The 144,179-nt window shown below is 44.1% G+C and overlaps 1 protein-coding gene, 2 long non-coding RNA genes and 1 pseudogene across 3 annotated transcripts; 1 reads left to right on the top strand and 3 right to left on the bottom strand.

Annotated features, from left to right (window-relative positions):
• The first annotated feature begins 30,331 nt into the window (after positions 1-30,331).
• Positions 30,332-59,653, top strand: LOC141582612 (uncharacterized). Its single transcript, XR_012515481.1, has 3 exons — positions 30,332-30,488; positions 39,639-39,755; positions 59,107-59,653. It is a non-coding gene; the product is annotated as an uncharacterized LOC141582612 (long non-coding RNA).
• Positions 59,654-59,812: 159 nt separating this feature from the next.
• On the bottom strand, positions 59,813-67,784 carry LOC101028454 (arf-GAP with GTPase, ANK repeat and PH domain-containing protein 1 pseudogene; annotated as a pseudogene).
• Positions 67,785-74,131: 6,347 nt separating this feature from the next.
• PIWIL3 (piwi like RNA-mediated gene silencing 3) lies at positions 74,132-118,231 on the bottom strand. The gene is made up of 20 exons (XM_010349261.3): positions 118,121-118,231; positions 115,774-115,873; positions 113,536-113,667; positions 112,888-113,102; positions 112,158-112,279; positions 111,166-111,243; positions 110,386-110,589; positions 106,546-106,657; positions 101,921-102,047; positions 101,630-101,747; positions 101,129-101,240; positions 85,934-86,118; positions 84,701-84,773; positions 82,120-82,317; positions 81,915-82,018; positions 79,774-79,844; positions 79,276-79,423; positions 77,537-77,662; positions 74,401-74,548; positions 74,132-74,248 (listed from the first exon to the last, which is right to left on the bottom strand). The coding sequence occupies exons 1-20, from the start codon at positions 118,229-118,231 to the stop codon at positions 74,132-74,134; spliced, it is 2,601 nt and encodes an 866-aa protein (XP_010347563.1).
• A 9,123-nt stretch (positions 118,232-127,354) lies between these two features.
• Positions 127,355-136,382, bottom strand: LOC141582587 (uncharacterized). Its single transcript, XR_012515458.1, has 5 exons — positions 136,301-136,382; positions 135,814-135,838; positions 135,497-135,538; positions 134,318-134,493; positions 127,355-129,062 (listed from the first exon to the last, which is right to left on the bottom strand). It is a non-coding gene; the product is annotated as an uncharacterized LOC141582587 (long non-coding RNA).
• Positions 136,383-144,179: the final 7,797 nt, after the last annotated feature.

Genomic DNA, 144,179 nt, shown 5'->3' with positions numbered 1-144,179 from the left:
ATTGGTTGCATCTGTTTCTTTTAGCAGAAAGCAAAAGCACCCCCAGAACCCACTAACAGATTTCCCTTTCCGTCTCATTGGCCTCAACTGGGTTATATAATCACCTTTATTGCAAGGGATGCTGGATAATTGAGCATCTGCTGGAGAAACAAGATGACCCTGATTAGACTTAACCAGTCATGGTTGAGCAGGTGGGGTGGGCTACCTCTGCACAGAACACAGAAAAGGAAGCTTAGGAGCATTCCGGGCCCAGAGCTTCATCCATTAGCACTGGCTCTCATGGGGCTCTTGCTAGTGATGTATGAGCATCAGACATCGCCTGGGTTCCTGGCGGGAACCAGCACAGAAAAAAGTCCACATTGCAGACGACGAGTGATGACTGATACCAAGTAAGTTTATAAATTTCTTTTTCAGGGCCTCCTAGGTATGTATGGAGCGAGGAGCCTTTTACAGGCTGGGATGGTGATGCTGTGTGAGCATGCAAAGGAAAGAACTTATTGGTAGGTGAATGATGTGAATGTGATTTCACAGATTGCCAAGACCTGGTAATATCCAGTCATGATGAGTAGAATCTGTGGGTCCTGAGGGTGTGGGAACCTTGGAGCCAAGGAATGAAGGTGGGAGACTCCAGGGGAATTTTCAGAGGAAGACTGGTAGTTCCTTCTGCCAAACAGCCCTGGTGGTCAGCAGGTTGATGAATGAGGTGATTTCACCATGATACATTTCCAAGTCTAAAATTGAGGCAAATAGGAATCCTGCTTCTCCCCATAAATAGACAATCTCAACTTTTCTCTGCTGGATTTTCACTCATCTGGATTTTTTTTTTTCTTTCTCCCAGCTGAGTTTCATTCATTCATTCATCCATTTTTTCAGTGTTTTTTTGAGAGCCCTCAATGTGCCCAGCATGGGGGAGAGAGTGTGGATAAGTCGCGTGATATTATTTCTTGCATGGAGCTCACATTTGAGCCGGGGGGAAGAGACAGGTAATAATCAAGTGATCACATTAGCAAAATACCAGATTGTGGTCGATGTGATAAAGCAGGCATCCCCAAACTATGGCCCGCAGGCTGCATATGGCCCCCTGAGGTCATTTATCCGACACCCCCCGCCGCCCTTCAGGAAGGGGCACCTCTTTCATTGGTGGCCAGTGAGAGGAGCACAGTATGTGGCGGCCCTCCAATGGTCTGAGGGACAGTGAACTGGCCCCCTGTGTAAAAAGTTTGGGGACGCCTGTGATAAAGCATGGGAACTGGGTGCTGCGCTAGTGAGTGTCCACGGGGTGAGGATGCTAAAAAGGAAACATTAGACCTGAGATAAATTGGACTTATCCAATTTATCTCAGGTCTAATGTCCCATAGCGACAGATGGGAAGAAGCCAGTCAGGCTTCTGCAACTACTTGGGTAGGTGAGAGTGTTCCTGAGTCGTGAATGGAGCGGGCAGCAGCCAGGCTGAGAGCTGGAGTAAGATCATTCTAGATGCGTGCCTGGGAGAACAGGCACAAAGTCCCCAAGGTGGAAATGAGGAGGCCTAGACGAAGACGAGAAAGGGTACAGTTAGGACTGAAGTGCAGCGGGCACTTAGGGCCCCTCCCAACCTTAACTCCCTAGAAGGAACCAGGAGAATCTTGATTTCCTTCCTACACTCTTATCCCACATCTATCCATCAGCAACCCTTTTTAATTTATTATAGCAATATTCATATAAAATTCGCCATTTTAGCCAGCCAGTCCCAGTGGCTCACACCTGTAATCCCAGCACTTTGGGAGGCCAAGGCGGGAGGATCTGAGGTTGGGAGCTCAAGACCAGCCTGACCAACATGCTGAAACCCGACCTCTACTAAAAATACAAAATCAGCGGGGCGTAGTGGCACATGCCTGTAATCCCAGCTGTTTGGGAGGCTGAGGCAGGAGAATTGCTTGAAGCCGGGAGCTGGAGGTTGCAGTGAGCTGAGATCGCACCATTGCACTCCAGCCTGGGCAACAAGAGTGAAACTCCGTCTCAAAAATAATAATAATAATAAAATTAAAAAAATTAAAAAAAAAATTGCTATTTTAAACTGGACAATTCAATGGCATTCAGTACATTCCAGTGCTGGGCAGCCATCACCACTACATAGTGCCAGAACACTTTCATTACCCCAAAAGGGAACCTGGTACCCATTAAACAATCACTCTGGTTTCCCTAACTACCATTAATCTGCTCTCTGTCTCTATGGGTTGACTTCATCTGGACTTTCCATGTAGGCGGAACCATACAATCCAAACTTTTGGATCTGGCTCCTTTCACTTAGCATGTTTTTGAGGTTCATACATGCTGTAGCATGTATCCGTACTTCACTCCTTTTCATGGCTGAATAATATTCCATTGTACAGCTAGACTACATTTTTTTCATCCATTCTTCGGCTCATGGACATTTGGATAGTTTCTACCTTTTGGCTGATGTGAATGGTGCAGCCATGAATATTCACATACCAGTTTTTGTGTCTGTAAATATTCTCATTTTCATTCTCATTCCACCTAGAAGTGGAATTGCTGGGTAGTATGGTAATTGTTTTGATTGATTGAGAGCACTGTTGCCCGGCAGCAGTGCAGTGGCACAATCTCGGCTTACCACAACCTTCACTTCCTGGCTTCGAGTGATTCTCGTGCGTCAGCCTCCTGAGTAGATGGGACTACAAGTACGCGCCACCACACCAAGCTAATTTTTGTATTTTTAGTAGAGACAGGGTTTCATCACATTGGCCAGGTTGGTCTCGAACTCCTGACCTCAGGTGATCCACTCGCTTTGGCCTCCCAAAGTGCTGCAAGTACAGATGTGAGCCACTACGCCCAGCCTGTAATTTTATGTTTAACATTTTAGGAACTTTTGAACTCCCACAGCAACTACACCATTTTTCACTTCTAGCAGCAATGCATGAAGATTTCAAGTTTTCTACATCTTGGCCAAAACTTTCATAATTTATTATTATTGTCATCCTAGTGGGCATGAAGTGATATCTCATTGTTATTTTGGTTTGCATTTCTCTATCAGTAATGTGTTGAATATCTAAAAAGTCCTTTGCCCTTTTTAATTTTTTTGAGATGGAGTCTCACTCTGTTGCCCAGGCTGGAGTGTAGTGATGTGATCTCAGCTCACTGCAACCTCCATCTCCCAGGTTCAAGCAATTCTCCTGCCTCAGCCTCCCAGGTAGCTGGGATTACAGGTGCGCACCACCATGGCCGGCTGATTTTTTGTATTTTGAGTAGAGACAGGATTTCTACTAAAACCAGGTTGGCCAGATTGGTCTCAATCTCCTGATCTCAGGTGATCTGCCTGCCTCGCCTCCCAAAGTGCTGGGATTACCGGTGTGAGCCACTATGCCTGGTTGCCAATTTTTTAATTGGATTGTTTTTTTGTCGTTGAGTTGTACAAATTCCTTATGTGTTCTGGATACGAGACCCTTATTACATATGTGACTCGTAATTATTATTTTATTTCATTCTGTGGATTGCTTTTTTTCTCTTTCTTGATAGTGGCCTGTTAAGATAGTACACAAATGTTTTAAATTTTTTCTGAAGTCCAATTTATCTAATTTATTTATTTTTTCTTTTGTTGCTTTTGATATTGGTGTCATAGCTAAGAAAACATTGCCAAGCCCGAGGCCATGAATATTTGCCTCTATTTTATTCTAAGAGTTTTATAGTTATATGCCTTGTTTTAGGGTCTCCAATACATTTTAAGTTCATTTTTGTATATGGCATGAGGAAATGTTCAGCTTTATTTGCATATGGATAGCCAGGTGTCCCAGCACAATTTGTTTTGTTTTTGCTTTTTATTTTTTGTTTTTTTTTTGTTTTTGTTTTTTTGGTTTTTTTTGAGACCGAGTTTCACTCTTGTTACTCAGGCTGGAGTGCAATGGCGCGATCTCGGCTCACCACAACCTCCACCTCCCGGGTTCAGGCAATTCTCTTGCCTCAGCCTCCCGAGTAGCTGGGACTACAGGCACATGCCACCATGCCCAGCTAATTTTTTGTATTTTTAGTAGAGACAGGGTTTCACCATGTTGACCAGGATGATCTCGATCTCTTGACCTCATGATCCACCCGCCTCGGCCTCCCAAAGTGCTGGGATTACAGGCGTGAACCATTGCGCCCGGCCACAATTTGTTAAAGAGATTACTGTTTCCTCAATGAATGACATTGGCAACCTCTGGAAAATCAATTAATTATAGATGTGTGGGGTTATTTCTGGATGTTCCATTCTGTTTACTTTTCTATGTAGCTCTCCTATGCCAGTACCAACAGTGTTTTAATTATTGTAGCGGACTGTGAATAATCCCATTTTGATCTCCTTTTTCAAGATCATGTTGGTATTTTATACAAATTTTAGGATCAGCTTTTCTATTTCTGCAAAAATAGCTGTTGGAATTTTGATAGGGACTTCACTGACTCCGGAGATAGTTTTCGGGAGCATTGCCGTGTTAGTATTAAGTCTTTCAATCCATGAACACAGGATATCTCTCTATTTATTTGTGTCCTTAATTTCTTCCAGCAACACCTTTTAGTTTTCAATGTGCAAGTCTTGTACCTCCTTGGTTGGATTTATATTCCTAATCAGTTTATTTCTTTTGATGCTTTCATAAATTGAGTATTTTTTTTTTTTTTTTTTTTTTTTTTGCAGATTGCTTATTGCCAGTGTGTAACAATACTACTGATTTTTTTTTTTTTTTTTTTTTTTTTTTTGAGACAGACTCTTGCTCTGTTGCCCAGGCTGGAGTGCAGTGACACAATTCTCTGCTCACTGCAACCTCTGCCTCCCATATTCAAGTGTTCTCCTGCCTCAGCCTCCCGAGTAGCTGGGACTACAGGGGCACACCTACCATGACCAGCTGATTTTTTGTATTTTTAGTAGAGATGGGGTTTCATTGTGTGAGCCAGGATTGTTTCAATCCCCTGACCTCGTGATCCACCTGCCTCAGCCTCCCAAAGTGCTGGGATTACAGGCGTGAGCCACCGCGCCAGCCAATACTTCTGATTTTTTTACATTGATCTTGTAGCCTGCAACTTTGCTGAATGAGTTTATTAGCTTTAATAATTTTATTTTGTCCCGTGGATTCTTTAAGATTTTTCATATTTAAGGTTGTATTTAAGGCCAGATGTGGTGGCTGATGCCTGTGATCCCAGCACTTTGGGAGGATGAGACGGGCAGATCTCCTGAGGTCACGAGTTCAAGACCAGCCTGGCCAACATGGCAAAACCCTGTCTCTACTAAAAATACAAAGAAAAGTAGCCAGGCGTGGTGGCATGTGCCTGTAATCTCAGCTACTCAGGAAGCTGAGGCACGAGAATTGCCTGAGCTAAGATTGCGCCACTGCACTCCGGCCTGGGCAGTAAGAGTGAAACTCTGTATAAAAAAATGAATAAATAAATAAATATTTGTTGGAGTGCAGAATATTGGGGTGGCTGAGGGAGAGCTGGGCCCACTAAGGGAGGCAGAATCAAACACTGCTCCCTCAGGTCAGACGTACAAGAGATTCAGTTTCATCTTTTGTACTTACCAGCTGTGCAACCTTGACCATGACCCTTAACTTTACTGAATTTCAACCTTCTTATCTGTAAAATGAGGACACTCATTCAATCTAAGTTTGCTACAGGAATAAAATGACATAATAAAAAATTTAAAAATATTTTATTGGCCGGGCGCGGTGGCTCAAGCTTGTAATCCCAGCACTTTGGGAGGCCGAGGCGGGTGGATCACGAGGTCGAGAGATCGATACCATCCTGGTCAACATGGTGAAACCCCGTCTCTACTAAATATATGAAAAATTAGCTGGGCGTGGTGGCGCGTGCCTGTAATCCCAGCTACTCAGGAGGCTGAGGCAGGAGAATTGCCTGAACCCAGGAGGCGGAGGTTGCGGTGAGCCGAGATCGCACCATTGCACTCCAGCCTGGGTAACAAGAGCGAAACTCCATCTCAAAAAATATATATATATATATTTATATATTTTTTATTAAAACAAATTCATAAAATTTTTAATTTTATTTTAATTAAATTAATTTATTGATTTTACATTTTAAATTATAAAAATAAAGGTAAAAGGTATTTTATATAATAAGATGAATGCCCAGTGTTCTGTGTTATTCCTGGCACATAGGAAATGCTTAAGAAATAATAGTTCCTTGCTGGGCGTGGTGGCTCACGCCTGTAATCCCAACACTCTGTGAGGCTGAGGCAGGTGGATCACTTGAGATCAAGAGTTTGAAACCAGCCTGGCCAACATGGTGAAACCCCATCTCTACTAAAAATATAAAAAATTAGCTGGGCATGGTGGTGGACACCTGTAATTCCAGTTACTCACGAGGCTGAGGCAGGAGAATCTCTTGAACCTGGGAGGCGGAGGTTGCAGGGAGCTGAGATCGTGCACCGTTGCACTCCAGCCTGGGCAACAAGAGCAAAATTCCATTTCAAAGAAAAGAAAAGAAAAGAAATAATAGTTCCTTATCTCCAAAATTCAAAATCTGATTGGATTAGCCCAGCCAGCGGGTTGCTTTTATCCTGGGTCAGGTGGCCCTCTCTGCTCCAGTCATTGTGGCCAGGGGGCTGAAGTTATTCAATATGAACATTATTGTTGAAGGGATTGGAGAAGGCAATCAGAATGAAGAGTACAGACCTCAGGGCATGTGTCTGTGGGTGAGTCTGAGAGAAAGTGGGAGAGAAAAGTATTGTTCCAGATGACCTGTGAGAGTTCCACGATGTCTCTGCTAAAGTTATCTTGGTTCCTGTTGCATAGTCATTGCACTTTGAATAGCATTCTTTATCAACTCTCAGCCTCAATCTTCCCATCTGTAAAATGGGATGGGTGCTAATTCTGCCTGTCTGTCTATCTTCCAGGGCAGACAAGAGGATAAGAATGAAATGACATTGTGTTTATGGACTCTTGGTATAAATGCCATATAAGTCCATAGGATCGTTAATTTACTGAGGATGTGATAAAACAATTTTTACAAGCTGCTGAAGCAGATCTTAGTGAAAGCTCTTGGACTAGAAAAGATGTCTACTCTGAGTCACTTAATGAGTATCTACTTGCCAATTTAAGTTGATGAAAAGATACAGGGGAGACTTGGGCCAGGCACAGTGACTCATGCCTGTAATCGTAGCACTTTGGGAGGCTGAGGCAGGCGGATTGCCTGAGGTCAGGAGTTCAAGACCAGCCTGGCCAACATGGTGAAACCCTGTCTCTGGTAAAAATATAAAAACTACCTAGGTGTGGTGGCGGGCACCTGTAATCCCAGCTACTTAGGAGCTGCTTAGGAGGATGAGGCAAGAGAATCACTTAAAGACTCTGTCTCAAAAAAAAAGAAAAGATATAGAGGAAATTCGATAGAAAAAAAAGAGGCAGGGCAGACAGCATCCTGCAGCTTCTCCCTCTGGGCTGTGTAACGAGTATCAATTTCCATTACTAATGTATAGCAGGGAGACTTACCTTTAACTGGGCACCCTCTTCAACAGTTGCTTTCATTTTTATTATTAAAAACGTGTTACCGGCCGGGCGCGGTGGCTCAAGCCTGTAATCCCAGCACTTTGGGAGGCTGAGGCGGGTGGATCACGAGGTCGAGAGATCGAGACCATCCTGGTCAACATGGTGAAACCCCGTCTCTACTAAAAATACAAAAAATTAGCTGGGCATGGTGGCGCGTGCCTGTAATCCCAGCTACTCAGGAGGCTGAGGCAGGAGAATTGCCTGAACCCAGGCGGTGGAGGTTGCAGTGAGCCGAGATCGTGCCATTGCACTCCAGCCTGGGTAACAAGAGCAAAACTCCGTCTCAAAGAAAAAAAAAACAAACAAAAAAAAACCATGTTACCTTTTCACAAAATATAAAATAATAAGAAGAGAGTCTCCGCAGGAGTTGGAAGCACTAGTCTGTTTCGTGAATTTTCCTCCCACCTGCCCCAGAGGTTATCAGACAAGGAGCTGGGGTTATTGTCTTCTGTGGAGCCTAATGCCCCTTCCATATCATTTTTGTATCTTCCATATCATTTTTGACTGTATCTATTACATTTTTCTTTCTTTCTTTTTTTTTTTTTTTTTTTTTTTTTTGAGATGGAGTTTTGCTCTTGTTTCCCAGGCTGAAGTGCCATGGTGCGATCTTGGCTCACCACAACCTCCACCTCCCAGGTTCAAAGCATTTTTAGTAGAAACCTCATCTCTACTAAAAACACAAAAATTAGCTGGGCGTGGTGGTGGGCGCCTGTAATCCCAACTACTCAGGAGGCTGAGGGAGGAGAATTGCTTGAACTTGGGAGGCAGAGGTTGCAGTGAACCAAGATCGTGCCACTGCACTCCAGTCAGTTGACAGAGCGAGACTCCATCTCAAAAAAAAAAAAAAAAGAAAGAAAGAAAGAGACAAAAGAAAAGAAAAGAAAAGAAAACACATTGAAGAAAAAAGGGTTTTAGGAGAAAAAGTTTGCAGGTTGCAGGGAAGGTAGTGGGAACGGAATGGGTATCTCTGGAGATGGTTGACATACCTGGTGGGGCGGGGTCCATAGGAGCAGTGTGCCTGCACTCCCTCAGGAGCTGTTCCCTAGGGCTAGGCTGGATCCATGGGCATCGATCCCAGTGCTCGTCCATGAGGAACATGCACCAAAGCCTGGGGGCCGGAGGAAGAGAACCTCTTCTTACAGCGAGGACACGCAAGGTAGAAGTTTAGGGAGACTCGTGACCCCTTGCAATGATGTAAGGAAGAGAATCCTATCCCCTCCACCCTCCAGCCAGATCACCTTCCAGTGAAAACCAGGAAGGAACACTCACTGGGATTCCCCAGGATACAGGGGCAGGAGCAGGACAGGCCAGTTGACAATATGAACACATCTGTCTCCTGGCTCCACGGTGGAACTCGCATTGCGAAACGTAGACTTTTTCTGGTCTCATTCTGCTTCCCTCCCCCTCAGAGCTCCTTAGAGGTCTTGGCTCTCTGGTTTACTAGAGGAATGCAGAGATCAGAGATGAATTTGTGTTAGAAACCTAGACAGAGCAGAAACAAGGTCCAGGAGAGGGGGAACATAACACTGGCTACTTCCCAAGCAAGCTGTTCTTTCTGGTCAAGTTTTGCTTTCTAGATTCGGTGATTGTACATCCTGATCCAGAGGAGAATGAGCTGGTTGGTGACCCAAACACTTCTGTGCCCAATGAAGCCCTGGGCAGGCAATAAGGGAGGCCTAAAGGCAAAGCTGCTCCTTGCTCTATCCACACCAGAGGCAGGCTTGCTAAAAGTAAAGGCAAGAACGTGTGTATATCTAAATGCTGCTTTAGTGGTGTTGGTCCTACCACTTGCAATAAGGGGATGCTGCCTGGGTGAACTCCTGGAGCTTTGACTAGGTACCCCCAAACACATGTTTGTTGTTGTTTGTTTGTTTTTGAGACAGAGTTTTGCTCTGTCACTCAGGTTGGAGTGCAACGGTGTGATCTTGGCTCACTGCAACCTCTGCCTCCCAGGATCAAGCGATTCTCCTGCCTCAGCCTCCTGAGTAGTTGGGACTACAGGCATGCATCACCACACTTGGCTAATTTTTATATTTTTAGTAGTTTCAACATGTTGGTCAGGCTGGTCTCGAACTCCTGACTTTGTGATCCACCCGCCTCAGCCTCCCAAAGTGCTATCACAGGTGTAAGCCACTGCGCCCAACCACACATGGTTATTTGTAGTGCTGGGTCAGAACTACAGAATGGGGATGTTCTGTGTAAGGGAATTCCATTTATTAGGTCTTCTTTAATTTCTTTTAGCAGTATTTTGTATTCTTCAGGGTACAAGTCTTGCATCTCCTTGATCAAATTTATTTTTAAGTAACATTCTTTTTGATGTTATTGCAAATGGAATTACTTAATTTCCTTTTGGATTGTTCATTACTAGTATATAGAAATAACTTATTTTGAGTATTAATCATCTATCCAACAACTTGTTGATTTATTATCTCTAATAATTTTTGTGGATTCTTTAGGATTTTCCATATATAAGATCATATCATCAAAGAATAACAGTTTTACTTTTGCTTTCCCAATTTAGATCTTTTCTTTCTTTTTGTTGCATAATTGCTCTGACTAGAACTTTTGATATCAAGTTGAATTGATACAATGAAAGTGGGCAACCATGTCTTAGTCCTGATTTTAGGGAGAAAGCTTTCAGTCTTTTACCATTGTTGATGCTTTCAAAGGATCAACTTTTGATTTTGTTGTTTTCTTTATTGTTTTTCTATTTTTAAATTTTTTTGGTCTTCACTCTAATTTTTTTTTTTTCTTTTTGAGACGGAGTTTCGCTCTTGTTACCCAGGCTGGAGTGCAATGGCACGATCTCGGCTCACCGCAACCTCCGCCTCCTGGGTTCAGGCAATTCTCCTGCCTCAGCCTCCTGAGTAGCTGGGATTACAGGCACATGCCACCATGCCCAGCTAATTTTTTTGTATTTTTAGTAGAGACGGTGTTTCACCTTGTTGACCAGGATGGTCTCGATCTCTTGACCTCGTGATCCACCCGCCTCGGCCTCCCAAAGTGCTGGGATTACAGGCGTGAGCCACTGTGCCCGGCCTTCACTCTAATTTTTATTAATTCCTTCCTTCTGCTAGGATTAGGCTTAGTTTGCTCTATCTTTTCTAGTTCCTTAAGGGCTAATGTAAAATTATTGATTTTAGATTTTAAAAAAAGATTTTCATTCTTTTTCAAGGTGGAAATTTATAGCTATAACTTTCATTCTAAGCGCAACTTTCAGGAATCCCTTAAATTTAAGGAAGTTATGTTTTTGCTGTTATTTATCACAAAGTATTTTCTGATTTTCTCTATGGCTTATTCTTTGATCTATTGGTGTTTTAAGGTGTGGTGTTTAACTTCCACATATTTTTGAAATTTTCAGTTTTTCTTCTGTTATTAATTTCTAGTTTTATTCCATTGTGGCCATAGATGAGAGTTTGTATAATTTCAGCCTTTTTAAATGTACCGAGACTTGTCATGTTACCTAACATATGGTCTATCCTGGAGGATATTTCATGTGCAACTGAGAAGAATGTATGTTTCGTTGCTCTTGTATGGTTTGTTCTTTGTATGGCCCTTGGGTCTAGTTGGCTTACAGTGTTGTTCACATTCTCTATTTAAATTGATTTTTTTTCTGGTTATTATCTGTATTAGGGAAAATGTGGCATTGAATTCTTCAACTCTAATCATTTAATGGTTTGTTCCTCTGCAATTCTGTCATTTTCTTCACATACTTGAAGCTCTGTTGTTGGGTATGTATTTCCTTATGATTGTTGTATATTCTCAATAAATTGACCCTTGTAACAATATGTTATGTCCTTTGTTTGTCTTGTAACAATTTTTGACTTGAAAAATTGTCCAATTGTTCAAGGGGAAAATGGATAACATGATCCAACTACATGCTGTCTCCAAGGTATTCGGTTTGGAAAAAAGACGCAAATAGACTGAAAGTGAAAAGATGAAAAAGATACTCCACACGTAATGTCTTTTGTGTAGAGTATCTTTTTGGATTGTTCATTATTAGTGTATAGAAATGACTTATGGGCCAGGAGTGATGACGCACGCCTGTAATCCCAGCTCCTTGGGAGGCCGAGGTGGCTGGAACACAAGGTCGGAATATTGAGACCATCCTGGCTAACAGTAAAACCCTGTCTCTACTAAAAATACAAAAAAAAAAAAAAATTAGCCAGGTGTGGTGGTGGGTGACTGCAGTCCCAGCTACTTAGGAAGCTGAGGCAGAAGACTTGCTTGAACCCAGGAGGCAGAGATTGCAGTGAGCCGAGATCGAGCCATTGCTCTCCAGCCTGATGATAGTGCAAGACTCTGTCTCAAAAAATAAATAAATAAATAAATAAATAAATAATCATGTCATCCATCAGCTAAGGATAAAGATAGTTTGGCTAGGTGCCATGGCTCACACCTGTAATCCCAGCACTCAGAAGGCTGAGGCAGGTGGATCACCTGAGCTCAGGAGTTTGAGACCATCCTAGCCAACATGGCAAAACTTTGTCTCTACTAAAAACACAAAAATTAGCCAGGCATGGTGGCAGGCACCTGTAGTCCCAGTTACTCAGGAGGGTGAGGCACAAGAATTGCTTGAACACAGGAGGCAGAGGTTGCAGTGAGCTGAGATTGCACCATTGCACTCCAGCCTGAATGACCAAAAAAAGAATAAACATAGTTTTACTTATTCTTTTTTAATTTAGTTTTTTGGTTTTTTTGAAATGAAATTTCACTCTTGTTGCCCAGGCTGGAGTGCAGTGGTGCGATCTCAGTTCACTGCAACCTCTGCATCCCAGGTTCAAGCGATTCTCTTGCCTCAGCCTCTCAAGTAGCTGGGATCATAGGCATCTGCCACCATGCCCGGCTAATTTTTTGTATTTTTAGTAGAGATGGGGTTTCATCATGTTGGCCAGGCTGGTCTCAAACTCCTGACCTCAGGTGATCCACCTGCCTTGGCCTCCCAAAGTGCTGGGATTACAGGCATGAGCCACTGTGCCTGGCCCAGATGGTTTTTATTTTTGTTGAATAATTGCTCTGACTAGAACTTTTGATGCAACGTTGATAATCTCTTTTGTGTGGAGTATCTTTTCCATCTTTTCAGTTTCAGTCTATTTGTGTCTTTGTATCTAAACTGAATCCCTTGGAGATAGCATGTAGTTAGATAATGTTTTGTTATCCACGCTCTGAATCTCTGCCTTTTAATTGGAAATTTTATTCTATTTACATTTAGAGTAATTACTAACCAAGAATGACTTACTTCTACCTTTTCCTATTTGTTTCTGATATGTCTTAGGTCTTTTTAGTTTTCGTTTTCTCCATTATTGACTCTGTTTGCATTTAATTGATTTCTTGTCGTGTGCAATTTTAGCTCCCTTGTCATTTCTTTTTTTGTGTATTTTTATTTTTTAATGGTTATCCTGGGGATTACAATTAAAATTTTAAAGGTATAACAATTTAGTTTAAATTTATGCCAAGTAGAGTCTGATCCTTGGTTTGGAGAACTGGGCTCTTAGTGATTTCTTTTTGCTGCCAACCTGGAAAAATTAAACACACATGCTATTTGGGATGTTTCTGTGATGCATCTTTGGAATACGTGAGCAAGGACTGGGTGTGCATGTACAGAATTCATGAGGCATAGATACAGGCATGTAATGGAAGCACCAATAACTGTGATATGAACAAAGGACATGCAAATACATGGCATGAGCAAAAGCTGCAGCTCAGTTCTATGCATTATTTGGTAACTCTGAATCTCCCGCTGAGAGTTGAAGGTGTTTGCCATGAGGGTTTAGAGGTTCCCGGCAGGCACAGCAGCCCTCTTCTGCACTGGACATACCCTAGAGGTGTCAGGGTACCATGCAGGATGGGGATTCCCCCAAGTCAGCAGAGAGGCAGTAAGGCCAGCTCCTGAAAAATACGGCAACTTTGAAGTGAGCCATCTGTGTATCCATCTGGTTTTTCCCCCAAGAATACCAGAGGGAAGAGCCTCTAAGAACGGAAGCTCAGGTGCTAACCCAGTCCTATGGGGGAAGGTTGGGAGAGATCTATTTGCTATATGACCCAGCAATTTCACTTCAAGGTACTTAAGCAAGAGAAATTTAACTTACTTTCACAGAAAAACCTGTATGTGAATATTTTAGCTGCTTTATTCATACCTCCTGGATATGGAACTATTGAAATTCAGTAATTTTGGGGGGCACGTTTGTAATTGTATTTAGTTGTTATGGGAATAACAGTATATATGCCAAACTTTTCACCTTCTAATTAGAGTTAATAATTTATCAATTCAAGTAAAATATAGTCACCTAATGGCCACATAGACACTTACTTACACCCTTCGCTCTTCATTACAGTTGTCCTATGTGCTACATCTGCATAACTGAACCTTGACCTCTGAGATGCTACTGTGATTTTTGTTTTCGCAAGTCTTACTTACAGTCAATCATTTAAGAGGAGAAAAATAGGGTATCACATTTACACATATATGTACTATTTCTCTTGCTCTTACTTTATTCCTGAAGTTCCAAGCTTCCTGACTATTGAATTGCATTTCATTCTGTGTGTATTCCTTTCACATCGTTTTAGAGCAAGTTGTCCAGTGATGAAGTCTCTTAGCTTTTTTTTCCAATCTCCATATCATTCATTTTTTTTCCTTTCCCTTGTTCGATCTTTAAAGATATTTTTGCTGCATATAGTATCTTGGGTTGATAGTTCTCTTTTTCTTTCTCGGTTTTTTTCTTCTGAGACAGAATCTTGCTCTGTCACCCAGGTTAGAGTGCAGTGGCGTGATCTCGGCTCACTGCAACCTCCGCCTCCCAGGTTCAAGCAATTCTCCTGCCTCAGCCTCCTGAGTAGCTGGGATTATAGGTGCCCGCCACCACGCCCAGCTAATTTTTCTATTTTTAGTAGAGACAGGATTTCACCTGACCATGTTGGTCAGGCAGATCTTGAACTCCTGACCTCGTGATCCACCCGCTTCAGCCTCCCAAAGTGCTGCGATTACAAGTGTGAGCCACCACGCATGTCCAGTTATCTTTTCAACATTTAAAAATGTTGTTCTGCTTTCTTCTGGCAACTCTCTGAGAAATCGCAAGGATTTCAGAGTATTGTACAATCTCAGAGTATTGTAATTTCCTCATGTATAATGTGTCATTTCCCCCCTGTTTTCTAGATATTTTTCTCTAGTTTGATTTTGAGCAGGTTGTTATGATCTATGAGGGTGAGGCTTTTCTGAGCTTCTTGGATCTATGTTTCACAAATTTTGGAGGTTTTCAGCCAATTTCCCCTCATTTTTTTTTTTTCCTGCATTATCTTTTTTCTTTCAGGCAGTCCAATGGTCAGAGTTAGAAACGCTGATAGTGTCCCACACATCTCAGGTTCAGAGAATTACTGCTCAGTCTTGATTTCTTTGTTCTTCATATTGTATCGTTTCTATTTAACTATCTTCAATTTCACTGATTATTTTTTCTCCAGTCTATAATTGAGTCTAATCAGTACATTTTTTATTTCAGACATTGCACATGCATTTAAGATTTCCATTTGCTTCTTATTTATAATTTCCTCTTTTCTGCTGAGGACTTGTATCTTCTCATTAATTTTAAGAGTACTTCCCTTTATTTTTATTTTTTGAGAATAATTATAACTATATCTATAACTATATATATATCTATATATATAGTTTGGGATATCTATATCTATATCTATATCTATAACTATATCTATATCTATAACTATAACTATATAACAGTTATAACTATATCTATTATAATAGTTATAATAGATGCTTTCTCTTTACATTTTAAATCTAATTATAACTTTAACTAGAATTAAATTTTAACCAAACTTTCAATTAAAGTATAAATTGTTCCTTCCTGTGGGTCATTTCAAGGCTGCATTGTTGGTTGCCTTTTCTTTGAGAGTTGGTCAGAGTTGTCTTATGTTCTACTGCATGATTTTGGAGAGTATTCCTGGACAGTTTGCTGATTATGTTGTGAGATTCTGGTTCTTACTAAAATCTGCCAGAGAATGTTCATTTTGTTGTTGTTGTTGTTGTTGTTGTATTGAGCATTCAAGATAGTTTAGATTAAACCACATGATCTGTCTTGTTTTCCTTTATTTACTTTTTTAAAAATTTTGTTTTTGAGATGGAGTCTTGCACTGTTGCCCAGGCTGGAATGCTGTGGTGCGATCTTGGCTCACTGCAACCTCTGCCTCCTGGGTTCAAGCTATTCTACTGCTTCAGCCTCCCAAGTAGCTGGGATTACAGGTACCCACCACTATGCCCAGCTATTTTTTGTATTTTTAGTAGAGACGGGGTTTCACTATGTTGGCCAGGCTGGTCTCGAACTCCTGACCTCATGATCCGCCCACCTTGGCCTCCCAAAGTGCTGGGATTACAGGCGTGAGGCACCGTGCCCGGCCCTGTCTTGTCTTCTCTGGCAGTTGTTCCAGTCTCAGTGCAGTTTTCAGGCCATGGCTATGCTGGTGTGCCCACATGGCTCATTTAACACTTGGGTAAATCTGGCTGTTGAGTGGTGGTTTGTACTTACAGTTCCGTTCTCAAAGCTCTTGCTCTGCTTCTGTGCCTGCGTCGCTCAAAAAAATTGTAGGTCCATTCTGTGCAAGCATAGCTCAGGGTAATCCTAAGACTTGTATTAAATCATCCCCTTTAGCTGTCTCCTCTTGCACACATCAGGCTTGCAGGGTTCTTTTCTCATGCTCCCATCAATGCTGCAGCCCCCTGTGCTGCTGTGCAATTACATGCGTCTAGGTCAGCCTTCCAAGTGAAGTACAGGAAGAAACAACAAGAAATTTCCCCCATACTTTTCAGACACAGAAATCTGTTTCCTCGTCCTCTGCCCAGTGAGTCAAGTGATTTCTCAGGGTTTTAGGTCCCTCTGCCACTCCTGAGGCTGTAGGACAGCTTTGCAACTGGGGAGAGAAAAACAAAATAAATCAAGGATGATCCCCTTACTCCTTGGTGTCCAGGAGACCCCTTTCCCACTAGCCCAGCTAGAAATTTAGGTGGCTTATCACAGACTTTTTATTTTCTGTGCCTGCTGGACAGTTCCATGACTCCACTCGCCCTTGGGTAAACCTGAAGAGGAGGAACATTAACCTACTATAATCACCCCACTGAAATCACCATTGCAAAAGTCATAACTGAGAAAATTATGACAGTGAAAGAGATCAGACCAAACAGACCACACCTTGCTTCTAACCTCTAACCTGTCTTAGTTCATTCCTGGGCATAGGCTGAACTAGCCTTGGGAAGGAATTGTTTATAGTTCGAATTCTGAAACAAAAGTGATAATAGTCCTGCCCTGAAAAAGACCCTTCTTGCCTGGGGACTGGTCTGCCTTTGTAAGACTAGCATATTAGCTACAAGATTAGAAATTACAGTTTAGGGGCCATGCAGCCTCTGGCTGCAGGAGTCTGAACTTCCCCAGATTGCTTCTGAGAATAACATCACTGTTGCAAAACTTAAGATCAGTGCTGGAGATATTTTGCAGACCCTGAATTCTGTTGCAGCAGATGATACCACCAGACCAGTAAGCTGGCTCAACCAGTCCTGCAACCCCATCGAGGAACAGAAATCAGCGAGAGCTCACTTCCATACCCTATGATTCCATCTCCAACCCGACCAATCAGCGCTCTCTACTTCCTGAGCCCATACCCACCAAATTATTCTTAAAAACTTTGGTCCCCAAACTGTAATCCCAGCACTTTGGGAGGCCGAGGTGGGTGGATCACTTGAGGTCAGGAGGTTGAGACCGTCTCTACTAAAAATACAAAAATTAGCTGGGTGTGGTGGTGCGCATCTGTAATTCCAGCTACTCAGGAGGCTGAGTCGGGAGAATCCCCTAAACCCAAGAGGCAAAGGCTGCAGTGAGCCGAGATCCAGCCTGTATGACAGAGCAAGACTCCATCTCAAAAATAAAATAAAATAAAACAACATAAAATAAATGTTCTTTTAAAAAATAGGAAACCTCCTGAAAACCTCTTCAGAAAAACAGCCACAGATGCATGTTTTGCTTGTGTTTTTCTCAGAAACAACCTAAATCTGGCTTGATAAACCTCGACTGATACATTTGCGCCAGTCACTCATGTTGTAACTAGGAAAAGGGCCCAACTGCTCACTTCTTATAGAAAGAAATCAAAATCATAATGAGATGTGATTCGAAAACCAAGAGTTTTGGCCTGGGGAGGTGGCTCATGCCTGTAATCCCAGCACTTTGGGAGGCCAAGGCGGGTGGATCACAAGGATGGAGACCATCCTGGCCAACATGGTGAAACCCCTTCTCTACTAAAAATACAAAATTAGCTACTTCAGGGGCTGAAGCAAGAGAATCACTTGAAATCAGGAGATGGAGATTGCAGTGAGCCGAGATAATAGCCACTGCACTCCAGCCTGGTGACAGAGTGAGACTCCATTAAAAAAAAAAAAAAAAAAAAAAAAGCAAGAATTTTATGAACTATGATAGCAAGAGGAAGAGCAGAGAGCAATTCCACTCTTCTGTGAGGAAAGAACACAGGGCTTTTTGTTTTTCTGTTTCTCACTCTGTTGCCCACTGGAGGGCGGTGGGGCCCTTCGCTCACTGCAACCTACGTCTCCCGAGTTCAAGCGATTCTCCTGCCTCAACCTCCCGAGCAGCTGGGACTACAGGCACTGCCACCGCGCCTGGCTAATTTTTTTTTTTTTTGTATTTTTAGTAGAGACAGGGTTTCACTGAGTTAGTCAGGATGGTCTCCATCTCCTGACCTCATGACCTGCCCGCTTCGGCTTCCCAAATTGCTGGGATTACAGGTGTGAGCCACGTGCCTGGCTAAACACGGGGTTTTTTTGTTTTTGTTTTTGTTTTTGTTTTTTTGAGATGGAGTCTCGCTCTGTCGCCAGGCTGGAGTGCAGTGGCACCATCTCAGCTCACTGCAACCTCTGCCTCCCAGGTTCAAGTGATTCTCCTGCCTCAGCCTCCCGAGCAGCTGGGACTATAGGTACGTGCCATCAAGCCCAGCTAACTTTTGTATTTTTAGTAGAGACGGAGTTTCAACCTCTTGGCCAGGATGGTCTCGAACTCCTGACCTTGTGATCTGCCCCTCAGCCTCCCAAAGTGCTGGGATTATAGGCATGAGCCACTCTGCCCCCCTGAACACAGGGGTTTTTAAAGAGAGGATTTGGAAGGAAAAAGAGGCAGGGGGGCTGGGAGGTGTCAGGTGGTGTGACCTGCTCCAGTGGCTTTTCTCGAATTATTTTTCCATTTGTGGAAGGGGCCAACGCCATTGTGGCTGGAGGAGGTTCACAGTTCATATCAGGATCCGACCACTGAAGCATCTAAGGAAATATATGACCAGATAAGTGAGTATGGTGTGTGCCTGGCAAGCAACTAGGTAAGTAAACGTGCATCAGGCATAGGGGCATAGAACAGGAAAAGAGAGGGAGTGGAGGTTCACAGCACATTCCAAGGCTGGATTGCAAGAGGAGAAGAAACCCATCTACAGTTTGTCTCAAAGTTACGTCTTCAGGTTAGCAGGGGAGAAGAAAGGAGAAAGAAAAAAGAGTTTTAAAATGTGGTTTGCAGTTAGGTTGCTAAGCTGCTGGGTTACAGGTTCAGCGTATATTTGAGCATGTGGGGCACATATTTATTTATTTGTGCGTTTGTTTGTCTATGTTTGAGACAGAGTCTTGCTCTGTCGCCAGGCTGGAGTGCACTGGTGCAATCTCAGCTCACTGCAACCTCCGCCTCCAGAGTTCAAGCAATTCTCCTGCCTCAGCCTCCCGGCTAGCCGATGCTACAAGGGTCCACCACCATGCCCGGCTAATTTTTGTATTTTTAGTAGAGATGGGTTTCCACCATGTTGGTCAGGATGGTCTCAATCTCTTGACCTCTTGATCCGCCCACCTTGGCCTCCCAAAGTGCTAGGATTACAGATGTGAGCCACCACGCCCGGCCATATATTCATTTAAAAAATCTAGAGTATCTTGGCCTGGCACAGTGGCTCATGCCTGTAATCTCAGCACTGTGGGAAGCTGAGGCGCATGTATCATGAGGTCAGGAGTTCAAGACCAGCCTGGCCAAGATGATTAAACCCGTCTCTACTAAAAATACAAAAGTTAACCAGGTGCAGTGGCAGGTGCCTGTAGTCCCAGCTACTTGGAGGCTGAGGCAGGGGAATTGTTTGAACCCGGGGGGTGGAGGTTGGAGTGATACTCCATCTCAAAAAAAACCAAAATCTAGAGTGTCTTGTACATATCCTTTAACAACCTACTTTTAAAAACTTAATATATTTTAGATACATATGAATACGTATATCTACTTACATCCTTAAAATTAACTGGTGATGATAAATATAATCAAGGAATTTCTATCAATATGTAAATGCTCTTCTCAGAAAAGGCAGGCTTTTTGCTCCTCTGGTTGAAGGGGATGATGCAGATGGTGGCTTCCAGTTTTTGAGCATTTGCTGTCGGACCTGCATGTGCTTCATGCTCAGTGCAACTTCTCCCATTGAACCCTCTCAGCTTATGAGGGGGTCCTGCCGGCACCTCCACTGGAGATGAGAAAAGAGGAGAAATTGGTATCTTCCGAATTCTTTTGGCAGAAGGAGGAGGGAAGAGGGCTCCCGTGCAGGGCATGCAGGAAAGCAGAAGGAATACAAAGAGGGGGAAGGGACAGTGTGTAGTGCCCCTCCCTGCTGAGCCACGTGGTTGGAATGGAGCCTCACAGCAGAGATGGCAGAGTCAGAGACCCCAGGATCTGGTGTCAGAGTGACACAGGGCCCAGCTGCCAATGTGTGGTCCAGAGGTGGCATGGAGCTTTCTGCTATCATGGCCTCTGAGCACTGGGGACGGGGGCAGTGGGGTCAGTGCCCTCGGCTGGACACAGACATGGAGCAGAACTTGAAAAAGATGGGGCCCTGAGCCCTTAGGACCCAGAGACCCAGCACCCAGGGGGTGCTGCAAGAGGGAGAAGGACGCCCTCAGCTAGCACATGGGGGCTTGAGTTCCTGAGGACTGTTAAGGGACCTCATCTGATCTCCCCGCTGGGGACACCCAGCACATGCCGATCTCCTTCCCGACTTCTCTGCCAACCTTTTCCTAGCCTTAAAAACTTTCTCTTCCCAATGTCATTGTGACACTCCGTCAGTTCTCCCTCTCGTCCACTAGATGCTGCTGTGCACCCACCCAAGCGCCACCACTTCCATTGCCTGGATCCTAGTTTGGGAGAGAGACAGGTGAGTGAGCTGCTCAGCCCTTTGGATTTTTCAGTGGGTAGAATGCAGCCTGCAGTGTTTGCCAGGGCTCTTTGCCATTGTGGTAGTGATTTTAACTCCAGTGGCTGTAGCTTGCTGAGCTATTTGCACAGATCAGCTCTTGTAACCTCCACAGGCCCTCGTGACGTAAGTTGCACCACCCAACATACTAGGAAACAGGGTCTCGGAGAGATTATGTGACCTGCTCAGGGTCACACAGCACATACCTGGGCAGGCTGTGATTCAACAATTTTTGTTTTGTTTTGTTTTGTTTTGTTTTGTTTTGTTTCGTTTCGAGATGGAGTCTTGCTCTGTTGCCAGGCTGGAGTGCAGTGGCGTGATGTTGGCTCACTGCAACCTCCGTCTCCCGGGTTCAAGCAATTCCCCTGCCTCAGCCTTCCAAGTAGCTGGGATTACAGGCATGAGCCACTACGCCAGGCTTTTTGTATTTTAGTAGAGACAGGGTTTCATCATGTTGGCCAGGATGGTCTTGATCTCCTGACCTCATGATTCACCCACATCAGCCTCCTAAAGTTCTGGGGTTACAGGCATGGTGAGCCACTGTGCCAGGCCTTAACAAAGGTTTTTGTCTGAGTCCAAATGCCAGGGACATACTATTGTACTGTTGCCCATAGAGGTTGCTATTTACGGGCCGGGCGCGGTGGCTCAAGCCTGTAATCCCAGCACTTTGGGAGGCCGAGGCGGGTGGATCACGAGGTCAAGAGATCGAGACCATCCTGGTCAACATGGTGAAAGCCCGTCTCTACTAAAAATACAAAAAATTAGCTGGGCATGGTGGTGCGTGCCTGTAATCCCAGCTACTCAGGAGGCTGAGGCAGGAGTTTCCTGAACCCAGGAGGCGGAGGTTGCGGTGAGCCGAGGATCACACCATTGCACTCCAGCCTGGGTAACAAGAGTGAAACTCTGTCTCAAAAAAAAAAAAAAAAAAAAAAGTTGCTATTTACAGCCAGGCACCGTGGCTCATGCCTGCAATCCCAGTACTTTGGGAAGCCAAGGCAGATGGATCACAAGCTCAGGAGATCGAGACCAGCCTGACCAACATGGTGAAACACTGTCTCTACTAAAAATACAAAAACTAACCAGGTGTGGTGGTGCGCGCCTGTAGTCCCAGCTACTCAGGAGGCTGAGGCAGGAGATCACTTGAACTCAGAAGGCGGAGGTTGCAGTGAGCCAAGATTGTGCCACTGCACTCCAGCCTGGGAGACAGAGTGAGACTCGGTCTCAAAAAAGAAAAGAAGTTGCTATTTACTGAGTCCTTATTATGCAGACTTTATTCCTTCATTATAAGATTTACTTATATTGTGAAATGCACAACTATTTAGTACTTAATACTTATATTGAAAAGATGTACTTCTCTTTATTAATATGATTATCAAACAACTAAGGGCTTAATCTTTCATTCTATTTAAAATTTAGCTCTTCTTTTTCTGTTATTATGCTTTTGGTATAACTTTTAAAATTATAATTCTTATTGTTTGGCACATTTATAATAATATACACTGTGGTATAGAATGTATTCCAGTAAGAGTAGGCTACGAACAGAGTTCTGTTGGCCAAGTATGAACCTCAATTTCCTCCCAACTGGGCACGATAGCTTGTTCATTAAGAGGAATGGTCTTGGATCTTGACTCTTTGGGGCCTGAAATTGGAAATAAAAATTTTATAGAATAGCAAAGTTTAAAAGTGTTGGTCATGAAGGACAGAAAACCTCACACAATCCACTGTCTCCATTATTTTCTAAAAGAAAGGCCATCTTGATGAAACTGAACACGAGTCTGGCTGCTCACTGGTTGGGAGCCAAAATACAAGAAGTGAAGTGTGGTGAAAGGAAAGTCACTTCGTTTAAAAGTTAGCAGTTGGGAAATGACCAGGTCATTTGCATCCAGTAGGCCATTTTAAGTTTTAGGGCTGGGTGAAGGGCTTTAAAAAGGGAAGCTTGACATGCGGAGCACGCAGGAGGGAGTGGTGAAGGGTACAGGGTCTCTGTGCCTTGTCCGGGTGGCTATTTTGAGTTATTTTCCTCCTGGAGCGCAGGCGGTGCCATCATGACTGGCTGAGGTGTGGCTTATCCACCTTGAGACCATCGCCCTAGGTGGAGGAGAATTCATGTTGGCTTACTGCAACCTTCGCTTCCTGGGTTCAAGCGATTTTCCGCCTCAGCCTCCAGAGTAACCGGGACCACAGGCGCGTGCCATCACGCCCGGCTAATTTTTGTATTTTTAGTAGAGACAAAGTTTCACCATGTTGGCCAAGATGGTCTCCATCTCTGGGACTGCAGGCGCGTGCCACCATGCCCAGCTAATTTTTTGTATTTTTAGTAGAGACGGAGTTTCACCATGTTGGCCAGGATGGTCTCGATCTCTTGACCTCGTTATCCACCCGCTTCGGCCTCCCAAAGTGCTGGGATTACAGGTATGAGTCAGCGCGTCCCTCTGGAGACAACCTGAGGTCTCGGAGCTGGTGCCCCGGCTGCGCGACTGAATCCCCAATGCTCCCCAGATTTGGAGCTGCACACCAAATGGCACTGGTAAGTCACTTGTTTTGCGCGTTTTTCTTCTTCCTAGAAAGATTAGTCTCAAACAAGTTGGCTTTTGCAGGCGCCCAAAATGTGATCGGAGGTGCGCGGGTCAACTTTCGCGGTAGTGACACCGTGGCAAAGTGCAGCAGGTAATCAGAATTGGATTGGCCGAGAACTCTGTAGACTGACGGCCCGGGAGCGAAGTCACGCCCGTGGGGGGCCTAAGCAGCTCACAGCCGGGAGCGCAGGTCCCAGCGCCACCATCTTGAAGCCGTGGGACCTCTGTGCCAGTGCCACGCGCTGCCGCGCGCCAGTGCTTGGCGCGAAAGCCCGCCTCCAGGTGCTCGCGGTCCCAGAAACCGCCTCAAAGGGCATGCGTACCTGCCCGCGCGCGCCTGAATGGACCTCTTCAGGGAGGCAGGGGACCCCTAGGGGTTCCCCTACCGGCTACCAGGGTTGGACGCACAGGCATGGTCACGTCAGGGTACTGCCAAGCTTTTGGCACAGCTGGTCAGGTGGCCAGGCTGCACGCGGCTTAGATGGAGACGTCTTGGGCTGTTTGCACAGGACCTCTAGAGGCCCTCCAGGTGGTGGCAAGTGGGAGGGTAAAGCCGGACTAGGGACAGGCTGGAGAAGGGGGTCGCGTCTAACATCAGAATAACTTAAAATTCGTCCCCAAAGAGTGCGGCACCCGCTGAGCTGGGGAAAGGTGTTGAATCAGGCGCCAGTCCTTGGACGATCAGTCGACAGGGGGACAGGGGCTGGCGACTTGGGCAGCCTTGGGGAGGGGAGGTGGCATCCTCTGGCCATTTTCAGCTCGGGTGGATTTAAGTTTTAGACTCTGTAACCTGGAGGGGAATCTGCCCTGGTGAACGGGCACAAAAACGACCACCATCTATACAAAATCTCATCCGACTTGGAAATTGATCTTTTTTTTTTTTTTTTTTTTTTCTTTTCCTGGTGTGCGTGTCTCATTTTGCGTCGGCTTGAATTATTCTGATGACAATGATTTGGAGGAAAATAAAGCGTTTTGATGGCTTGAGATGGATGACACTCAGGTTCTTAACTCCTAAGAAAAGGATGGTGATAGAAAGAAAATACCTTAAATGGTCTTCCTTCCAGGGCACAGTTCCCAAGACTTAGTTCTGCTGAGCTGCAGTGCGAACTGAGGCCTTTGTGGTCTTCCCCAGTAAATAAGGAGAAGCCGGTTTGTTTGCGAGTGGTTTTCTGCAGCAGCAATGTTAGTCTCAGAAGGGCTGGGCGTGCCCTGCTTTGGGTTTGCCCCTAAATTGAAATTCCTACTTAATGTCAACAATGATCATGTGTTGCTTTCTGTGACATTAAGTGTTCAGTTTTTCCTCTGGTAATGTCTCAGTAGCTTGAGTTCACCAAGCAAAAGGTCTCTATGGACAAGCAAGAGAAGCCAGGGGTTATGTTGCATTTTTTGGGGTGCTTTTCAAGTGTATGAGCTATCTTCAGACTGGGCAGTCTGGGAGACCCGTTTTCCCACAGACTAGGTTTATTCATGGGAAAAATTAGCATGTTGCCTTGTTGCAGGATGAATAAACAAGTTTTTTAAAAGCCCCCTCTGTGTCGAGCCCACGCTTCACACCTGTGTCACTCTGTCTCCCAAGCTGGAATGCAGTGGCGTGATCTCAGCTCACCACAACCTCTGCCTCCCAAATTCGAATTCAAGCGATTCTCCTATTCTCCTGCCTCAGCCTCCTGAGTAGCTGGGACACAGGCGCTTACCACCATGGCAAGCTATTTTTTTATTTTTTATTTTTTATTTTTTTTTTTGTATTTTTAGTAGAGTCAGGTTTTCATTATGTTGGCCAGGCTGGTCTTGAAATTCTGACATCGTGATCCGCCCGCCTCAGCCTCCCAAAGTGCTGGATTACAGGTGTGAGCCACCGCGCCTAGACCTCAGAGCAGCTCCGTCCTCTTCCCTAATTGAAACTGTCAATCATTGGCTCCTCCTGATGACACTTTTAAAAAAATAACTATCTGGGTTTTAAAACCAACATCTTATTTACTCCTTCCTCAGAAACAGTCAGGGCACATGGAAATTGATCAGGATCATGCCAGGGTAATGTTTCATTGATGCCATTTTTAAAAAATCTTCTATTTCTTTGCTGAAATATGTACCTTACCATTCACTGCAAATGTGTTTTACAAGAAGATCTTGTAGTGAGCCATTTTTTTTTTTCTTTTTTGAGATGGAGTGTGGGTAACCCCCCATATAGGCACCGAGGAAGGAGAGCTAAGCAGAATCCTGGCACAATTAGTGCCTGAAGAATATCTCAGTTTATAGTGTTACTACTCAGTTATTTCCTTTTATATGTCCTTTATATATAATCATATATTAGTTCATAGAATGAGTGCCTAAAGAATATCTTACCACTCAAGTCATTTCCCTATATATGTGTAACTATATCTTAGTTCATAATCGGAGGAATGCCTAGAGCAGACATGGTACACAGCATGAATTAAGGAATAAGCAGCTTATAGTCGGAGGAATGTCTGGAGCAGACACAGTGCAGAGCATGATTTAAGGAAAAAGCAGTTTACCAGTGTTGTACCGGCCCGAGCATAGAAAGTCAACACCAAGACAAAAGTATGCCAAATTGCAGGGTCTTTATTGCTGGTGGCCACGGAGGACTCGCGTCTCTCCAACCTGTGGCCCTGAAAGGAGGGTGTCAAGACCCTTTATACCCGTAAAACCACCTCAGGAGTGAGGGTGAGGGACGGGGGTAGGGGTGAGGGGCTTCAGACGTTCTGAGAGCTAGTGGATTCTGTAAATCACCTCCTGGGCAGAGATGAGGGTGAGGGGCTCCGGACACTCCGAGGGCCAGGGGACTTTTGACATTCTGATTGTTACACCATGTTGACCAGGATGGTCTCGATCTCTTGACCTCATGATCCACCCACCTCGGCCTCCCAAAGTGCTGGGATTACAGGCTTGAGCCACCGAGCCCGGCTGATTGTTACTTAAGTGGTTCACAAAAGTCAAGATTAGCATTTGTTTACACATTGTCTGGGTAGAAAGGAAATTACAGTCCTTAATTACTTAATACAAGTCGCAGGGGCCGAGACGGCACGGGTTTGGACTGCTCGCCTGTCACGTTTGGGTTACAGAGAGCAGTTTCAATAGAAAGCCGAGGTATGGTTGAGGTATGCGGTTTTATGCGGCTTTTACCATGTCACACCAGGGGACAAGAACCCATGGCCCAGGTGGCAGTATTCAGTATCGCAAAGATACCCACTGTATGGCAGGCTTGGGGCAAGAGCCACTCCTCCTGATAAAGGAGTTGTAGGACCCTGCTCCAGTTCTTGTGAAAGTCTGCCCCCAGAATGGCAATCCACCTTGGTGACTGTGAACTTTTATCAGCTCTTGTTACTGTGCTAGCTCAAAAGCATCCTCCTCCTCTCTGGGGTCCATTGGGGGGAAATGGGGGAGGGATGGGGGGGTGGGGAGGTGGGAAGAGATAGCATGGGGAGAAATGACAGATACAGGTGAGGGGAAGGAAGGCAGCAAATCACACTGCCATGTGTGTACCTATGCAACAATCTTGCATGTTCTTCACATGTACCCCAAAACCTAAAATGCAATAAAAAAAAAAAAAAAGCATCTTCCTATAGAACTCATTGTAAACTGCCAGTAGGTGGCAGTAGACCCTGTCAGCTCTGTCACTGCTGTGTGACTTATGCATCCTCCCATAGATCTTCTTAGGAGTAGCATGCCCGTAGAGATGTTGCACACTGCACCCTCTTCTCTGCGCAGAGCCCACCTCCATGCCTTGGTGACCTAATGAGGGTGGGTCCCTTGCTGCACACAGCTCACCTCTTTGCCTCGATGACCTAATGGGGGTGGACCCCTTGCTGTGTACTGTCCACTTCCCAGCCTAGGTGACCTAATGGGGGTGGACCCCTTGTTTTATTGCTCACGACCCTATCACTATCCTTAAAGATGACTTCACTCACTACCCTACCCCCTAACCTATACCTAATAAATACAGATGCTTCTGGACATTTGGGGCCTCATCTGTCTCCACTTATAGGTGGCGTGGCCCCCCTGAGCCCAGCTGCGTTTTCCTTGTACTTCTGTGTCCTGTCTCTTTATTTCTCAGATCCTGCGCCTCAGCACAGCATAAGGGACACCCTACGACCCTGTGGGGCCCTTAGCCCTGCAATGGAGAATTGCTCTTTTTGCCGAGGCTGGTGTGTGATGGTGCAATCTCCACCTGCCTCCTGGGTTCAAAGTGATTCCCCTGCCTCAGCCTCCCCAGTAGCTGGGATTACAGGCACCTGCCACCATGTCCGGCTAATTTTTTTGTATTTTTAGTAGAGATGGGTTTTCACCATATTGGACAGGCCGGTCTCAAACTCCTGCCCTCAGGTGATCCACCTCCCTCAGCCTCCCAAAGTGCCGGGATTACAGGTGTGAGCCACCACACCCAGCCCATTGCAAGTATATTTGTGTTGTATCAAGAAACCCATACTGAAGCTCTCAGACCAGAGCATTTTTGAGCCACTCCTGGATTTTGGATGAGGGATGGATGGGCTCAACCTCTTTTAATTCCTTCAGTGAATCTCATGAGATTTAAAACAAACTTTTACTTTAGGTTCAAGGAGTACATGTACTGGTTGGTTACATGGGCATATTGTGCGATGCTAAGGTCTGGGGTATGAATGATCCCCAACACCCAGATAGTACCCAATAGGTAGGTTTTCAGCACTCGCCCCTCCCCCCTCCCTTCTGCAGTATCCCCAGTGTCGATTGTTCCCATCCTGATGTCCATCTGTACCCGATGCTTAGCTCCCACTTATAAGTAAAAAATGTGGCATTTGATTTTCTGTTCCTGCTTAATGTGCTTAAGATATGGCCTCCAGATGTATCCGTGGTGCTGCAATGGATATAATTTGATTCGTTTTTATGGCTGAGTAGTATTCCATAGTGTATATGTACCACATGTTCTTTATGATGTATTTCCCTTTGGAGATAATCACAGTTACAGGATTGCTGAGTTGAATGGTGGTTGTTTTCTAAGTTCTTTGAAAAAATCTTCAAACTGAAAAAACTTCAGCCACTTTCCACAGTGGCTGAACGAATTTACAAACACACCAGCAGTGTATAAGTTCCCGTCTCTACAGCCTTACCAGCATCTGCTATTATTATTATTATTATTTTACTTTTTGATGATAACCATTCTGACTGGTGTGAGATGGTACCTCGTGATGGTTTCAATGTTCACTACTCTGATGATTAGTGACGTTGAGCATTTTTTTCAAGTGTTTGTGGAGGCTGATTGCATGTGTTCTTTTGAGAAGTGCCCATTCACATCCTTTGCCCACTTTTTCATGAGGTTGTTTTTTGCTTACGGATTTGTTAAAGTTTCTTGTAGATTCTGGATATTAGACCTTTGTCAGATGCATAGTTTTGAATACTTTTTCCCATTCTGTAGGTTGTCTGCTTACTCTGTTGAGTTTCTTTTGCTGTGTAGAAGCTCTTTAGTTTAATTAGGTCACACTTGCCAATTTTTGGTTCGGTTACAACTGCTTTTGAGGACCTAGTCATAAGTTCTTCCCCAAGGCTGATGTCCTGAATGGTATTTCCTAGGTTTTCTTCTAGAGTTCTTACGGTTTGAGGTCTTGCATTTAAGTCTTTGATTCAGAGATAAGCTGGATATAAAGACAAGCCTCGACCATATTCAAGAGACTGGTCTCACATGTCACATCCACAGGCTCCAAGTAAAGGGAAGGAGAAATATCTACCATGCAAACCAAAAAAGAAAAAGAAAAAAAAAAGCAGGAGTCGCTATTCTCTCTCTCTCTTTAAAAAAAAAAAAAAATTTTTTTTTGACAATATCTCACTCTGTTGCCCAGGTTGGAGTGCAGTGTTTTAATTATGGGTCACTGCAGCCTTAACCTCCTACGTTCAAGTGATCCTCCCACCTCAGCCGCCCAGTATCTGGGACTACAGGTGCACACCACCACACCTGGCTGATTTTTGTACTCTTTGGTAGAGGTGCATTTTCACCATGTTGCTCATACTGGTCTCAAACTACTAAGCTCAAATGATCCACTTACCTTGGCCACCCAAAGTGTCGGGATTACAGGCATAAGCCTTTGCACTTAGCCCAGGAGTTGCTATTGTTTCTTTCTTTCTTTCATGAAATGGAGTCTCACTCTGTTGCCCAGGCTGGAGCAAAGTGGCTTGATCTCGGCTTACCGCAACATCTGCCTCCTGGGTTCAAGCGATTTCCCAGGCTCAGCCTCCCAAGTAGCTGGGATTATAGGTGCGTGCCACCACGCCCAAATACAAAATAAAATGTTTGTATTTTTACTAGAGATGAGGTTTCACCATGCTGGTCAGACTGGTCTTGAACGTCTGACCTCAGGTGATCCGCCTGCCTCGGCCTCCCAAAGTGCTGAGATGACAGGCTTGAGCCGCCTCACCTGGACGGGAGCTGCTATTCTTAAATTTGATAAAACAGACTTTAAAACAATCAAAATTAATTAGGACAATGAAGGCCATTACGTAATGATAAAGGGTACAATCCAACAAGAAGACTTAGTTTTCCTGAATACCTTTGCTACCCAGCAGTGGAGCAAACCAGATTCGCAGCTACTTGGAAGGCTGAGATGGGAAGACCCCTTGGGTCTGGCAGGTTTGAGGCTGAGGTTGCAGTGAACCATGACTGCACCACTGTACTTCATCCTGGGCGACAGTGAGACCCTGTCACAAAAGAAAAAAAAAAAAAAAAAAAACCTAAGAGCTTCACAGGGGAAGGTCCACTTGCATAGGTTGGGGAGTTCCTCCTGCTCCCTGATGTCCCACAACCCGCCCTTCTACCTAGACTGGCCTGGGCTGATGCTAACCATGAGGCAGATCATCCTGCAGTGCACACTGTGACTGGCAGGGGGCGCCGAAACCGGCTTTTCTGCACCACGTGGTGCGTGCGGGTTCTCCCCGCAGACGCCGCTGGGCGTGCGTCGGGTGCGTGGCGTGCGTGTCATGGCGTCCATAAGAAGAAGGGCGGCTTCAGTTCTTTCAGGACCTGCTTGAGGGGTACCGCGGCAGCTTGGGGGTGACTTGAACCCCCGTCCTGGGGAGAAAACAGCTCATGTCTATGGCCCTGCTAGGCGGGAGCTGCACGCAGCTCAGCTTCTCCGGGGCATTTTTTTGCTCCACGGTGAGTACAGAAGCTTGTTGTCCAGAACGTTCTCTGTGTGCTCATCTTCTCACTGTTTTTTTCTCTTTCTCTTAGAACATGTTAGTATTTGGTTCGTTTAATTTTGTTTCCTGAGGGCTTTTGAGGGTGGCAAGCGTAGCAGACTGTGGTATTTTTAGGGCTTGAGGACTTTTTCTGAGGGAACCTCTCCTGTTATAGGCCCGGGGAGTGGAAAGCCCCGGGTGGAAGGGGAGGCCGGCCCACGTGGGCGTGCGGGCTGCCTCCTGCCGCAGCCTGGGAGGAAAACAGATCGCAGCTGCCTCCAGGAATTGGTGAATTTTGAAAAATCACCATTCTGAGTGGCGTGAGGTGGTATCTCCTTGTGGTTTTGATTTGCCTTTCTCTAATGATCAGTGATGTTGAGCTTTTTTTTTTCATGTTTTATGGCCACATGTCTTTTGAGAAGTGTCTGTTCATGTTCTTTGCCCGTTTTTTAATAGAGTTGTTTGTTTTTTTTTTTTTCCTGTAAATTTAAGGTTTGTTTTTTTTTTTTTTTTTTTTTTTTTTTTTTGTAGATTCTTGATACTAGACCTTTGTCAGGTGGCTAGATTGCAAAAATTTTCTCCCACGCTGTAGACTGCCTGTTTGCCCTGATAATCGTTTCTTTTGCTGTTCAGAAGCTTTTTAGTTTAATTAGATCACGTTTGTCAATTTTCGTTTTTGATGCAATTGCTTTTGGCGATTTTTGTCGTGAAATCTTTGCTGGTGCCTCTGTCCTGAATGGTATTGCCCAGATTTTCTTCTAGGGTTTTTAAAAGTTTTGGGTTTTACATTTAAGTCTTTAATCTAGCTTGAGTTAATTTTTGTATGAGGTGTAAGGAAGGGGTCCAGTTTCAATTTTTCTCCCTATGGCTAGCCACTTCTTCCAGCTCCACTTATTAATAGGGAATCTTTTCCTCATTGCTTATTTTTGTCAGGTTTGTTGAGGATCAGATGACATTAACCCACTCTTCTACTAAACAACAATAAAAAAAAAACCTCTAGTAAATGTGCATATTTCCTAATGAGTACTGATTTGGCCATATCCCCTAGTTGTGATATCCAGTTTTTGTTCATTTCTATAAATGTCTCACTTACATTTTTAATGCTTTCCAAGCTTCAGTTATTTAATGTTTAAGAATTTCCCAGGCATGTCATATTTTGTTTTTTGTTTTTCCAACTATCTTTTTAGCAGTCTGGGTCCAGTCAGGAGATGGGAACCCCAGGAGGGAGCATTATATTAAACAGAATTCTTAAGTATGATGAGAGAGTAACGAGGAGATGGAAATTCCGTGTGGTGTTGTGGGGCATAGGGACGGGACCAGAGCAAGGGCATACCTGGGAGAGTTCCAGGGAAGAACCAGCTTGTTAGGGAAGGTGTGGTTCAGCGGGAGAGCGGGGACAGCTGCTGGTCTGAAGGTGCTGTTGGTCACAATTGGCCACCCTCTGGAGTGCAGGCCGGGGAGCAGCAGCTGGAGGCGGACTGCGGTGCGAGTTCGGGCACCAGCATGTCCAGAGGTGCCGGACGTGCAGAAGGAAGGATTGCTCAGTGCAGGTCTTTCCAGACCACTGAGGCTATGCGGGGTTTGTCCAGGGAGTCCAGAGATGGCCGGCCATGTGGAGCTCTGGGTCCCAGGCCGAACAGATGGCCGGAACAAGGCTGCAGGTTGCAGAACTAGTTGCTTCTGTGGCCTGAGCCGGGACCCCTTTTCCTTCTCCAGTGTTCCACCATCACCCTCTGCCCAGAACGCTTAACATCGTGCTCACTCTAAAGGAGAAACGCTTAAGGGAATTCCGTTGTTTATTTGGAGAAGATATTGAAGGATGCATTCAGAATTGGGAGGCAATAAGTTGATAACTGACACAAGTTTTTTGTCATTCCTTTATAATTGTCCATTGTATTTAGTGGGTGTAGCCAGTACAGATTCTTTGTAGAATGTCACATTTCTTTTGTGGCCTAATACCGCATAGGCAGTTTTGGTTAAAACTGTGCGTGGGTGCATGGGGGTGTGTGTTTATAACCTCTCCCTTCTCTACTTTTTGTTAGGTACTGGGTTCTAAATCTTATTAGTTGTTATTTCAGTTTTTGTATTGTCTTATTTTTGTCTGGTTAATTTGATTTTAATCTCTATGAATGTGGCTGTTAATTTCTTCTTTTATTATCATTATTAGCTTGGTTTATATTTTGAAGCTATGTTGTGAAGTTGATAAAGGTACATGATGCTCTTGGTGGATTATTTTTGTTAATGGAAATTTTTCTTTTTGTGCCTTTGCATACTTGGTTGTTTACATTCATTTTGTCTGATTAATATCGCCATATGAGCCTTTTTATTAGCACTTGTCTAGTGGATCTCTTCCTATACTTTCATTTTTAGCAGTCTTTGTGCCATTTTTTTCAGTGTCATCATAAGAGACTAAGCAACTCATGGTTTAATTTTCTGAAACAATCTGAAAATCTGTGGTTTTCAATAGATGGACTAAAAGAGAGTATCAAGAACACTGTATCCATTTGCTCAGGCTGCTGTAATAACACACCACAGACTTGGTGTCGGAATCTACAGTAATGTGCTGCCTCACAGCTCTGGAGGCAGGGAGTCCAAAATCAAGGTGCCGGCAGGGCTGGCCTCCCCTGGCCGCTCTCCTCGGCATGCAGGTGGCCTGGCTGCCCTCTGCACGTGCTCTTGCCTCTGTGCGTGTGCGCCCCTGGGATCTCTCTGTGTACCCCAATTTATCTTCTTTCAAGACACCAATCGGATTGAATTAGGGCCCACCTGACAACCCAGTTTTAACTTAGTCACCTCTGTATGGCAGTACCTCCAAATATATCACATTCTCAGGTACTGGGGGTTAGTGAGGGCTTCAGCATATGAATTTGGGGAAACACGTCCCTAACAAGCACCTAACTGAATTCTGTTTGGTTTTTGCAGTCTGATCTGAAAATCTCTTTTATTAGTGTGAATTTAATCCAGTGATACTGATATGTTCAGACTCCTTTTGACATTTGGATTTAATTTATCCAGTCGCTTCTGTTTTGCCTCTTTCTGTCTTTTGTTGAGTGGGTTGAGTTTTCTGTGTGTTTAGAAATGGTTTAGAAATTATACCTACGATTCCTCTTATAAGTCAAAGATAAACTTGTATTTTTGTATTGACATCTGTAGTTAATAAATATATCTTCTTCCCTTACAGAATAAAAATACTAGTACACTCTCACCTCTGCTTCCTCCCCAGCTCTCTCTTTCTCCCATGTTAATATAATTTCCGATTTTAGTTCTAGAATACCAGGTTAATGAAATGTTTTACAGTCAACCATTTTTCAAGAATAGTAAGGTTTCAGTTTTTTCCTTTCTCATCAGTGCTGTTCTTCTGGTATTTGTCTTTTAGTAGTGATATATTTTTCTTGAATTATTTTTCTATTTGCATGACAGAGAGTATCTGTATCTTGCCCTCTCCTGTGAATGATGGTTTCAGTGGATACAAATTCTGACCAAGTTTTTTGCTTTTCTACTCAAAACTTTGGACAAATTTTCCCATTGTCATTCTGCCTCAGTGATGCTGATGAAAAGTCTGATTTCAATCTCATCATCTGGTTCTTGCTTCTTTGTATTTAATGCCCACCCCTGCCTTTTGAAGTAGGGTTTTCTCTTATCTTTGCTGTGCAGAAAGTACCACATGATGTGTGCAGCAGAACTGCCAGGTGGTCTCTTAACCTCCATCCTCCCTCTAGCTTTCTTCCTTACTGACAAAATCCCAATTCCAAGTGGCGCCTGGCTCTGGAAGTGGCAGCCTGGGCAGCAGACCTCCCAGCTGACCTTCTAGTGCCCTACCTAATCACCCCACTGCCCAGGCCCCTTCCGCCCTGGAGTGTTCGGCCTTGAAGCCCCCCTTGGAGTCTCTCCCACCCTCCCAGCAGTCCTCTTCTATGCTTACTCTGGGTTGCAATTTCATCCTTCCTGGAATTCCATCTGCCTTCCTATTGAGTGATTTATAAAGATTCTCACGGAAGTCACTCTTTTTTTTTTTCTTTCTTAATCAAACACGGTTTTATGGTTACTTTAAAGTAGGTTAACAATTCATAGAAGGGATCCCTTAGGCCAGATATTTTCAGACTCTAAGATACATAATAATTATCCAAAATATTTCATACAAAGATTCCCAGGCCCATCTCCCAGCACATTCTGAAACAGCATTTTAGTCATTGCTTTGGGTTTCTGTCTGCTTCTGAGTCATTTTAAGAAGCATCAGCTGTAGCTGCTCAGGGAAAGTAGAAAACTCCCAGGTGGAAAGACCTACAAATTTATGCCTAAGGTTTAATCAATGATATCTACTTCAATTTTATTTTTATAAATTATGAGACCCATTCCCTAAATTATACAGAATTTATTATACAATGTTGGCCTGTGTATGCTGTGGTGAACTAGTGTTTGTGTATGGATGGTAAGAATTTTGCGGCCGGGCGCGGTGGCTCAAACCTGTAATCCCAGCACTTTGGGAGGCCGAGGCGGGTGGATCACGAGGTCGAGAGATCAAGACCAACCTGGTCAACATGGTGAAACCCTGTCTCTACTAAAAATACAAAAAATTAGCTGGGCATGGTGGTGCGTGCCTATAATCCCAGCTACTCAGGAGGCTGAGGCAGGAGAATTGCCTGAACCCAGGAGGCGGAGGTTGCGGTGAGCCGAGATCGCGCCATTGCACTCCAGCCTGGGTAACAAGAGCGAAACTCCATCTCAAAAAAAAAAGAATTTTGCATATACTAGAAGACAGGATGGGTAAATTGATCTCTGATAAGGACCCCCTACTCTGGTGTAAGGAAGATACGGTGCTTTCAGGAAGTATCTGAGGGAGGGACCCTCTTCCCTTAGCAGGCATGAGTGACAGCTGAGCTTGGGATAGCACAGCACCCATCTCTACAGATGCGTACGTAGGGTCTACCAGGCTACGTTTTACATAAGCTCTGAATCCCAGGACAGCAACAACTACCCCAGGGACGTTGAGGGTGAAGGGCAGGCCTTGCACAGGATGCTATCTTGATACTGAGAAGAGGAAGGTGGTGGTAACTGCAGAATTTCATGGCCAGGGGTGAGAGTTTTGTAGCAGAGGGGTTCTTCTTGAAAGGGCTGTCTAAAGGAAGCGTGTGTAACTCTGGATAGGATAGGACGAGGTGACACTTCCATGAGAAAAGGGTCTTTGTCTTATTTGCCCCTGTCTCCCCAGTGCCATTGGTTGTGTGTGTCAAAGGGGCAGAGTCATTCCTGTGCAGTCGTGAATGGTTAATTTTGTATGTTAACTTTGCTCAACTCTGATGCCTGGTTGCTTGATCAAGCACCAGTTGTCTGGATGTTGCGAGGAAGGTAATTTTTGGATAAGATGAACGTAGTAGCCCTTGAGTAAAGCAGACTGTCCTTCATATTTGGAATGGGCCTCATTCGATCGGTTGAAGGCCTTAAGAGCAAAGGCTGAGGTTCCTGGAAGGGGAAGATCTGCCTCCAGACCTCCTTCTGACTCAAGACGGCAATGTCAGCTCCCCCTAGAGTTCTCAGCCTGCCGGCCCGCCCTACAGATTTCAGACTTGCCAGCCTCTGCAGTCATGTGAGCCAATTCCTTGAAATAAATCTGTTTTTATGCTTGCTAGTGGTTCTCTTTGTCTGAAAATTCCTGTCTAATAATGTAGTTTTTCATCTGGTGATCCATCTGGCTATTTTATTAGCTTCTGACTTGGGACAGCCTCAAAGTCAGAAGTCATGCGTCTCCTAGACCCGCCAAACTCAAAGCACAGCCCCGTGCCAAAATACGCCTTCGTGTTAGCATCACTGCCCAGCCCTGTTCATGTGATTCTCTGAGCTCCAGTTCCTGCAAGACCGCGTTGCTCAGCACTTTCATCTCATCGGGTTCTATGCCTCTGAGGCTGTTGCCTCTGAGACCAGATCCTGGACCCTTTCTTTGTGGGCTGCTCCACCCCTGCCGTGGAAATCACACAGAAGCTGGATTTGGTACATGTGGACAGGTCAGACACACTGATTGGCCAGCTGCAGTGTGGAGAGCGTGGACTCTGCCCACAGCTATGACGAGATGGTTCTGTGGTGAGATCTGGCTTTCTTGTGTGCCAAGGAATGGGAGAAGTTGCCATCCTTATCCAAGCTGGGTCACTCAGGGCTGGCCCCTCTGAGCCTGCACTGTGGGGCTCACCCCAGCCTCCAAATGAGAATTAACATACCACCCAGATGCCCAGGTGATCTGTGCACGTGCTACAGGTTGTGAAGGTCTGTGCTAGACACCTCCAGAAGGACAGTCTGGGACCAGGGTTAGACAAGGCCCACATCTGCTGCCCAGCCCTCTCCTCTTTGATGTCCTTTCTGCACCTGACACCTCTTCTTGACATTCCCTTTCCTTGGTTTATGTCAGGCGTCCCCAAACTTTTTACACAGGGGGCCAGTTCACTGTCCCTCAGACCATTGGAGGGCCGCCACATACTGTGCTCCTCTCACTGACCACCAATGAAAGAGGTGCCCCTTCCTGAAGTGTGGTGGGGGGGGCCGGATAAATGGCCTCAGGGGGCCGCAGTTTGGGGACGCCTGGTTTATGTGATAAGACCTCTCTGCCTACAACAGGAATGGTCTAATCCGTCTTGTTCACCTACAATGTATTAATACTTCTCTGCCCCTTAAGCCCGTGATTCAAAACCGGCTTCAGCGCTCCAAAGTCAGCCAAGCGAGAGGTTAAGGACACAGTCTTCCACAAGACCGCCCTAACTTCTGACACCAGCCTCAAATTCAGAAGTCCCTAGGGCCATCCTTACTTCTTACCAGATGACTATAATTTCAGGGATTCCTACAACCAGTCTTAAATTAGATAATTTGCTAGAACGACTCACAGAATCAGAACAGCACTGTACTTAACAATGACAGTTTTATCATAGCAAAAATTTACAACCTGGAGCCAGACAAAAGACGGAACACCTCGGGCAAAGTCTGGGAGGCTTCCAGACGCAAAGCCCTGGCGTCCTCAGAGATGCTTTGTCCTCCCGGCATGCAAGTGTGGCAGTAATCAAAGGGCCTTGCCAACAAAGGAAGCTCACCTGAGCTTCATTGTCGAGTTTCTATTTGGAATTCTTTATGTAGGTGTGATGCATGATGAACTGAATCTGTGAACCGATTAAATCATTAGCCCTGCGGTTGAGCTCAGTATCTAGCCTTCCCAGAGGTCAGACCGGTAGCCTGTGTCTCCTGTCTCAAAGTCCCAGCCTTCTAGTAGCTAGTTGGCCTCTCTGGCATGACTAGCCTCCCTCCTGAGTCATGTCTTTCGCATAGACTTTGGAACCCACCGTGAATAACAAGGACACTGTGAATAACTTGGAGATTCCAAGGATGTAGAGGCTCCTTCCAAGGTACCAGAAGGCCAGCCAAGTTCTTATTCTACACCAACTGATTGCTGTGACTTATTGGTGAATGAAGAGTGGGGCTTGGAGTTCCTTTAGATTTCAGGCCTGACACAACCCCTTAGATACAGACTACATGAAAGTGTTAAGAAGGATGTGTGCATGCTATCTGTTTACTCTGAAGAGTGACCCTTGGAGCCAGTATCAGTTCACAGGCTGCCCTGGCTTGCTGGGGCACAGACTGTGAAGTGCATATTCAGAATGAAGGAGGTGTTATTCTAGAGCAGTGGCTCTCCGACTTGAATCAGAATCTCCTGGAGATCTTGTAAACATGCAGACTTCAGGGTCCTGCCCCTGAGTTTTAATTGGTCTGGAGGAGAGCCCAAGAGCTTCCCTGTCTGTGGAGTTCCGGGGTGATGGTGATGCTGCTGGCCCAAGGATCGCACTTCAAGAAGTGGTAGAATAGACTCTGTGGTGGGTGCTTGCACTTTGGATTCTTGGCCGTAGGTTTTACATTACAATGACAGAATGAGAAGTTTGGCAGGAATAAAGATTACTCCCACCCACCGGCTCCCAGGGAGGTCCCTTCTTCCCTGGGCCCTGGCCTGGTGCCTCTGCCCAGCAGCTAGCCACCATTCAGGTCCGGGTTATACATTTTGGTTGGTGGACATGTGCAGGCCATTCTTGTGGTGGGGGGTGGCTGCTGCCTCTGCTTGGGCTGCTAGGCCTAGGCCTGGTCACCTGGGGCCACTGCCCTTCCTTCAGTCTTGTGGGGCTCCCACAAGCCAGGCAGCCTCTCTAGTAGCTGGGATTACAGGTGCCTGCCACCATGCCTGGCTAATTTTTTCTATTTTTAGTAGAGGCGAGATTACAAGCAGGAGCCACTGTGCCCCGCTCACTTTTTTTTTTTTTTAGACTGAGTCTTGCTCTGTCGGCAGGCTGCAGTGCACTAGCATGATCTCAGCTCACAGCCACCTCTGCCTCATGGGTTCAAGCGATCCTCCTGCCTCAGCCTCCCGAGTTGCTGGTACTGTAGGCACATGCCATCATGCCCAGCTAATTTTTGTATTTTTAATACAGATGGAGTTTCACCATGTTGGCCAGACTGGTCTTGAACTCGTGACCTCATGATCCCCCCCCACCTCAGCCTCTCAAAGAACTTGGATTATAGGCATGAGCCACCATGCCCCATCTAGGATGCCTTCTCCTTGGGTTCATTTGTTCTCTCCTGTGCAAAGTCTCTAATGTTGTACTTAGTCTCTCATGGTTATATTTGTATTTGTTGGCAGTGATTTGGGTATCCTATCCTAAAAAAGAGATTGTTAAGCCATTCATTTTATTGTCTACGAGTATTCTCTATTTTTTTTTTGCAATCTGTGTGCACAGGGTCAAGTTTCCCGCAAATATACGCTTACCCTGTGTTTTTTTCTTGGAGGGTTTTGCTTTCACGATTGAATTTAACTGTTTGATTTTTTTAAAGCTTTTTGTGTATTGTGCAACAAAGGGGTGCTGTTTCAGTTTTTTGCACATGACTACCCAGTTTTCTCCACTGTTGTGCTTTTGGTGTGTTTTTGAAAAATGTGTCCCCTAAATATAATTTTGGGTTATTTGGCTCCCTCATTTTGTCCATTCGGTTGTCTATGTTTATGCCAGTCAGTGATTGCTTGGATGACTGTAGGTTTTATCTATCATCCATGTATCTGTCTATCTATCTATAATAAATCCTAATCCTGGTTTGTTTGTTTTTTCTGAGACAGGTTATTGCTCTGTCACCCAGGCTGGAGTACGGCAGCACAATCATGACTCATTGCAGCCTTGACGTCCTAGGCTCAAGTGATTCTTCCTCCTCGGTCTCCCAAGTAGCTGGACTACAGGTACGCACCACCGTGCCTTACTAATTTTTTGTACTTTTTGTAGAGGTAAGGTTTTGCCATGTTGCCCAGGCTTCTCTCGAACTCCCGGGCTCAAGTGATCTGTCTGCCTCAGCCTCCAAAAATGCCAGGATTATAGAGGGAACCATAGCACTCAGGGTAACCCTGGTTTTTTTTGTTTGTTTTGTTTTTTAATCGACTGGTTTTAATTAAATTGCAGGTTAGATGTGAACATTTGATGACACTGAGACTTGTGGCCACTAACCCTGTCACCCAGACAGTGAGCAGACTGCCAATCAGGTGGTTCTTCCTCCCACACTCCCTTTCTGCCTTTTTTCATCTGATAGTCCCCAGTGTCAGTTGTTTCCATCTTGACGTTTGAGTGTATTCACTGTGTAGATCCCACTCATAAGTGAGAACTTGCAGTGTTTGATTTTCTGTTCTTGCCTTGGTTTGCTAAACACAGTAATCCCCAGGTCTGTCCCTGCTGCTTCGGACATGATTTTGTGTTTTTCTTATGGCCGTGTAGTATTTTGTGGTGTGTACGTACCACATTAAAAGAAAAATCAAATCCACTGTTGCTGCTCACCTAGGTTGCTTCCATGTTTTTCTTATGAATGGCACAGCCATGAGTGCATGTGTTTTTTTTTTTTTTTTTTTTGAGACGGAGTTTCGCTCTTGTTACCCAGGCTGGAGTGCAATGGCACGATCTCGGCTCACCGCAACCTCTGCCTCCTGGGTTCAAGCAATTCTCCTGCCGCAGCCTCCTGAGTAGCTGGGATTACAGGCACGCGCCACCATGCCCAGCTAATTTTTTGTATTTTTAGTAAAGATGGGGTTTCACCATATTGACCAGGATGGTCTCGATCTCTCAACCTCGTGATCCACCCGCCTCAGCCTCCCAAAGTGCTGGGATTACAGGCTCGAGCCACCGCACCCGGCGTGCATGTGTCTTTTTAACGGAAGGATTTATTGTCTTTTGGGTAGATACCAAGTAGTGGAATTGCTGGGTCTGATGGCAGTTCTGTTTTAAGTTCTTTGAGAATCTCCAAACTGCTTTCCCCAGTGCGAACTAGTTTTCACATTCACCAGAAGGGTAGCAGCATTCCCTTTTGTTTGCTGCCTTGCCAGCATGTTGTTTTGACTTTGGAAAAGTGGCCATTCTGACCAGCGTGAGATGGTATCTTGTGGTGAGTTGCATTTAACCGACAATTAGTGAGGTTGTGCATTTTTTCATGTCAGTTGGTCGCTTGAATGTCTTACATGTTTGTTTTGTTTTTGAGACAGGGTCTCACTCTGTTGCCTGGACTGGAGTGCAGTTGGGTGATCTTGGCTCACTGCAACCTCCGCCTTCTGAGTTCAATCAATTCTAAACTCAGCATGCTGAGTAGCTGGGATTATTGATGTGTGCCACTATGCCCAGCTAATTTTTGTATTTTTAGTAGAGACAGGGTTTCACCATGTTGGCCAGGCTGGTCTTGAACTCCTGGCCTTATGTGCCTGCCTCAGCCTTCCAAAGTGCTGGGATTACAGGCGTGAGTCACCATGCCCAGCCTGTTTCCTTAAATTTCTTTTTTGTTGTTGTTCTTTTGGGATAGAGTCTTGCTCTGTCACCAGACTGGAGTGCAGTTGCATGATCTTGGCTGCCTGCAACCTCTGCCTCCCAGGTTCAGGCGATTCTCCTGCCTCAGCCTCCCAAGTAGCTAGGACTACAGGCACACACCACCACACCTAGATAATTTTTGTATTTTTAATAGAGATGGGATTTTACCATGTTGGCCAGGATGGTCTTGATCTTCTGATCTTGTTATCCACCTGTCTCAGTATCCCAAAGTGCTAGGATTACCAGCATGAGCCACCATGCTCAGCATGTTTTCTTAAATTTCTTTACAAAAAATATCCCCTATTGTAAAGGTGTACTGCCGGAGGATTGAATGAGACACTTTGGTCCATGGGTATATTGTGTAATGATGAAATCAGGGTATTTAGCATCTCTTTTGCCTCACAGAGTTATTATTCCTTTGAGGTGAAGACATTCAGAATCCTCTTTCCTAGCTTTCTTGAAAACTACATGTAGGCATCTGTGGTCTCTACTTAAATGTAGATACCCAGCGCAATATCCAACAGAATGAAGCTGGTGACCTCAATGCCTTTTTTTTCAATAGCCCACTTTTTTCTCACAAATTTGTAATGCCACTGCAAATCTATCAATGCTGAAGTGGGGTTTTGGGCCCTGTTTTCTGTTCTAATCTTTGTGTCAATTTCTGCAGAGATACCACACTGCTCTGATTAATACATTTTTGTGACATTTGGTATTTAATAGTTCAAGCCTCTTCATTCTTCCTGTTAAGAAATTTTTTCGGGCCGGGCATGGTGGCTCAAGCCTGTAATCCCAGCACTTTGGGAGGCCGAGGCGGGTGGATCACGAGGTCAACAGATTGAGACCATCCTGCTCAACATGGTGAAACCCCGTCTCTACTAAAAAAAAAATACAAAAATACAAAAAACTAGCTGGGCATGGTGGCGCGTGCCTGTAGTCCCAGCTACTCAGGAGGCTGAGGCAGGAGAATTGCCTGAACCCAGGAGGCGGAGGTTGCAGTGAGCCAAGATCGCGCCACTGCACTCCAGCCTGGGTAACAAGAGCGAAACTCCGTCTCCAAAAAAAAAAAAAAAAAAAAAAATTTCTGTGTTTGAAACTTCATTCCTTTGTATTTCAGTTGCCCATATCTGTAAAATGTTTAAGGTGCTGGAAAAAAAAAAAACTATTTTTAAAAAGTGTTAGATGGAAAAAGTTTGCAGAATTGCAGGAAGTCTGTGCTTCTTCCCTTCCCCCCATGCAGTGCTCCTAGTCGTGCTCTTACATACGAGAAAAGCTGGAAGATAGCAGACAGCATTTTTATACAATGCATGTCCAAGAATACACCTGTAACTGCTGCAATCTCTGAAGTAAAAAAGGGAGTTACCTGTCAATGATTAAAGTTATGACTGTTGGCCAGGCATGGTGGCTCACACCTGTAATCCCAGCACTTTGGGAGGCCAAGGCGGGTGGCTCACAAGGTCAGGAGTTTGAGACCAGCCTGACCAACATGATGAAACCCCGTCTTTACTAAATAAAAAAGAAAATAACAAAAATTAGCTGGGCATGGTGGCATGTGCCTGTAAACCCAGCTACCCAGGAGGTTAAGGCAGGAGGATTCCTTGAACCCAGGAGGCAGAGTTGCAGTGAGCCGAGATTGCGCCACTGCACTCCAGCCTGAGCATCGAGAGTGAAACTGTGTCTCAAAAAAAAAAAAAAAATGTAAATACACAATGCTAAAATTAACATGGAACCACAGACAGCCCTGAACATCTGAGGAATCCTGAGAAATACAGAGTAAGTTAGAAGACTTACAATTCCTGATACTAAATTGCGTTGCAAAGCTGTAGTCAGTATTCCAGAATACATGATTCTGTGATGTGCCACTGTGCTCTAGCTTGGGTGACAGTGACCTGTGTCAACAAAGAAAAAGATCGTGAGAAAATTTGAGGGAATCATAGAAGTAATAACTGGTTGTTATCAAACATGCACACAGAAAAAGAATACGAAATAGCACAAAAAAATACATATCCAAACTAAAATTGGGCCAAAAACCCGAATAGACGTTGCTGCAAAAACACAAAATGCACAAACACCTAAGAGAAAAGGCCCTCAACGTTACTTTCGTCGGAAAAGAATGTACTCCAAAGCTCCATTCAGACACCATCCTGCAGCTACTGGAATAAATGTTACTGAAAATGTCTTAAAAATTAAGAATCCTGCTGTGGATTTGGATAAAGGGGAAATCTACGCACTGTTGTTGTAAAGATAAATTAGGATATACACTATGGAAAAAAGTCATAGGACAGGCACAGCGGCTTATACCTGTAATCTCAGCACTTTGGGAGGCCAAGGTGGGCGGACCATGAGGTCAGGAGATCAAGACCATCCTGGTTAACATGGTGAAACCCTGCCTGTGGTAAAAATACAAAAAAATTAGCCAGGCGTGGTGGCATGTGCCTGTAGTCCCAGCTACTCAGCAGGCTGAGGCAGGAAAATTGCTTGAAACTGGGAGGCAGAGGTTGCAATGAACTGAGGTCGCGCCACTGCACTCCAGCCTGGGGGATAGCGTGAGACTCCGTCTCAAAAAAAATGTAGATCTCGCAAAACATTGAAAATGCAACTACCATGTAATCTAGCAGTCTCACTGCTGGGTATACCTCCAAAGCAAATGAAAACAGTATCTGAGATTACAAAGCTTCAATGGGGATAAGAGATTTTCTTCATTAAATGGTTTTGAGAAAACTGATGCTTATATAAAAAAGAATGAAATACCCTTCTGGTATATAATATACAAAAATCAACTCAATGGATTGAAGACCTAAACACAAGACCTGAAATCATCATCGAACACCTATAAGAAAAAAAGGGGAGAGAGTGGAACACTTAGTTTGGGGGCAGCCTGCATCTAGGCTTACAGGTTGGAAACCGGAAAAGAAAAAAGAGGGAAAGAAAGAAGAGGGGTTAAATCTCGTCAAGAATAGAATGGCATATATATATTGGGAATGTAAATCACAAGCAACAAAAGCAAAAACCACCATATAAGGCTACATCCAACTGGAAAGCTTCTGTACAAAAACGAAACAGTGAACCAAATGAAAAGGAATCCTACAAATGGGGAGAAAGTTTTGGGGAGGCATCTATCTCCCAAGGGGTTGTTATTAAAAAAAAAAGGGATATGTTAACAGTGCTAAGCAGCAATAACAATAAAAAATAACCCCAAATTAGACAGGGACCCTAAATAGACATTTCTGCACAGGGGACATAACGCTGAGCAGCATGGAGACAGGTCCTCAGCATCACTGTCATCAGGAACAAGTCCCCATCAGGCTCATACCCAGGTGTCCCTCCCCCTGGTCAGGTGGTCATGACTGGAGGGGCAGGAGGGGACACATGCTTCCCTGAGGGCAGAGGGATGAAAGAGTCCCTGAATATCCTGATGGCAGGAGGGCAAATTTAAAAATTCATTAATTCCTGGAGGCAGCTGAGATCTTTTTTCCTGTCTTAGGCTTAGACAGGAGGCAGCCAAAAACCCAGGCCTGGCCCTGACTCCCACCTGGGCCAGGCTTCCCCCTTCCTCCTGGGGCTTTCCTCTGTCCCCATCTATATAGGAGAGGTTCCCTCAGAAAAAGTCCTCAAACCCTAAAAATACTAAAGTGTGCTATGCTTGCCACCCTCAAAAGCCCTCAGGGAACAAAATTAATGGTCAAATATTAAAATAGTATAAGAGAAAGAGAAAAACTAGTAAGAAGATAAGAATACAGGGAACGTTCCAGACAACAAGCTTCTGTACTCACCGTGTAGAAAAAAATGCCTCTGAGAAGCTGAGCTACACGCAGCTCCCGCCTAAGCAGTCAGGGCCATAAACAGGAACTGTTTTCTCCCCAGGATGGGGCTCCAAGTCACCCTCCAGCCGCCATGGCATGCCTCAAGTGGGTCCTGAACAAACCAAAGCCACTCTCATTATGGATGCCATGACACGCATGCCACGTAGCGTCTGTGGTGAGAACACGTGTGTACCACGTGGACAGCATTTAAAGTCTGTTTAAGAGTAGCAACTTTTGGCTGGGTGTGGTGGCTCACACCTGTCATCTCAGCACTTTGAGAGGCCGAGGTGGGTGGATCATCTAAGGTCAGCAGTTCAAGACCAGCCTGGCCAACATGGTGAAACTCCGTCTCTACTAAAAATACAAAAATTAGCTTGGAGTTGATGGTGCACACCTGTAATCCCAACTACTCGGGAGGCTGAGCCAGGAGATTCTCTTGAACTCAGGAGTCAGACGTTTCAGTGAGCCGAGATCGTGCCACTGCGTGCCAGCCTTGGCGACAGAGCAAGACTTTGTTTCAAAAAAGGAGGGAGGAAGGGAAAGGAAGGGGAAAAAAAAACATAGCAACCTCCTGGGCCAGGTGCAGTGGTTTATGCCTGTCATCCCAACACTTTGGGTGGCCAAGGTAGATGGATCATCTGAACTCAGGAGTTTGAGACCAGTATGAGCAACATAGTGAAAATGCATCTCTACCGAAGAGTGCAAAAATCAGCCAGGTGTGGTGGTGTCCACCTGTAGTCGTAGATACTGGAGAGGCTGAAGTGGGAGGATCACTTGAACCTAGGAGGTTGAGGCTGCAGTGAGCCATAATTACTAAACACTGTACCCCAACCTGGTCAACAGAGTGAGCAATAACAACTGTAATAAGCTATATGGCAGCATCTCAGCCATGGTGTTAATGCTGGATATCTAATCACAGACTTTTGTTGGTTTGGACATACGAGACTAATGCACATGCTCTGGATTCTAGGGTATCTGAAGTGAATGAAAAGCAAGATGAAAGTAGGAAGGGCAGACTAGCACACTGTCTCAGAATTAAGTAGAGGGCTTCTGTCAAACCTTGGCACTGAAACACAGCTTCAAACCAAGTGGCATAATTCTGAAAACTCCCAGGACCCTCATCAGCAGTGCCCTGGTGTGCTGTGAACAAGTCTTATTTGGCCTCCCAACCTGGTTTCAAATAGTGTCCCTTAAGTTGAGGCTGATATTAAAACTTAAGCCACAAACTTCATGTGAGCACACTGTAAAAAGATTTTTGGCTCTTCAGCCATTTCTATATGTTCACCATCAGCAGCAATACCTAACAATAACAGATAATGATATATAGCACTTTTTAGAAAGAATTAAGACACACAGGCTGATCAGAGGAGTTTCTCTCATTATTAGTTTTCTGACTTGTGATTTGAAAGGGAAAGAATAGAAAATAGAGACATACGTGTGTGTGTGTGTGTGTGTTTGAGATCGAGTCTTACTCTGTTACCCAGGCTGGAATGCAGTGATGCAATCTCAACTCACGGCAACCTCCTCCTGCCGGGTTCAAGCAGTTCTGCCTCAATCTCCCTAATAACTGGGACTGCAGGTGCATACCACCGCACCTGGCTACTTTTTGTATTTTTTTTTTTTTTTTTTTTTTTTTTTGAGACAGAGTTTCGCTCTTGTTACCCAGGCTGGAGTGCAATGGCGCGATCTCGGCTCACCGCAACCTCCGCCTCCTGGGTTCAGGCAATTCTCCTGCCTCAGCCTCCTGAGTAGCTGGGATTACAGGCACGCGCCACCATGCCCAGCTAATTTTTTGTATTTTTAGTAGAGACGGGGTTTCACTATGTTGACCGGGATGGTCTCGATCTCTTGACCTCGTGATCCACCCGCCTCGGCCTCCCAAAGTGCTGGGATTACAGGCTTGAGCCACCACGCCCAGCCGTACTTTTTGTGTTTTTAGTAGAGAGAGGGTTTCACCATGTTGGCCAGACTGGTCTCGAACTCTTGGTCCAAACTGGTCTTGAACTCCTGACCTCGTGACTCCTCCCACCCCCATCTTGGTCAAGACTTCCCCCCACTTCCCCCCCGCCCACCATCTTGGCTCAAGACTCCCCCTACTTCCCACCTTGGTCTCCCAAAGTCCTGGGATTACAGGTATGAGCCACCACACCCAGCCAGAGAAATATTTTTAAGATGTTGATTCACTTATCCACATGTACAGGAAACATAGAAGAGAAATAATGAAAAATATGAGGGCTTATTGAAAAGCAGAAGTATGTTTATCAGTGAAGATAGGCTGGGCGCAGTGACCTACACCTATAACCCCAGCACTTTGGGAGGCCAAGGCAGGAGGATCCTGAGGTTAGGAGTTTGAGACCAACCTGGTCAGCATGATGAAACTCCATTTCTACTAAAAATACAAAATTTAGCAGGGCATGGTGGTGGGCTCCTATTATCCCAGCTACTTGGGAGGCTGAGACAGGAGAATTGCTTGAACCTGGGAGGCGGAGGTTGCAGCAAGCTGAGATCACCACCCAAGTAACTGGGATTACAAGTGTATACCACCATGCCCAGCTAATTTTTGTATTTTTTTAGTAGAGACAGGGTTTTGCCACATTGCCTAGGCTGGTCAAACTTCTGGCATCAAGTGATCCACCCACCTCAGCCTCCCAAGGTGCTGGAATGACAGACATGAGCCACCTCACACAGCTTCATCTGGGACATTTTGATGTATGTATATTTTGAGTGATGATCAACTCAGGGTACTTAGCATAACTCTTCCCTCATACAGGTATTATTTCTCTGTGTTGAGAACACTCAAAATTGTTCCCTTCTAGCTTTTTTGAAAAATACAATATTGTAACGAGAGTCACCCAGCTGTGGAATAGGACACTAGAATGAATTCCTCCCAACTAACTGTAACTTTGTTTCCATAACCAATCCCTCCTGTCTCCCCTCATTCCCCCAGCCTCAGGAAACCACTCCTGTACTTTCTGCTTCTTGAAGGTTAAGTTATTGAGGTCATGCAATGTTTGTCTTTTTGTGCTTGGCTTATTTAACAGAATGTTTCCTAAGTTCATTGGTGTTGCCCTAAATGAAAATTGCATTATTTTTTATGGTCAGAAAATACATGCCTCTCAGGCTGGTGGCCACAGACAAAACTTCTGGACTTTGTCTAGTTCCACTGGGCCAGAAGAACACAGTGGCTGTGGTCAGGGGCACACCTGATCTCAGTGTCCTCTAATGCCAAAAAAGCACAACATGCCAACCACAGACCTGTGGCAAACCTTGGCTTAGGGCACCATCTGGTGCTGAAACAAACAGCACTTAGAGGACTCATAATCAGCCTGCTCAGGATCTCTGGGAGAAAGAACACAAAGAAGTAGGAATGCAAGATTAAATATGCTGAATCCTTCAATGCACAGGCATTGTCATATGCCCAGTAGTATCAAGAACATTTAGGAAACCATGACCTCAAGACATTGACAACAAAAGCACCAGAGAGAGTGACTCTAAAGGGAGGAAAATGTGTAATCTCAGAAGTCAAAATAGCTGTTTTAAGGAATCTCAGTGAACTGCAAAAAAAAAAAAAAAAATTCATAAATGCATCAATGAAAAGAGAGATTAAAACAATTTAGAAATATAAATCCTAGTGCTAAAAAAAAAAAAAAACCCACAGTGAACCAAATGAGAAATGCAATAGGAGGCATCAACAACAATAAATCAAACAGCAAAGAGAATCAGTGAGCTCCAAGATAGGCTGCTTAAAAATATACTGAAACCAGACCAGGGCACAACCAAAAAACAAAACAGGCTTCCTGATCAACATAGATGCAAAAACCCCACAAAATGCTAGCAAACCAAATCCAACAGTGCATCAACAAGATTATTTGCCATGATCAAGTAGAATTCATCCCAGAGCTGCAAGGATGTTGTCCCACATGCATATCAATAAACAATACATCACATCAGCAGAACAATAGACAAAAATCGTATGATCATCTCAATAGATGCAGAAAAAACTAGTGATAAAATCCAACGTTTTCTTTATGATAAAAATTCAGAAGAAATTAGTCATGGAAGGAAAGTACTTCAACATAATAAAAACCATATATAACCCAAAGTGAACATTATACTGAACAGAAAAAAAGCTGAAAACTTTCTCCGTAAGATCTGGAATAAGGCAAGAATACTCATGTTTAACCACTTTTATTCACCATAGTACCATAAGATGTAGACAGAGCAATCAGGCAAAAAAAATAAAAACATCCACAATAAAAAGGAAGAAGTCAAATTGTACTCATTTGTAAACATGATTTTTAAAAACGTTATAAGGAAAAGAGGTTTATTTTGGCTCCTGGCGCGGTAGGCTGTACAGATAAAGGCATCTGCTTCTGGTGAGACCTCAGTAAGCTTATGATAATGGTGGAAGGCAAGTGGGGTGCTGGCATGTCACGTGGCAAGAGATGGGAGAGGTCTCAGACTTTTAAACAACCAGATCTCAAGATAACTCACTCATCACCAAAGAGGATAGCACTAAACCAACCATTCATGAGGGATCTGGCCCCATGATCCATTCACCTGCCACCAGGCCCACTTCCAACACTGGAGGTCACATTTCCACATGAGATTTGGAGGGGACAAACATCCAAATCACATGAGTGGCACAAAGGAACTTGGGATGGAAGGCAGTCAGCAGACTGAGGCCATGGTGCTAATCCCAGGCCAGTACCCAAATGGTGCTTACACCTTGAGGCTGCTGGCACTGTATTCTGATGGCAACAGGATGAGCTATATTCTTTCATTTTCATCCTTTTCACATCTCTATGTGTTCTAATTCTTAAGCAGTGAATGAGGCTTTTAAAAGGGGGAACTTAAAAGGGATGACAGCTCAATGGCACCACCAACATGAATATGGGGGCTATCCAGCCCCAGGGCAGGGTTAGGGAACTGGAGTCCACATGAGGGAGTCTGAACCTGAGTCCTCACCCACAGGTCTCCAGCCATTCCCTAGTGACCAGGGAGGCTCTCCATCCCCTCACTCTGTGCCTGGGGCTGAAGCTACCTCCATGCGACTATCATGGTCCCACCAGCATCCTGATAGCGACACCCCACCCTGGTTTTCCTGGGACTGCAAATGAAATACAACCCCAACTTACAGTGATCCACTGTGGGTGAGTGACCTTCCAGGGAAGCTAACCCACAGGTGGGTCCTCCCTCACTCTCACACAGTACGTTAGTAAATCTAATCACATGACCCTTGCCCTGTGAGAGGCACTTGGAAAGGTTGGGAAACAGTTGACCAGCCAGATGCAATGAGCATTTCAGCTGCACTCACTCCACTGAGCCTTTAAGGTGAGAAGTCTCCAAATTCTTTCACAGCTCATGCTGTGCTTTTATGCAACCTGTCTAGAGTGGACAGTGAAGTGTCCATTGTGGAAATAGATGTACCTGTAATCCCCACTAAGGAGTCTGAGGCAGGAGACTTGCTTGAACCCAAGAGGCGGAGGCTCCAGTGAGACGAGATCACACCACTGCACTCCAGCGTGGGTGACAGAGACAGACTCCATCTCAAAAAAAAAAAAAAAAAGGCTGGCTGTTGTGGCTCTCTACTAAAGATACAAAAAATTAGCTGGATGTGGTGGCATGTGCCTGTAATCCCAGCTACTCAGGTGGCTGAGGCAGGAGAATGGCTTGAACCCGGGAGGTGGAGGGTGCAGTAAGCCAAGAATTGTGTCACTATACTGTAGCCTGGGTGACAGGGCAAGACTTGGTCTCAAAAAAAAAAAAAAAAATTTAGCAATTTTCATGAAACACCTACATATAAATTCTGAGTAAAGCTTTATTTTCCCCCCACTTTATTTTTTTTGAGAGGGAGTTTCACTCTTGTTACCCAGGCTGGAGTGCAATGGCACGATCTGAGCTCACTGCAACCTCCGCCTCCTGGGTTCAGGCAATTCTCCTGTCTCAGCCTCCTGAGTAGCTGGGATTACAGGCACGCACCACCATGCCCAGCTAACTTTTTGTATTTTTAGTAGAGGGGGGGTTTCACCATGTTGACCAGGATGGTCTTGATCTCTTGACCTCGTGATCCACCTGCCTTGGCCTCCCAAAGTGCTGGGATTACAGGCTTGAGCCACTGCACCCGGCCTTTTTTTTTTTTTTTTTTTTTAGAAAGTGAAAGAAGGGGGAAGATTCAAAATGGCCAAATAGGAACAGCTCTGGAGTGGAATTCCCAGCAAGAACAATGCAGAGAGTAAGTGATCACCACATTTCCAAATGAGTTTTCACTGCCCACAGACCAGGAAATTACCGAGCCGAAAAGCAGCACGAGTTTCCAGCGCAGCTGTTTCAGCTGGTGCCGTGGGTTGGTACACAGAAACTCACACAAATCTGGGCAGCTGTTTCAACTGGTTCCTGGAACGCCTGGGAGACAAAGCTGCCCATTCAACTGAAAGGGAAGGGCTGAGACAGGGAGTCAGGTGATTTGGCTCGGTGGGTACCTCCCCACAAAACAAACAGTCTGAAATGCTCTGGATTGAGAGTTTCACAGCAAGCGCAGCTGAACCCAGGATGGTCCAGCTCAGTGGGAGGATGGGCCTCCACCACTACAAAGGCAGTCCTCCAATACTGAGGCAGTTCTAACTGTACCTCTATAAACAACACCTCAAGGAAGTTCACACAGCAGCTGGGCAGAGCCCACAGCAGCTCAGCAATGCCTCTGCTGGCAGACTGTGACTAGACGAACTCTGTGCTGGGCAGGGCATCTGAAAAAAGGCGGCAGCACGTCAGAAACTTACAAAGACTAACCTTCCTAGGACAGAGCACCTGGGAAAAGAGGCAGTTATGAGTTCTGCAGCAGCAGACTAATACTGCCCAGCAGCTCTGCACAGAATGACGGAGCTCCCAGCACAACACTTGAGCTCCTATAAAGGACAGACTGTCTCCTCAAGCAGCTCCCCAACCCCCATATACCCAAAGAAACACCTCATAAAGGAGAGCTCAGGCCAACATCTGTGAGTACCCTTCTGGGACAAAGATAACAGAGAAGAAACTGGCAGCAACCCTTACTGTTCTGCAGCCCCCGCAGGTGATACCTAAGCAAGCAGGGTCTGGAGTGGACCTCCAGCAGTCCTGCAACAGAGGGGCCTGACTGTTAGGAAAACTAAGAAACAAAGAAATAGCTTCAACATCAACAAAAAGGATGTCCAGAGACCCCATCTGAAAGTCACCAACTACAAAGACCACAGGTAGATAAAGCCACTAAGATGGGAAGAAACCAGTGTAAAAAGGATGAAGACACCAAAAAGTGGAGTGCCTCTCCTCCTGTAAGGGATCACAACTCATCACCAGCTAGGGAACAAAGCTGAATGGAGAATGAATCTGATGAACTGACAGAAACAGGCTTCAGAAGGTGGGTAATAACATTTCTCTGAGCTAAAAGAACATGTGCTAACCCAATGCAAAGAAACTGAGAACCTAGAAAAGGTTAGATGAAATGCTAACTAGAATAAACAGCTTAGAGAAGAATATAAACGACTTGATAGAGCTGAAAAACACAGCACGAGAACTTGGCAAAGCATACACAAGTTTCAATAGCTGAATCAACCAAGCAGAAGGGATATCAGAGACTGAAGATCAACTCAATGAGATAAAACAATACGGCAAGATTAGAGAAAAAAGAGTGAAAAGAAATGAACAAGCCTCCAAGAAATATGGGAGTATGTGAAAAGACCTAATCTTCATTTGATAGGTGTACCTGAATGTGATGGAGAGAATGAATCCAAGCTGGAAAACACTCTTCAGGATATAATCCAGGAGAACTTCTCCAACCTAGCAAGCCAGGCCACCATGAAGTCCAGGAAATACAGAGAACACCACAAAGATACTCCTCAAGAAGAGCAACCCCAAGGCACATAATTGTCAGATTCACCAGGGTTGAAATGAAAGACAAAATGCTAAGGGCAGCCAGAGAGAAAGGTCAGGTTACACACACAGGGAAGCCCATCAGACTCACAGCAGATCTCTTGGCAGAAACCCTACAAGTCAGAAGAGACTGGGGGTCAATATTCAACATCCTTAAAGAAAAGAACTTGCAAGTTAGAATTTCATATCCAGCCAAACTAAGCTTCATAAGTGAAGGAGAAATAAAATCATTTATGGACAAGCAATTGCTGAGAGATTTTGTCACCACCAGGCCTGCCTTGTAAGAGCTCCTGAAAGAAGCACTAAACAAGCAAAGGAACAACCAGTACCAGCCACTCCAAAAACGAACCAAATGGTAAAGACCATTGATGCAATGAAGAAAAGGTGTCAACTAACAGGCAAAACATCCAGCTAGCATCAAAATGGCAGTATCAAATTCACACATAACAGTATTAACCCTAAATGTAAATGGGCTAAATGCCCCAATCAAAAGACAGACTGGCAAACTGGATAAAAAGTCAAGACCCATCTGTGTGCTGTATTCAGGAAACCCATCCCACGTGCAAGGACACACACAGGCTCAAAATAAAGGGATGGAGGAAGATTTATCAAGCAAGTGGAGAGAAAAAAAAAAAGGAGTTGCAATCCTAGTCTCTGATAAAATAGACTTTAAACCAACAAAAATCAAGAGAGACAAAGAAGAGCATTACATAATGGTAAAGGGATCAGTGCAACAAGAAGAGCTAACAATCCTAAATATATACACACCCAGTACAGGAGGACCCAGATACATAAAGGAAGTTATTAATGACCTACAAAGAGACTTAAAGTCTCCCACTGTTATTGTGTGGGAGACTAACACTCCACTGTCAATGTTAGATCAATGAGACAGAACATTAACAAGGATGTCCAGGACTTGAACTCAGATTTGGACCAAGTGGACCTCATAGACACCTACAGAGATCTGCACCCCAAAGCCACAGAACACACATTTTTCTCAGTACATCGCACCTACTCTAAAATTGACCACAATTGGGAGTAAATCACTCCTCAGCAAATGCAAAAGAATGGAAATCATCGGCTGGGCGCGGTGGCTCACGCCTGTAATCCCAGCACTTTGGGAGGCTGAGGCGGGTGGATCACGGGGTCGAGAGATCGAGACCATCCTGGTCAACATGGTGAAACCCCGTCTCTACTAAAAATACAAAAAATTAGTTGGGCATGGTGGCACGTGCCTGTAATACCAGTTACTCAGGAGGCTGAGGCAGGAGAATTGCCTGAACCCAGGAGGCGGAGGTTGCGGTGAGCCGAGATTGCGCCATTGCACTCCAGCCTGGGTAACGAGCGAATCTCTGTCTAAAAAAAAAAAAAAAAAAAAAAAAAAAAAATGGAAATCATAACAAACAAGTCTGTCAGACCACAGGGCAATCAAATTAGAACTCAGGATTAAGAAACTGAGAACCACACAATTCATGGAAACTGAGTAACTGGCTCCTGAATGTCAACTGGATAAACAATGAAATGAAGGCATAAAGATGTTCTTTGAAACCAGTGCGAATGAAGACACAATGTACCAGAACCTCTGGGACACGTTTAAAGCAGTGTCTACAGGGAAATTTATAGCAATAAATGCCCACATGAGAAGTGATGAAAGTTCTAAAATTAGCACCCTACTGTCAACATTGAAAGAGCTAGAGGAGTAAGATCAAAAAACTCAAAAGCTAGCAGAAGACAGGGAATAACTTAAGGTCAGAGCAGAACTGAAGGAGGGAGAGACACAAAAACCCTTCAAAAAATCAATCCAGGAGCTGGTTTTTTGAAAAGATCAACAAAATAGACAGCCAGATTAATAGAAAAGGGAAAGGAATCAAATAGATGCAATAAAAAATAAAGGGGATATTCCACAGAAATACAAACTACCCTCAGAGATTCCTAGAAACAACTCTATGCATATAAACCAGTAAACCTGGAAGAAATGGATAAATCTTGGACACTTGCACCCTCCCAATCCTAAACCAGGAAGAAGTTGAAACCTTGAACAGACCAATAACTAGGGCTGAAGTTGAAGCAGCAATTAATAGCCTACCAACCAAAAACAGCCCAGGTCCAGATTGGTTCACAGCCGAATTCTATCAGACTTACAAAGAGGAGCTGGTACCATTCCTTCTGAAACTATTCCAAACAATTTATAAAGAAGGAATCCTTCCCAAATCATTTTATGAGGCCATCATCATTCTGATGCCAAAACCAGGCAGAGACTCAACAAAAAAAGAAAACTTCAGGTCAATGTCCATGATGAACATAGCTGCAAAAATCTTCAATAAAATATTGGCAACCCAATTGTAACAGCACATCAAAAAATTTATCCATCACAATCAAGTAGGCTTCATCCTGGGGATGCAAGGCTGGTTCAGCATAACGAAGTCTGTAAATGTAATCCACCACATAAACAGAACCAAAGGCAAAAGCCACGGTTATCTCAATAGATGCAGAGAAGGCCTTCAACAAAATTCAAGAGCCCTTTATGCTGAAAACTCTCAATAAACTAGGTATCGAAGGAACATATCTCAAAATAATAAAAGCTATTTACAACAAACCTACCGCCAATTTCATACTGATTGGGCAAAAACTGGAAGCATTCCCTTGAAATCTGGCACTAGACAAGGATGCCCTCTCTTACCATTCGTGTTTGATAAGAGTATTGGAAGTTCTAGCCAGAGCAATTAGGAAAGAAAAAAAATAATAAAGTGTATTCAGTTAGGAAAGGAGGAAGTCAAATTGTCTCTATTTGCAGACCATGTGATTATATATTTATAAGACCCTATCATCTTAGCCCAAAATCTCCTTAAACTGATAAGAAACTTGAGCAAAGTCTCAGGATACAAAGTCAGTGTGCAGAAATCACAAGCATTCCTATACACCAATAACAGACTAACAGAGCCAAATCATGAGTGAACTCCCACTCACAATTGCTACAAAGAGAATAAAATACCTAGTAAAATAATACAACTAACAAAGGATGTGAAGAACCCCTTTAAGGAGAACTACAAACCACTGCACAAGGAAATAAGAGAGGACACAAACAGATGGAGAAACATTCCATGCTCATGGATAGGAAGAATCAATATCGTGAAATTGGCCATACTGCCCAGAGTAATTTATAGATTCAACTCTATCCTCATCAAGCTACCAATGACGTTCTTCACAGAACTGGAAAAAACCACTTTAAACTTCGTATGGAACCAAAAGAGAGCCCGCATAGCCAAGACAATCCTAAGCAAAAAGAACAAAGCTGGAGGCATCATGCTACCTGACTTCAAATTATACAAGGCTACAGCAATCAAAACAGCATGGTACTGGTACCAAAACAGAGATATAGACCAATGGAACAGAACAGAGGCCTTGGAGGCAATGCCACACATCTACAACCATCTGATCTTTGAGAAACCTGACAGAAGCAATGGGGAAAGGATTCGCTGTTTAATAAATGGTGTTGGGGAAACCGGCTAGCCATGTGCAGAAAGCAGAAACTGGACCCCTTCCTGACACCTTACTCTAAAATTAACTCCACATGGATTAAAGACTTAAAACATAAGACCTAAAATAAAAACCCTAGAAACAAACCTGGGCAAAACCATTCAGGACACAGGCATAGGCAAGGACTTCATGACTAAAACACCAAAAGCATCGGCAACAATAGCCAAAACAGACAAATGGGACCTAATTAAATTCCACAGCTTCTGTATAGCAAAAGAAATAATCATTAGAGTGAACTGGCAACCAACAGAATGGGAAAAAATTCTTCCAATCTACTCACCTGACAAAGGGCTAATATGCAGAATCCACAAAGAACTAAAAACAGATTTACAAGAAAAAAAAACCCATCCGAAAGTGGGCAAAGGATATGAACAGATATTTTTCAAAAGAAGACATATATGAGGCCAACAAACATATGAAAAAATGCCCATCACTGGTCATTAGAGAAATGCAAATCAAAATTACATTGAGATACCATCTCATGCCAGTTAGAATGGTGATCATTAAAAAAATCTGGAGACAGATGCTTGAGAGGATGTGGAGAAATAGGAACACTTTTACACTCTTGGTGGGAGTGTAAATTAATTCAACCACTGTGGTTTGTGGTGATTCCTCAAGGACCTAGAAATAGAAATTCCATTTGACCCAGCAATCCCATTACTAGGCATATAGCCAAAGGATTATAAATTGTCCTATTATAAAAACACATGCACACACATGTTCACTGTGGCAATGTTTACAATAGCAAAGACCTGGAACCAACCCAAATGCCCATTAGTGATAGACCGGACAAGGAAAATATGGTAGATATACACTACAGAATACTATGCAGCCATAAAAAAAACAATGAGTTTGTGTCCTCTGTAGGCCATGGATGAATCTGGAAACCATCATTCTCAGCAAACTGACACAAGAACAGAAAATCAAACACTGCATGTTCTCACTCATAGGTGGGTGTTGAAGAACAATAAGAACACATGGACACAGGGAGGGGAGCACTACACACTGGGGTCTGTTAGCAGGGGCCAGGGTTGGGGAGGGATAACATGGGGAGAAATGCCAGATATAGGTGACAGGGGGATGGAGGCAGCAAACCACATTGCCATGTACGTACCTTTGCAAAGGTCCTCCATGATGGGCACAGGTACCCCAGAACCTAAAGTACAACTTTTTAAAAAGTGAAAGAAGGGGAAAAACTCTTGTAAAATACAAGATTTAATATATGAGAGCAAGGGACACCCTGGAGGCTGCCAGTGTGTGTGTGGCTTTGTGTTTGTATGCTACATGAGTCTAGTGTCATCTTCCATTGAGACAACCCTTCTCCCCACCATCAACTGCCAGCTGCCAATGGGCTCTGAGCAAAGCTTCCCTGTTTTCTTTTAACCTAAGGGATGCTATGGTTTAGTTTACTGCATTCAACTACCACCACTGAAAGCAGTGGACATCTGAAGCAGCCGGATACTGCAAAGATGGAAATCAAGTGAAGTACTCGTGCAGAGGGCTGGGCTACCTGGTCAAGGTCATCTGGGTTCTCAGGAGCCAGTCTCTGCCACAGAACCATCAGCAGCTGCCTTGGTGAGGCATCTCGGTCTGGCATTCGGAAAACCACCTGTCTTGCCAGAGCCCCTTGGTCTTGGTTAGTAAAAGCCGTATGTGATCTAAATCATGCTTTTAATCATGAGAAATTACATTCCTTCTTTTTCATTTCTAATATACTCGAGTTTTTTTGTTTGTTTTTGTTTGTGTTTTTGTTTTTTTGAGACGGAGTTTCACTCTTGTTACCCAGGCTGGAGTGCAATGGCACGATCTCGCCTCACCGCAACCTCCGCCTCCTGGGTTCAGGCAATTCTCCTGCCTCAGCCTCCTGAGTAGCTGGGATTACAGGCACGCACCACCATGCCCAGCTAACTTTTTGTATTTTTAGTAGAGACGGGGTTTCACCATGTTGACCAGGATGGTCTCGATCTCTTGACCTCATGATCCACCCGCCTTGGCCTCCCAAAGTGCTGGGATTACAGGCATGAGCCACCACGCCCGGCCTTTTTCATAATTTTAATAAGCAAATTGTACCACCATCTTATTCTGAGATGCTCCTTTTTAAAAGCTATAGATCACACTAATGGAAGTGTTTACTGCTGGGAATATCTTCCATGTATGTGATCTGTAACCCTCTCAACTAGTTGCACATTATTAGTTCACATCCAGTTCAATTTATAAATTGAAAGGTGCCATTTGTACAAAAATTAATGTGTTATTTATAAACTTTTTATTCAAATATGTTCACACATCGAAATAATTCAGAAGCCTGTGTGACTTACAGCCCAGAAGGGCCTGAGACTAACACATGCACCTCAGCAAAAGGATATAAAATGTCTCTTATGGTCGGAAAATTGTGTATTTACTTAGTTTACAAAATGTACTTGAAATGCTGAATTAGCTGAATTTGTAATTGCCTTTTGAATTTTTGAGTTAATCTCACTTATTTTTCCCATTTTGTTTTTGCCCTAAGGAGACTGCAGTCAAGTAATATTCAGCGACCGATTTCCTCTCTTTGGACTGAAAAACAAGATGCTAAATTATGACAGTGAAGTTAGAAAGGAGGGTTCCAAGGGCTTGAAAGAACATGTCTGGGATAATGTGATGCTTTTACGAGTACTGCGATCAGGTGGTGGCAGTCATGGAGCGTGCCGTGTAACTACCTCCTCAGCTAATGTGCTTTCTTCTCGGCGATGACTAATCGTGTTCTATTAAACAGCATTAATGCTGGAAGAATTCAACTGTACAAGTGTAACGAAGCCAGGATTCTCCCTGTACAGACTGGCTACAACTGATTTGACACATACCATCAGAGGGGCTTCAGACCCTACAAATTGCTTCTAATTTCTGCTGTGACGTGCTCATCAGGGCAGCCGTACTGCAGCAGCACGTGGATGCACTCCTGGCTGGAGGCCTGTCAGGCATAGACCAGTGCTGTGTTCATGTGGGTATCTTGGCCCATGACATCCACCCCATACCAGATCAGAAGCTGCACCAGGACCACATTCCCCTTGACGCAGGCCGGGTGCAGCAGGCCGGGTGCAGCAGGCCGGGTGCAGCAGGCCGGGTGCAGCAGGCCGGGTGCAGCAGGCCGGGTGCAGCAGGCCGGGTGCAGCAGGCCGGGTGCAGCAGGCCGGGTGCAGCAGGCCGGGTGCAGCAGGCCGTGACTCCCTCCCTCCCTGCAGGTCTGGTTCTTCCAGGGAGTCATGCACCAGCAGCAGCATGGCCACTCACAGGGCCTCATCAGCAGTGGCCCTCAGCACCAGGGACAGCTCCATGCAAAGTTGGAGAGGGGCGGGCACTGACCAGGAAGAGCTTCTGCTCGTGTTTGGCACAGATTCACACACCGTTCCTTCTCTTCCCTTGTGGAGTCTACTAAGGGTTTCATTCATCCCTGGCTGCTCTCTTCCCAGACACTGTTGGCTAGCTCATTCCCAACATCACCTTGATAGCTTGACTGGCCAGTCATCCAGGTCCAGAGATCAAATTCAGAAAAGGTGGGTGCCAAGATTACGGTGGATCCCTGAGCACTCGGTGCACATGAGAGCTAAGTTCAAATGGCCCAGTTAGGATGCTGGGTCTCACAGTCCGCATAGTGGGAGTTCCCATGCATCTTCCGGATTGACTGCGGGGCCATGGGCTCGCTCTGGCTCATCATCTGGGATGTGTTCTGCTGCTCTCGCAGAACTGCAGGCTGGCCAGGATCTGGCTCTCAATGACTTTGACCCAGGCAGTCCGCTCCTCATACATCATGGCTTCCAAGTGCCACATTTGGCAAGTGAGGGAACAATAATAAACTTCAAGTTTTCTTGTTCTTCAGCAGTGCCAGACAGGACATCGGCTTTGAGGTTGATGGTGCTTTTTTCCAGTGCCTCTTTCTGTTGGTATGAGGGGAGTGGGGCAGGTCAAGCTTGGGGCTGGTGGTGCTGCAGATACTGGAGCTAGAGCATACAAAGTCGCCCAGCCCTGTGTCTGAATGGGGCGAGCTGCATAAACTGCTCACGTCCTTGGATAGCCCATTGGTTTTAGAGCTGGAGATGGGCACGCAGGCTGATGTGGCTTGGGCTGGCCTCTTCCTTGAGATTTTTGCAGTGGTGGTCAGAAGGTCAGGCTCCTGATCGAGAACATTCTGCATGTAATCATGTCAGCTTGGCTGACAGGTCAGCATGCCAGTGTCTCACAGGGTAACATACTTCTTTTTCCATTTCTTGTTCAAAGATTTGCCGCTTTGCTTCATCAGCATTCCCTGTTTCATCGGGGTGGCTTGGCCACTCCTGACACTGTCCAGACGACTCCCAATCCTTTCTTTTCTTTGGGTCGCTACCTTTCGGAGAGGTAAACAGGTTGAACTGATGCTTGGACTGCTTGTGAACGGGCATGGGTGTGTTGGCAGTGGGAGAAACACCAATCTGAAGTTCCTTCTGGCTGGTGCTGGGAGTTGATGGAACAGACCAAATGGCTTGGAGAATTGGGTAGAGACTTGGAGAGTCCTGTGGAAGCTGACAATTATCTTTTAATAAGATACATTTTCAGCTGGGCCTGGTGGCTCACACCTGTAATTGCAGCACTTTGGAAGGCCAAAGTGGGTACATGAGGTCAAGAGTTCAAGACCAGCCTGGCCAAGATGGTGAAACCCCATCTGTACTAAAAATACAAAAATTAGCTGGGAGTGGTGGCATGCATCTGTAATCCCAGCTACTCAGGCTGAGGCAAAAAATTGCTTGAACCCAGGAGATGGAGGTTGCAGTGAGCCAAGATTGCACCACTGCATTCCAGCCTGGGCGACAGAGTGAGACTCTGTCCCCCCCCCCCAAAAAAAAAGAAAAAAGAAAAAAAGAAAAGTTTCAGTTTCTTAGAAGAAACTGAAATGTCCCAAAGATCCTCAGATAATACACTGAGGGTCCCCAAATGAAAAGCTAGTTTGGCTTCCAAAACCTCACAGAGTGCTATCAGTTAACAGAAGTCCTGTTTCCAAATAAAGCCAGGGACCACTACACACTGGAGGGAGGCCTCCAACAAAAGAGATCAAAACAACAGAAAACGAATTAATAAGACCAGTCTACAACAGAAAATGAATTAATAAGACCAGTCTAAATCAGGAGCAAAACTTTTTTAAAAATCTAAAAACACTCAAAATATATAAAATTCAATAGAAATAGAGAATAGAATAAAACAAAAACAAAAACAAAAACCAGAAGAGGAAAAATTAAAAACCAATGTAGGAATACTGTTCTAAGCAACCTAGGTCTGAACAAGACAACTATCAGAAAAAAAGTAACAGAGAAAACTGTCAAGAAGAGACAGTCTGCAGACTTACTAGCCTTAAAAAAATGAAAAGATCCCCACCCAGCTGTTAAAAAATTTCTGAATCAGAGAGAGAGAGAAGCTCCTAAAAAACTTCCACAGATAGGTAACACTTGGCTATAATGTATCCCACAATGGCAATAGATTGAAGAACAAACCTGTAATGAGAACATAGTTGTAAAATATCTTCAGAACCATACAGTTTAGATTCAATCTAGAGGTTTACTCTCTATCAAGGAGGAGGAGTTTTAAGACTGGCCAGATCTCTAAACGTCTCCACCTAGGAAAATGTGTTCAAGTACAAGAGAGGATAACAGGACAGAAGGAAACACAGAATCAGGACTCGGGTGATCCCACACAAGATGGTAGTTATGTGCCATCACAAAAGACTTTAAGGAGATAGCACAAAAAAGCACTCTCTTGAACTAGGATGACAAAAGGCCAAGAAAGTTGCCCCACTCCCAAAAAAAGGAAATGTATTTTAGCAGATGAAAAATATCTTTGAAAAGCATGTGATAAATTCTACAACACTTAGAGGTAGAAACAGCTGTTAGAAAACAGGCAAATAGAGTCAGAAAATTAGCTTCATGCTAAAAAAAAAAAAAATGGATGTGAAAGCAGGCCACCCAGAGGCTGCTTACTGCATTTGGCTGGATAAACTAACATGGGCTAGGAAGAAAGAAGATCCAAGAGAAGGGCAGACGTGCTCAGATTTCAGAGAAAGAATGAAGGATATGTCATGCAGAGGCACAATGAAAACATCATATGACTTAGTGAATCATATTTGCATAGTCATAACCATGTCTGTATCCCTGATTTAATTAAAACATGCTACGATTGGAATAAACAAAAATAAGGTCATGGTGTAGTGAGGAAGGTATGCTTCCACCTGCTGTGAAAGAAAGTCAATAGACGGTGCTGACAATTAACTTAGTGATTGTGTTTTCGTTGTTTCACTAAAAATAAGATTAAATACTCAAAGCAGATCCTTATACCACAACCAGACTATTGAAGTTAACTTAAATGTCAGAAATCCTTAATAGGTGTACACACCAAGCTAAAGACTTTTCTGTATAAATTTGACACTTAGGGAAATAGATTTAGAAAATCCACAATAAGAGGTCCATGCACGGGATCCCCATCGTAATTTAAAGGAATCAAGAGAGACATACTTTTATGTCAAACTATCAATTTCTTAACTTTTTGACTGTTTACTTACATGGTTTATACAGTTGTTTTCTCTTTTTCCTTGTGCTATGAAAAAAAAAGTCACTTTTGATACAAATACCAGAACATAAAAGTAGTGGTTATGGTCTTACTGATTATTCCTATGTAAAATGAGACAAAGTTCCATTTTAAAACATTATTTTCAACAATTTATCTGGCATAAATCTCAAAGTAAAATCTAAAAACAGTTTTTTTTACCTAGTTGACTTTTTGTTTCTATTACGTACAAATGAAAGAATACTCGTGTACAAAAGAAAAGGGCAATAAAATGAAGCCAGATGAAAAACGTAGCTAATGAAAGAGTTTAACTTGCATGTGTGAGCCATGATCCATTAGCGTTCTCCCGTCGTGCATTTACACACAGGTTGCCTTTATTACCAGACTCTTAAGAGCTAACAGCGCTAATAACTACTTCTGGTCAGTAGTAGTTATTATCTCTAGATGCACCAGAATCCCTGTAAGCATCTCGAACTGCACTTAGTGGTCATTGACTAATATGTCACTAAAAAACAAACAAAAAAGGGTCTTTACACAACTGGAAAGTGACCTATCTTAAATTTAAAAATGAATATACAAATCTAATTGGATATGGTGTCTGCAGCACAAATAATCTTTTCTTTCTTTAAAAAAAAAAAAAAAAAAAAAAAAAAAAAAAAAAAAAGACTAGAATGGTAAAAGCTCCAAGAGGGACTTGGGCCATGCTTTGTTTCCTACACTGCCTCCGCCTTTGATGCTGAAAGGGCCTTGTAGGCAGACATTCCTGCCACTGAAGAGTGAGGGACGTGGAATAGCTTTGCTTTCACCTTTTCCATGCTCTCTAGGTGTGAGAAGCCAATGCTCTGGAAGGAACTGGGAAATACAATTCTGATATGGATTAGATACGTTCTCCCTCCAAATCTCATGTTAAAATGTGACCCTTAATGTTGGAGACAGGGCCTAGTGAGAGGTGTTTGGGTAATGGCGGTAGATTCCTTATGAATGGCTTGGTCCCATCCCAAGGGTAATAAGCAACTTCTCATTCTGGGGTTTTAAAAGAGTGTCGTACCTTCTCCCACCCCTCTCTACTGCCTCTCTCCATATGTGGAACCACCTGCTTCCCCTGTGCCTTTCATCATGACTGTAAGCTTGCTGAGGCCCTCACCAGAGCAGATGTTGAAGCCATGTTTGTACAGCCTAAAGACCTATGAGCCAATTAAACCTCATTTTGTTGTAAATTACCCAGCCTTAGGTATCTCTTTATATTAATGCGAAAATGAACATAAATTCAAACCAAAAATAATTGACTCAAGACAGGCAAAGTCTACTCAAACTAGAAAAAGGTTAACGAACTCCCATGTTTTACTATGCTACATTACTTCGCTTATTATTATAGGACCCTCACTAGTATGCCTGCTGTTTGAAAAACTTGGCTATGTATGGCTTTCTAGCAAGTAAGTGAGGGTTTAACATAACATTGAGGAAAATAAGCAGGAGTAGGGCATGTTTGAATTTACATTACATCAAATGAGACAGTTAATAACTTAAAAGTTTTGAGTAGCATAAACTTGGATATGATAAACGCATGTGGTCCGAGGACTGTGTAAGAGGAAGCCAAAATCACAGATTCAATCCCCAATGATGAACAACTATGTTTTTTCATTTGTTTAACTGAAAACCAAGCTGAAGCCTAAGTTATATCATTCATCTTTAAAATACTCTTTGAAGCAAGGGAAAAGGGACAAAATGATAAAGATAAACCTATGACCCCTCCATCACATGACGAATTGTGTTGATAAAAGATGGCAAAATGTATATGAAAAAATTTACATGTTTTCAAGTATATCATGTTAAAATAAGTGAATATGTGAAAAGTTGAAAAATTTAAACCAATATGAGTTTTTCTAAATACTTTGTATAGTACATCTGATCAAACAAGAGTTTTCACTCTTTTTCTTGACAGAAAAAAACAGTGTCTGTTGTCTCACCATCTGTTGGAGACTTCCTAAGGGATATTGTGCTTGCCTCTGGTTGGTCAGAAGTGTTGTACTCAAAGCTCTATCTATAGAGGGAGACAATAAAAAAAGATGTGATCATTTATAAAAGTGTATCAACTTGTTTATTCAACTGCTGCATTTAGGCTATTTAACTACCTCTACTTTTATCTACTGAAATGAATGTATAGACATAAGATAGGGCCAGGCAAGATGGCACATGCTTGTAGTCCCAGCTACTCAGGAGGCTAAGATGGGAAAATCCCTTGAACCCAGATTAGGAATTTGAGGCCACCATGAGTAACATAACGATACCCTCCTTTATTTAAAAACAAACAAAAAAAGATAAATGTTGGCTTTGAGTCATACAAAATCAGCTTTGCATAAAATAAGATGGCAGTACATTTTAAAAGACAGGTCTATTTTATAGGCAAAATATGTATTCTGGAGTTTAAATTTTTTTAAAATTCAGCATATCTGTCACTTCCATGTCATTCTGAGGACATAGAACCTTAATTCTGTTAAGTAGCTGTCTTCCATGTCATGTGAGATCTCTAAGTCTATTTCTTCATTAGCAATACATAGGGAGAACGAACATACACAGGCTGCATTTGTATTGGAAAGGGCCAAATGAGACACATGTAAACTGTGTTGTAATCCTAAAGAATGAAATAGGCTGGGCAAGGTGGCTCATGCCTATAATCCTAGCACTTTGGGAGGCCAAGGTGGGTAGATCACGAGGTCAGGAGTTCAAGACTAGCCTGGCCAAGATGGTGAAACCCCATCTCTACTAAAAATATAAAAATTAGCTGGGTGTAGTGGCGAGCACCTATAATCCCAGCTACTCGGGAGGTTAAGGCAGAGAATTGCTTAAACCCAGGAGGCGGAGGCTGCAGTGAGCTGAGATCACACCACTGCACTCCAGCCTGAACAAAAGAGCAAGACTTTGTCTCAAAAATAAATAAAGAGCTCCTTTTGGACTGTCATTCATCATTTACTAACTGGCGTGTAAAATTACTCAGAGGCTTTCCTTACACCACCAAGTAGAGTATTTTACACAAGTATTTACATGCTTTGTGTATAAAGGTATAATCTATTAATTCACATATTTGTTTATTCTGAAGCAATCCTTAAATATCTTAAAAGTGAGTATAGTACTTCCAAGTTACAAAGTGACACCTATCATGAGTCTCAATTATCCTACTTCTTAAAAAGTTAAGAGCCCAACCAAAGTTTAAATAGAAAAGCTGGAGCTGTAAGACATTTCCTCTACAGTGATGAAATCTCTGGCATTTAAATGAAACCAATGAGCCAGCTGGATTTAGTGTCTTTATGATACGTTTTCTATTTTGAAAATTTTAGTTTTTATTCAAGAACCATATTGTTAACCAGAATTACTTTTACTTAGATTTCATCTCTGCAGAATTTTAGAGGCAAACCAATTGTTTTCTCTTTTCTACTCCCTCCCATCCCCCTGCCTTTGTAGAGACCGAAAAACTCCAACTTTCTTACCTTCAAACAAGATGCTACCATCAGGAGGGGGAAGGACAAAGGGGGAGCCATTGCAGCAAACACTCTTACACAGGCAAGGTCTGGCACTTTAACCTTCAGTGTTCACATTGCACATGTAATAGTCTACATTTCACATTGCACATGTAATAGTCTACATTATGCTACCTGTCTTTCAAAAGTTTTGACCACCAGCCATCCCCACCTGTCTTTCAGAACAAGGAGGTAAATAAAGTCTGTTAAGTCCACCAGATTAAGTCTGGAGACACATTTTGTGTTAAAGTAAGAATTTTAAAGTAATCAGAGCCTCATGGGTAAACTCCTTTGGGGGAAAACCCCCAAACACCCACCCATTTTTTCTGCAGCCCCGGCCGTGACATTTCACACCTTTCACAATTAAGTACCCTCCGTTTTCTTTCCTTCTGTGTTCAAATTACAGTTAGAAGAAACTAAGCAGTTTCTATCAAGGTGACTTAAAGCACCCCATTAAGAATACCATATAGTCTCTCCCATGGCAACCTCCATTCTGATTTTAAATGAGAAATCCCCAAATATTTGAGTATGAATTGTCCTGAGATTTAGCTACTTTAACAAAGGAAGCAATTAGGCACTTACCTGGTTTCCTAACTTAGGTAGCATCTAGGTAGGTACAAAGAACAAGATGGGTAGTACAAAGTTGGGATATTTCAGTTTTTATTCAGAAAAGGGAGAATATTCCAAAGAAGCCTCAACAAAGTCCCACAGGATAATAAATAAAGCTACAGAGAAAAGGAGCCATAGTTAAATGGTCCCATGGCAGCCTGGGAGAGTGAGATGAGGGAGCACGAACCGGGCGTTTGGGAGGGGCGGAGAAAGGAAACTGCCTGGACTCTGGAGAAAGACTAAGGGGTAGGAAGGCAAGCAGCAGCCTTTGTGCCTGGCCAGCTCTGGGAAAGCTGACTACGGGCAGAAAGGAGCTCAAAGTGGGGGATGCCTCCCAGGGGACATTGGGGCCATCAGCGGCCAGAGGTGGGCCAAGGGTACCCATTACCTGATCTTCAGATACCTTCCGGTCACAGATGTGGCACACGTGGAGGGCCTCGCCAACTTCAAAAGTCACCTGAGCAGGCTCTATAGTAGGAGCCACCGGCGGTCCTGCCATCGTGTCTCCAGCTGCTGCCTCCTAGATCTCAGATTCACAGGGACACACCGATCCCTGGTGCTGTTCCAACTCAGGGCTGGCCCTGGGACGCACACAACAGGTCAGGATGTTCCCCATGGGGCGCCTCTGCTCCTGTCTGCCACCACCTGTGCCTCTGCTGACAGCTTTGGCCACACACTCCTGCTGCCCTAAGCTGAGGCTACGCTGCAGTCACAGAGACTGTCTTGCTGCTGCTCGCCCGCCCACCCCACAGCCCAGCCCCAGCAGGGGCTCAGGCCAAGGCCCACACCCTGCTGCCTCCCGAGTTGACTTGTTTGGGAGGGTGAAGACCAGCTGACTTAATAGGTTATGAAGCAAACAGGCACTGAAAGACGTGAGAACCGCCTGAATCGACTACAGACTGAGCTCCTCCTTCGGCAGTCACCTACAGACTGAAGCCCACTGGCCCAGGTGGGAGCCCAGGCATGTGGCTCACCATGCCCCACCCTGGCTGCCTCACCTCCCCCACATCTCAGAATACTCCTGCCTAGGCTGCTCTCCTGGCAGAAGGGGAAGCAGGCACGTCTTAAGAGGTGACTGTAGAGAGTATGTAAGCATGTGAAGGAGGAACTGTCAAACACGTATAAAACCATCAGATCTCAGCTGGACACAGTGGCTCACTCTTGTAATCCTAGCACTTTTGGAGGCCAAGGTGGATGAATCACCTGAGGTCAGGAGTTTCAGACCAGCCTGGCCAACATGGTGAAACCCCGTCTCTACTAAAAACACAAAAATTAGCCGGGTGTGGTTGCACCCGCCTGTAATCCCAGCTACTCAGGAGACTGAGGCAGGAGAACTGCTGGAACCCAGGAAGCGGAAGCTGCAGTGACCCAAGATTGTGCCACTCCACTCCAGCCTGGACAACACAGTGAGAATCTGTCCCAAAAACAAAACATACAACTCCAAGAAATCTCATGAGAACTCACCAAGTATCATAAGAACAGCATGAGGAAAACTGCCCCCTAATCCAATCACCTCCCACTAGGCCCCTCCCTCAACACATGGGGATTATGGGGATTATAATTCAAGATGAGATTTGGGTGGAGACATGGCCAAACTATATCAGAAAGTAAAGGTAGAAGTCAAGCTTGGAGGGGAAGTGACATTGTAGATTAGTATATATATATATATATTTTTTTTTTCTTTTTTTTTTCTTTTTTAGAGACAGAGTTTCGTTCTTGTTACCCAGGCTGGAGTGCAATGGTGCGATCTCGGCTCACTGCAACCTCCGCCTCCCGGGTTCAGGCAATTCTCCTGCCTCAGCCTCCCGAGTAGCTGGGATTACAGGCACGTGCCACCATGCCCAGCTAATTTTTTGTATTTTTAGTAGAGACGGGGTTTCACCATGTTGACCAGGATGGTCTCGATCTCTTGATCTCGTGATCCACCCACCTCGGCCTCCCAAAGTGAGATTAGTATATTTTTAAAAGAACTGTTTTTGTTTTGAGACAGATTCTTGCCCCAGGCAGTGGCATAATATTGGCTCACTGGAACCGTCACCTCCTGGGTTCAAGTGATTCTCATTCAAGTGCCTCAGCCTCCCAAGCAGCTGTGATTACCGGAGCCTGACACCGTGTTCAGCTAATTTTTGTATTTTAAATAGAGACAGTATTTCACCATCTTGGCCAGGCTGATCTTGAACTCCTGACCTCAAGTCATCCACCTGCCTTGACCTCCCAAAGTGCCGGATTACAGGTGTGAGCCACTGCTCCTGGCCAGAACATTTTTTTGATGTGGATTTTAAAATGCCTCCCCTTCATTCAACATTGATTAAGTCCCTTCCCCATGCCAGGCACTATACGTGTAAAACAGTCCTAACAATGAGTATAGGGAGGTACAGAAAGACTTAAGGAGTTTGTTTTCCGAGACCGTACTGCTGGACAGTGTATTAACCTGGGATAAAAACCCACCTCTATTTGACTCCAAATTTGATGCTTGGGTGATGCTGATTTTCATTATGTTCTGAGAATTGGAGTCATTGAACTATACAAAGATGAGGAGTGTCTGTCAGATGTGTGCATAGTGGTCTGCATAATAAGGAAGAACTGAAGGGAGCAAAAGACCAATTAAGAGACTTTAGTCTAAGGCCGGGCGCGGTGGCTCAAGCCTGTGATCCCAGCACTTTGGGAGGCCGAGGCGGATGGATCACGAGATCAAGAGATCGAGACCATCCTGGTCAACATGGTGAAACCCCGTCTCTACTAAAAATGCTAAAAATGCAAAAAATTAGCTGGGCGTGGTGGCGCGTGCCTGTAATCCCAGCTACTCGGGAGGCTGAGGCAGGAGAATTGCCTGAACCCAGGAGGCGGAGGTTGCGGTGAGCCGAGATCGCGCCATTGCACTCCAGCCTGGGCAACAAGAGTGAAACTCCGGCTAAAAAAAAAAAAAAAAAAAAAAAAAAAAAAAAAAAAAAAGACGTTAGTCTAAAGGAAGAGCAATGCTACAGGCAGTGGCAGTGACAAGAGTGGAGGAAAAAGTTTTGTTATCATCTGGGAGACAGAACAGGAAGTGCTTGGTCATGAGATCTGAAAGAAGATGAGAAGCAGAGGGAAAATCGAGCTGCTCAGGCTCTGCTGGGGAAGACTGGGTACAGAGCAGCGCCTTCCTCCTGGCACAGAATGCAGGAAGAAATAGGCAAGGAGGAAAAGACAGGTTTTTTTTTTTTTACTCAGTGTCACATTAAAATGGAATTATCCGGTCAAAAGTTGAATATAAATCTCTGTAGGCTACATCCGTTTCTGGCATCCCAACATATGTTTTCAAAAACAACACACATACTAAATCAAACGATTAAGAGTAACTGGGGACATTTTCTAAAATTTACATGTTAAGAATATCACCATTTTTTGTTACTTTCGTGGAGTAACTTTGAATCTATGATTATAGCAAGTGAGGGATCTTGTATAAAATAAAGCTAATACATGCAGCAAAACATTTAAAAAGTCTATTGTCCTCAGAATAGAGAAAGCAACTGAAGCCATAGGCATGGAACTGACTGCCTTGAGAAGTTGTGTAAAGAGGAGTGGGATCCCAGCACTTTGGGAGGCCGAGGCAGGTAGATCACGAGGTCAAGAGATCAAGACCAGCCTGGTCGACATGGTGAAACCCCGTGTCTACTAAAAATATAAAACATTAGCTGGGCATGGTGGCGCGTGCCTGTAATCCCAGCTACTCAGGAGGCTGAGGCAGGAGAATTACCTGAACCCAGGAGGCAGAGGTTGCGGTGAGCCAAGATCGCGCCATTGCACTCCAGCCTGGGTAAGAGAGCAAAACTCCGTTTCAAAAAAAAAAAAAAAGAAAGAAAGAAAAAAGAGGAGTGGGAAGAAAAGACCTGGAGAATAAGTTGATTTACACAGCATTAAAGTCAGGCTTACAGAAGCGGGCAGCAGGAGTCAAGGGACCTGCGTATGAATCAGGAACAGCTGCTCCTGTGAGTCACTAGAAAGGAGAAGATGTCTGCTTTTCATTTCTGTAACAGCAGCACCTAGCGCAGAGCCTGGTCAATAGATACTCAGAATGTATTACCTCAACACACAGAGTCAAATGTTGCCAGGGGTACAGGAAAGCTACAGATCGGCAACTTAGTGACTGGGCTTGTGTGCGTGTGAGTGAGCGAGCTGGATGTCAGGATAAATTAGCGAACTGGAGGTGAAAAAACAATGACGCCAACGGAGGGCTTCTCTTCCCAGGATTTGGCTGAGAAAAGAGAGGTGGTAGTAGTGGCGGTTAAAGGAAGACGCGTGGTAAAGAAAGCCTTTCATTCCAAGATTCGACAAAAAGGGTGAGTGTACTTCTATGTTAAAGAAAAACAGCCAACAGGGAAAACACATTTTTGAGGTTAGAAGAGAAGGAAGAACGAATGCACAAGGGCCCCCAAAGGCACAGGAACATGCAATCCGGATTTGGGACAGATTAGCTTTGGACTCCTACAAAATCAAGAAGGGAGAAGGGACCATGTGATATTTTGGTCTCTAGAGAGATTTCTGGTAGAGGAAACGGTTAAGGAAGAGATCTTTTGATGATCTTTAACAGACTTCTCAAAAACCTATTGTGGGGAAAAAGGATATTAAGTATAGAGAAGTCTACACTTTTTGATACACCTAACCAAAAAAAAAAAAAAAAAAAAAAAGCTTAAAATACCAAACAAAACCCAAATAATGTCTTCCCTAAAAGTAGGTAACACCACCATGCCCAGCTAAATTTTTTTGCATTTTTAGTAGAGAGGGGGTTTCACCATGTTGGCCAGGCAGGTCTCAAACTCCTGACCTCAGGTGATCATCTACCTGCCTTGGCCTCCTAAAGTGCTGGGGTTACAGGTATGAGCCACCATGCCTGGCCAAAGCTCTTCATTTCTATGTGCACACCCAGTAGAAATGCCTAATGTTGATGACGGGTTGATGGGTGCAGCAAACCACCATGGCACATGGTACACAGGCACTGTGTAACAAACCTGCACGTTCTGCACATGTATCCCAGAACTTAAAGTATAATAAAAATTCCAATCATGTTGAATTCACATTAAAATCATTGATTTTAACATGAATACCTTTACTGAATCACATCATCTTAAATTTAGTGTTAGGAATAAATGATATACTGTATTTATAGAGAACATTCAGAAAGTTTCAATACCTACTTTCAGTTTATTCTTTCCAAGTGACTTTTAGACCTCTAGACATGGATCATTATAAATCAGAGTCTAACTTCAAAAAAGAACAGGTTATACAAGCATTTCTCCAATTACAGACCCATCTCAATGTTTATTGCTGTTGGCAATAACTGTTCACGTTTTCTAAAGTCTTTTCATTTTATTTCTTATAAGACCAGTTCAAATTGTAAACCTAATATATAACCAAACAATTATGTTGTTTCCAAATAGACCTTTTCTTGTATATTTGAATTTAATCCCTACCTCTACAATACCACTTTATTTATCAGTATAAGAAACAAAACAAAGCCAAGCGAGGTGGCTTACACCTATAATCCCAGCACTTTGGGAGGTCGAGGCAGGCGGATCACTTGAGGTTAGGAGTTCAAGACAAGCCTGAACAACATGACAATACGCTGTCTTTACTAAAAATGCAAAAATTAGCTGGGCATGGTGGCATATGCCTGTAGTCACAGATACTTGGGAGGCTGAGGCAGGAGAATCGCTTGAACCCAGAAGGCGGAGGCTGCAGTGAGCCAAGATCACACCATTGCACTCCAGCCTGAGCAACAGAGCAAGACATCATCTCAAAAGAAGAAAAAAAAAAAAAGTTTCCCGAGTCTAATTAAGGATAGCTTTAGGAGAGAAAAAAAGTCTGCTTTCAAGAAAAAAATAGCTTCACTTAAATAACTTATTGAAGATGTCTAATTATGATACGGCTAACATAATATACTGGGACTGTGCAATAGAATGAAATAGACAAATTCATTAACAGAATTTAGTTTTCCTTCTCTGTAGGAAAAAAGTAACCAAATGTTTGTGTTCCTAAGCTGCCAACTTTTTTTTTTTTTATTTGAGACAGAGTCTCGCTTTGTCGCCCAGGCTGGCATGCAGTGGTGCTATCTCAGCTCACTGCAACCTCCGCATCCTGGGTTTGAGTGATTCTTCTGCCTCAGCCTCCCGAGTAGCTTAGACTACAGGCACCCGCCACCACGCCAGTCTAATTTTTGTAATTTTAGTAGAGACGGGATTTCACCATACTGGCCAGGCTGGTCTCGAACTCCTGACCTAAGGTGATCTGCCCACCTCGGCCTCCCTAAGTGCTGGAATTACAGGCATAATCAAGCTTTCCTTATGAGCACTTCACCCAAAATACATCCAAATTCCCACCCTAGTACAAGGAATAACAGAATGCTTCCTATGTAACTCATCAGTAATAGGTTAATTCTAAATACAAAATATTAAACAGAAATCCAGTGTTATTATTTTGATGTCTTCCTTTCCTGTCTAACAAAAAAAGTTTCAAAACTAAAGTAGATATAATTTTCTAAGTAGAGTTTACTTGTCGACAGATGCCCAGTCTTTTCAATTATCCGAGTGGCCCTGCTTGGGGTGGAAAATGTTCAGTCACATTTAGTTGTAAGATCTGACACTTCTTTGAAAGGGAAAATGTAAGCCAAACCCTGTAAGTTCTACTCTGGAAAAATCAGTCTGTGATAGTATTGAGAGTAGAACGTATCACTCCCAATCTCTCTTGTGCCCAATCAAGAACGATGAGAATTTAAAGCTATAAACCAGGAAAGTACTTCAGACATCCTGCTCCAAAAGGAAGACAGATTGACAAGTTGTGGTTTCAGTACCCCATCAGGTCTTCTACAAGTCAAAGGTAAAAGAGCAGGGTTGACAGGGAACGATTCGGTTTCTCGCAAATGGACTGCCCCACAAGGTATGCCAGCTTGTGGGCATAGTGGCAAGGCGCTGGAACTCGAATGGTGCCCTTTAGTAGAAAAAAAGAGAAATACAACTTAATTTTTTTCACTTTACATCTTTCCCGAAATTTAAGTTCATAGAAGCCAATTCAGAGGTCCAACATTGTTTAATCTTGATTACATTTAAAATATCTAAAGAGAAAAAGTAAAAAGTACTTACTGGCAAATTATAATACATGTGGCATAGACAGTAAGTTAAACGCTGCACTGTATCTGGGCGCAAGCCAATCGTGTCATAGATGACGTTATAGTGAGTGGGGGTAACAGTCCCCTCACTCACAGACTGACTCACAATAAAAAAGTCATACCTGGAATTACAGGACACGTGGGTATCAGCTCATTTGCAAAAGAAGGCATAGTAAAGCTAATGTCTGAAACGAAAACATTTAGTATAACAGCTTACAAAGATCTATTCTATAGACTTACCTTTCCTTTACATTTAGAAACCTGTCTAACTGATAAACGATTTCAGAAAGCAAATCTGTAGAAGGTAATTAAGTAACTGACACATAGTAACTCTTCTAGGATTTTGACTTCAAGTGTATGCATTGAAACCTAGAGGAAGAAACAAGACTGGCACCTTTGATCTGATACGGGTGTGATAATTATGTTTAGAGATCCTGGAATGAAGACCCGCCGCCTCACTGAGAATCACTGGACTATAAACTTCTTAGACAATACAAGTGGTAAGATTGATTTATGTGTACTACGTTGAATTTATTTTTATGTGTACAATCTTTTGTTGTACTTTATAATACTTTTTATTTGCTCTTCTCTTTAATCCTTTCCTGCCTTCTACTTGATGATCAAATGTTTCTGCTTTTCCTTCACTTCCCCCCAACTCTTGTTATGAATGTCATGATTTCCTACTGTGGTTTCACATAAGTCTTTCATTTGTATAACTGACTTAACAAGTATAAAGCATCAGAAGCTTTATACTTGTTTATCATTTTCCTTAATAACTGAAAAATCGTAATATGCTTAAACCTCATAACTCCTTTTCTATGTAAGTGTTACATTCAGTATTTTAGGTCCTGTTATAATATACCCTATAAATTAGCCATTTATGAAATCAAGGGTTTTTTATATTCCATTGTTACAGATCAGCATTGCTTCTTGCAATTCATTCTCCCTTAACTGTTCGATTTCTTTCTTCCTAAAATACAGTCTTTTGGGTAGTTCTCTCAGTTAGGATGTGGTGAATCTGTTAATGTATATACTGTATATAACTGAGCATGTTTGTATTTCACTGTCACCCTTGATAAGTTAGCTGGGTATTAAATTCTAGCTTGATGGCTATTTTTAAACCTTTTAAAGATACTTCATAGTACTCTGGTTTCCACTCTTGCTGAATGTGATTTTTATTGTTCGTAAATATTTATTCCTCCAGTTGCTTTCAAATTTTCTTATGCCTGCTGTCTGAAGTTTCACTGTAACATTTCTAAGTGTGAACTATTATTGATCTTTGCTCAAATCCTTTTATTCTTCAGTCTGAGGATTCAGAATCTCAGACTTTCTCTTTGAATATTGCTTCACCCCAGGACACCCCCATCATATCTACTACTAAAACTTCTATTTGATATTGAACAAATCTTATTTCCTTACATTTTTCTAAATATTTTTTTCATATCTTCAATATCTTTATGACTCTCCACTACATTTGGGAATTTTGCGAACATATGTTCCAGTTAACAATTTTTTTTTTATGTCTAACCTTCTCTTTAACCCTTCCACTGATTTTTCTTCATTTCAATTATATTCATGTTTGTTAGATATTCAAATACAAATTGACCTTTATATTCAACATTCTTATGGCCTTTATTCCTTTTTGTATCTTTTATTATTTTAATGAAATATTTTAATATTTATAAAATATTTAATAAAATAATATTTTAATATTAAAGTAATATGTTTTTACATAAAATGTCTGCAACCTTTTCATCTTTTGGAAGTTGTGTGTCTAATCCTAATGTCTTAAAGTCTGGCCTCTCACTCATAATGACTTGCTTCCTCATAACAAGAAAGACTTTTATTTTTATTTTTTGTTGTTGAGACAGAGTCTCTCTCTGTTGCCAGGCTGGAATGCAGTGGCACAATCTCGGCTCACTGCAACCTCCGCCTCCTGGGTTCAAGCAATTCTCCTGTCTCAGCCTTCCGAGTAGCTGGGACTACAGGCGCACGCCACCACGCCCAGCTAATTTTTGTATTTTCAGTAGAGACGGGGTTTCACCATGTTGGCCAGGGTGGTCTCAATCTCTTGACCTCGTGATCTGCCCACCTCAGCCTCCCAAAGTGCTGGGATCACAGGCTTGAGCCACCGCGCCCGTCCAAGAAAAAGACTTCGAATTCACTGTTCCTGTTCGGAATTACTTCTTGTCTCTAGGAACAACAGGGCTAACTATATGAAGCAAAACCATTTTGTAGCCTATTCAGTATTACTTTCTGAACGCATCATTTCCTTGTTCAGATTCTTAGGATTAAGTGTCATACAAAATGTTTCACATAAGAAAAACTGGTCTCTTTTTGCACACTGCCGTTTTTAAGCAGAAAGAAATTTTAAAAATAGAAACCTCTGGCCGGCCATGGTGGCTCATGCCTGTAATCCCAGCACTTTGAGAGGGCAAGGCAGGTGGATCACTTGAGGTCAGGAGTTCAAGACCAGTATGGCCAACATGGTGAAACCGTGTCACTACTAGAAATACAAAAAAAAATTATCCAGGTGTGTTGGCGGGCACCTGTAATCCCAGCTACGCAAGAGGCTGAGTCAAGAGAATTGCTTGAACCTAGGAGGTGGAGGTGCAGGCGGAGGTTGCAGTGAGCCAAGATCGTGCCACTGCCTCCAGCCTGGGAAACAGAGCAAGACTCCATCTCAGAAAAAAATAATTAAAAATAAATAAATAAATAGAAACCTCTCAGGGTACTGCATAAACATTTTGATGTTCATGATATAGTCAATACAATTTGATTTGTGATGACTCTAAATTGTCAATATAAGCATTACTTGCTATCTTTTGTATTCGTAAGTAAAAGAGTTTTAGGGCCTCACTGAAGTTAACTCTTAGGGAGTCACAGACATTTATAAAAGTTTGATAAAGAAACTTCAACAACCACACAACTAATTGCAATTTCTAGATCCAAGTGAGGAATCCCTGCCTAATAATAAGAAAACAGAGACCAATTAGCTGTAAAGAATCAGAAATGCTTTAAGGTAAAGTTATTCGAATTAAGTGATTGTGCTGAACGGAAGCAAATTAAGAAAATTATAGATGCAGATACAAAAAACGCAGGTGGCTTACCATTCACTCCTAGTCAACTCCAGGTCAATAACTGTTCCTGGACGTGGATTTTCAAAATAGCTTCCACGTTTAAGAAAAAATCTAGTGTTTATTCGTTTCTTCACCACAATGAAAGCTAGAGTGAAACTTTAAACAATTAGGGTAAGTGTCACTATGTTTACTCAAGCTTATCACAGAAGCATAAGTGTATTTAAAAAAAAGTTTTACATTCAGGATCCATTAAGAAGAATGGACAGCAACCCTCCTTACACCCTAATTTTACTGTCTAAGCTCCATGTGCCCGATTAAGCAGTAAATGAGGAGGTATTTATTCACAGCCACCCACATTCCAGGGGAAGGGTCCCTTCCTCCCAAATTTAGGCTCATTCTTACATTGCTGCTGGGCAGCGGGCCCTCATAAAATAGGAGTTTTACAAAAGTAGAATTTTGTAGGTTTAATAAGTCATAGGGCTGGAGATCCCCTTCCGCTGACGATACAGGGTAAGTGCCAACTACTGGCAGACGACATTCATGGATTTCTTCTTTTGAGACACAGCCTCACTCTGCCCCCCAGGCTGGAGTGCAGTGGTACAATCTCAGTTCACTGCAACCTCCATCTCCTGGGTTCAAGCGATTCTCATGGCTCAGCCTCCCAAGTAGCTGCAATTACAGGCACAAGCCACCACACCCAGCTAATTTTTGTGTTTTTATTAGTAGAGATGGGGTTGTGCTATGTTGGCCTGGCTGGTCTCAAACTCCTGACCTCAAGTGATCCTCCCGCCTCGGCCTCCCAAAGTGTTGGGATTACAGGTATGAGCCACTGCGCCCAGCAGTTCATAGATTTCTATGGCTATCTGAAGCTAACAAGCCCTCCCACAGCAAGACTTGAAAGAAAATGGGAAGAAGAAAAAGATTCACTGGGGCTTCACGGTGGAAGCAGCCCGCTACTGCCAGGATCCAGTTCTGCTTTGCATTCTGACTTGGGTGTAAAATCAAAAATCAAAGCAGAAGGGTCTTTATTCCCTCTCCACCCATCCACAGAAGCCACTACTTATATCAAGCACCTACCCTCATCACATACTGTATCAGTGTTTTCCCCAAAAAAACATCTATTTTCAAAGACTGAAATACAGGGCTAAAATCCACACCGTGTGATTTTTTTTTTTTTTTTTTTTTTTTTTTTTTTTTTGAGACAAGGTCTCACTGTGTCACCCAGGTTAGAGTGCAGGGCTCCTAGGCTCAAGTGGCCTGCCCACCTCAGCTTTCTGAGTAGCTAGGACTGCAGGCACAGACTACCATGCTTGGCTAATTTTTTCTTTTTTTTTTCTTTTTGAGACAGTCTTGCTGTGTCGCCAGGCTGGAGTGCAGTGGCGCAATCTCGGCTCACTACAATCTCCGCTTCCCGCGTTCAAGCAATTCTCCTGCCTCAGCCTCCTGAGCAGCTGGGACCTACAGGCGCACACCACCACGCCCAGCTATTTTTTGTATTTTTTAGTAGAGATGGGGTTTCACCATGTTGGCCAGGATGGTCTCGAGCCCTTGACCTTGTGATCCAACCGCCTTGGCCTCCCAAAGTGCTGGAATTACAGGCATGAGCCACTGCGCCCAGCCTTTCCCCCCCACCCCCGTAGAGATAGGGTCTCACTATGTTGCCCAAGCTGATCTTGAACTCCTGGGCTCAAGTGATCTGCCCACCTTGACCCCCAGAGTGCTGGGATTACAGGCATGAGTCACTACACGTTACAATTAATACAACCTACTTGTTAGAGATGGCTTGTAAGTAGGTCGACATCTGTCTTGCTTCCCGGTCAAGCAATGCTTGAAGCTGACCATCTCCCACTCCATCTCGATACACAATAATAGAACGTGGCATCGAGGATTCGTTTTCACACCAGACATCCAGGGCAGCTGAGAGGGAAATCAGAAACTTGTGTAAATAAACCGTAACTCGAAACAAACTAGCCTTTGCTGCTTTTGACAGATTCTAGGTCCATCTTTCAACACTGCAGCTTCCAGGGCGTTAAGTCCTATCTATTCCAGGGTTCCTCAACAACAGCACTATGGAAGTTTTGATCCAAGAGAATTATTTGTGGTGGAGGTGGGGTAGGATGTTTAGCAGCATCGTTATTGTCTACCCACCAGACTAAATGCCAGTGGCACCCCCACCCCAGCTGTGATACCAGAAATTAAAGGTTCAGTCATTACCAAGTGTCCTCTGGAGAAAATCGATCGCTGGTGGAAAGCTACAAGACACTGACCTTTCAAGCAGGTTCGCAGCTCTTTCACAAGCTCTTCTCCTGTGTCCTGGATGACACATTCAGAGTACCACCTGTTTACAGAAAAAAATAAACCACCAGTTTGGAAAACAAGATTCTTAAAGTCTCATTTTGAGTCTGCATTCATCTATGAGCAAAAAACATATATATATTACTATCAGTAGTTGGGGACATTTTAGCATCAATTCGTATCTCGACAGAGATAATAAACATTGGTCTCTTTTGATACCTTAGGCATTTCAGAAAATTTTGAGTGCATATAGTGAAACAGAATGGAAGCACTTACTCACATTACTACAAATTAATCACACCTTATTGTACAAGCCAACAGTAGTTTCGCCCATGAGGGGAATGCAATTAAATGAAAGTCCTGTGCTCCCCATGGTTCCTGCTTTGGGATCAATGCCCTGAAGAGTGGCTCGTACATGTTCCTTGTCACTGAGGAAGGGGTTTGCTTTGGAACGGTGGCAGCTGTTGCGACAACTTCAACGTATCCAGTAAAATTGTATGTTGCCTCAGGTTTCTATCCCCTTACTACATTCTTACTTCAGAGTAACCCTATCTGACCACCTGACATATTGTGATGTATTTGTCTGTCTTCTCACTAGGATTTAATCCATAGGGTATGGCCAGGCACCTTCGTTCCACATGTTCACTGCCACAGCGTCAGCCTCTGAACATGGTGACCACTCAAAAATCTGGTAACAGCTCCAGTGACGATCTGGCTTGTAATGATGGTTTCTGCTGTCTTGGGTTTGGAGTAAACCATTGTAATATTTACTTAGCTATTTGTGTTTCTCTTTGTTCAAGGTATCGGCTATTTTCTTAATTGTTTGGAAGTTTTTCCTCTTTGATTGGAAAGATTCTATTTTACACTATTAAAATATGTTTATTACTTGAAAAAAGCATCTAACTCAAAGTATAATGTTTCCCTATGATTGCAACATTATTTTCAAACAAAAAGTAGAGCAAAAACAATATTATCATGTTGAAACAGTGTATGACTGGGAAAAAAGTCATCTATAGAAATAAAGTTGGTCTTACTTTAAAGATATTTCTGAATTGCACCCAGCGGGCCCCAATCATTATTAAACACAGATGATTTACAATGGTCACACATCGAGTAATGTGCAAAGGACTGCAAACTTATTTCAGGGTACAGTGTGGTTTCTACTCTGAGAACAGAAAATAGAGGGGCCCTGGGAGCAACGGAGAGCACAGGATATAGACACGCATCTCCTTTCACAAGTACATCAGGTGCAAGTATATGCAGACGAGATTCTATACTTACAGATCTCTGGCCACTAATTATGTTTCAATGTCTCTTTACCCATGCACATCTGAAATATTTCATTATGTGTTCATGATCTCCATTAAAGACATTTGCCCATCAGAGCGATGGTAGGCAGAATTCTACCTGTTCTAATCCCTGGAGCCTGTGATTATAGCAGGATACCAACCCTGTGATTATGTTATGCTATATGGCTCAGTTGGCTTTGTGATGAAAGTTTTCCAAATGGGTCATTTGTAATCACATGAGCTCCTGTAAAAGCAGGAATATTTTTTCTGGCTGATGGCAGAAGAAGAGGTCAGTTTCAAAACAGAATAAGGACTCAAGGTGCCCTGGCTGGCTGGAAGATGGAGAAGGGTTTGCTATGTGAGAAAAGCCAGGACTGGCCTGCAGCTGAAAGCTGATAAAACAGGGACCTCTGTCATCCAACCACAAAGAAACAGATTCAGGCACAACGACATGAGCTTGGAAGAGGAGGGCTGCCACGCCTCCAGGTGATCATGTGGATTGGCTGACATCTTAATTTATGTCTCGTAAGGTCCTGAGAGTTATAAACTACCAGATGTCTGATCAGAAGAACCGTGCAGACAGAGATGGGCATTGTCAGAAACTGCCACATTTGTGGTATGTTAGGCAGCAGTAGAAAATGATGTGGAGCCAGCCAACCACGCAAAATGTTCTGCGAACATAACTTTGCCAGAAATATCAGGAGAGCACATGACTAATAACTCATCTGTCAAACTCCCAACCTCTTCGTAGTAATTAGGCTCACCTCTTCTGTTTGGTCCACAGACAGCTACCAACCAACCAACGTCTGTCAGAACTTACTTACTTTGTCAACTCAGTGTTCGTACTTGCCACAAATCCTGCTATGGATTTCTGTCGATTAACAATATCGTGGAAACAATCAATGCCGATGAACATTGTTCTTTGTACCTTGAGTTAGAATGTGAGCAAAATTTCAGCGTTAACGATGAAGAGCGAATCTCAAGTTTTATCCGACCTAAGTTAAAGGGAGTCAGTGAAATACAACATACATTTGTCTCCACCTTCCAGAGGGCCCCTCCCATCTTGCAATTCATCTGCTGCGCAATCTTGGTGATGATAGTCCTTGCCTGGACCTTCTCGATGGTCCTTTTCACCACACATTGGCTTGGAATCGGGAACGTGGTACACAGGTATTTTTTTATGTGGTCATATGTGCGTTTGTCATCAGTGGGCAGAATACAAATCACCTTGAAAACAGCAAACGTGATATTCCTTAAGATACAACAGTGGCCGGGCGCGGTGGCTCAAGCCTGTAATCCCAGCACTTTGGGAGGCCTAGGCGGGTGGATCACGAGGTCAAGAGATCGAGACCATCCTGGTCAACATGGTGAAACCCCGTCTCTACTAAAAATACAAAAAAATTAGCTGGGCATGGTGGCACGTGCCTGTAATCCCAGCTACTCGGGAGGCTGAAGCAGGAGAATTGCCTGAACCCAGGAGGCGGAGGTTGCGGTGAGCCGAGATCGCGCCATTGCACTCCAGCCTGGGTAACAAAAGCGAAACTCCGTCTCAAAAAAAAAAAAAAAAAGATACAACAGTGATACAGGAAAGAAAAACCATCTGGAGCACGCAACTTAGGTGGAAGACTGACAAGCTGGAGTCAATTTATTAGGAAAATATCTGAGTCCAAGAGGATGAAGGGTCTAGAGCCATGTTATTATAACAGTTATATCAATTTATAAAATATTTATCAGAAAATTATAATTAGTTGCCCGGCGCGGTGGCTCACGCCTGTAATCCCAGCACTTTGGGAGGCCGAGGCAGGTGAATCACGAGGTCAAGAGATCGAGACCATCCTGGTCAACATGGTGAAACCCCGTCTCTACTAAAAATACGAAAAATTAGCTGGGCGTGGTGGCGCGTGCCTGTAATCCCAGCTACTCAGGAGGCTGAGGCAGGAGAATTGCCTGAACCCAGGAGGCAGAGGTTGCGGTGAGCCGAGATCGCACCATTGCACTCCAGCCTGGGTAACAAGAGCGAAACTCCGTCTCAAAAAAAAAAAAAAAAAAGAAAGAAAAAAAGAGTTCTTGTGTTCCATTGTAAAGTGGCAACCGTCTCAGGCCCCCTCTCTGCTGCAGAGAGCTTTCCTCTCTTGCCCCAACCTTACTCTTGGTGTCCACACTACTAAATTTTCTTGGCCCTGAAACAAAGAGCTCAGATAACACCTCACACAATGAGACAGCTTCATCACGACGTGTAAGCCACTTGCCGAGCGGTTTACTTAGCAAAGTTAATACTTTCAGCAACCCACTAAAATGAGTAGCAGTGTTCCCATTTTACTGCTGAGTAAGCAAACTTAGGAGTTACGGAAATTGCTGGATTTCCAAGGTTTCAAATACTAGGTTGGATCTTCAGTAGGAAACTAAGCAGTTAGGAAGACTGGCCACTAATTGGGCTATTCCTGACTTTCTTTGGAAAAGTTATTAAGCATCATCATGTTAAAAATAACTTAAGTCAATTTTTGGCAGACATCTTTTATCAGATTAAGGAAATTCTTGCCTCATTCTATACTGTTTTTCTTCCTTTCACATGAAAGGGTGTAGATTTTCAAATGCATTGTCTGCATTGAGAAATATTTGTCCCATAGTTCAGACTAAATGGTTAATCATTTAAATTTTTTCTAAAGGTGACCTATTTCAAATTTTCAAATGACTGCCATATAGTAGCTTTTGGTGGTTTAGTATTTCATTAATCACCAGTGAATCTATGCTAATGAATTCTACTTGTTCCTATTTTTTTAGCCTTAGTCATCTTCAATCTTGACAATATCAAATTTTCATATTTTCAAAAAAACCAGCTTTTAATTTTTTTGTTTTGGTTTACAGACGAGTGGTGAGATTAGAATTATGTGTACAGATTAGAAAATAGCATTATCTTAATACTAATTTTCTTAACTGGGTAACATGTTAAGAGTATGTCTCTTTGTTTTCAAAATACCCATTGACATATTCAGAGATTAATGTAGCAGCATATCACACATACATACATATACATAGTAACTACCATGAATTACAATTATATGCATATGGTAAAGGAGAAAAACTATGATTATACAAATGTGGTTAAAAAAAAAGGGGTATTTGTATTATTTTTCTAATTCTTCCTCTAAGTCTGAAATTACACTAAAATATAAGTTTAAAGGGAATAAAAGTTTCTAAATATCTAGAAAAAAAATAAATGGAAGGTTTATATTGGATTAATACATAATTTTTTTGAGATGGAGCCTTGCTCTGTTGCCCAAGCTGGAGTGCAGTGGCACAATCTCGGCTCACTGCAACCTCCGCCTCCCAGGTTCAAGGGATTTCTCCTGCCTCAGCCTCCTGAGTGGTTGGGAGTACAGACGCATGCCACCATATCCGGCTAATTTTTTGTATTTTTAGTAGAGATGGGGTTTGTGATATTCAGGAATAGCTAAACCATGCAAGTTTGTATTCAGCTGTATTATGCAGGTTAATCTGCTTTCATTGGCAAGTTCAGGAAACCAACGACAACATTTTGAATTCTAAAATACTTAGTTAAATGGTTTAGAACACTAACTAAAGGCTGTGCATGTATCTACTAGACACTTACCATCTGCAGGGCTGATCTAGTATATTTCTTTAATATGTCTGTATAGGAGTTAGCATCACCAGCTACTTCAATCCTAGAAAATATGGCATCCATATTGAAAAGGTACTGACCAGCTAAACATGATAAACATTTCACACAGCAAACTAAATACAAAATAAGACACAGTCCTGATCTCCTGACCTCATGATCCACCCACCTTGGCCTCCCGAAGTGTTGGGATTACAGGTGTCAGCCAACGCACCCAGCCCTTTTTTGTGTGTGAGACAAGTCCCACTCTGTTGCCAGGCAGGAGTGCAGTGGCGCCATCTCAGCTCACTGCAACCTCCAACTCCCAGGTTCAAGCGATCCTCTTGCCTCAGCCTCCCGAGTAGCTGGGATTACAGGCGACTGCCACCATGCCTGGCTAATTTTTTTGTATTTTTTTTTTTTAGTAGAGATGGGGTTTTGCCATGTTGCCAGGCTGGTCTCGAACTCCTGACCTGAGGTGATCCACCCACCTCGGCCTCCCAAAGTGCTGGGATTACAAGTTTGAGCCACTGCGCCTAGCCTAGATGACATTCTAAAAAGGCAAAACCATGGAGACAGTTTATTAAAAAAAAAAAAATAGTTGTCCTCAGGGGCTGTCGTGCAGCGGGAGGTAGTGGTAGGAAGGGATAATTAAGTGAAGCACAGAAGACTTTTAGGGCAGCGAAAAATACTCTGCATGAAACCAGTGGTGGGTACCTGTCATGTGCATTTAACCAAACCAGTAGAAGAAACAACTCCAAGAGTGAACCCTATTGTAAACTATGGATTTTGGGTGATAATGATATTTCAATGTAGGCTCATCAGTCACAAGAAATGTACCACATTGGTAGGGGGTGTTGATGGGGGAGGCTATGCATTACTGGTGACAGGATATAGGAGAAGCCTCTCTAACTTCTTAATTTTTCTGTAACCCTAAAACTGCTCTAGAAAGTTTAAGTTCCATTTTTGGAAACTTGACTGAGAATTAATATTCTCCCATCCATTCACATCAAGTTCTTCATTCTCACACCTTCTTCAACATGTATCTTAATAGCCACAAACCATACATCACAAAGTCTGTTTTAATATTTGTTGACTAAAGATTAGACTTTACAGACTTTTAAGGTTTTGATACGGTGACCAATTCCTACAATTTAATATTTTAGGTATTATGCTTTAAGACTGTTAGGCAATTTTCAAATTGGAAGTCCTTTCTGCTCCACTTACATAATTGCTGATCTCATAGTTATGCCCATGGGGGCTGTGACATGGCGTAGATGCTCCTCTAAGGTCATGGCTTGTGCAAAACAGTGCCTGCCATAGAGCAGGAGCCAACTATGTAGTGGCACTGGGCTAAGTAAGGGGATTCCTCTTACTTCTCTCGCCCACTCTCCGCTTGCATTGGCTTGAACCTGGAAAAGAATAAGACACGGCATCAAGCTTTAAAGATCAACCTATCTGAGATCCTGTACACTAACTCTGTGCTATCTCCTTTTGAAATGTTACAATTATCAACTTGAATGGCCAGTTTAGGTGTTTTTTTTTTTCCCCCTCATTGAAACATGGGTTAATAGGACTGGAATTCCTAGCATTAAAATTTTTAATTGAGAGGCCATTGGGGGGAGGGTGGCAGGGGGGTTTGGGATAGCTTCAGAGTTTTAGGTTCCTACGTAGCTGTGTAGGCAAAGCAAATCCCAATGTCAACAGTAAAACAAAGTTAGAGACTTGACCAATCAGAAACTACCAACTACCAACTAGGGTCCTTTCACTCTAATAAATCAAATGCATTTTGTCCTATTTCACCTCAGCCTATAAAAGTTCACCACTCACATTGCTGTAGCAGAGCTCTCTGAACCTCTTCTGATTCTGAGTGCTGCACAATTCATGAAATAGTCTTTGTGCAAATACACCTATTTGGTTTGAAGTTTCTTTTGGAGCTGTTCAATGCTGTTGGACTCACACTGGCTCTTCATTCTGTTCTATAACAGCACATGCTTCCTAAAAATTTAGTCTTTTGGTGGGAACTTTATTCCAGGAAGGAATGACCCTTAAAATTTATTTAACCAGGCTGGGCATGGGGGCTCATGCCTGTAATCCCAGCACTTTGGGAGGCCGAGGCGGATGGATCACAAGGTCAGGAGATCGAGACCATCCTGGCCAAGATGGTGAAACCCTGTCTCTACTAAAAATACAAAACTTAGCTGGGTGTGGTGGTGTGGGCCTGTAATCTCAGCTACCTGAGAGGCTGAGGCAGGAGAATGGCTTGAACCCGGGAGGCGGAGGCTGCAATGAGCTGAGATCGCACCATTGCACTCCAGCCTGGCAACAAAGCAAGACTCCATCTCAAAAAAAAAAAAAAATTAACCAAGGATAGAGCAAGGTGGCCAAATGGCTCCACTGATCATCCTTACAATAGGAACACTAAGTTTAACAACTATCTGTATACACAGGGAGCACCTTCATAGAAACCAAACATCAGGTAAGCACTCAGTATCTGGTTTTTACTTCATATTGGTGAAAGAGGCACTAAAGGTAGGAAAAACAGTCTTCAGTTGCTGGCGTCACTCTTCTCCCACCCTGCACGGTGGGGAGAACCTGTCATGTTGGGAGGGGGAGAGCACAGTTGCTACTGTGAGGCTTTGCATTAAAATCCACTGTCCCGTCACAGCAGAAAGCACAGCAGGGATGCACTCAGCTGATGCCTGCTGATAGGGGGAATATTTGATTCTGGCCCTAGCCAGAAGGGAATGCCCATCCCAGGGGTCAGAGCCTGAGTTCTGGGAAGCCTCACCATCATGGGCTGGAGTGCTCTGTGGTCCTAAGTGAACCTGAGAAACAGTCTAGGCCACAAAGACTGCAATTCCTAGGCAAGTCCTAATGCTGATCTGAGTTTAGAGCAGGTGGACTGGGGGTGGAGGGGTGGGGGAAGTGATCTGAGACACCAGCCAGGGTAGCTAAGAGAGTGCTTGCATCACCCCTCCCCCAACCCAGGGCAGCACAGCTCAAAGCTCCGGAAGAGACCCCTTCTTTCTGCTGAAGGAGAAAAGAGGGAAGAGTAAAGATTTTTGGCTTGTAATCCTGGATACCAGCTCAGCTACAGCAGGAAAAGACAACAGTCAGGATTGGGAGGCCCCCATTCTGGGCCCTAGCTCTTGGATGACGTTTGTAGACATACCCTGGGCCAGAAGGGAAACCCGCTGCTTTGAAGGGAAGGACCCAGTCCAGGCAGGATTCATCACCTAATGACTAAAGAGCTCTTGGACCCTGAAGAACCAGCAATAATACCAGGTAGTATGCCAAGGGCCTTGGGTAGACTCAGGCGTGCTGGCTTCAGGCGAGAACCAGCATATTCCCAGCTGTTGTGGCTCTGGGGAGAGACTTCTGCTTGAGAAAAGTAGAGGGAAAAGTCAAGGAGACTTTGTCTTGTACCTTAGGTACCAGCTCAGCCACAGTGGGGTAGAGCACCAAGCAGGCTTTTGGGGTCCCCAAATCCCAGGTCTTGGCTCGTGATGGCATTTCTGGACCTTCCTTGGGCCAAAGTGGAGCATGCTGCCCTGAAGGGTGATTCCTAGGCCTGGCAGCATTCACTGCAAGCTGACTGAAGAACCCATGGACCTTAATGGAACCCTGGCAGTAGCCTAGCAATACTCCCTCTGGGCCTGTAGTGGTGGTGGTGGCTACAGGGTGAGGCTTCTCTATGTGTAGAGAGAAGGGGGCCAGGTGCGGGAGCCCATGCCTGGAATCCCAGGACTTTGGGAGGCTGAAGCGGGTGGATCGCTTGAGGTCAGGAGGTCTGGCCAACTCAGTGAAACCTTGTCTCTACTAAAAGTACAAAAATTAGCTGGTATGTGATGATGGACACCTGCAATCCCAGCGACTTGGGAGGCTGAGGCAGGAGAATCACTTGAACCCAGGAGGTGGAGGCTGCTGCGAGCTGAGATTGTGCCACCGCACTCCAGCCTAGGCAACAGAGCAAGACTGCCTCGAAAAAAAAAGAAAAAGGAAGGATAAAAGGGTCTGCATCATGTGGTTTGAGCGTCAGCTGAGCCACAGTACAGCAGAACACCAGGTAGGTTTCTATGATTTTTGACTGCAGTCCCTGGCTCCTGAATGGCATCTCCTCTCCTGCTAAGGGCCTAGGGCATCTTATTGGCCCTGAAGGGAAGGACACAAGTCTGGATGCCTTGCCACTTGACTGTAGAGCCATAGGGCTTTCAGCCAACATAGGTGGCAGCCTGGTGATGGTCACAGGGGGCCTTGAGCAAGACCCAGTGCTGTTGTGCTGGCTTCAGGTCTGACCCAGTGCAGTCCCATTGATGGTCACCACAGGGGTGCTGTCGTCACCCCAAACCCAGCTCCAGGCGGCCCAGCACAGAGAGAGACAGAAAGTAAGTGAACTAGAGCCTCTGCCTGGTAACCCAGAAGCCTTCTGGATCATATCAAGACCACCAAGGTGTTATCACTATGGATCTGTGAGAACCACGACATTACTGTGCCTGGGAGGTCCCCTGATGCAGATACGATTTAGATCACAGTACCCAAGTCCTTTTGAATACCTGGACAGCCTTCCCAAGGAAGACGAATACAAAGACGTCCGGATGGTGAAGACAACAATGAAAACCTCACTTTCAATGCCCAAACACTGATGAACTTCCCCAAGCATCAAGACCATCCAGGAAAACATGAACCTCAGCAAATGCACTAAGTAAGGCACCAGGAACCACTCCTGGAGAAACAGATATGTGACCTTTCAGACCATTCAGAATAGCTTTTTTGAGGAAACTCAATAGAAATTCAAGATAACAGAAAGAATTCAGAATTCTAGCAGATAAATTCTACAAAGAGATTGAAATAATTAGAAAGATTCAGGTAGAAGTTCTGGAGTTGAAACGTAAAACTGACGTATTGAAAAATACATCAGAGGCTCTTAAGAGCAAAATTAAATCAAGCAGAAGGAAAAATTACTGAGCTCAAAGACAGGCTATTTGAAAATACGCAGTCAGAGGAGACCAAAGAAAACAAGCATGTCTACAAAATCTAGAAAATAGCCTCAAAAGGGCACAGACCTGAGTGTCACTGTCCTTATGGACGAGGTACACAAAGAAATAAAGGTAGAAAGTTCACATGGTAAAAAGAGATGAGAACTTCCCAAACCTAAGGAAAGATATCAGTATCTTAAGTATAAGGTGGTTATAGCAGATTTAACCCAAAGACAACTACTTCAAGGCATTTGATAATCAAATTCCCAAAGGTCAAAGATAAAGGACCCCAACAGCAGCAAGAGAAAAACTACATCGAATGGAGCTCCAATACATCTGGCAGCAGACTTTTCTGTGGAAACCATACAGCCCAGGAGAGAACAGTGTGACATATTTAAAGTGCTGAAGGAAAAAAAAAATGTAACATACCCAATGTATGTTTATATAGACCTAGAATAATATACCAAGTAAAAATATGCTTCAAACACGAAGGAGAAAGACTTTTCCAGACAAACAAAAGCTAAGGGATTTCATCAACACTAGATCTGCCCTACAAGAAATGCTAAAAGGGGTACTTCAATCAGAAAAAAAGAAAGAGACATTAGAGCAGTAAGAATTCATGTGAAGGTACAAAACTCACTGGTAATAGTAAGTGCACAGAAAAACAATATTATAACACTAACTGTGGTATATAAACTACTCTTAAGTAGAAACACTAAAAGGTCAATCAAAAATAGCAATAAAAATGTTAAGACACAGACTATACAATAAGATATAAATAGAAACTTAAGTTAAAAGCAAACAACACAAACAAGTCTCAAAATTTTTTTTTAGAAAAAAAAAATCAAGATTATATCAAGTACTTTCTCAGACCATAGTGGAATACGACTGGAAATCAACTCCAAAAGGAACGCCCAAAACCATCCAAATACATGGAAATCAGATAACCTGCTTCTGAATGATCACTGGGTCAACAATGAAATCAAGATGGAAATTAAATTATTGGCACTGAATAATGACAGTGACATAGCCCATCAAAACCTCTGGAATACAGCAAAAGCAATACTAAGAGGAACGCTCATAGCGTTAAATACCTACATCAAAAAGTCTGAAAGAGCACAAATTGACCATCTAAGGTCACACACTCAAGGAACTAGAGAAACGAGAAGAAACCAAACCCAGCAGAGGAAAAGAAACAAGTAGTATCAGAAGACTACCACTAAATGAAATTGAAACAAAAAAAACTCACAATAGATAAATAAAACCAAAAGCTGATTCTTTTGAAAGATAAATAAAATTGATAGACCATTAGCAAGATTGAGAAAAGAGATCTAAAAAAGCTCAATTGGAAACTGGAGATATTAAAACTGATACCACAGAAATCATTCAAGGCTACTATAAACACCTTTACACACACGAACTAGAAAACCTAGAGGAGATGGATAAATTCCTGGAACTGGAAATATACAACCCCTCTAGATTAAACCAAGAAGAAATAGAAATTCTGAACGGGTCAATAACAAGCAGTGAGATTGACATAGCAATATAATTATGCCACCAAAAACAGTCCAGGACCAGCTGGATTCACAGCTGAGTTTTATCAGACACTCAAAGAAGAATTGGTACCAATCCTATTGAAACTATTCTAAAAGACAGAGAAAGAAGGAATCCTCTCTAAGTCATTCTGCGAAGGCAGTATCACCCTAATACCAAAACCAGGAAAGAACAGAAAAAAGAAAACTACAGATCAATATCCCTGATGAACATAGATGTGAAAATTATCAACAAAATACTAGCTAACTGAAGCCGGGCGTGGTGGCTCAAGCCTGTAATCCCAGCACTTTGGGAGGCTGAGGCGGGTGAATCACGAGGTCGAGAGATCGAGACCATCCTGGTCAACATGGTGAAACCCCGTCTCTACTAAAAATACAAAAAATTAGCTGGGCATGGTGGCTCGTGCCTGTAATCCCAGCTACTTAGGAGGCTGAGGCAGGAGAATTGCCTGAACCCAGGAGGCGGAGGTTGCGGTGAGCCGAGATCGCGCCATTGCACCCCAGCCTGGGTAACAAGAGTGAAACTCCGTCTCAAAAAAAGAAAAAAATACTAGCTAACTGAATCAAAGATCATATTAAAAAAAAAAAAAGATAATCCACCATGATTAAGTGGGCTTCATACCAGGAGACAGGGATGGTTTAAAATATGCAGATCAATAAATGAAGTGTACCACATAAACAGGATGAAAAACAAAAATCGCATTATCTCAATAGATGCAGAAAAAGCATTTGATAAAATTCAGCATCGCTTTATGATGAAAAACCTCAGCAAAATTGGCATAGAAGGGATATACCTTAAGGTAATAAAAGCCACATATGACAACCCCACAGCTACAATTTACTACTGAACAGGAAAAAGCTGAAAGCATTCCCCCTGAGAACTGGAACAAGACACTGATGCCCCCTTTCACCACTTCTACGCAACACAGTACTAGAAGTCCTGGCCAGAGCAATCAGACAACAGAAAGAAATAAAGGACATCCAGATCAGTAAAGAGGAAGTCAAACTGTCGCTGTTTGCAGATATCATTGTATACCTAGAAAACCCTAAAGACTCATCCAACGAAGCTCCTAGATCTGAGAAGTTAATTTAGTGAAATTTCAGGATACAAAATTAATGACACAAATCAGTGGCACTGCTATACGACAACAGCAACCAACCTGAGAATCAAATCAAGAACTCAACCCCTTTTACAATAGCTGCACACACACACAAATAATGGAACATACCTAACTAAGGAGGTGAAAGACCTCTATAAGGAAAACTACAACAAATTGCTGAAATAAATTACAGATGACGCAAATGAAAACACATCCCATGCTCATGGGCGGGTAGAACCAATATTGTGAAAATGACCATACTGCCAAAAGCAATCTACAAATTCAATGCAATTCTCGTCAAAATATCATCATTCTTCATAGAACTAGAAAAAAATCCTAAAATTCATATGGAACCAAAAAAGAGCCCGCATAGCCAAAGCAAGATGTAGCAAAAACAAATCTGGAGGCATCACATTACCTCCAGACTTCAAACTGTAGTTTGAAGGCTGTAGTCACCCAAACATGGTACTGGTATAAAAACAGGCACACAGACCAACGGAACAGAATATAGAATCCAGAAATAAAGCCAAATACTTGGAGCTAACTGATCTTTGACAAAGCAAACAAAAAGTGGGAAAACAACACCCTAATTCAACAAATGGTGCTGGAGTAACTGGCAAGCCACATGTAGCAGAAAGAAACCAAATCTCATCTCTCACCTTATACAAACATCAACTCAAAATGGATCAAAGACTTAAATCTAAGACCTGAAACTAAGAATTCTAGAAGATAACATCAGAAAAACCCTCTAGACATTGGCGTAGGCAAAGACTTCATGACCAAGAACCACAAAGCAAATGCAACACAAAGATAAATCGATGGGACTGAAACTAAAAAACTTCTAAACTGCAAAAGAAATCATCAGCAGAGTAAAACAAACAACCCGGAGTGGGAGAAAACATTCACCAACTATGTATATGACAAAGAGCTAATATCCAGAATCCACAAAAAACTCAAACAGCAAGAAAGAAAACAAATAATACCATCAAAAGGTAGGGAGAGGACACGAATAGACAATTCTCAAAAGATGTACAAATGGCGGACAAACATGAAAAAATGTTCAACATTAATCATGACCAGGGAAATGCAAATTAGAACCATAGCACAATGCCACCTTACTCCTGCAACAATGGCCATGATCAAAAAATAGATGTGAGCATGGATGTAGCAAAAGAAGAACACTTTTATACTGCTGGTGGGAATGTCCACTAGTACAACCACTCTGGAAAACAGTGTAGAGATTTCTTAAAGGACTAAAAGATCTACCATTTGATCTAGCCATCCCACTACTATCTACCCAGAGGAAAATAAGTATATGAAAAAGATACTTGCACATACAAGTTTATAGCAGCACAATTTGCAATCACAAAAATATAGAATATCCCAAATGTCCAGTCAATGAGTAGATAAAGAAAATGTGGTGTAGATTCATACCGTGGAATACTACTCAGCCATGAAAAGGGCTTGCAGCAACCTGGATGGAGTTGGAGACTACTATTCTAAATGACGTAACTCAGGAATGGAAAACCAAACAATGTATCTTCTCACTCATAAGTGGAAGCCAAGCTATGAGGATGTAAAGGTGTAAGAATGATGCAATGGACTTTGGAGATTGGGCAGCAGGGTGGGAGGGGGTGAGCAATAAAACACTAAACGTTGGATACAGTGTACACAGCTCAGGTGATGGGTATCCGAGAATTACAAATATCACCACTAAAGAAGTTAATCCAAGTAACAAAAGACTACCTGTTCCACAAAAACCTACTAAAATTTTTAGAAAAGAAAAATGTTTTAGAAAGCAAAGGACAAATTGAAAATAGAGTTTATTCATTTTCTTTTTGCTTGTTTGCCTACACAAGCAGTGTTGCTGCCACCTTAAAATAATGGGTTATGAAGCAGGTATTTGCAAGCCTATGGTAACTTCAAAATGTACAAGGGACCCACAAAACAAACAGAAGTTATATCATACTAGAGAAAATCACCTTCACTAAAAGGCAGGAAAGAAAAGAGGAAGACAAGACCAGAAAACAAATAAAATGGCAGGAATAAGTCCTTATTTCTCAGTAATATTGAATGCAAGTGGACTAAACTCTCTAATTGAAAGACAGAGCGACTGAATGAATTTAAAAAAAAAAAAAACCAATCATCTGCTGCTTATAAAAAAAACACTCCACCTGGCTTGGTGGCTCACTCCTGCAATCCCAGCACTTTGGGAGGCTGAGGCAGGCAGATCATGAAGTCAGGAGATCGAGACCATCCTGGCAAACATGGTGAAACCTCATCTCTACTAAAAATACAAAAATTAGCTGGGCCTGGTGGTGTATACCTGTAATCCCAGCTATTCGGGAGGCTGAGGTAGGAGAATCACTTGTACCCGAGAGTCAGAGGTTGCAGTGAGCTGAGAATGCACCACTGCACTCCAGGCTGGATGACAGAGCAAGACTCCGTCCAAAAAAAAAAAAAAAAAAAATGCACCTATAAAGACACATGTAGAGTGAAAATAAAGGCATAAAAAAAACACACATACAAACAGAACAGGAATAGCTATACTTAGACAAAGTAGATTTCAAGATAAAAACTATGAGACAAAGGTCACTATGTAACAATAAAGGGGTCAATTCAGCTAGAGGATGTGACAATTGTAAACATACATGCACCCAACACTGGAGTACCCAGATATATAAAACAAGTATTATTAGAGCTAAAGAGAGATGGGCCCCAAAACGATAATAGCTGGAGACTTTAACACCCCACTTTCAGCACTGGACAGATCTTTCAGACAAAAAAGGAAACGCTGGCCTTAACTTGCACTATACACCAATGGAACATCACATTTGCAGAACGTATCAGTCAACAGCTGCACAATGAACATTTTTTTCATCAGGACATGGGTCATTCAAGGATAGATCCAAAAAATGTCTTAAAACATTCAAGAGACGAGCAACATAAAGCATCTTCTCTGATCACGATGAAATAAAACTAGAAATCAAAAACGAGGAATTTTGGAAACTATACAAACACATGGAAACTAAACAATATACTCCTGAATGACCAGTGGGTCGAATTAAGGAAACTGAGTCTTTTCTTGAAACAAATGATAATGAAAACATGGCATATCAAAACCTCTGGGATACAGTGAAAGCAATACCAAGAGGGAAGTTTATAGCTATAAGTGCCTGCATCAAAAGAGCAAAACTTCAAACAACCTAATGATGCATCTTAAAGAATGAGAAATGTGGTCGGGCACGGCGGCTCATGCCTGCAAGCCTACCACTTTTTGGGGCCAAGGCAGGTAGATTGCCTGGGCTCAGGAGTTCAAGACCAGCCTGGGCAACACGGCGAAACCGCGTCTCTACTAAAATACAAGCAATTAGCCAGGTATGGCAGCATGTGCCTGTAATCCCAGCTACTTGGGAGGCTGAGGCAGGAGAATGGCTACAACCTGGGAGGCAGAGGTTGCCGTGAGCCAAGATTGTGCCACTGCACTCCAGCCTGGGTGACAGAGTGAGACTCCGTCTCAAGATAAATAAAAATAAAAAATAGAATTAGAAACACAACGCCAGATGTGGTGTCTCACACCTGTAATCCCAGCACTTTGGAAAGCTAGGACAGGCAGATCACTTGAGGTCAGGAGTTCAAGACCAAACTGGCCAACATGGCAAAATCCCAGGTGTGGTGGCATGGGCCTTTAGTCCCAGCTACTGGGGAGACTGAGGCACAAGGAGTGCTTAAACCAGGGAGGCAGAGGTTGCAGTGAGCCAGAATCACCCCACTACACTCTAGCCTGGGCGACAGAGTAAGACTGCCTCAAAAAAAAAAAAAAAGAAAAAGAAAAGAAAGAAAAAGAAAAAGAAAAAGAAAAAATTTAAAAAGTAAAGGTAAAGCAAGCCTAAAATAAGATCAGAGCTGAGATAAAAAAATTTAAATGAGCCGGGCGCGGTGGCTCAAGCCTGTAATCCCAGCACTTTGGGAGGCCGAGCGAGTGGATCACGAGGTCGAGAGTTTGAGACCATCCTGGTCGACATGGTGAAACCCCGTCTCTACTAAAAATACAAAAAATCAGCTGGGCATGGTGGCATGTGCCTGTAATCCCAGCTACTCAGGAGGCTGAGGCAGGAGAATTGCCTGAACCCAGGAGGCGGAGGTTGCGGTGAGCCGAGATCGCGCCATTGCACTCCAGTCTGGGTAACAAGAGCAAAACTCCGTCTCAAAAAAAAAAAAAAATTTAAATGAAGAAAATATAAAAGATTAATGAAACCAAAAGTTGGTTTTTTGAAACGATAAACCGGACAAATCTTCAGCCAGACTAAAAAAAAAAAAAAAAGATCCAAATACGTGAAATAAGACAAGAAAATGGAGACATTCCAACTAATAGTGTAGAAATGCAAAGGATTACTCCTGGCTACTATGAGCAACTATATGCCAGTAAATTGGAAAATCTAGAAGAAACGGAAAAATTCCTAGACATATACAACCTACCAAGATTGAACCGTAAGGAAATCCAAAATCTGAACAGACCAATACCAAGTAATAAGATGGAAGACGTAATAAAAAGTCTTCCAAAGAAAAGCCCAGGACCTGATGGCTTCACTGCTGAATTCTGCCAAACATTTAAAGAACTAATACCAATCCTACTTCTATTCCAAAAAATAGAGGAGGAGGGAACACTTCCAAGTCATTTCATGAAGTATTGCCCTGATACTAAAACCAAAGACACATTAAAAAAAAAAAAAGCAAACTACAGGCCAGTATCTCCCATGAACACGGATACAAAAAGTCTTCAACAAAATACAAGCAAACCAAATTTACTAACACACTAAAGCAGTTCATCATGACCAAGTGGGATTTATCCCAGGGATTCCAGGATGGTTCTATGCAGGCAAATCAACGTGATACATCAACAGAATGAGGGACAAACTCATATGATCATTTCAACTGATGCTAAGCAGCATTTATTAAAATTCAATATCCCTTCATGATTAAAAACCCTCAAAAACTGGGTATAGGATGAACATATTTCAACATAATGAAAGCCGTATACAACAGACCCACAGCTAGTATCATACTGAAGGAGAAAACACTGAAAACCTTTTCTCCGAGATCTGGAACACAAGGATGCCCCCCGTCACCATTGTTATTCAGCATAGTACCGAAGTCTAGCTAGAGCCATCAGACAAAAGATCAAGGTAATCCAAATTGCCAAGATATCTTATATTTGGAAAAATCTTAAGACTCCAAAAAAACAAAACAAAACAAAACAAAAAGAAAAGAAGGTCGGGCGCGGTGGCTCACGCCTGTAATCCCAGCACTTTGGGAGGCCAAGGCGGGTGGATCACAAGGTCAAGAGATCGAGACCATCCTGGTCAACATGGTGAAACCCCATCTCCACTAAAAATACAAAAAATTAGCTGGGCATGTTGGTGTGTGCCTGTAATCCCAGCTACTCAGGAGGCTGAGGCAGGAGAATTGCCTGAACCCAGGAGGCGGAGGTTGCGGTGAGCCGAGATCACGCCATTGCACTCCAGCCTGGATAACAAGAGCGAAACTCCGTCTCAAAAAAAAAAAAAAAAAAAAAAAAGAAAGAAAAGAAAAAGAAAAAAAAACCATAGAACTGATACATTTAGTAAAGTTGCAGGATACAAAAATCAACATACAAAAAATCAGTTGCATCTTTTTTTTTTGGAGACAAGAGTCTTGCTCTGTCACCAGGCTGGAATGCAGTGGTGTGATCCCAGCTCACTGCAACTGCTATTTTCCGGTTTCAAGCAATTCTCCTGCCTCAGCCTCCCGAGTAGCTGGGACAACAGGCACGCACCACCATGCCTGGCTAATTTTTTGTACTTTTAGTAGAGACAGGGTTTCACCATGTTCGCCAGGATGGTCTCGATCTCTTGACCTCGTGATCCACCTACCTCGGCCTCCCAAAGTGCTGGGATTACAGGTGTGAGCCAGCCGCCCGGCCAGTAACACTTCTATTCTCACAGTGAATAATCTGAAAAAGAATCCCACTTACGATACAAATAAAATACCTGCGAATTAATCTAACCAAATTAATGGAAGATCTATACAATCAAAACTATAAAACACTGACGCAAGAAATTGAAGGGGCCACACACAAAAATGAAGATATTCCATGTTTACGAATTAGAAGAATCAATATCATTAAAATGTCCATACTATCCAAAGCAATCCCTATCGAAATACTAATGGCATTCCGAAAACAGAAAAAAAAAAAAAAAAAAAAAACACCAGAAACAGAAAAAAAAAATCCTAAAACTTATTTTAAAACCAAAAGACCCAGGATCGCCAAAGCTATCCTAAGCAAAAAGAACAAAACTGGAAAAAATCCCATTACCTGACTTCAAATTATACTACATAGCTATAGTAACTAACACGACAGTACTGGCATAAAAACAGACATATTGATCAGTGGATCGGAAATAGAAATTGAAATGAAATCTATACATCTACTGTGAATCCATTTTTGACAAAGGAGCCGAGAACATACACTGGGGAAAGAACAGTCTCTTTGATAAATGCTGCTGGGAAAACTCGATATCCATATGCACAAGAATGAAATTAGATCTGTATCTCTCATGTATTTTAAAAAATTAAAATGGCTTGAAGACATAAATCCAAGACCTCAAACTATGAAACTACTGCAAGAAAACACCGGGGGAACTCTCCAGGACATTAGAATGAGCAAAGATTTCTCGAGCGATACCATGAAAGCACAGGAAACCGAAGCAAAAATGGATATGTGGGATCACATCAAGTTAAAAAACCAAAGGAAATGTAGCAAAGGAAACAAAGTAAAGAGACAACTCACAGAATGGGAGAAAATATTTCCAAGCTAACTGACGGGATTAATAACCAAAATCTAAGGAAAGCAAACAACTTTACAGGGGAAAAAATAATCCAGTTAAGAATAGACAGGTCAGGCACGGTGGCTCACACCTGTAATCCCAGCACTTTGGGAGGCCAAAGTGGGCAGATCACGAGGTCAAGAGATCAAGACCATCCTGGCCAACATGGCGAAATCCCATCTCTACTAAAAAATACAAAAATTAGCTGGGCGTGGTGGCGTGTGCCTATAGTCCCAGCTACTCAGGAGGCTGAGGCAGGAGAACTGCTTGAACCCGGGAGGCGGAGGCTGCGGTGAGCTGAGATCGCGCCACTGCACTCCAGCCTGGGTAACAAGAGCGACACTCTGTCTCAAAAAAAATAGACAAAAGGTTTGAATAGACATATCTGAAGACATACAAATAGCAAACAGGCATATGAAAAAGCGTTTATATCAACGATCAGAGAAATGCAAATCAAAACTACAATGAGCTATCATCTCACCCCAGTTAAAATGGCAATACCAAGACAGGCAACAACAAATGTTGGTAAGATGTGGAGAAATGGGAGCCCTTGTACACCTCTGGTGGAAATGTCAATTACTATAACCACTATGGAGAACAGTTTGGAGGTTCCTCAAAACACTAAAAATGGAGCTAACATGGGCTGGGCATGGTGGCTTACACTTTGGGAGGCGGAGGCAGGTGGATCACCTGGGGTCAGGAGTTCGAGATCAGCCTGACCAATATGATGAAACCTCATCTCTACTAAAAAAAAATATAAAAATTAGCCAGACACGGTGACACGCATCTGTAATCCCAGCTACTCAGGAGGCTGAGACAGGAGAATCGCTTGAACCCAGGAGGCGGAGGTTGCAGTGAGCCAAGATCATGCCATTGCACTCCAGCCTCGGCAATAAGAGTAAAACTCTGTCTCAAAAAAAAAAAAAAATAGAGAGCTAACATAGGATCCAGCAATCCCACTCCTAGGCACAGATCCAAAATAAAGGAAATTAGGATATTTGAGATACCTGTACTTCCGTGTTTATTGCATCACTGTTTACAATAACCAAGACTTGGAAGTAACCTTAATGTCCAAGAGATAAAGAAAATGTGATACATATACCCAGTGGAGTACTATTCAGCCATAAAAACCAATGAGACTCTGTCATTTGCAACAAGGCTTGAACTGGAGGTCATTGTGTTAAATGAAATTAGCCAGGCACAGAAAAATGAATTCTGCATGTTCTCACTTATTTGTGGGATCTAAAAACTTTAAAAAAAACTGAACTCATGGAGATAGAGTAGGATGGTTAGAGAGTCTCGGAAGGGTAGTGGGAGGTTGGAGGGGGATGTGGGGATAGTTAATGGGTATAAAAAAATAGAAGAAATGAGTAAGAATAGTCTCTGCTAGCACAAGAGGGTAAGTCAAAAATAATTTAATTTTGCATTTTAAAAAAGCTAAAAGAATATCATCGGATTGTTTGTAACACGAAAGGCAAATGCTTGAGGGGATAGATACCCCACTTACCCTGATGTGATTATGCATTGCACGCCTGTATCAAAATGCCACATGTAACCCATAAATATATATACCCATTATGTACCCACAAAAACTAAAGATAACAACATTTAAATAAAGTGTTCTTTTTTTAACGTAGGTTATTGAATTACTTTGATTCTAGGTACTTGACTCTTAAGGATATATCGAACAATGGATCATACAAATGCCATGAGCAAATATCCAGAATATTAACTAAATAGACATAATACAGAGCTTAGTATGTACCAAGCACCTTACATGCATTCTTAGTGTTTATTCTCTCAATTCAGAAAGAATGAGCAGTCTGAAAACAGAACATCAGTCACCATCATTGAGTCGCAGTTCCTTTCTGCAATACTCTTCATTTGACCCTACCGTGACATGATGACTTTGAAATTGTCTTACCATTCTTCTGCCTTGAAAGATGTTTGCATTGCTCAAAACTCTTCCCTGGAGGGACAAAAGGTTGCTATCAAATTTGAAATCCCAGAGTCGAAGTAATGCTTGCGCTTTTTCCCTGCAAATGAAAATATTGCCAAATGATTAAACCAAGCAAGACACAAAATAGCAGTTAGCCACTGGTGCAAGGCAATTTCTTTCCATTCCAAGGTTCATGATCGCTTGTCTGCAGTGTTGAGACACAGCCATGCCTTCCCTGACGCTCTGAAATCTTGTTTTTGCTCTCACAGGCATAAAGGTCCTTAGAGCCGTTCGATTTCATTCTTCCCCATCTGACCTCCTAAACTTGCAATGACAGAAAAACTAGAATTGTCCCCCGACAACAGAATTCGTCCCAATTGTCATTTGCTAACAGAAGAATCTGAGATGCCAGGGTGTACACAAGCACCCGCTTCGTCGCGACACTATGCACGTGCACCCACAAACAGCCAGAAAAGCAGCACTTACTCTTTCATGCTTTTCATGAATTCTTTTAATGCATCATGCCTTCTTTCTGGGCTCAATTTTGTTTTTACAGCCAAGTCTTTCATACTGGTATAATCCTTACGTATTTCATCTGTTAGACCTTTAAAAAAAAAATCCAAAAGACACAGCTGAACAAGCATGAATTTGAGTGAGGACTGAATTACAATCGTGGGAAGAACTACCACCAAAGAGACACACTTTGAATTCCCCGAAAAGCCTGCACGAAGTCATAATTATACCTGACTTTAAAGAGGGGCGGTGAGTTGCCAATACCTGTCATGTAGCACAGCTGAGGAATCAGCAGGATACGCCGACGCTGTGTATCCGTTTGGCCCTTTTTCCATCTGCCCTGGCTGACCAGAAGTGGCTGAGTCATCACAGTGATGATTTCTTTATGTTGCTGCTCAACAACAAGAGACCGGCATGACCATCAGCGAAACATTAGAAACACCACATACAGAGGTTCAAAAGTGCATAGGTGGGACTATGAATGAAGGGCCAGAGGCGTGCTGGCGATGTTTCCGCAAGTTGAATACTGTACTGTGAACACTCTCAAAATTCTCTCACCTTCGATAGGCCAGGGATCTTTTTCTCTTGTGAACATATTTGGCAAAGACAGGACTCCCACGAAACAGGACCCTGGAGTGGTCAAGCTGCTCTAACATTGTACATGAGCATGGGTGAAGCAGTACCTATAGTTCTCACTACAGTCTTGCCTTTAAGACTCCCAAAGCATACTGAAAACTGTCAAGAGGACCACCCCCACGCCTTGTCACCCAACCTAATGAAATGGATAATTACAGATCTGTTCATAATGCTCTTCCTGCATGGTCTCTCCCTAAGCTCTTCGTCCCTGTTTCTAGTAGAAAAAGACATTTACAAAGACAAAGAAGTTTCTATACTGATGCGGCAGCAATTTTTTTTTTTTTTTTTTTTTTTTTTTTTTTTTTTTTTGAGACGGAGTTTTGCTCTTGTTGCCCAGGCTGGAGTGCAATCGTGTGATCTTGGCTCACCACAACCTCTGCCTCCCAGGTTCAAGCGATCCTCCTGCCTCAGCCTCCCAAGCAGCTGGGACTACAGGCGCATGCCACCATGCCCAGCTAATTTTTTTTTTTTTTTTTTTTTAAGCACAGATGGGATTTCACCACGTTGACCAGGATGGTCTCGATCTTTTGGCCTCGTGATCCGCCTGCCTCAGCCTCCCAAAGTGCTGGGATTATAGGCCATGAGCCACCATGCCCAGCCACTGATACTGCAATTTTTTTGAGACGGAGTTTCGCTCTTGTTCCCCAGGCTGGAGTGCAATGGCCCGATCTCGGCTCACCGCAACCTCCGCCTCCTGGGTTCAGGCAATTCTCCTGCCTCAGCCTCCTGAGTAGCTGGGATTACAGGCACGTGCCACCATGCCCAGCTAATTTTTTGTATTTTTAGTAGAGACGGGGTTTCACCATGTTGACCAGGATGGTCTCGATCTCTCGACCTCGTGATCCACCCGCCTCGGCCTCCCAAAGTGCTGGGATTACAGGCATGAGCCACCGCGCCCGGCCGATACTGCAATTCTTAAAGTCCCTTTCCTCTCCAAGGAAAAGTAATTCTTCACAGGTCCTTTTATGTTACTCATGAACAAGGCCCTGGCTAATGATAACTTCATCACGTGAGTTCTGGCATCATTGGTCTTTTAAAGTATCTGGGAACTTGAAAGGAGTTGTCACCTCAAAAAAAAAAACAACTTAAAATCCAGTGTTTATAGCTCTGTTCTTGATCTGGGCTACTCCTTTCAATTCTTACAATATTGCTACAGGTTATGTATTACATCCTTAAACTGGTCTGGGGTTATTTAAAAGGCCGCTTGGACTCACCCATACACCTGTCCTAGAGCCTTGTTACGGTAGGCACTAATGTGGGTACATATGTGTGTCGAAGAATCATGACACCATTTCAGGACCTGTTACCACTCCTACCACCCAGTTTATCAAAGCTCTTCGATACACTGCTCTTCCCATAGGGAGATCTGGAAGACATACTTCTCATTTCTTACAGCTTTCATGTGGTACCCTAACAAGATCCCTTACCACATCAACTTCTATACCTAAAATGTTGTTTCTGGCTGAACACAGTGGCTTGCAAGGAAGATCGCTTCAGTCCAGGAGGTAGAGGGTGCAGTGAGCCATGTTCACACCACTGCACTCCAGCCTAGCAACAGAGCGAGAGCCTGTCTCAAAAAGTTATGTCTGGGCCAGGCACGGTGGCTCACTCCTGTAATCCCAGCACTTTGGGAGTCCGAGGTGGGCAGATCACGAGGTCAAGAGATCAAGACCGTCCCGGCCAGCATGGTGAAACCCCATTTCTACTAAAAATACAAAAAAATTAGGTGGGCATGGTGGCATGCGCCTGTAGTCCCAGCTACCCAGGAGGCTGAGGCAAGAAAATTGCTTGAACCCGGGAGGCGGAGGTTGCAGTGAGCTGAGATTGCGCCACTGCACTCCAGCCTGGCACCTGGTGACAAAGCGAGACTCTGTCTCAAAAAAAAAAAAAAAAAAAAAAAAGTTAATGTCTATTGTTTGGATACAATAGACATTGTAAGCCAGGATTGAGTCATTGCAGTTGCGTAATGCTACAGAGAAAGGTAGAGGATGCAAGGAGCATGTATGTAGGGCTTATGTGATAACAGGAAAAGATTTTCTGACACACGATAATGGAAGGATTAACTGGGGCCACATCGTAGAAGGACTGAGCCTGGTGCAGGGGACATGGAGACCATCTCAGCCAATTGATGGCTTCACAGATGCTGAAGGCAAAGAAGGTGGCTCCGGCCTCTGCCGTCATGAAGAAGCAGGAGGCTAAGAAAGTGGGGAATCACCTGTTTGAGAGAAGGCCTAAGAATTTTGGCATTGGACAGGACACCCAGCCCACAAGAGACCTCCCCGCTTTGTGAAATGGCCCTGCTGTATCAGGTTGCAGCGGCAGAGAGCCATGCTCTATAAGCGGCTGAAAGTGCCCCCTGCAATTAACCAGTTCACCCAGGCCCTGGACCACCAAACAGCTACTCAGCTGCTTAAGCTGGCCCACAAGTATAGACCAGAGAGGAAGAAAGGGAAGAAGCAGAAGGGTGTTGGCCCGAGCGAAGAAAGAGGCTGGCAAAGGAGATGTCCCCATTAAGAGACCACCTGTCCTTCGAGCAGGAGTTAACACCGTCACCACCTTGGTCGAGAACAAGAAAGCTCAGCTGGCGGTGACTGCACATCACATGGATCCCATCGAGCTGGCTGTCTTCTTGCCTGCCTCAGCTGCGTCGTAAAATGGGGGTCCCTTCCTGCATTATCAAGGGGAAGGCAAGACTGGGACGTCTAGTCCATAGAAGACCTGTACCACTGTCGCCCTCACACAGGGTAACTCAGAAGACAAAGGTGCTTTGGCTAAGCTGGTGGAAGCTATCCGAACCAACTACAATGACAGATATGATGAGATCCGCCGTCACTGGACAGGCAGTGTCCTGGGTCCCAAGTCTGTGGCTTACATTACCAAGCTCAAAAAGGCAAAGACTGAAGCACTGGCCACGAAATCGGGTTAAATGTACACTGTTGAGTTTTCTGTACGTAAAATTAAAACAATACAAACTTTCCTACAAAAAAAATAATAAAAATAAATAAAAAGAAAGCCAGGATTGAATTTCTCCTCTAATGACTCATCTATGAATTCTGCCATTTTTTAACCCTGACCTCATGACACTAAATGTAAGCTGTCACTTATTAAATTCCCACTAGGGCAAGCCAAGACTGCTTCTAATTTTGTCAGCTATTTCAGCCCATCTATTTTATTCAACTAAATTTGCTGAAATCACTTTCTTATCTTCATTTACATCCAACACTCCTACTCACCAATACATGCCAAGAAAGCAGTTTTCCTTCCAAAGCCGAATTCTCTCAAATTACTAACCTCACTGTTCCGTGATCCCAACATATAGTGAATTGACTCTTGCAACCTGTATTTCAGTCCATACTCCGTGCCTCTGCTCATTATCCTCTTTCTCCCTGATCTACAGATGCTCACTTCTGACATTTACAAGTCAGCTTCTCAAAGAGGCTTTCCACAACCACCCCAAGTAGCCACCAGATACCCTCCGTGATACTCCCAATTTTAATCACCTGCCTGTCCCTTGGGACTATCAGAATCATCTTGTTTGCCACCTCTGCCTACCATGAGGATGTATGGTCTTTGAGATCAGATGGCTGTATACCTAGGATACAGTATAGGCTTTCACTAAATGCTTTTGGGTTTGAATGAACAAGCTCTAAGTGTGGTACATGAATAAGGGCAACTTCATAATTCAAGCATCTCCTGGCTGGACACGGTGGCTCATGCCTGTAACCCCAGCACTTTGGGAAGCTAAGGTGGGCGGATCATGAGGTCAGGAGTTCAAGACCAGCCTAGCCAACATGATGAAACCCCATCGCTAATAAAAATATAAAAGTTAGCTGGGCATGTTGGTACGTGCCGGTAATGCCAGCTACTCGGGAGGCTGAGGCAGGAGAATTGCTTGAACCAGGACCTGGAAAGCAGAGGTTGCAGCGAGCCAAGATCATACCAGTGCACTCCAGCCTGGGCTACAGAGTGAGACTCCACCAAAAAAAAAAAAAAAAAAAAAAAAAAAAGGACTATGATAGTAGCCACTGTTAAGACTGAAAGAAGGAAGGGGTCACACTGAAGCCATTCTAGTTATGTGACATTATCCTATATACAAGGCACTTAGATGTGTGGATAATAGAGAAGTCAAGCTATAATTAATCCCCTCAAAGGAAAATATGTTTACATGACAAATGTGTTCAAGTATCTAAATAAGACAAACTTAAACACATGAGGTTTACAATTTAAATATATTTAAAGAAATAGTTTCATACCTGCTTGTAGTAGTCTATATAGGTGATTTTGGTGCCGTCTGATTTGTTAAATGTGTCTAGAGGAGACTGACCCCAGTCAATACCATCTACTCTGTAGGTCCTGTTGTTGTATCTGTGAAATTACAATATGGTATTATATCTGACTTTTTCATTGCATGGAACCATCAACACAGAAAGTAAGACATTTTTAGTCTTGCAAGGAATTGCAGGATATATTAGATTTACTAAAATGTAATTCACGGCTGGGCGCGGTGGCTCACACCTGTGATCTCAGCACTTTGGAAGGCCAAGGCGGGCAGATCACGAGGTCAAGAGATCGAGACCATCCTGGCCAACATGGTAAAACCCCATCTCTACTAAAAGACAAAAAAAATGGCTGGGCTTGGTGGCGCACACCTGTAGTCCCAGCTACTCAGGAGGCTGAGGCAGAATTGCTTGAACTCAGGAGGCGGAGGTTGCAGTGAGCCGAGGTCGTACCACCACACTGCAGCCTGGCGCCTGGTGACGGAGCGAGACTGTCTCAAAAAAAACAAAAAAAGATGTAATTCACATACTACACAACTCGCCCATCTGAGCATACGATCACCTGGTTTTTTTGTTTTTTTTTTTTTTTTTTTTTGAGGCGGAGTTTCACTCTTGTTACCCAGGCTGGAGTGCAATGGCGCAATCTCGGCTCACCGCAACCTCCGCCTCCTGGGTTCAGGCAATTCTCCTGCCTCAGCCTCCTAAGTAGCTGGGATTACAGGCACGAGCCACCATGCCCAGCTAATTTTTTGTATTTTTAGTAGAGACGGGGTTTCACCATGTTGACCAGGATGGTCTCGATCTCTTGACCTCGTGATCCACCCGCCTCGGCCTCCCAAAGTGCTGGGATTACAGGCTTGAGCCACCACGCCCGGCCCACCTGGTTTTTACTATAGCCACAGAGACGTGTAATCAACGAGACAATCAAAGAAACAACCATAAGTGGTCACTTCCCATTTTAGCCTAATCCACCAGCCTTCAGGCAACCACTGGTCTACTTCCTGTCCCAACACATTTGCTCATTCATTTCACGTAAACTGAGTCATAGAACGTCTGTTCTTTCCCAACTGGCTTCTTTCACTTAGCACTGTGTTTAAGATCCATCCATACTGTAGTATGTCTTGGCACTTAATTCTTATCCATTTTAATATTCTATTGTAGGATATCCCACCTTTTGTTTATCTAGTCACCAGCTAGACATTATAGTTTTATGTACTTTTGGTTACCATGAATAAGGTTACAAATATTTATGTGACATTTTAGTGACTGTTATTTCTCTTGCTTGTTTAAGTAGGAGTAAAATTTCTGGGTCACATATATAGGAGTTAAAAAGGAATTATTTAGGTGGCTAATAAAGGTTCTCAGTGGAATTTTCTCTTAATAAAAAAACAGCCCCCAAATAATCTTTTCTAACAAAAAGTAGCCTGAAAAATCAAGCTGCAATCAGACAAGCTGGAAGCTGGTATAGTTGAATGCCAGCAGCTATGCCAGAAGCCAGGTATATCTAACATGTAAGTTTCCTCTTCCCTTCTGTTTGTGGCCATGTATGCAGGTGTTACGGTGCCAGCCAGGTGGAAACCACATCTGCATAAAAGATTAGGGTGGGATGACCAGCCTCTTCACAAGCTACGTAAATGGCACACCTGGTCCAATCAACCCTTTGGGCCCTATGCAAATCAGACACCACCTCCTCAAGCCCCTCCATAAAACCAACCTCATCCCTCTGCAAAGAGGAAGATCCATTCAGAACACCCCTCCCCCTTTAAGGGGGAGCTTTTCTCTTTCACCTACTCAACTTTCTGCTCCTAAACCCATACCTCATAGGTCTGCATCTGTTTTCCTTACTGTGGGACAACGAACCTTGTGTATTTCCCCAAATGCCACCACTTCAGTAATACATATCTTTGGCATTTTAAGAAAATGCCAGACTGTTTTCCACAGAAGCCACACCATTTAACATTTCTACAAGCAGCATAGGAGGGTTGCTTCTGATCTTTCTACATCCTTGCCAACACTTGTCAGTATCTGTCTAATTTTAACCATCCTAGTGGGTGTGAAATGATATCTCACTGTGGTTTTCACTTGCATTTCCATGATGGTTACTGATGTTGAATGTTTTCATGCATCTATTGGCCATTTGTATACTCTGTTTAAAGAAATATATCTGGAGAAGTATCTAATTGATCTTTTATCCATTTTAAAAATTATGTTGTCTCTCAAGTGTTGTTTGTATATTCTAGATACCCGTTATTTATGCAATTTGCAAACATTTTCCCTTTTTCCAGTTGTGTTTTCACAACTTTGATAGTGTACTTTGAACAAAAGTTTAAGTTGGTGAAGCCCAACGTATATGTTTCTTTTGTCATTATTTCGGCTTCGAGTGGCTTATCTAAGGTTTTGCCTAGCTCAAAGTCTAAAAGATTGAGTCCTCTATTTTTTTTCCTTTTTTTTTTTGAGATGGAGTTTTGCTCTTGTTGCCCAGGCTGGAGTGCAATGGCATGATCTCGGCTCACCACAAGCTCTGCCTCCCTGGTTCAAGCGATTCTCCTGCCTCAGCCTCCCGAGTAGCTGGGATTACAGACATGCGCCACCATGCCCAGCTAATTTTTCTATTTTTAGTGGAAATGGGGTTTCTCCGTGTTGGTGAGGCTGGTCTCAAACTCCCAACCTCAGGTGATAGGTCCACCTTAGCCTCCCAAAGTGCTGAGATTACAGGTGTGAGCCACTGCGTGGGTGGGTGGGGGGGCTATATTTTCTAAGAATGTTATTCTTTTAGTTCTTACATCTAGGTCTATTGAGTTGGTTGAGTTAAACTGGAATTGTGTGAATTATATGAGGAAGAGGGAGGTGGATAGTCAGTTGTCCCCGCAACATTATTGAAAAGACTACCCTTTCCTCTATTGAACTACCTTGAGGCACTTGTCAGAAGGCAATTGACTAAGTGGAAGTTAAACTTCTGGACTTATTTCATTGGCCTCCATCTATCTTTAGGCCAACCTCACACTACCTTGATTACTAGAGCTTCCTACTAAGTTTTAAAATTGAGAAGTGTGAGTCCCCCAATTGTGTCCGTGTAAGATTGTGTCGGCTAAGGAACCGATTCTTTCAATCCATTATCTTATCAATTTAAGATTTCTGCTGTAGAAAGATTCAAAAATTTCCTTCAAGTGAAAAATTGCTGATGGATTATAACTCAGCACTCATTTTTAAACTAGCTAAATGCCCACAACAAAGAGGAAAAGGAAAGAAATCTAGAAACAGGTTCATGTTACGTGCAAGGCAGGGTTCAGAACAAAGGAACTGGCATTAGGGATTATAAGAATCGTGAAGTCAGCCAGGCGCGGTGGCTCACGCCTATAATCCCAGTACTTTAGGAGGCCGAGACAGGCAGATCATGAGGCCAACATAGTAAAACCCCATCTCTATTAAAAATACAAAAAAATTAGCTGGGTGTGGTAGCGCACACCTGCAGTCCCAGGTGCTTGGGAGGCTGAGGTAGAATTGCTTGAACCCAGGAGGCGGAGATTGCAGTGCACCAACATCGCACCACTGCACTCCAGCCTGGGCAACAGTGCAAGACTATCTCCAAAAAAAAAAAAAAAAAAAAAAAAAAAAAAAAAAAAAATAGCGAAGTCTACAATTGACCTATTTTCTCCCAAGATGTATAACCAGAGGAGAAACATGTCCAGTGGTTCTTGCCATTTCTGCTCAAACTTCAACATTTAGTGACTAGAAAACTATAGGACCATCTCTTGGGGGGGGGGGGGTGGGGAGGGAGTTTAAATGATTGGATAGGTTTTTAAAAGATAGACTTACTTTGTCAGAACAATTGATCCAATTAATCTCTTAGCTACTTCCTCTTTGCAGTTTTCTGGGTCGGTCTCTGCCTGTATTTTGCTTATGAAATCATAAACAGTTTCTATTCGGAGCAGTTTGTGGTTCACATCAGCACAGAGGGTAATGCTGTTTTCGTATTGAAGAATAGAAGTAACATAACCACGCCAGATTTCCAACCTGGTACTAGAATAAATTACATGAGAGCATTAAGTCCAAGCTCTTCACATAAAGCCAACGGTTTCCAGGCCTAAGCTCTGGGTCTAAAAATTGGTACTTAGAGGTCAGTTTCAATTCCTTGGTCTTAGTCTTTTGAAGGACCTTCAGGTAAACATTTATCAGATGTACTATTTATATTTTTGTTGAACTGTTTATCACCCACAGGCTGAAAGTATCATATCTACATTTATCTGTAACATAACTTATGTTTGATAGATACCTATACCAATAGGTAATAGATGTAGTTGCTATGATTGAAGATACTTTCAGAGATAAATTACCCATTTTGCATGATCGTTTAGGCTTCGTACAATGTGTATGCAACAACTGAATTACCTTAAGGTTTATATTTGTCACGCTAAGTTTTTTTCAAAATGAATCTTCTTACTTTGAGTTGATATTACACTTTTAAAATGGTCAGTGGATGCGATTTAAAAGGCCGTAACTTTTAAGGCGTACCACTTCAAATGTGACATGAATAACTTTCTCAAAAAAAGTCCTATGTTTATCTGCAGAATGTGAAATTTTCTATTTTATACAAACCCACGATGCTCTGTCAGTGGTATCTTTTTGGTATAATAGTGGCGACCAATTTGTTTCAAGTTTAGCTCCTTGAAAGTTCTAGAAATGGAAAAAAAATAGATTTTGTTGAAAGTACAGGTTACGTTATTAAGCATTTGGTAAGACACATAAGGGAGGAAAAAAATCTGTCAATGACTATATCAATGAACGTAAAGTACCCAACTACAAAGTTACATTATGAGGTGGATAGTAAGGTTCATTTAACCTCAATTGTTCTGTCTTCTTATAAACATATTGTAGAAAGGTTACCAAAACGTTCTTCATTCTCAAAACTAATCTAATCTCTTTCTCAAACTGTGCCTTTTGTTTGAGACAGAGCCTCGCTCTGTCACCCAGGCTGGAGTGCAGTGGTGCAATCTCAGCTCACTGCAACCTCTACCCACTGGGTCCAAGTGATTCTCCTGCCTCAGCCTCCTGAGTAGCTGGACTGCAGGCACATGCCACCACACCCAACTAATTTTCATATTTTTAGTAAAGGCAGGGTTTCACCATGTTGGCCAGGCTGATCTTGAACTCCTGACCTCAAATGATCCAACTGCCTCAGCCTTTCGAAGTACCAGGATTATAGGTGTGAGCCACCACATCTGGCCTCAAACTGTGCCTTTCAAATTTTAACTTTCAATATTTAGTCATCGTAGTGACCAGAGTAAAAAGTGTATTTGCTACAGGGACATGCATGGAGGTGCATGTCTATTAGTGATGACTATTACTCTTTCTAGGCAGGTATGAGGCAAAGAGCCGGGGTAGGTCAGGAGAACACGGAGGATAATCCACTGAACTTGCTCATTCTAGGTGAGCCTCAAGTATCATCTCATCTCCAAGACCCTTCACTCTCTTAATACATGGGACTATGAAGCACACCATGCTCAAAGCAAATGGCTACATTCAACACCACTAACACAATAAAACAACCGAGTGAATAGCAAAGAAATTCAACCCCAATGATAACATACTTTCTAAACAGAATGTTGTAAAAGCGTAGGCAATCTGGTGACGTGGGCTTGAGTTCTTTGGAAAACTCAACCACAATCTTCACAATTTTTTTATCTTCGGTTGTGCTCACCCATTCCACTTTCTGAGACTAAGAACAAAAAGAAAGTCCAGATATTCTTCCAAAAACTTAAGCTTCGTTGCACAGCAAATCAACATGTCACTCGGCTATCCAGTGACGATTGTGATGGGGCAGTCATTGCCACAAAAGTACATGCGTGTACAAAATGCGATTCACGAGAGTGAAGAGTGGGAATTAAATAATCAAGTTGAAATATTTTACTCAAGCTCCTGAAAACAATTTAATTGTTCAGTTGATATAGAAATTTCTAGAAGAAAATAAGTTTTCTAAGTTTTTCTGCTAGGGAGTAAGGGGGTTAAAGTTTTGAATGAGACAAATAGAATTAAATTAAGTATCCAAAATTTGGAATACTTAATTTTTAAGTATCAAATACTTAAATTTGAAGCCACATTGTGCTATTAAATTTCATTTAAGCATTAAAATTAGAGGCATTATTGAATATCAGGAACCACACACGGCATGTAGGTTCTGCTACAAGCCATATGAGCAATAGGTGCTTGGCACATCTCTGCAAACAACTGCACAAAAATAATGGGTGGTTTTATTATTTAAAAAAAAAAAGTAAAAACAAGAGAAAGAACACAGGAAGATATGAAATAACATTACTTAACCCGCTCTCTTAGTGGCCGAGGTAATAATAAAGAGTTTCCATCAAATATATGGCATTCTCCAAATTTCCTTATATGTTGATTAAGTAAAATTTGACGGAGATTTCCAGCTTCTACATCTGGTTTGTAGTCAACATTGTATTTAAATGCAACACCCTGAGGATAGGATATCACTCGGAAGTGATTGGCGATTAGCTGCACCACTTTACCCTCTGAACCTGAAAAATTGAGCGACATAATAAAGAAACAGACCAACTGGGCCTAAAACAGTTTGGACACTACAATATTAAAGACCAAAGTTAGGGCTGGGTGCGGAGCTCACGCCTGTAAATCCCAATGCTTTGGGAGGCCGAGGAGGGCAGATCATGAGGTCAGGAGTTCGAGACCAGCCTGGGCAACATGATGAAACCCCATCTCCACTAAAAATTCAAAAAAAAAATAGCTGGACATGGTGGCATGGGCCTATAATCCCAGCTACTCAGGAGGCTGAGGCAGGGGAATTGCTTGAACCTGGGAGATCAGAGGTTGCAGTGAGCCGAGATTGCACCACTGTATTCCAGCCCAGGCAACAGTGCAGGACACTGTCTCAAAACCAAAACTCGAACCCCAACCCCAACAGCTCCATCAACACCGCGCTATAGGCCAGCAAACCTGTTTTTGAGTTTTTCACATGCATCATGTCTCTCCTGGTGTTTACCACCAGGTCCTGAAAAACTCCACCAATCCTCGTCTCCTGTAAGGATAGGGTTTGTAATCCAGCTTCAAGTCCAGGCTCTTTCGCCCCTGCATAGATGTAAAAGCCAGAAGTTTAAACAATAAAAAGGGAAGAATAGAAAAAGACAGTATTAACACCCAGCCTAAGTTTGTTGGAGGTAGGTAAGATGCCACTCAAGGTTCCAACACATTTCAGTGATATGTTGCCACATGTGTGTAACCTTTCCCAGAAACCTTTCCCAAGGAGTTCAGTTCCCATCCGTGGTTGCCTTAGCACTATCGTTCATTCCTGCTACACATTTGTCCCATTTCTTTGCGTATTTTTTTCTTGGTACAAGATTCTAGAAACCTTGATTTTGACTCTGTCTTTGAGCCTATCCCCTGCCGCTACACTGCCCCCTAGTGGGAAATCATAAAATGCCAAATAAGCCAATCATTTAAAACATCTATGAAACTGGCTTTTGATACAAAACTGATCTATCCTTTCTATTAAGAGCAGCTACGAAAGGATCACACTATTTTAAACTTACATTCTAAGTTCATATCGAGGTAGCTATTCTACAGAGTTAAATCTGAATGACAGCGCAATGCAGCCTTTCAGTGACAAGTGAGGCATCCTGGAAGGCTACGCACACGTCACTGTAACTCCCGTATAACCCTGAATGACCAAGGCGTCTTTGCCTTGGGTTACAATGGTTTTTCTCAAAATTTTACTTCCGGACGCTATTGTTTTCCGTTTATGAGAATCTGACAAATTAAGAGTATCTCCATTTCTGATAAACTATATTTTACACATGAAATTTGAAACAATTTTATCAAACTCCCAACTAGCTGCTAACACATCCAACAATAAAATTCACCCTATTAAAATGTCAGCAAAAGGAAGCAGGTGTCCCAGCTTGACACTTCGGTACTCGCTGCAAACCATGCTTTTTTTTTTTTTTTTTGAGATGGAGTCTCACTCTGTCACCCAGGGTGGAGTGCAGTGGCCCCATCTCAGCTCTCTCAAACTTCTGCCTCCCAGGTTCAAGCAATTCTCCTGCCTCAGCCTCCCAAGTAGCTGGGATTACAGGCACGTGCCACCATGCCTGGCTAATTGTTGTATTTTTGGTAGTGATGGGATTTCGCCATGTTGGCCAGGCTGGTCTCAAACTTCTAGCCTCAAGTGATCCACCCACCTGGGCCTCCCAAAGTGCTGGTGTGAGCCACTGTGCCCAGTCCACGTACGTTAAACATACTATCTAATAACCTTTCAGATGGGATCTGATTAAAAATGTGTGTTTTAATTTTATGTGTTCAAACGAATAAGCTCATTTTACAGGTTCTGGGTTTTAGATCAGTTTAATATTTATCTATAATACGATTTTTTAGTGTTTCAGGTTTTGACTCATCACAAGCTACTTTGCTATAATAAAGTGGAGAATCCAGACTGAAGTTGAATCACATTGGCCAAATCCTTAGCAAATGACAGTATCTGAGCTTGTGTGCATGAGTGCTTATATAAATGAGGATGGCCCGTCACCCTGCAATGTAGGTAACAGTTTAAACTCTTTTTTTTTTTTTTTTTGAGACGGAGTTTCGCTCGTTACCCAGGCTGGAGTGCAATGGCACGATCTCGGCTCACCGCAACCTCCGCCTCCTAGGTTCAGGCAATTCTCCTGCCTCAGCCTCCTGAGTAGCTGGGATTACAGGCACAAGCCACCACGCCCAGCTAATTTTTTGTATTTTTAGTAGAGACGGGGTTTCACCTTGTTGACCAAGATGGTCTTGATCTCTTGACCTTGTGATCCACCCGCCTCGGCCTCCCAAAGTGCTGGGATTACAGGCTTGAGCCACCGCGCCCGGCAACAGTTTAAACTCTTAATGTCACTATTTAAAGAGGCAAGACAGTATTCTTAAATTCCATTAACTTAGGGTTATCATCTACAAATGTGTCACTTAAATTTGAAAAGCAATTATGTTCAACTAGCTAATAAACAGTGGCTGCCATTTCTTTTCCACAAGTTTTAAGACATAAGGTGAAGCAAACACTATCAGATAATTCGCTGCACACACTTCCCATCCCACCAAACCTCATGGGAGTCCTCAGGCTCTGTCTAGAGCCTTCTACCACTGTGGCAGCCCTTCGCTCGGGAAGCATCCCCTGCCCCTCACGTCCTTCTTGCCTCCTTTCACCTCTAGACTGTGCCGCTACTTCTTCTCCTCTTGGCTGCCGCGGTCTAACCACTGGGCCTTCCTCTCGCAGGGGCCGGGGTATCTGCTGCCACTGAATGGGCTCCTGGAAATAGAAATAATGAGCTGTGCCCCCCCCCCCGTGTTTATTCACCCTCCAAATGGTACTCTCAGGGCACAAGACAAAGGAATTTCCTCTGCAAAGCTCATATTCCAGTGACAGAAACTGAGTTGTAATAAGCAACAGTGTTAATAGCACTTTGCATGGTAATTGCTAAGGAATCAAGAACACCACAAACTGAGGAGAATCAGGAACTACTGGGAAGGCAGGGTGTGAAGGGGCAGGTTTGATTAGTTGATGGCAAAGGAGGGCCTCAGTGAGAAAGCGACATTCAACCCAAGACTTGGAGGTGCCGAGTGAATTAGCAAAGTCGCCCAAGCCAAAGGTGGAGGGAAAGAGAGCAGAGCTCTGCAGCTGGGAAGGTTCAAGGAAGAATGAGGCGGTCGTGTGGCCGGAGGAAGGGAAGGGCGAGAAGTCAGTGAGATGAAGGGAAGGAGGTCATTTTAAGGAAATTACTTCTGACTGATAAAATGAGAGCTGTGACAGGATGCCAGGCAGAGGAACAACATGAACTGATCTGTCGGGTTCTGTGTTGGGAACACGTCGAGTGAGAGATAAGGAAATAGCAAGTATGTCAGCTGCTTGGGCTGGAAGGCAGGGATAGGAGTGGTGAGAAATTGTCCAATACTGGATAGTTTGAAGAGAAAAAAAAAAAATCGAAACAATCCCTGGTTGTTTTTGAGACGGACTTGAGGTCATGGCGATAGGATGAATCCATAGACTTTTGGCCTGAGCAAGCAGAAGAATAAACGTCCCTCTGATGAGGTGGGTGTGGCGTGTTGGGAAGGGCAGACCGGGAGTGTGAGGTGTCCGTGGACACCCGTGGGGCTGTTGGGTGGTACAGGAGGGGTTCTGGCTGAAGAGAAAAATGTGGGGACCTGTCCACACACCAGATAGCATTTTTGACCCTGGATAACTTCACCAAGGGAGCAAGAATATAGAGAAAAAGATGAGGCTCAACAGCTAGGTCTGGGCAAGATCAAAGGGGCACAGGGAACTCCACAAAAGAGAGCAAGGTGGGGTGGCCAGTGATGAAGGAGGTGGCCTCAACACTAAGTGAAGGGAGCCGACCCGGAGAAAAGAGCTCTCAACTGTGCCAAGTACACGCCACGGGACAAGTCTGAGGAGAGCTGCCCTATGGGTTTGGAGGGTGCGAGCGTCCAGGGAAGCTTTCTTGATGAATGGGAGTGAACTCAGTGAGTCTGAAGACAGATGGGAATGATTTAGGAGAACACACACCTGCTGACTTGGGAGACAAAGTTGCACCAGATGGGCCCTGGAGAGAGGACTGGCTACGGGGCTAAGTAGAGATACCTGCTTTAGGTAGGAACAAGGATGGTACCCTAGGCCAAGGTCAGCAGCTCATGCCTGAAATCCCAGCACTTTGGGAGGCTCAGGCGGGCGGATCACCTGAGGTCAAGAGTTCAAGACCACCCTGGCCAACGTGGTGAAACCCCATCTCTAATAAAAAAAAAAAAAAAAAAAAAAAAAAAAAAAAAAAAAAGCTGGTGTCCTTGGATCTCAGGTGAGGGGCTGGATACGGGTTCAGATGGTCATGAGTGAGGAGACCAGAGAGGGAGCCACTGACATTCTCATTAGATGCTTTGTCTCAGTGACACAGGGGTCGATGTTGAAAACTGACAATTGGCACCAGGCAGAGGGAGGTTGGAGGGCTTAGCAAAAAGAGGACTGACAGTCACAGCAGCGTAAGGGGACCTGGAAGGCGTCATGCTGCATCCACGCCAAATAGGGTCTCCCTGGAGGTTGGCAGGCGAGACCTCTCAGCACCACTACGGATCCTGTCGTGTGAATGCAAAGTGGATATGCAGTAAGAGAAGATAAAACAGAGCAGGCACAACCAGTTCTCAGCAGGACTGGAAAAATCCCTCTAACTCAGGCGATGCCGGTGCATTCATGAAGTTGCTTATTTTGGGTCTCTTGCAAAGAGAAGTCATCGCCTGAAGCCAAGAAATCTAGAAACCTTTGCATCCACTTTGGGTTGAAAGTCAGTCAGTCTGCTTGCATGTGTGCGAATGTGAAGAGGAGGCAGCAGAGCGCAGATGACGCCTCCCCACGCTGCCGTCTATAGAGCCTGACTCTTCTTAGGAACTTTGATCAGTCCTCACTTAGCACTATTCCTCAAACTAACCTGGCTCAACAACCGACTCTGTGTTCTTTGCAGTACAGGCACGAGTCTCTTGCATAAAGAAAACAATGAAAGTTACAGGCCTTGCTCACTGCAGCTGATTCAGGTGCTCTGGGTACCCCAGGTGCCTCTTGTTCCTCCTGCTCCCTGGAGCGGGCTCTGCCTCGGGCGGTGGTCCTGGCCCGACCAGTCATCGCGGTCCTGAAGGTGATGACCCTGAAGAACAGTTATATTAGACGTCTGTAGAGCTGCCTGGTGTCTCTTCCGTGTTGCTACACCAGAATATCTGAGGCTGAGTAATTTATGAAGAGGTGTATTTGGCTCGTCATTCTGGTGGCTGGGAAGTCCCAGACTGGGCAGCCTGTCTGGTGAGGGTCTCATGCTGCTTCAACTCATGATAGAAAGCAGGAGTCGGGGAGAGGTGTGTGTGAAGATCACATAAGGGAAACCAGAGAAATTGAGGAAGCCAGACTCGAGCAGCTCAGGCACTAATCCAACGCACTCAGGTGCACCTAGTCATAAGGACTCCACCCCCAGGACCCAAACGCCTCCCAGTAGGCCCCTCTTCCCAAGGCTGCCACATTAGGGATCAAATTTCAGCATGAGTTTTGGTGGGGAGGAGCCGTATTCAAACAACAGCACCTGGCAACATTTTTCTTCCTTTTACTTCCAAGAAAGCATCTGGTTACTAACTACACACATTTTCCTATTACACCAAAAACACTGCCCATCCTCCCCACCACCACTCCAAGTCAACAAGAAGCGTCCTGTAATAAAAGACTGGAGACGTGGTTAAAAAAAAAAAAAAAAAAAATTGAGACAGAGCCTCGTTCTCTCTCCCAGGCTGGAGTGCAATGACACCATCTCCGCTCACTACAACCTCCACCTCCCGGGCTCAAGCGATTCTCCTGCCTTGGCCTCCCAAATAGCTGGAATTACAGGCATGCACCACCATGCCTGGCTAATTTTTGTATTTTTAGTAGAGACAGGGGTTTCACTGTGTTGGCAAGGCCGGTCTTGAGTTCCTGACCTCAGGTGATCCACCCGTCTCGGCCTCCCAAAGGGCTGGGATTACAAGCGTGAGCCACCGCACCAGGCCCAACTTTCCTAGAAATGTAAAGAAACTATGGTTATCTTTCACACACAGACCTAACAAGACACTAGGATTGCTACACTTGTCTAAGTCAGGCGAGTACTGAGTTCTTCTCATCTCCCAGGCATCCCCATAAGCACAGCAAGGAGCCCAGGTGCCCCCAGACCCTCCCACTCCATACACCTGAGCTCCCGCATCCTGAGTGGGGGTCCTCGGCCCCTCCATCTCCTGCCCTGGCCTTTTGGGGTCCGCTCCCACAGCTCACCTGCCCTCCTTCCACAAGAATTACTGTGCGCAACGCACCACTGGCTTCTGCGGCCTCGGGTCCCTGGTCCCAACTCCCCAGCGTCCGAGCGCTGATATCCGCGGGGTCAGAGGCACAAAGTCCCTTTCGAAGACAGAGACCCTCCTAACTCTCTGGGCACACAACCCCGGGCCCCGCAGCGGTCACCAAAAGGGTCCGGGAAAACGGACTAGCCCAGCCTGCAGTGAGACGAAGCGCACCCTCAGGAGGGCAGCCGTCGCCCCTGCCCCAATTCAATTTCAACCCTGCGGCCCGGCCTTTTTTGGCGCCGCCTCCATCCGGCCCAAAGAGGCCACGATGAGCTGCAGCTGGCGGGCTCAGAGATGCTGCGAAGTCTACGGGGGGGTGGGAGTCGGACCGGCTCTCCCTGCGTGCCTTTCCTGCCTCACCACGTCTTGCTCATTACCCATTCCCGGATTTACCTGCCAGGTGCCCCTGCAAAACGAGGTGCACTTGGAGCCCCAGCATGCAGCCCTCACCACTTAGTAGCTTTAACCAAGTCCCTGCTGTGGCGGGTGTAACTAAATGCAGCTGCTACGACCGTCCTTGAGTTCAAACCTAGATGCACCCTCACTCACCTCGTTTGCACAGATCACAAGTGGATCTGCTCTCATGGGTCAGCTTTTCAGTATTTCTTTAAAAATAAACTAAAAAAAATAAGCTAGGCGCAGTGGCTCACCCCTGTAATCCCAGCACTTTGGGAGGCCGAGGCGGGCAGATCACCTGAGGTCGGGAGTTCAAGACCAGTCTGACCAAAACGGAGAAACCCCGTCTCTACGAAAAATACAAAAATTAGCCAGGTGTAGTGGCCCATGCCTGTAATCCCAGCTACCTGGGAGGCTGAAGCAGGAGAATCGTTTGAACCCAGGGGGCGAAGGTTGGGGTGAGCCGAGATCGAGCCATTGCAGTCCAGCCTGGGCAACAAGAGCAAAATTCCATCTGGGGAAAAAAAAAAAAAAAAAAAGCCTTATCTGTTGTATCTGGGTTTTTGGTTTTTTTTTTGTTTGTTTGTTTGTTTGTTTTTTTCCATCTATTCCGGGTTTTTGTCATTCTTTTTGGCCTTGCCATGTGTGAGCGTGTGTGTGTGTGTGTGTGTGTGTGTGTGTGTGTGTGTGTTTTGAGACAGGGTCTCTCTCTTTTGCCCAGGCTGGAGTGCAGCAGTGCAGTCTCCACTCACTGCAACCTCAACCTCCCAGGCTCAAGAAATCCTCCCCCTTTGGCCTCCAGAGTACCTGGAACTGCAGGCCCTGCCACTACCCCTGGCCGATTTTTTAGCATTTTTCATAGAGGCAGGGTTTCACCATGTTGCCTGGGCTGATCTCAAGTGATCCACCCATCTCGGAATTCTAGGTATGAACCACAATGCATGGCCTCCATCTGGGTGATTCTGATGTGTGCACAAGTCGGAATCCCCTGGCTTGAACCCAGGAGGCAGAGGTTGCAGTAAGCCGAGATTGTGCCACTGTACTCCAGCCTGGGTGACAGAGCAAGACTCCGTCTCAAAAAAATAAAATACTGGCATTTGCAGCTATGCATTTTCTTGTGACCACTGGTCTCATGGCTTCCTACACGTTTGGTGTTTATATCAAAGAATTTTCCAACATCACTTGTGATTTCTGCTTTGATTCACTGATTGTTTGTTGTTTAATTTTTCTATATTCCTGAATTCAGATTTGCTGTTATTGATTTCTAGCTTCATTCTATTGCAGAGAAGATACTTTGATTTTAGTCCTTTTAAATTAATGAATTTTGTTTCATGGCCTAAGACATGGTATATTCCAGAGAATATTCCACGTGTACTTGAGGAGACGCTGTATCCCGTGAGCCTGTTGCAGGTGCTGTGAGGTCTAGCTGATTCATAGTGTTTTTCAAGTTCTCTGCTTCTTTTTTGATCTTCTGTCTTATTATTCTAGCCAGTATTGACAGTATAGTATTGCAACTATTACCGGGAAGCTGTCTGTTTCTCTCTTCAATTCCATCAGTCATTACTTCATATACTTGGGGGCTCTGTAGTTAGATGCACAGGTATTAGTTGTTAAATCTTCTTGATGAAGTAACTTACTGATCAATATATAATGTCCTTCTGTGGCTCTTGTAATAGCTTTTATTGACCTACCCGTCTCTCTTTTCCTTCCTTCCTTGTCTCCTTTCTTCTTTCCTCCCTCCCTCTCTCCCTCCTTCATTTAAGCTGTTGGCTGGACACAGTGGCTTACATCTATAATTTCCGGAACTGGGGAGGCTAAGGTGGGTGACGTGCTTGAACTCAGAAGTTTGAGACCAGCCTAGGCAGCACGGCAAAACAGAGTCTCTACAACAAAACAAAACCTGAAATTAGCCGGTCATCTGTACTCAGGAAAGTAAGGCCAGCGGATCTGTTGAGCCCTGGAGATCCAGGCTGCAGTGAGCCATGATCACACCACTGCACTCCAGCCTGGGTGACAGAAAGAGACCCTGTCTCAAAAAAATAATAAAGTACATAAATAAATAAATAAATAAAAACTTCACTGGGAGCCATGTATGCGCCAGGCCCTAAGTGGAGGATGAAGAGTCTGGAGACTTGGGAAAGGCTGCGCCTCTGGGAGGGAGGCTGCAGCTTCTCCTTAGTCAAAGAGGGTCCTGGAAGGGCCAGGTAAGATCCCTTCAAGTCAGGTCCTGCAGAGTTCCAGGATCCCAAGTGGAGCTCCGGGTGTGGGAAGGCAGCCAGGAGGCAGCATTAGGGCCAGTGGGGGCTGGGGCTGGAAGCAGGTGGGATGTAGGAAGGGGCTGTGCTGCCCTCACCTATGAGCTGCATGAACACGCAGTGCAGCCCTGAAACAGGCTACCCCTCTCCCTGGCCACACCTGCCTTGTCTGTCCCCTGCTCCAAAGGTGACAGGCTTGGCTTCTCCTTGCCTTTTTTTCCTCCTTGTCGCCCTCAGTTCTGGTTTAGGTCAGTGTTAGGGTTAATCTTCGCCTGGTGATTCCCAGGGGCAGCCATCTGCAGGCAGGGCCCCCAGAGCTGGGGAGGTGAATCCCCGCCCCCATCCCTTGGCCTGGCCCCCACCCTATTTTCACCTCAGACCTTGCTGCCCCTCCAGGCCTCCCTGGCCAACCCCTTCACCCAGGAATCAGCTGCGTTTCTGAATGGTTGGCCCTCAGGGTCCGTGACCCAGCTCGTCCTTGACCAGAAGGAAGGCTGGGCCCAGGGAGGACAAGGCACTTGGCCAGGATCACACAGTGTGCCACCCACAGGCCTGGGAAAGAACCCAGGAGATATCAGCAATGGCTGAGGGTAGGTGAGGGTCTCCATGGGCCTGGCATGCCCTAGGCATTCTCATTTAATCCCCAAAACCAACCTGTGGGGAGAGACTGTTGTTGTCCCCCCTGTACAGATGAAGAAACTGAAACCCATAGAAGGGAATCAAATTGTCCAAGGTCAAGGGCTGATGAGGGCTGAGCTTGGGCGGGACCCCTTTTCTGTCTGACGCTGGGGTTCGCACTCCCACAGCAGAGGCTCCACTTGGAAGAACATGCTCTGGAGTCCTGCAGGCCTTTGCCAGTGGCCCTCCCTCCTCCTAGCCATTCAGGGGAGGGGTGACCACCGGGCTCTGTAGCCCTGACTTTGCCTGATTCTGCTCTGAGGCCTCTTTTCTGCACCCCCGAAATGGGATCCCAGAGCTGGGGAATGACAAAGGGAGGTCACACCACCTGAGCACATCTGGCAGATGGCAGTGCCCCATACAGGCGCCCTCCGTACAGGTGTGCTCCCACATGAGCTTGGCAGGCCCCTTCCCCTCCTGGTCTCGGTTTCCCCATTTCCAGATGGGAGGCCCTGGGCTGAAAGTCAGGACACCCCAGAGCTGGCTCTGCCTCACTCTTTGGGATTTAACTGCTCTGAGCCTCAGTCATCCTACCTGTGAAAAGGGACGATGATCCTGGCTGTGGGCCTCACAGAATCCCTGAGTGGCTCAGCTGGATAACATGTGTCCTGTATTTCAGAAATGGTACAGGGACAATGCGGCCACTCAATAGCGTCTCAACACAGGACACAGTTGCCTGTAGGAGCTGCAGATCCGACCAGATCTCAGAAGTTCCGGGCCTTTCTTCTCCACCTTGCTCCCTCTGAGCCCTGTTCCTGCCCCTCTGGAGGGCTCTGGGGCTTAGGACACTCCAGCCTGCTGGCCCAGCCCAGCGTGAGTGTTCAAAGCCCTGGTCTGCTGTACAACCCAGAGAACTCCTGTGTACCCTGCAGGGCCCTGCCCTGGCTTGCCTCCCAGCATCCTCTGCTCCTTCAGTCTTCTTTACCAGGTGGTCACTGCCCGTGTCCCATTCAGGGCCCAGACCTCTTCCCTCCTTTGCCCGCTGCCCCCACGAAGGTCTGGCCCAGTGCAGGGCCTAGCCATGCAGCAGAACGGAAGGAATTTCCGGGTGGTGAGCAGGGTGGCAGAGCAGGTGGCATGGCAGACAGGTTCTAGGGTCTCTGAGACAATCCTGCAGGGTGCTTCCGTGGGGGCCCGTGTGCACCCGCCACAGCCCCATTGAGAGAAGGGTACTGAGGTCACTCCTGCGCCTTTGCTCACAACCGTCCTCTAGCGTGTCCATCCTGCATCTGCCCTCCAGCCCTCGTTCCAGCTCCCAGGCCTGTCTGAGGTTGCCACCTTCGCTCACATAGACTCCCCAGTACCCCCTGTCCCTTGTCTTCTTCACAGAGGGTCTCATCTGCAGCCTGGGCTCTGGACTGGGCAGGGACAACGACCTCCGAGAAACCCCTGTCCCACAGCCCCCTTCTCCCACGGTGCATGAGCAGGCACACTTCTGGTCTCACCCGGGGCTGGGCTAGGCCAGTCCTGCCTTGCCTGGGACATTAGGAGCTGAGGGGTCTACATAGATCAGGCCCCAGGGGCCTCAGGGGGCTTGCGGAAGGAGGGGTATGTGTGTGCATGGACAGATAACATGGAGAGATGGACGGATGAAAACACAGGTGAGTTACTGTCCGGTCTGAAGTCCTGTCCATGCAGGAGGGACCCAGGAAGGCCTCTTGGGGACAGCTGTGCTTCCAGGTTCCTTGTCATTACCCAAGACCTTCGAGTCCCAGGGCCGCAATTGGAAGGGTCCTCATTTCCCTTTCCCTCCCTGCAACTGGCCCAGCCCCCCTGAAATGTCCAAAGTCTGGAGGCAGCAGGTGGGGTGTGACCTGCAGGGACCCACTTCCAGCTTCGGCCAATCCAGCCTCCCCTGGGTCCCTCTGAGCTCCGAGTGTCTGGCTATGCCCCACAGCTGGCCACAGCTCTGCACCCAGCATTTTGAATAGTTCCTGAGGAACCCTGAGCAGGGGGCAGGGTCTGCATGAATGGAAGCTCGTGGAGCAGAAGATGCCTCTTCCGACCCTTGATTGAGTGTGAGCTTGAGACCCTGTCTAGCTCAGGTTTGGGCACGGGGCTTGAGCATCTTGGTTCTGGTACACAGGCCTGATTTCCAGCTGGACTGGTGGAAGCTTCATTAACCAAACCCTCTCCTACCCCCAGGACCCCACCTACGTCAGCTTCTCCTCTGAAAACCATTTGGTAATTTCTTATACACTTACACATATCAAGCAAACCCTACTCCTGGGTTTTTATCCAAACAGAATGAAAATTTTCATCCCAACAAAAATTTGTATGTAAATATTCGTACTGTTTTTATTCACCATTGGCAAAAAGCAGAAACATCTGGTTTGATCCAACACACACACACACACACACACACACACACACACACACACGGGAACAACCCAATTGCCATTCAACTGGTGAGTGGCTAAACAAATTGTGATACCTTCATGAAATGGAATCCTACTCAGCAATAGTAGGGAACAAACTATTGATCAATAAGGTAGCTGGAAGGAATCGCAACATTGTTACACTGAACTTAGGAAGCCAGACTCAGAAGGTTACAGACTTAGACTCCTACTCAGGCTTAAAAAGGAACAAACTATGTTACAACCCAGACACCTGGAGGAACATCCAGAAAACGATTCTCAGTGAAAACCAGTGCCCCAGGGCTCACATACTGTTTGATTCCATGAACAGAACATTCTTGAAATAACAAAATGATACAAGTGTAGACCAAATTCGTAGTTGCCAGGGGCTAAGGAGGGGTTAGGGACAGTGGGAAGCGACTGTTTCCATGAAAGGGCAACATGAGGGATGTCTGGGAGGAAAACTTGCTATTCCTTGCTGTATGGATGTCAATATCCTGGCTGTGATCTGTTGCTGAAGCTACAGGGTGTTACCCTTGAGGAAGATAGTCAGAGTAGCTAGGGTCCCTCTGTATTATTTCTCACAACTGCATGAGAAGCTACAATTATCTCAAAATAAAAAGTTTATTATTTTTCTGAGACCGTCTTGCTCTGTCGCCAGGCACCAGCCTGGAGTGCAATAGCACAATCTCGGCTCACTGCGACCTCCGCCTCCCGGGTTCAAGCAATTCTCCTGCCTCAGCCTCCCGAGTAGCTGGGACTACAGGCACACGCCACCATGCCCAGCTAATTTTTGTATTTTTTAGTAGAGACGGGGTTTCACCATGTTGCCCAGGATGGTCTCGATCTCTTGACCTCGCAGGGAGAATTGCTTGAACCTAGGAGGAAGGGGTTGCAGTGAGCCAAGATCATGCCACTGCCACCGTGGGAGTGAAGGGGAGACCCCTGCCCTGGGATCCTGCAGCTCCAAGCCCTGTGGATGGAGTGAGGGTTGGGGCCTAAGAACATTCTGAAGGGGATATTGTCTTTTCCAAGGTGCTCCCTTTGTGTGTGACATTGCAGTAGTAACCAGTGAATCCCAGCCTCAAAGACAATAGACTGCTTTCCTATTGCAGGACATGTCAGTTCCTTTACTGGGTCAACCTGTATTGTGAAAGTCTCTGAAATGCACCTGTGAGTTTCCATTTCCAGACCTCTCCAGAACTTCCTGGTGATAGCAACTTCTCACCTGGTAAATATTCTCCCAACTGGGGGCTTGTATGGACAGAAATTTTCTACCTCTCTTCTTGCTCAAACCACGACCTTGGCTCAAGGCTCTCCTTCCAGCCTTGTTTCTGCCTCCAGCCCATTGCTGGGCTCCTGGAACCCCTTTTCTTGATTTTGGTCCTAGGGTCACTGCTCTGTCCCTCTCACTCTCCACCTCGTCCTTACCAGGTGGGCCAGGACTGCATTGCAGGGGATCCTCTGAAGGGACAAATTCCTGCCCTGGATCTCGGTTCCCAAGCCTGAGTCCCTGGTGAGTTGGGTGGGGCGTGGAACGATGGGGACATAGTGTCTCACCCTAGAACTGCACGGTGCTTGCCCCTGTGCAGTGACCCTTCATCCCAAAGATGGAAGCAGACAGCAGCGGGACATTAAATGCTGGGTGATACATGGTTAGGGTTTTACTGGGAGCAGTGGAACCAGCAGGGCTGAAAAATCTGCCTGGTCTAAGCAGATGCCAGGCTGGGCTGTCGGCTACAGTGGAGCCTGGAGGAAAAGGGTGACCAGGTGAGGAAGGGCCTCTTTGAGTGATGCTCCAGGAAGACGACAGCCTCTCCTGGAGGTTGCAAATTGAACATGAGATTAAAAATGATGAGATGGGCCGGGCGCGGTGGCTCAAGCTTGTAATCCCAGCACTTTGGGAGGCTGAGGCGGGTGGATCACGAGGTCAAGAGATCGAGACCATCCTGGTCAACATGGTGAAACCCCGTCTCTACTAAAAGTGCAAAAAATTAGCTGGGCATGGTGGCGCGTGCCTGTCATCCCAGCTACTCAGGAGGCTGAGGCAGGAGAATTGCCTGAACCCAGGAGGCGGAGGTTGCGGTGAGCCGAGATCGCGCCATTGCACTCCAGCCTGGGCAACAAGAGCGAAACTCCATCTCAAAAAAAAAAAAAAAAAAAAAAAAAAAAATGATGAGATGGAGCAGGCTTTCTGGTTGATAATCAGGATATTTATTGAGGGGTACTTGGATGCATGGAGAAGGGCTGGATGCCTTGGGATGAGGTGAGAGACCCCGTTGCTGGGATCCTGCAGCTCCAGGCCCCTGTGGATGGGGTGAGGACTGGGGCCTAAGAACACTCTGAAGGGGATATTGTCTTCTCCTCCCTTCGTGGGTGACCTGGCAGCCATAGCTTCTGCGGGACCTCCACCTGTCTTGCGTCAGGCTCAGGCAGCTGCTGGCTGCAAACTTCTTGCTGCTGTTTTCATGGTTTTATGTCCTAGGTGACAGGGGTGCCCTCTGCCTTCCAGGCCACCATCATGGCACCTGAGTAGAAGTCACAAATGAGACACACCAGTGTGGCCTTGTGTCTTGGAGCTCCTCAGAGGAGGGCAGGAACAGAGTGACCATGGCTGTCCTGTGGGGTATGGGAGGGACAGGACATCAGAAGCTGAGCTTCCATGGAGGGAGCCCGACCTTAGTGTGTGAGGAGGGGTCAGGACCCCCAGTACCAGTGCAGGACATTCCAGATATGGGCCACACTGTCCCTGCGGAGGGTGCCTCAGGGTGTTCATAAACAATTCTGCCAATCAGTTCAAACAATCCTAACTGAATAGGATTCTGACAGCCTCCATCAGACAACCAACGGATGCCCATTCTGTGCTGGGGATGGTGCCTTTCCTATTCGACCCAGTTCCCCTGAGTCCTAGCCTCACACAGGTTGATCATGATGGCTCCAGCCATAACCATCAACTAACTGTCCCCTATGCCCTGTCTTTAGAATTGGATACTATTCCTGATTGAGATCTCAGCCCCGTGCTCTGTCCCTGGCCTGGCCAGTGTCACCCCTGAGCCTGAGCCATTTGATCACGGACCTGTGTGCCTCAGCCTCACCCACATCCCAGCACTGGCGACAGGAACGTGTATCTTGAAGGAGCACTCTAGGGTTTGCTAAGTTAGTTGGGACAATGAATAGAATTATCGACTTACAAGGTTGTCTAAAATCTACTGTTTTGTAACTGCAGGACTTGCCAGTAGCTTCTGCAGCTAATGTGCATTGTAAAATTGAAAACGACCCCCTTTTCCAGCCTTTTCATGCCCCTTGGGATAAGCACGGACCCCTCACCAAGTAAATGGTCTCCGAACCGAGTTCATGAATGGGACCAGAAAGTTCTGCCCTGTTCCTGCTCTGATGACGGCCTGGGCTCAACAGTTTCTGCCTCTAGCCCACAGCGGGACTCCTGGAACCCTCCTCATTTCTCCCTGCTGCCCCTCTCAGGGCCACCGCTCTATCTCACTAGGCTCCACATCCTTCCCAGGTGAGGAAGAACTGCATCCCAGGAAGCCCTGTCCAGGGAAAACTTCCTACTGCACACGCATCAGGCTCAGGTGGCTGCTGGCTGCGTACCTCTCCAACACGCCGTCCCAGTCGAAACCCTCCGTCCTCTCTCAGCAGCCTCCACCTCCTCGGTGGCCTCGCCTGGGGCCAGCACCTTTGCAACCCCCAATACGTCACCATGCTCCTCTGCCTCGATTGCCTTTGGACATGGTTTGCTCCTAAAAAGGGGTTCCCCTCTGGATGAGGAGACACCCCCCTTTGTTGAGGATCTTCAGCTCACTCTCAGCAGTGCACACCGTGATGTCTCCGAGTGTCGTCCTTCTGCACAGCCTTCGTGCCAGTGTTTCCTGGGCTTGCGCCCCTGCAGCCAAAACTGAAGGGGAAGCAGGGATGAGAGAACTCATCAGCCAGGGACAGCCAAGACTCTGTAACAAGAGGAGGGCCAGGGACGCAGCCTTTGCTGGGACTGAGAAGTCCTGAGCACCACACCCTTGCCTCCACTCTGAAAGGCCCATTTATTACACGATTGCTTCTGGGACCTAAGTGGCTGCTGCTGGGAGAGGGTGGGCACCGGGTGGGCACCAGTCTGGAAGACGCAACTGGTCATTCAACTGCCACCCCAGACGGCCAAGCCTGGACAAGGGCGGTGGGGCGGCCGGTAGCTGGGAGCTAACACTGTGAGGGAGCCTGCTCGTGGTCAGACCCCAGCTCTACACTGGGCAAGTAGATTCACTGCTCAGTGCCTGTTTCTCCAGCTCTGGAATGGGGGTAGTAATTGTGCCTGTCATAAATGGGTGTGAGTCTGGCAGTGTCCTGTGTATTATACTGAGAACAAGTGCCTTACACATTGTGGGTACCCAGAGAGCCTGTTTACACGCCTTCAGAGGAGAGCCATCAGCGGGCATCCGAAGGAGCCTGGAACCCTGCATCCTGCAGGCACCCGGGGTCCTGTGCCCAGGAGAAGCCACTCCCCTACCCCATAACCATCTAGAGAGCACCACCTGGCCAGACAGATACTTCTTTGTGCAGGTGTCTTAAGGAAGGCCTGGGCCCCTCCGGGCTCTGTCCTTCCCTGGCTGGACTGTAGCGAGCCCAGGACCCTGCCTTCTTAAGCCAGGCTCTTTCTTCTCCCTCCCTCCCCCAAACTCACAGGCTCCTCACCACTCTCTGCCTCAGACTCCGGACTAGTCTCATGATGTCCTTTATCACTGTTTGCATCAGCAGCTGTAAGCAGCTCAGGTCACCCTCCCCCCACAGCCCGGACCCCTCCTTTTCTGACCCCATCTGCTGAAACCTTTCCTCTGAGCCCTCGGGAGACCCCAGGGCAGCCTCTCCCTGGAACATTCTCCCCCTTGCTGTTTGGACTGAGACCTAGCTCTCCCTGAGACCTGCTTCCCCACCCTGGTGTCCTCCTGCGCACCTCAAACCCTCCCTGGAGTCAGACAGGTCCTCACAGACCATCTCTGTGTCCATTCTGAGGAGCCCTCTGGTTCCAAATCCCTGCACGGGTTCTGTGACGCTGGCACCACTCCACCAGAATTGCTCCTGTGGGGCACAACGTGGGCTCCGTGTGGCTGAACCCAACCGCCAGGCATCAGGCCTCATCCTTCTTCAGCCATGAGCATTTTTCCTCAATGGGACCTCACCACTTCCCCAACCTGAAACATTCCCAGGAAACGAGGCGCTTCTTTTCAATCTTGGTTCCTCAGTCACATGCTACTGTGCTCTTTAAAAGACTGATAAACATCGTGGTGCTTTTAAGCCTTGAGGGATGTGGAAGGACACCAGGGGCGGCTACGTAAGTACCTCTCTGCGGCACCAAGTAAGACTGGGAGAGGAAGCAGGACCACCAAGCCATATCCCATCACTGGAGACCTCCCCTGGCCCGCACTCCTCTTGGGCCTCCCTGTCCTCTCCATGTGCTACTGGGGCGCTGATCAGGTCATTAGTGATGCTGTCACTGAACTGACCGCCCGTGGGGACGGGTGGTCCCTGGTGCATTCCAGGCTCCGCCACAGTCTGTGGTGCATCCACAGGCGACTGGGCCTGGCTGCTCTCTGCCATCAGGTTTCCCTTCCATTTTTGTTACTGCCTAAATAACTTCATAAGAAATCCTATTTCAAAGCAGTTTCTTCCACAGTCCCACATAGAACACATGAACTATTTTCAATTCTTTCTTTTCTTTCATAGTCAAAAAAAACTATTTTTTTTTTTTTTTTTTTTTTACAAAGTAAAATTCAGTTTGGTCGGCCGGGCGCGGTGGCTCAAGCCTGTAATCCCAGCACTTTGGGAAGCCAAGGCGGGTGGATCACAAGGTCAAGAGATCGAGACCATCCTGGTCAACACGGTGAAACCCCGTCTCTACCAAAAATACAAAAAATTAGCTGGGCATGGTGGCGCGTGCCTGTAATCCCAGCTACTCAGGAGGCTGAGGCAGGAGAATTGCCTGAACCCAGGAGGCGGAGGTTGCGGTGAGCCGAGATCGCGCCATTGCACTCCAGCCTGGGTAACAAGAGTGAAACTCCATCTCAAAAAAAACAAAAACAAAAACAAAAACAAAAATTCAGTTTGGTTGACTGTAATTAATTTCTAACCTATTAAATGGGAAATTTTTTTAAAGTTTTAAAACATCGAGTGTTGGCTGGGGCAGTTAGGAAACATGTTTCCAGACATTGCTGAGAACATAAGTCACCAGTCACTTTGGAGAATAATTTGTGGTGTCTTGACAAAGCTGGGCTTATTCCAAGGATGAAAGATGGAATTAGTATTCAAAACCAAGTCAGTATAATTCCACATCAACAGAGAAAAGGAGGAAAACAATCTAATCCTCTCAGCAGATGTAGAAAAAAACCTGATACCATTTTTAAAAATCCACAATAAACAATCGTAGCAAACTAAGACTAGAAGGAAATGTTGTTAGTCTGACAGGGTAGCTACAAAACACTGACATCAAATATTTTCTTTAATGGTGAAATACTCAAAGCCTTTCCGCCAAGGCTGGGGATGGGGGAAGAAGGCCTGATGGCTGCCCTTCAACTGGAAGCTGCACTAAAGATCCTGACCGTGAGTGTAACAAGGCAAGAAAAAGAAACGAACTAGAAGGTTTGGAAAGGAAGAAAACAGAAAGGTAATTTCTCGACTTGTACTGACGAACCAGCTTATGTTCACTTTATGATATTGTCTTTGCACTGTGATTTTTGCACTTTTCAGTAAAACACTTATTACAAACACAACATGAAAAAAGTTGTAATTGATCTCTACTCATTAACATAGAAATCTATAATATGGTACCAATGGTTTAAAAAAAAAAAACCAGGCTGTAAAACTTCCTGTTTATGATTCTATTCAATGCATACATATCAAACATTTTAAAATCGTTATATATGGAAGGAATGCCTTTGGAAGGATATACACAGAAATGTGTAATACTGGTTGTCTCCAGAGAGTGGAAGTGAGAAACTGAAGGTGACCAGTACTTCATCAGGAACCCTCTGTTGACCAAAAATTACATCTAAAAAAAAACAAAATTGTATGCGTAGGGGTTCCCATGGTGACTACTTTTGAAGAGAGAAAAGAAAAATTGGTGAAACAACGTAATATAAAAATTAATGCAGAAAAAAGAAGCAGAAATGAAAATTTTCTTTTATAAGCAGACTTTCCTGAGTCCTGTCTTTCCCCTTCCGTGGAATTGTATCCTGTTTTGCATGTATTATAAGTATATAAAGTCTTGTATTCTTGTTCTCTATAGCTGACAACTGTAAGTTTCTGTAACACGGTGAAGGTCACAAATGCCCAAGTAGGCTGGACTCCAGCCTTCTAGGCGCTGTCGCAAAAGGCAATAGGAAGGGCCCGTGCTAGAATCCTGGAGCTTTACAGATAGTGAACATCTGGGTTGCCTAGCAACAGTCACATGTAAGCTTCAGTTAGGTGCCTGTCATTGTTTGATGAATTCCCTTTGTTCTATACCTGCAAACCTGTTTCAGCGCCACTGTGTACTTCATGTGGAAAAAGTCAAGCCCTGTCTTTGTGAAGGGCTCAGCCATTTTAAATTCAAATCCGAGCTGGGCTGGTGTACACCTAAAATAAACTCCTTCCGTAACCTCAACCATCTCTCCAGTCTCTAAAATTCTGCAGCACTTTGAAGAACATTCCCTTTGGTGTAAAAACTAGTTTATTACTTTCTGCCATTATCAAGTTTTAAGGTGAACTTGGCAACTTTTTTAATGTGAATATTTAACACTAGCACACAAGTAAACACAATGGCTCACTGTGTTTTATACTTGATAGTTATGACGTTCAAATTAGTCACTGCTTCCCAGTGTACTTTAAAATGATCCATTTTGGGGAGCTGTGCCTGAGATGTATTTTATGTCCCCACAACACAGCAGTGAGCACACTTCCTGGCGTGCTGATGCTTACTGAATGGGACTGGGTGATTCTGTTTGATTGTATCTGTTCTTATTCCGAGAGGCTCAACAGCACACTCTATGGAAGCATCATCCTTCAGCTGTACTCATCTATCCTTTCAGTAATTTTTCACTCCCTCCACCAATTAAGACTGTGCTGCCTATTAAGCACAGTCATATGTGGCACAATGATGTTTTGGTCAAAGACAGACTGCATATACGACCGTGGTCCCATGAGATTATAAGAAAGCTGAACATTTCCTTTTGCCTACTAATGTCATAGCTGTAGTGCATTACTTACGTGTCTGCGGTGAGGCTGGCGTAAACAAACTTACCGTGCTGTATCATTAAACTAAAACCATTTTTTTGTTGTTGTTAAAATAAGATGCTGTACAAATGAGTAAGTAAGATGCTATATAAATGAAACACTAACCACAGTGATGGAATTTTAGAGAGAGAGAAAACTAAGAGTCCACAGGGATTTGGAGAAATGTCTACTCACATATGCTGCTACAGGAGCATGAATTAGCATCACCATGTTGAAAAAGATTTGGCATTATTCATCACAATATTCGAACAATCTACTTCACAGAAATGAGTGCCAGCATCATTCCAAAACCACACACACACAAAACTAAACGCACCGTTACTTGTCATAGCCACAATTATTTTAAAAGAAGAAACAATCTTATGTCAATCAACAGTAAACTGTAATGTGTGACTACGGTGGAATAGTATTCAACAAAGAAATGAAAGAACTACAGTTACACTTAAGAACACGAATGAATTTCAGGGCCGGGCGCAGTGGCTCAAGCCTGTAATCCCAGCACTTTGGGAGGCCGGGCGGGTGGATCACGAGGTCAAGAGATCGAGACCATCCTGGTCAACATGGTGAAACCCCGTCTCTACTAAAAATACAAAACATTAGCTGGGCGTGGTGGCGCGTGCCTGTAATCCCAGCTACTCAGGAGGCTGAGGCAGGAGAATTGCCTGAACCCGGGAGGCAGAGGTTGCGGTGAGCCGAGATTGCACCATTGCACTCCAGCCTGGGTAACAAGAGTGAAACTCCGTCTCAAAAGAAAAAAAAAGAATATGAATGAATTTCAAAATCATCACGTGAGCAAAAAAGCCAGACACCAGGAAATACATATTGACTTACTCTATGTGTAACAGTCCAGACCTGGAGAAGTCTAAACAAATCATTAGCAGTCAGAGCAGTTACCTTAAGGAAGATGTAGACTTAAAGGTGGCAGGGAAATGTCAGGGAGGAACCAGGGATGTCTTCCTTTGTGGCTTCAAGGAGGTAGGGCCATCTCACCCTCTCTGATGTTTCCTCCTGGACCCTTGATGTTGAGGGTCTCGAAAGAGGGTGGTGGCGATTAACAGGTGTTCAGGCATCTCATGAGGAAAAGCAAATGACAGACAGCATCACAGTCAGAGTTCTGGGTCTAATGAAGTGCCCCACACTGGAGAGAGGGTGCCCCTGTTGTTTTATATCTTATTATGTAACATGAGGATCCTCCAAAGATAAAAATGTCATCCACAGCATGGACAGAATTATGGGATATCAACAGGCTTTATCATGTGGAGTTTCCTGCGTAATTCTCAGCAATCTGTGAATAAAGTCTAGAACTTAAGTTATAAATATCAACTTAGACTACAACTAAAACCTAATTTTTCAGGACAGGAAATGGGGCAATGCCATCTTCTGTGGGAAAGAACTCTTGGCTTTCCAAAAAATTAAAGAACTGAGGAGAAAGAAGCCTCATCTCAGAATCTGTGGTAGGGGTGGGAAGTGGAGGCTACAAATGTGCTCAAGGTCAAACCTCTCCCCTGCCTTCCCCGGAGACTGGAGATGTACCAGTGAGCCCACAGTGAACATTCACTCTGCCATCCACCCGTGGGAGATCCCTTTAAGCCCACCATGAGGACAGAAACATGAACATGCTATAACAAGTCCTAAAAATTCAGAGGCTGATTGTCAATTTCCCCTTGGCACACAGCAGAACTTTTTCTCTAAGTTCAAGTAAATGTGTGAGACAGCTGTGTCTCATAGGTTCCTTTCACTACTGATGACTCTGAATGCTGGGGGCATATCCCTTGTGCACAATCCCAAGGGGTGCTGATTCATCCAAACCAAAGCTGTTGATGTTTCCCTGGGCAGAAAAGAGCAGGCATACTGCAAAGATCATCTCTAATGAACACAGCACCTTATAGCCCGTAAAGACAGTTCTTACCACTATGCCAAGAAACTTTGAAAAGAACAAACCACACCTCACACACATTTTCATTTTCTTTCTGACTTCATATCCCCTCCTTCAGCCCCTCAAGCAGCAGGGATAACCCGAAGGCTCTTGGGAATGCTTTCCCATCCCGTCCCACCTGAAAAGTAGTTCCCTACCTGAGGAGTTGTCCTGATCACTGTCGGCTCCCAGAATCCACTCTTGAGAAACAAGAACATCAGGACAAGTCATTAGAGTGACATCACTCTGCCTCCTCCAGCTGAAGCCACGCTGCCTCACACATGATCCCCTGGTCTTTGCTCTGGGTTGGCAAACCTTCCCACAGCCTCTCTGGCCAGAGTTCTATACCGGCAAAATCACTTTCTCTCAGGAGAACCCCCCAATCCTTCTTCCCAGCAGGATCCCTGAATCAGGTTTCTATACACGCAAGCTGCAAGTTGGTCCCTCATGAAGTGAGTTACTTCATGGTACTTACTGCATTTTTTGACACGTGGTGTTACCTGCAATGTTAACAAAAGAAAACAGGATGAGGGTCAGATTCTACTGCACACTTCACGTAGATCTGTCATTCCCTTGACAGTGTCAGAAAACCAGGGGCCGTACAGTGGTTGAGTCAAAAACTATGAGGATGCTTATGGAAAAATAAGATCCTGATTTACAGAATTTACCTTTAAAATTTGATTTAATAGGCAAATACACAATGCTTGATCCAAGGAGGAAAACACGTGGAAGAAATTGCCTCTGCGTTACAGCTGATAATGGATGCTGTCATTTAAAAACCTCCCAGTGTGTCACATATTGGTTGGGAAGACACTCTCCCTGAATTTCACCCCCAGAAAGACAATTGTGTCTGTTGTACGCAATTGTGTCTGTTATGCATTGTAAGATTTTCTTATCAAAATTAATTGAGAAGAAATCAGAAAAGCAAAATTTCTTTAAAAGACAAAGAAAAGGAGTCTTACCTGGTCATCACCTTCATTTTCTTCCCCAGAATTTAGGGTGGTAACAGTCATCTCGTCATGATCAGAAGCCACTGGAAGGACACAGAGGAAAAGTCAGTACCCTGGTGTTTGGTGACTGTGAGTCACTCAGGGAGCTTTGCTGAATGTGGTATATGGAGGCGGCTGATTAACAAGCATGGACTGAGTTGATGCTGGGCCATCACCCAGAGTGGAAGAGGGATGGCAAGGGAGGGGAGGAGGAAAGAGATGAGACATGGAAGCCTCAGTCTTGTATTAGAGGCATCATGCAGCAACACAAAAGAGTCAACTCCAAATGGAACTCAAATACACACTAAGGTTCAACGGAAGAGTGTCTTTCTCTTTCCCACAAACTCTTCTAAACGAACGGTATTTTCTGAACATATTCAAGACCACGTCACTACTCTAGAAATGAATTCATGCTGGTAGTACATTTAGCATGTTTAGGAAATGTATTACTTGAATTAAAGCTTATTTAATCCTGGTCAACATGGTGAAACCCCGTCTCTACTGAAAATACAAAAAATTAGCTGGGCATGGTGGCACGTGCCTGTAGTCCCAGCTACTCAGGAGGCTGAGGCAGGAGAATTGCCTGAACCCAGGAGGCGGAGGTTGCGGTGAGCCGAGATCGCACCATTGCACTCCAACCTGGGTAATAAGAGCGAAACTCCGTCTCAAAAAAAAAAATTGTCATGATTTTCTTTTTTAAAGTCATCTTCTGGAACCATGGTGTGCGCACACACTCTTATTGGACCCTTGTGATCAAGGGCTTGAGCAGCTTCTGCGTCACACTCCCTGAGGAGATTCCCTAAAAATCACACTTCATTCGAACTGGCCAACCTCCCAGAGCCTGCTCTACCTACACCAGTGAAGCTGAGAGATATGACTCTGAATCCTTCCTGCAATGAGAACAAGTTTCCAGGTTCAAATCTATGCTATCTACTGAAATAAGAAAAGCCATAAAAATAGAAATGAAGAAATTCATACAAAATTGACCATGAGTAGGGTGGTGATTTCTTTGTTAACTAGCTTTTACAAGATTTTTTGATGCCTATTTGTTCAGACATACAGAATATTGGTATTAAAAAATCACACATTTTTATCAGTCATGTTAAATCTAACTTATCAGCTGTCGACATGAAGATTCTATCTCATTTACACTGTGGCCTCCAAAAAAATTTAGCACGTGGAAAATATACAAATATATTCATTAAATGAAAACGCAAAGACAGAGAAGACTGTTCAGGCGGGCAGAGAGGGCTGCATTTGATTACCTGGATGAGAATAAGCTACATAACTTTTGAGGATTCATATGTAAATGTTCTTTTGTTTATGCTATCCTCCCTTGTGGGAGAAGGATGACAACGATGAGCAGGAAAGAAATGATAAAGTCCTTGACTTAGCAGCTAAAGTTCACCTAACGTCACACAAAATAGTCTCCAAATGGTCTTGAACTACATGCTGTGACTCAGTGACAGGGTTCCTTCATTTCTCCTACCCGGCTTGAGCTAAATTGCCACTGTCTTCCTCACATGTCACAAGATCGTGCTGCTATGCACTTATCTGTCGCATGAGATTTGTACTTGCATCAAAGCTAAGTTGTATTTCCATTGGGCTGATGACTGTCCAGGTGACACTAGGCAGTCAAGGGAGATTTTTCATCATGGAGGTGGGGGATGGGTTGAGGCTGAGGGTCTTCAATTCAGATGTACGAGAAAGTTGCCACAAAATAGAAGCCAGGCCAATTACCAAGCGGTGCCTTCAGTTCTCATTTGTCACTGTCCTCAACATTTTTTGCCGGCAGGATTTCGGGCATTTTAGGATCTCAGCACTCTCTCCCCAGTGGAGGTCATATTACAAAATATACTAAAATAGATCACTGATTCTTACAGGGTCTGGCCAGATGCTGAGCCAAGTAATCTCAGAACTGACAGCGGTGGGCCACACAAGCCTATGTGATCCCACACACCTCTTAGACTCTGTGAACTGAAAACATCTGGGTTTCTTTGTGCTTTTAACACGAATGACTATACCTGTCTGCAGGAAAATGTACCTATCATGACTCTGGATTATGTGGCCACAAAGGCCACTTTATAGTCATCGTCAGTGTCTGGACTCTCTCGGGCTCAGTGCTTTAAGGCTTACAGGGAAATGCTGAACTCTCTACATAGAGACTAAAACCTCACGGCTGAGGCCTAAGTGCATGTCAGTAGTTGAGAGCATCAGCACTGGACCATGTGCCTGGGTTCACGTTTTCATTTTTTACTCAGGAACTCCAGAGCTTGGATCACTACTCCTGGCACTTCATATTCCCCACCTGAGCAGTGGGAACAACCAGGAAAACCCCAGGTGTGGCTCTAGCAAGGGTTGAATGAATTAAAGCATGCAGAGTGTTGAAAAACCAAAAGTAAAATTATAAGCTGCCCAACTGAGCGGACCCCTCCTCTTGGCCAAGGGCATTCTAAAGAAAACCTGAAACGGGAGTTCAGGCCATCATGGGGATGGGTGGTCAGACACACCTCATCATACCCTCTTCTCTTTGGTATGCAGACACAACTCACCCGAATTCACCTTAAAACAGAGACCTAAAGGCTGACAAGACAGACACTTTGGAGCAGTAAGACACCAACGGGACCGACGGCAGGCCCTGAAAGAAATCAAAGTCTTTTGCCCCAAAATGTATTTCTTTGACATACTTTGAAATGGCCCCTTAAAGCTGTCTCTTGTGGGGAAAATCTAGACTCTGTAGGGAATACCCTTCTCTTTCTGGGTCTTTTTTCCTCATTAGGAAAGGATTAAGAGTCTGGAATTTTTTTTTTTTTTTTTGGAAACAGACCATCTATTCATTCTCTCTGAGCCTATTACCTGGAGCCTTCATCTGTATAATAAAAACCTGGGTCTCCCTAACCTCTTATCTCAACCCAGACACTTACTTCTATTGATTTCAGTTTTTTTGTTTGTTTGTTTGATTGAGATGGAGTCTTGCTCTCTCGCCCTGGGTGAAGTACAGTCGTGCAATCTTGGCTGACTGCAACATCCACCTCTCAGGTTCAAGCGATTCTCTTGCCTCAGAATCCCAAGTAGCTGGGATTGCAGAGGCATATCACCTCACCCAGCTAATTTTTGCATGTTTAGTAGAGACGGGGTTTCACCATATTGGCCAGGCTGGTCTCAAAGTACTGACCTCGTGATCCGCCTACCTCAGCCTCTTAAAGTGCTGGGATTACAGGCATGAGCCACTGCACCCAGACTGATTCCAGGTTTTTAGATAAATGCTTTCAACCAATTGAAAATCAGAAAATCTTGAAATCCTCCTTATGACTTGGAGTCCCCTCCTTCTCCCACTTTCTGTGGTCCTGTCTTTCCGGATTGAACAAATTTACATTTTTCATGTATTAATTGATGTCTTGCATCTCCCTAAAACATGTGAAAACCAAACTGTAGCTCGATCACCTTGGGCACGTGTACTCAGGACCTCCTGAGGCTCTGCCACCACCATGTCCTCAACCTTGGCAAATTAAACTTAGACCTGTCTCAGATAACTTTTTGGTTTACGATGTTGGAATCGTGATGGGTTTTATCTTTTAGAAGAGGGCACTGGGGATTTATTTGCTGTGTCAATGGGAAATGACAACAATATTTGTTTGTATGATTTGTGTCCCAATAACATTTTTTCATTTATGGATTCACACTGACTGTCGCTGCAGTCCTGTTTTTTAGGATTTTGAATCCTTGAATAAGCTAAGCTGAATAGACAGATTGAGTTCTAGGCAAACCAGTCAATTGTAATTACGTACTAATCCTTTGTTGTAGTTGATGACAGAAGAATTGGAAAGATTGAAATTATATCCCACAAAATAACTGGTATTAATCACACTGATAGTTCTTCAGTCCACCTATCCTTTGTCATGCATGTTTAGTAATTGCCTATGGACAGTATCTATCCTTGGGCTTGCCAGTCAATTGAGCACAGTTAATTTTAAGAAAGGAGACATGGGCTAGATGCTGATGTATTTTAACTCTGCAGTGCAAAGAGTTGCAATGAGTGTGGTGAACTAATAACCAAATGCTCTTTTGCTGTCTTCATTGTCTTTGTGTCTAATGAATGTAGCTTGAGGGATTTGATCATTCCTAGGTCTTGTGGGGACAGAGTTTTCAACTATCTCAAAAATGCTTTGTAGCAGTAAGATATTTGTTTGGGGCAACTGCTGAGAAATGTTCCCAGCGCTGAAAGGAGTTTATCAGTATTTCTAAGTACTGCTTCCTAATATTCGGAACTTGTATTTGACCCTGCTGTCAGAGACATCTGGGGTATCTCTGTATTTTTCACACCAATGGCTGTGCCAAACCCTGCAGTTATATTCACTGCGTCTGCCCTAAGCTACCTGACTGCTGCAGCCACCTTGTAATCATACAGTGTTTGGGAACTCCATAGACTCGTGTACATCTAGGACTCGCCTGTGTGAGGGCACCACCTTATGGCTACACGTGCTGATAGGGTTGAGAGCCAACCTTCTCAGGGTAATAACTGCAGTTGAACAATTCATTAACAATGCAGCTTTAGGGCTGCATGCCTGGGTTCACATCTAGCCTCCTTCCCTTAGGGACTTAGAAGCATGGGCACATTCATTAGCCCTTCGGTTTCTCCATCCAAGGAGTATGGGGATAGTAAGCAACCACTACTTAGGTGAGGTCTGTAGTAAGGATTGAATGTGTCAATTAAAATTAACTGTGTATTGTATATCTTCAGGACGGTAAACTAGAGGAGAAATGACTTGCTTGGCATCTCACAGATTAGCAAGCTCCAGAACTGCCTGCAAACCCAAGGATGAGCTCCCGAGTCAGGAGCAATGCCACGATGCCCAGCTGCTTTGTTTAAAAATCATCTCTTCAACTTAACTCTAACCTTCTGTCAAAAGAATGAGATACAAGTGTCAGAAATGCTTTTGGTGACATCCTGATTCCACACAATCGCAGCTTCTGAAATAGAACAATGTAAATGTATGCTGTCTGCAAAATGAACCAGTGGCTTTGTGAAAAGATCAGCAGATACCTGGTCAAATGCGATGAATACCAGTTTACTTGGGAGGAGAATGATCTACCAGAATGGAAGCTTCTACACATATGACTTAATATCCTGTATGATTTCTTCCTCTGAAATGTAAAGTGGCTCAAACTGAGCCTGCTGCCAAGTTAGGGAGATGACCGTAGCTTAGCCTTGGAAAAGTGCTCTGTGTGGCATCACAGGAGACCTGATTTGTGCATCTTTTACTTCTGAGGAAGGTAATAGGTTGGGTGATATTCTATTATTGATGTCTCTGTACATAGGGAATTTTGAATAATTGGCAAGAATATGTTAAAAATTATGTTTTGGTATTAAACAGGATGTGAAGAAACTGAAACCCTCATACACTGCTATTGGGATTGCAAAAATGGTAGAGCCACCATGGAAAACAATCTGGCAGCTCCTCAGAAACCCAACCATAGAGTTACCATATGGCCCAGTAATTTTGCTTTTAAGTATTTGTCCAGGAGAAATTAAAATACACATGTATACCAAAACCTATACATGAGTGTTTATAGCAGCATAAATGTTATACTATTAATATTATTATATTATAATAATATAGGCCGGGCGCGGTGGCTCAAGCCTGTAATCCCAGCACTTTGGGAGGCCGAGGCGGGTGGATCACGAGGTCGAGAGATCGAGACCATCCTGGTCAACATGGTGAAACCCCGTCTCTACTAAAAATACAAGAAAAAAAATTAGCTGGGCATGGTGACACGTGCCTGTAATCCCAGCTACTCAGGAGGCTGAGGCAGGAGAATTGCCTGAACCCAGGAGGCGGAGGTTGCGGTGAGCCGAGATCGCGCCATTGCACTCCAGCCTGGGTAACAAGAGCGAAACTCCGTCTCAAAAAATAATAATTATTATTATTATTATTATATATTATATTATATTAGAATATATAATATTAATAGTATAACATTTATTTATAAATGTTATATTATTTAAATTATAACATGTAATTATATTATTAGAATATATGACATTTTATATTATTATCATGTGTTATCATTACATGTTACAATTTTAAAAATTATGTTTTGGTGGATAAACTGGCCTAGACACAGATATTATCATCATGTATTTGGGAAAATTTGTGATATGAGTAGAGGCAACATGCTCTCAAATGTTGTAACTTAATATACGTGCAGGCTGAGGGAAAGAGGAAAGCCCTGGGAATAGCTGTGTCATGTCAGGTTTCTTTCTTGTGTACTTCCCTCACATTTCCACATTCCAGATTCACTTCAGATTCTGAAGTCTGGAGTTTAAAAGATCATTGACGGTGGAAAAACAGAAGCACAATAGACATTCCTATATTCTTCTAGTCAACACCTAGGGGGCAAGTTAGGTATGCAGAATCTAATCAGAAATAATGCATTTTACTCTATGGGGAAAAAAATGAATGCAATAGCATGAACAAAGAATTAAAAGTATAAATTGTGGAGTAAGAAGAAGGCAAAGTATTTCCTGAACAACCTTACTACACCATTTGGAAGGACACCATTCAGTAGGTGAATAGGTGAATACGAATAGACCTTCACAGTAACAATATACTTGAGAAAATAGGTATGAAGCTGAGAACCTTAACATTCTGCATATACAAAATCTGAGATAGTCTACAAGAACGCTATTAGTGCTGATAAAGTCATCAAAATTGCAGTATATGGTTAATACTCAAATGGCAGTTGTGTTAATATGCATTCAATATGAACAATCCAATAAGAAGTTTCCAAATGTGATTCCATGGATAATAACCTCTGAAAAAATTAGATACTTAGGAATAAATCTAACCCAGGAGGTGAAATACTTGCAGCCTGATATGAACAAAACACAACTGAAAGGAAATGAAGAAGGCATCAATAAGTGGAAAGGTAGTAATCACGGACAGAAAGACTATACCGGCCAGGCACAGTGGCTCACATCTATAATCCCAGCACTTTGGGAGGCCAAGGTGGGTGGATCACGAGGTCAAGAGATTGAGACCATCCTGGTCAACTCAACGTGGTGAAACTTCGTCTCTACTGAAAATACAAAAATTAGCTGGGCATGGTGGCTGAGGCAGAATTGCCTGAACCCAGGAGACAGAGGTTGCGGTGAGCCAAGATCATGCCATTGCACTCCAGCCTGGGTAACAAGAGTGAAACTCCATCTCAAAAAAAAAAAAAGAAAGAAAGAAAAAGAAAAGACTATATCTGACTAATACACAATACTACATAAATGATCTACAGACTCACAACAACTACTATCAAACTGGTAATAGCCATTTGTGCAGAAATGGAAAAGATAATCCTAAAACTTTTATGAATTTGTACATGTCTCAAATAACCATCACACTGTTGAAAAAGGATAGTGCTGGAAGACACACATTCGTGACACTGAAATCTACAAGAGAAAAAGATACAGAAATTCAGACAGCATAGTCCTAGCATGGGGGCATCCATAAGTATCACAGATATAAAATAGAGAGTTCTAAATTAAAGGCATGCATATATAGTCCACTGACCTTCAACAAAGGTGCCGAGAATATACGGTGGGTAAAGGAAATCCTCTTCAGCAAATGATGGTAAAGGTGCATACTCTCATTCAAATAAAAAAAATGAGCAGCATGCTCAAGTTTGTGCTTCTCCCTCCATTTCCAAGACACAGGGGCTTTTGCAGTGAGCCCAGAGTGAATTTTCATCCTGTCCTCTATGCCCAGGGAAAGAGCCCTTGCTATCACCAGTAAACAGCAAGGACAGACAAACAAATACGCTGCTGAGAATCTGGGCACACTGTGGAAGAATTTTTGTCTCC

Source organism: Saimiri boliviensis, chromosome 21 (genome assembly GCF_048565385.1).
Source record: "Saimiri boliviensis isolate mSaiBol1 chromosome 21, mSaiBol1.pri, whole genome shotgun sequence".
NCBI classification, from domain to species: Eukaryota; Metazoa; Chordata; class Mammalia; order Primates; family Cebidae; genus Saimiri; species Saimiri boliviensis.
The sequence above is the reverse complement of the archived record's forward strand: the minus strand, read 5'-3'. Positions and strand labels throughout refer to the sequence as shown.

What these genes read in the sequence shown, in the direction of transcription:
- PIWIL3 (XM_010349261.3), bottom strand. Translation starts at nt 118,231, where the DNA reads ATGACTGGTCGGGCCAGGACCACCGCCCGAGGCAGAGCCCGCTCCAGG. An exon ending in ACTATGAGATCAGCAATTAT is followed by an intron (nt 84,774 to 85,933) that starts GTAAGTGGAGCA and finishes CATATTTTCTAG; the next exon opens with GATTGAAGTAGCTGGTGATG. An exon ending in TCTGGAAGGTGGAGACAAAT is followed by an intron (nt 82,019 to 82,119) that starts GTATGTTGTATT and finishes TTCTAACTCAAG; the next exon opens with GTACAAAGAACAATGTTCAT.